This window comes from Vidua macroura, chromosome 5 (assembly GCF_024509145.1).
Source record: "Vidua macroura isolate BioBank_ID:100142 chromosome 5, ASM2450914v1, whole genome shotgun sequence".
In the NCBI taxonomy this organism is placed as follows: Eukaryota; Metazoa; Chordata; class Aves; order Passeriformes; family Viduidae; genus Vidua; species Vidua macroura.
Genome location: NC_071575.1, coordinates 69,405,489 through 69,508,241, shown reverse-complemented (window position 1 = coordinate 69,508,241; position 102,753 = coordinate 69,405,489). Strand labels below are relative to the sequence as shown.

At 46.1% G+C, this 102,753-nt stretch overlaps 2 protein-coding genes across 2 annotated transcripts; one reads left to right on the top strand and one right to left on the bottom strand.

Annotated features, from left to right (window-relative positions):
* The first annotated feature begins 26,531 nt into the window (after positions 1 to 26,531).
* LOC128807470 (store-operated calcium entry regulator STIMATE-like) lies at positions 26,532 to 56,011 on the top strand. The gene is made up of 8 exons (XM_053977909.1): positions 26,532 to 26,721; positions 37,482 to 37,530; positions 37,754 to 37,849; positions 39,539 to 39,660; positions 47,147 to 47,259; positions 48,341 to 48,424; positions 49,431 to 49,547; positions 55,389 to 56,011. The coding sequence occupies exons 1-8, from the start codon at positions 26,613 to 26,615 to the stop codon at positions 55,500 to 55,502; spliced, it is 804 nt and encodes a 267-aa protein (XP_053833884.1). The 5' UTR covers positions 26,532 to 26,612; the 3' UTR covers positions 55,503 to 56,011.
* A 2,277-nt stretch (positions 56,012 to 58,288) lies between these two features.
* Positions 58,289 to 102,450, bottom strand: ITIH5 (inter-alpha-trypsin inhibitor heavy chain 5). Its single transcript, XM_053978578.1, has 14 exons — positions 102,266 to 102,450; positions 98,767 to 98,811; positions 93,885 to 94,048; positions 93,034 to 93,141; positions 92,254 to 92,504; positions 85,219 to 85,388; positions 84,533 to 84,649; positions 71,235 to 71,406; positions 68,391 to 68,700; positions 65,176 to 65,729; positions 64,753 to 64,803; positions 63,584 to 63,700; positions 61,946 to 62,323; positions 58,289 to 60,948 (listed from the first exon to the last, which is right to left on the bottom strand). The coding sequence occupies exons 1-14, from the start codon at positions 102,383 to 102,385 to the stop codon at positions 60,650 to 60,652; spliced, it is 2,856 nt and encodes a 951-aa protein (XP_053834553.1). The 5' UTR covers positions 102,386 to 102,450; the 3' UTR covers positions 58,289 to 60,649.
* Positions 102,451 to 102,753: the final 303 nt, after the last annotated feature.

Here is a 102,753-nt window from a genome sequence, read left to right as displayed (position 1 = left end):
CACTGAGGACCCTGCTGCACCAGCTGATCGACTCTGCATCAATATTCATCGTAAAAAAAAAAACTTCTGACACCTTCAGGTCATCTAAAGCATGGACCCTGTGGTCATAACATTATTTTTTTTGTTAACCCTCATGAACACGACCCTGGCTCCTCTGCTTTAAGTTTTGGGTATCTGTCACAAGTCCTGGAGTTTTTCACAACTCCTTTATCACTTGGACACAGTCAGGGACAAGCCACCTCCCTCAACCATCACCCTCCTTGTAAACCTCCTCAGATGCTCTCCATGCCTCTGCTTACCCCACACCAACACGAACTTCACCAGTGAAACGCCCTTGAAGATTCACAGAACGGTTTGAGCTGGAAGGGATCTTAAAGATCATCTCATTCCCAACTCCCCGCCATGGACAGGGACACCTTCCACTATCCCAGGTGGCTCCAAGCCCTGTCCAGTTTGGCTTTGGACACTTCCAGGGATGCAGGGGTCACAGCTTCTCTGGGCAGCCTGTGCCAGAGCCTCACCACCCTCCCAGCCAAGAATTTCTCCCCAGTATCTGCTGGACAAACAAGGTGGCACCTTCTCCACCATGTCCTGTCCTTCAGCAAGGTTAACGTCACATCCCCTCACTCATCTCAGACCAGCATCCCAGGGCTCTGAAAGGCCAGAAACAGTGACCCAAAATACACCAGCTCAGCACAGCACAAGCCAGGAGAGGGGGAAAAGCATCCCCAGTCTAAAGTGTTGGCAGTTGTGGTGTTTACCCTATTTCTAGTAACGCTTCCATAAAGTTTTAATAAATGCTTCATTAAAACATCAACTGCCTGTCCAGCCAGTCAATTATCACTCATAATCACAGCTATATAAAACTGTATACTGTCTTCTGCAGATGTTCTTACATCTGTGCAAAACACACTCTCCACCTCTGCCACATGTAACATCTGTTGAATATTTGCAAATGTTTCCTCAATATAGAACTGAAATTAGACTCTCTTTCTTATAATGTATTTACTGTCCCACTACCCTGTGCACCCCTTAAAAATCATTAAAAAGGTATTTCCTTGCTGTGTACAAGGTACCAATCTCTCGATAGCTCTTTGCTGCATTTATTTAAATGGCTTTTAGATTTTCACTTAGTAACAGATTACACCAAGCCTCCATCTTATCACAGGAGTTATTAGGACCTAATCCTTTATAAGCACTGAAGTTATTAGACTTGTGAGGCTATTTTCTCCCCTTTCATAAAATAATCTGTTGGAGAGAGGGAAAAAAAAAAAAAAAGGAGGAAAAAAGCCACTTACATCCCTGCTCACCTAGGCAAGAGTCCCAACCCCAGAGAAAGAACCTGCCTCACTTGCTCTTAATTTGCCAGAAGCAAAGGAAATAAAATCTGTTTTCACCTAAAGGCTTCTAGAGACAGAAAACAAATTGCACTAAATCCTGGCCAGCACCCTTCTCTGTGTAAGAAGAAGAAACTCTTTGGGGAAGGTTTGCCCCAGGTTCAGAAGGATCTCCACAGACCTTTCCAAATCCCTTCCATCTCCACGTCCCCAGCACACAACCAGGTGAAGCTGCTTCTCTGCTCAGACGCAGGGTCACCACTCTGCTACCACACTTTCTTCCCCAGAGCACCAGGGGCACAAACTGATTTTAGAGGCTGTCCTGTCCAAGGGACAACAAAGCTGGGGATGGGGAGATGCAGGGGGGGGGCAGAGAGAGAAGATAGCTTCTATTCTGCAATGGCTCCATCCCAAAGAAAACCCCACTGCAGCTCTTGGATTTTGCCACCCAGATCCCACCACAGTTTGATAACTGCCTTTCAAGCCTCTTGCTTATAATTAATGTCATTTTCTTCTATTTTCATAGGAAATCACAGTTTCTCCCCCATCGTCTCCTCTGCCACCCTCCCCACCACCGTACCCTGTGATGTGAGTTTGCTGGATCCCTGAGCCAGCTTGGTCCTGGCAGGGGCTGGAGAAAGGAAGGGGAAATGTGTGGGCTGATGGATCAGAGCCCTTTTGGAATGGGAAATCTCACCCTACACAACAAGGTGTGCAGACGGCATCACCAACCAGCCCTGCTATAAATAAAATCACAGCGAGGTTCTGGGCAGCATCTCCAAGAGGCACAGGGAAATGAGCAGCACATCAGCTCTTCAGCCACTCCTGGATCCTCCCTGGCTCCTCCATCCACACCCAGGCACTGACAGCCTGAGGTGCTGGAGCATCCCATTGCCTCCCACACTTCAAAACAAAGATGCTTCAAAGTTAACACCTTACAAGCACGGTGAAACAACAGCAGCACCGAAGTGCTCCCTGCACGCTATCGGGGAAGTTTTCCCTGCCTCTGAGGCAGCCTCACTCCTCCACTCCCCTGGAAAATACATTTGGAAAAGGCAGCCGGGAAGGGCGCAAACAACTCCCGGAGAACTCTCTGCAAACTCCTTCTCTTGCTTTGCAAAAGCTGCGATTCGCCTCCGTCCCCGAGGGGTTTTTTAGGGTCTCTCTGCAAAAGAGATGCAGCTCGCACCGCCCAAGCCGCTTGTCTGCCGCCCGAATTTCCGCGTGGAGCAATTCCAGAGCGTTTTTGCTAAACAAAAACATGCAAAAAGCAAAAACCAAAAAAAAAAACAAAACAAAAAAAAAAAAAAACACCCCAAAAAAACCAAAAACCAAAAAAAATCCACCCCAGACATCCCCAGCTGAATGCGCCCAGGAAGGTTTGACAGCTCCAACAGGACATCTCATCCCACGACATGTCTACTGCTAATGCAAAATAAATCAGCGCTCCGTCTCCCGGCGCATTATTTAATTTTATTTTTTTTTTTCTTCTCATGGCACGCCTGCGATTTTGGCATTCAAAGGCAAATCGGCCGCGGTTCCAACTCCACACGTCCCTTCCCAGCACACACAAATGCCCCGGTACTTTTCCCACCGCCGGGTCCTGCGGGGGGAGGACCCCGAATTGGGAATCCCATCCTCATCCCTCCGCACTGAATCCAGCAGCGCACCTCTCCGAGCAACAAAAGAGAGTTGAAGCAAACGCGTGGCACCCCGCCTTCCCTCTTTTTTCTCCTCTCAAAATGTTTATTTGCAGTTTTTGAAGACACCTTAACCCGCCATGTTGAACAAGCTTTATAAATATTCATTTACCGCAGTTCGGGAGCGCTACGGGAAAATATGTCTAGATCAGGGCTGCACATTTTGGCACAGCTGATTGCTTTCTTCTCTTTTCTTTTCTTTTTTTTTTTTCCCCTTCCCTCTCGCCTCCTGCAGCAGCTTTTTTTTCCCCGCCGCCTCCTTTTCCCCCGAAGATTCAGAAGAAACCCACCCGCACACCCAAAATAACTCTTTCCGAGAGATGTGCATCAGCCTTGTAAATCTGAAAGGAGGTCGCACGAGCGTTTGGCAGGAAAGCAGAAAAACGATAGGTGTAACTTTAAAAAAAAAAAAAAAAAGAAAGAAAATAAAGATGGGGAAAAGGAATAATAGAAAAAAATAAAGAAAGAAAAAAAAAAAAGAAGAGGGGAAAAGCAAAAAAAGGGGAAAAGAGAGGGGGGAAAAGAGGAGCAAAAAGGAGATGAGAGCATCTAAAATGCGATCTGTCGAGGTAAAAAGCAAGCCCCGCACGCCTGCGATGCATCCGAGAGGCAGCGCGGAGCCTCCCGGCCCGCGGGGCGCAGCCGGGGAGCGGCAGCCGCGCTCCGAGCGCCGGTCCCGGCCGGGGGCTCAGCCCCGGCACGCCAGCACTTCCAACAACTCCACCGCGGGCTCACCCTCTGGAAAACGGGGTGGGGGGTGGAAAATATCCACACCCATCTCTCACGCTTTTAAAAAAAAAATAAATAAAAAAAAGAAAAGAAAAAAAAAAAAGAAAAAAAATTAAATCATTTAAAATACATCTTGGAAAAGGGAAAGCGACTTTCTCCGCCCAAGCGCTGCCAAACCTGATAAATAAAATAAAGGGAAATGCCAGCCTGGAGGGCTTGGGAGGGGTGGCTGCCGGGCGCTGTGCCTTACCTGTGCGAGTTTGGCTTATTTTGGGGTGTTTTCCCCTTTTTTCTCCCCGCGGAGCGGTGCGCGGTGCTGCGCGGAGCGGAGCCCAGCCGTGCCTGCGCCCGCACCCGCGGCAGACTCATTCCAATATGGCATCCGCGCAGTGCGCATGCCTGCCGCTCTTTTTAGGGCTTTTTTTTTTTTTTTTTCTTTCTTTCTTGCTTTTTTTTTTTTTTTTTTCCTTTTAATATTTAGCAGCCAACTCCTTCGTTGACCTTTTTCAGCAGTTTCAAGAGAAGGGATTCAAAAAAAAAAAAAAAAAAAATCCGTAAAAATAATCACGCGCGCATCCCAACCCACACCGCCCCGGCTGCTCCGCGCCCGCGGTGCCTCCGCGCCTTGAGCCGCGCCTCCGCCGGGGATTTGGGCTCCGCTGGCGAGGGCAGGGAGGGGATCCACGCGTGGAAGTGATGCCGCGGTTCGGCCGCGCTCCGCGGCGCGGGGCAGCGCGCAGCGGCATCCCGGGCTGGCCGCCCGCGCGTTAAATGCCATAAAATACCAAGCCTTCAACAGCGGAGCGCTGCCTCCCGGCTTGCCCTCCCCACCGCTCACCGCAACCTTTTATTTCGCTTTTCCTCCTCGTTTCGTGTCGCCAAGAAACTTCCAGGGAGGGTGATGGGGGAAGAAGACGGGGAAAAGAGGGAAAGGAAAAAATGCGGCGCATCCCTCAAGCCCGCCCGTTCCCTCCGCCTCGCCGGGCTCCGGCATTACCTGCTTATTCCCTGTTGCAGAAAATAAATAAAATATATCAAGAAAAGCCGGCGAAGGCACAAGGCGGGATGTAAAATCAACTGGTGGGCACCCTCCGCCCTCCCGGCGCGCAGGGACACGCACAACTTTCCCTCCTTTGCTCCTCAGGTTATCGGATGGGATTTTTTTTTCTTTCGGGTTATTTGATGGCTTTTCCTTTCTTTGGCGAGCGCGGGGGATTCACGGCGGAATCGCGCTGCACGCCGGTGTGCGCGGCTGTGCTGGCGCGGGGGTGTTTGCACGTACAGCCACACTGCGGGATTTTTCAGATTGCATAGATATTCTGCCCTCCCCTCTCGAGAAAATCAGCCCCGCTGCAGGACTGGGAAATCATGCCACACACCACTGCCCGTGCCCCCTCCCCGCCCGGCTGGTCCTGCTCTCGGGAGGGGGGGTCAGAAAAATCCCCTGGGATGGGAGGGAATGGGATAAAGCCCCGCTGCTGCGGCCAGGGTTTCCCGGGATGCTCCGACCGCCCGCAGATCCCAGAGCTTCCCTTTCCCCGGTTTGCTCAGCAGCGGGGCTGGGGGTGAATTTTGCAGGATTTTCATCCCACCTCTTGCAGCCCTGCTCAGGGACTGTGTAAAGCATCTTTGATGGGGATTTTTGGAGCCCCAGCTCCCGTCTCCCTGCAGGCACGATTGGTACGATTGAGGATTCAAGAGGATGCTTTTGGAGCATCCTCCGAGGTGGGGGTTGGTGCACGGAACACACATTCAACAGGTCTGGAGGAGAGCAGAGGGAAGGGACATCCTGGTTTTGAGGCAGCAACCAGTCCTGGACTTTGTCCTTTCCACAAATTCCTTTTGGAATTAACCCCAAACGCTGCTGTGACCAGCCTCACACCTGGACTGCCAAATTTACATCACCCCTTGTGCTGTCTCCACTTGCCTTTCTCTGGTCATTTCCGAGATGAGGTTTGAAGTTTCGAGGTTGGTTTTGTGAGCATCCCTTCTTGCAGGAGCAGGGAGGGTGATCTCTCACACCTAGGGAAGTGCTGGTTTCCCACAGGTGACCCCAGCTCTTCTCTGCCCTATTGCAAGCACCAGCACCCTTTTCACTGGTTCTTGCTGGGGATTCATCACTGAACCTCCCAAATCCCTTTCTCTTCCACTCTCTCCAATCCCCTTCTCTTCCACCAGCCTCTCATGGATTTTGTGCAAGAAGACAAGTAAGGAGTGGAATAAAGATGAAGAAATATTTTGATTCTGGAATACATTTGAGAAGATAGTGAAGACTGGGAAAGAAGAGCAAATATTGCAGAGAGTGTTTCTTCACCACAATCCAGGTTCTTGTCATTCACACTCTGAGAGGCCATGGGCATGGGCTCAGCCTCTCCTGTTCCAGCAGATTTTCTGGAAAATGTACAAATCAATCAGTTCCTATTTTCAGGCTTTGGGCTGGATGGGATTTCAAAACAGCAGGGAAATACTGTCAGAACTTCAAAATAAGACCAAAATCCCAACTAGATGCCAGGAGAGCATTGAAGTCCTGTTTATCCAGATGATTGTGGAAGTGGGTGACATTTTCAGCACAGTGACATTTCAAATTTTCAACATACTTTTGAAAGGAAGATGCTCTGCAAACACCATATCTGTGTTCTCTCCTTTTAATCTGCTCTGGATTAGGTTACACTGAGATTCCTCTGGCTGCAGCCTCTCTTCATCTAAAGCTGGTGACATCATCCAGTTTAGGGACAGACACAGCCACAGTGGCTCTCACAACACTTCAGGTGTTTCTCCATCTCCTTTTAACACCAGATGACTTTGTGCTTTATGTCCATTCAGGCCTAAGAGGTTTTCCCAGAAATTTTGGTTCCACTGTCTTCTCTGGAGCTTCTTCTTCCCTCTTCACCTTGATTTTCTCTTTTAGTTTCATTTAGAGAGTATTTCTGAAGCACTGATGGTTCAATTGGCCCTATATGGAGAGATGTGGAAGAAAGAAGCCTTCTAAGTGTTTCTGATCTAAATTAGGTCTGTGGATGGTGTCCAAAGAGGTAGTTTGAAAAAAAAAAAAAAAAAGAAAAAAGAAAATAATAGTAACTATAGCTGAGGAACAAACTTCCCTTGGAACTTATTCTAAGTGGCCGCCACAACAAAGCTCTCAGATATGAATGAAAAGGTGCAGATTTATATCAGGTCTGAGCTGGAGATGACAGTAACAGCTCCTGTTGGCAGCAAAGATTTTGCATCTTGCTCATTGCCGAGAATACAAATTGGTGTAGTGGACATGAACTTGCAGTAATTGCTGAGAGATTTCATTGTAATACTAGCTTTGAGAGCATCACTGGGGAAAAAAAGAAAGTGCTTTGAGAAATAGTGAATTGTGCCAGTGTAGTATCCCAAGATGTAAAATGGATTTAAGCCCTGGCAGAAACCCACACTGAGATCAGCTCCAGTTTCAGACTCAGTGACACTCAGGGATGAATCCTCCACTGATCTAAAGCAACTCCATTAATTTCTGCTGTCCATGTTCCTTAGTGCTACATTTGCTGGCAACTATGACCCCTGATCTTGTATTTCAAGTTGTGAACAGAAGTTTCACATCTGAATTTTGTTATTGTTTTTAACTAAAGCATTTTTATGCAAGTAGCACTGATAAAAAAATTTACCTGAGTACCAAGTACCCAAGTTGTAATGAACATCCATCTGCTGTTGCCTCTGATGATCACTCCCAAATGACATAACTGTTCACATTCCAAATTTTCCATAGCTGGACATATGAAAACTCTCCAACACAGTGAAATTCAGACACTCCCATTACTTTAGATCAGATATTAGCAGTTCCTGATCTCCAGGATAAGATTACTAAGACAGAAACATTTTCCCATTTTCCAGGCTGTTGCCTTCAGCAGGTTCATGTTTTTGGAGGATAGATGGAGATTTAAAAAGATCCCCTACACAAGGAGGCACAAGCACACACACAAACAATGATGCTATATGCCATTAACAGTCCTAATTTTTCTCTTTTCTCCTGGCTTGGAAAGAGAAATGCTCTGGGGGACATTATGGGATTTGTAGGTGGTTGTGTATTTGGTTATCCCTTTCTGGCCCAAATTTAAGCAGGTGCCTGAAGGACTCAGATCATCCCACATGCTTAACATGGTGCTGAGATGACATTTGTGTTGATGAGTAAATGGCATTAGCCTTGCAGACAGAGCAAATGGGGGGATCTGAGACAACTTTTCTAAAATGTAGGTAAAATAGCAAAGTTGAGGCTCTGGAGCTTCATCTGTAATAAATATGAGAGTGGGCAGAAGTTCCTTGGTGGCAGCCAGGTTTCCTTTTAACCCAAAGCATGTGGTTATCTCCACTTCTGGAGCTATTTGCCTGCTTTTGGGATGCTGACACCAAGCTGCCCTGCACTGGAAAAGGGGCAGGGCTGTGCAGCCGACGCTGGGGAATTATTTGGGGCTGGTTAACAGTGTCCAGCCTGAGTGAGCTAAAGGGTGGAGAGTGTCAAACAGGAGCTTGGTGTCAGAGAGGAGACACAGGACATCACCTGGGGCCATCTCCACAGTCAAGTGCAGTTCCTTTTAGTTCCTCTGCCATACTCATTTCCTGGGACTGCTCCTGGGTTCACAGCAAAGCTTCTCTGCATTTTCCCTCTCCTCTCAACAAAGTGTGGCCTTCAGCTTCCAAGTTTTCACCCCACCTTATCACAATCTTTACAGGAGGTAAAGACACCGTCAGGCCCTTATTTCATAACAGCTCCTGGGCCAGGGCTTTCACTTCTACCTTTGTCTTCTTTTTATCCATCAGCCCTAATTCAGAAAGAAGCTGGTCCCTGGGAGGTGGCATTAGGATGCTGAAAGACTTGTTTCACAGTGCCATCTCCTGGAGATCATATTCAGGCTGAATTTCTCTGATACCTTTTCCTTTTCGATGTCGCCAAGCTTTCAAGGCAGGTGTTTAAGGCATGATCTAAAGAAGAGATTAGCATAAGTGAAGTTAATCCAAAATTTAAACTCCTTCTTTATGCTTCACAGTAAAAGTCCTGCCTCTTGAATGCTGTGAACAGCAAAGGAATTGCTGGCTTGGGATTCATAAATATTCATTGGGTTATGGTCTCACAGGCTTTGCACCTCTTGGCAGCATCAGCCCTGTGTGCAGTGATTGCAGAAGCAACACATCCCCTGGAGAGGTAAATGGTCCCTTGGTGTAGCCCTTCTCCTGCAGGAACTCAAGGAATACCAGGGAAAAGGGATCATCCCCTCTCAAATGGGAGGTCTCAGGGCCAGGCACCCCCACAGCCTCCAGCAGCAGCTGTCCTGCACACCCTGCCCCAGACACAAACCCCATGTGGAGACCCACACACCACCTCCATAGCCCAAAGCACTTTATTTAACCAATTTTAATTTATTTTTATTGCCTGTTGATTAGAAATCGCTGTGTAGGGGTTGTGGCTATTCAGCAGAGGGGCAATAACTGGCTTTAATATTAACTGGAAAATCTGAGCCAGCACCTCATGCCTGCAGCTCAGGAATGCCCAGAAAGAGTGGTCTCTGTGCTAAACAATAGCTTTCCCACCTTAGCAGTAAATGAAAAGGAAGCACGTGTTATACCAAATAAATCACAGCGCTGAGGTTCGATACTGAGGCTCACAGCAATGAGCCCTATTGATCGTGCCAGCACTACAGGAGAGATCCACTCTCCTATCAAAAACTTGCTGTTTTCTACCATTTACTAACAGCTTCTTTGTTTATTTCAAGTATTTACAGGCTTTGCCTTGGCAAAGCTCCTCCTGGTTTTTAGCCTTTACGAGCTGGTGTTGGGAGGGGAGGCTGGGGAAACTGAGGCAGGAGGAGCTGAGCTCTCACACACAAATATGCAGTCCTAGGGAAAGGCTGTGACAGTGGAAATGGATTTAGACCTCAGATGCAGCACTGTGGTTACAGCTTTCACTTAACAGGGGTGTTTCTGCCAAGTTCTGTGGTGTCAAACAAGTAAATTCTCCATTTCCCTCCTGTTTCGTACAAGGATATCCATAATGGCAGAACAAGACCAAAATCTCTGACTTACAAGTATGACCAGGAGCTCATGTTTCATTAAAGTGTAAATTATGCATCACATCTGCATTTCTCATCATTGCTGCACGTGGAATGAATTCTATATCATAGTCTGCAAAATATTGAGCTGGTCTGGCTCTCTCAGTGCCCTCCTTGCATGGTGGGCTCAAAACCCAGCTCAGGCACTTCCATGGTTTTGGTACCTGATAGGATTTAGGAGCTGGTCAGCTGTGGGCAGAAATGCCCTGGCACATTCCCACAACAGCCCAAAAGCCCATCCACAACACAATTTGTGCCCAAAATTTCTCTGGCAAACATCTCACCGTGCAACAAAACCTAATATTGCAGTTACCCATTTGACCTTCTCCTCCCTCCTTCCAGCCCCCACTCAGCACCGCTCCCAAATTCACAGCAAAGTATTAAAAGGTCATATCAGTACTTTGAGGGATTTTTTGACAGTGCTAAGATGAAAATGATGCATATAGAAGTGTCTCTCTGAAGCTGACTATGAAAAGGGCTTGTGGATGGCTTTTGCTCTTTTAATGGCTCCTTCTGTATTAAGGAGGAAGATTAAGAACAAAATGCCACTAATTGCACATAAAGGCCCCAGCTTCCACAACAGAGTAACTGTACATTGTATTCAGCTTAATCTCCATCTGCCCCTAAGAGCATAATTGATTTTTTATTTTAATGTGAAGAGGCTGACACTTCTACTTCTTCATTGCCAGGTTGCTAAGCACATTTAATAAGGATGCATACGAGTGGAGGAGTCTACAGTATGCCATTAAAGGTAATAGGTAACATATTTAAGGTCTTAATGAGCTCAGGACTGAGTATCTCAGTGCAGGGATCAGGAGGGGAGGTGTATAAATAAGAGTTCTTACCAGAACTCTGCTGAGCAAGACATGGCTGTGGGCTTGTAAGAAGGAAACAGAGGGTTTTTTAAATGAAGTGAATTTTCTGATCTCATTTCAGACCATGCCCCCTTGGTAGATCATGTCCTGCCTGCAGGTGACCATGGTTTTCCCCTAGACTGGCTGACCCCTGACAAGTGACAGCCTCTGTGCCTCAGTTTCCCCACCCCTAAAACGAACAGAAGAATAATGCCCTGGTTTTATAAACCTTTCGAAGAATTTGCTGCTGAAAAATGCCATATTCTGCACCTTATAAGTATCCTGTACTTTGGAAGCACTGTACAGATGGGAGATTGAAATCTAGGCAAACTAAAAGCCAGGTCCATAAAAAGATTTAATAATTTTAATCCCTCTTGGATTTCCTATTGCAAATAATAGGTTTTAGGAATGTAGGGAGATTTTTAAGGAACTCAAAAAGCTGCAAGCAGCTTTGGGTATGACTCCAGGATCAAGATTAATTTTATTATGACATTGATACCCTTTTCTTCACTTTTAGACTCTCAGTAAGCCTGCCCAGGACATGTCTGGTTACCTTCAGGCACCCCCAGGCTGGTAGGAGCCCCAGGAAGATTTGGCCCTAGAGCAGCATCTGCTCTGTTTGAAATTCACACTCGCTCTGAAATCCCGCAGAGAGACTCAGCTCCTACGTCTGTCACAGACTTGCAGCCAAACCCCCCAGAAAATTCAAGCTTGGAAAAAAATTGCAACTGCTGCCACACGTGGAGAGGGTGAAAATCCTCAGCACCCATCCTGGCTGCTCAGAAATTCCTGTTAAGGGAATGAGATACAACTTCAGCCCCCAAAACCAGGACTCTTACCTGAGTATCCCATCAGTTAAAAGTGACTTGGGTTTTGGTGGATCCCAGTGGGCACAATAAAGGCTGTACTCTTTCATAATTGACATACAGGAAGGATCATAGGAAAAAAACTTGTTTTTTTGGCTGTGTGCAGACACCCTCACACAGAGCCCACAGCGCCAGGAGAAGAACGTGCCCTCAGGCACCAACTGTGTCATCTGAGTCAACCACTCTGATTTATGTGGTGGAACTGATCTGAAACCCTAAAACACAGCACGGGGTGCACTCAGCAAGAGCTGGTGATATTTAATGAGACATAGATTTTGTGCAATTCTACCTAATTACTGATTCCCTTTTGATTTTTATCAACTGGCACTGCTTCAGGCCAGGATTTACAGTCTGAACAGGAGTCTTTTCCAGTGGGCATCTCCAAATATCTCCTAAATTCTGACATTCATGCCAGCCCTATTTTTCTATGTGTTCAGTTGTAACATGAAAAAAAAAATCAAAAACTTTCTCAGCTTGTTCCTGTCACACATTATAAATATTAACCATCTTTCAGGTTTTCTTTTGGATTGAACCAGGTTGTTCCCTGATTAATCCAGGGTGCATTCAGGGGTCACTTGAAGGATTTCCCTTTGTCCATAATGTGACTGAGAGTGAGTTTTCCTTCCTGGCTCTCCAACACTATCCCAGCAAGCCCCAAACTCAAGAACCCTTAAGGGGATTCTGCCAAGTTCCAAAGGGAGGGATGTGCCACATCAGTGCCACCCTCATGGGCTGTACTTTCAGTCTTTTTGTTCTGCAAATTACCTTTTTTCTTGGGGATAAAGAGATGCCTTATTAATCCCAGAAGAGACCAAGGTAGACATGGCCAGTGGCCTTGGGAAGAGGCCAGCCATGAGCTGGATGGACAAGATTTGTCCTGGAGGCTGGAGATCTGCCCTTACAGCAAACAACACTAGCAGGGTAGATTCAGGTAACATTTCACTAGCACTGGACAGGATTTGCAGGGTCTTCACTGGGGAAGGTGTGCTTCCAACAGCTAAAACATTTTAACATGAAAAATTTTTTGTCCTTCCTTGCTTTTTGATCACCTCTCATTATACATGTGAGGTATAAATGTAAAAGCTTCTTGGCATGGTGTTGAGAAAATAATAGGTTTTAGTGCTCTGAAAAAAACCCTGTTTTTTTCTAAAGGAACACAACTCTTTACACAGGAAAAACCAATATTTTTTTTTGCTCAGCACAAACAACTGCTGCTTTCTTGCTCACACCTACAATTTCATAATGTAAAACGAGAGAATGCTTTACCCTGACAAATCTTTTTAGTCCTCATCTCAATGTCCTTTAAATTGCCTCCTTACAAACAAAAGGATGTTCCTGTCAAGAGGAAATGCTTGCTGACAGGCATTGGATTTAAAGTACTGTTTAGGTAAACAAATCATGATTGCAGTCAATTAATTGATTATGTTACTGTCTGTGAAATATCCTATTTATCCAAGATCCACAAAGGCAGCTCATTAGCTATTAACATAAACAAAGAGTGAAAAGTAGGGACAAAGGCAAAAGGGGACTTTGGAAGAGATGCCAACAAGACAGGGCCAGGGAGAATGATTTCTGTTTGAAAAGCAATGCAAAGGATGAAAGTTTGTGTGAAAATGCCTTCTAAAACTGGCTAGTGCAGTGTCCCTGTCTCATATTTGGAATACCTCAATGGATGTACCCAAGACTGCATTCTGAAAGATGGAATTGGTTTTTTTTCCTGTGAAAATGTCAGTATTTTGGGGATATTTCCATGCTTATATCTGAAAGGGTTCAAGGCCAGGTTGGATAGGGCTCTAAGCAACCTAGTCTAGGGAAAAGCATCCCTGCCCATGGCAGGGGTTTGAAATGAGATGATCTTTGAGGTCCCTTCCAACCCAAACCATTCTGTGACTCTGGAACTCTTATGTGCCTCTATTCCTACGCAATGGCTTGTGCCCAGCCCCGTGGTAGGATGGGAGCAGTGAGAAATGTCCATGGAGACTGACCCAGATCTTGTCAATGTGACAGCACAGGGCACAGGATATAAACTCTGTTCCTCCTCTGCTGAGTTACAACAGGTGTCCAGGTAGGAAAGAACTTTGATTTTCCTCATGACAAGTTTTAAAATGCATTTGATTTTCAGCCCAGCTTTTCAAAAACTGGGGCCAATAGAAGCTTTTTGGACAGGAATGGGATCACACTTTCTGGCAGAACAGGCTCCAAAGGCTTTTCTCCAGCTCTGCCACAGAAAAAAAAGGCAGAAAACTCAGCATGCAAAGTCATTCAAAGGCATTTGCACAGCAAAAGCAACACTCTCAAAGGAGACAGAGAAAACTCAGACCCAGTAGGAGAGGGTCAACCTTTCCTTTGGACTGCTTGGAAAATCCTACCTGTGTGTGCTCCGAGAGGTGGGGGCAAACCACACAATTACAGAGAAATATCCCAAAAATGATTAGTGCCAGCGCTTGCAGGTCGGAGGCACAGAAAGGTGACTTCCCCACGTGACTGGTCACATTCCAAGGATCCATCATTAGGCTGTTCTGCCTCCCCATTTTTCATCTCACCAGGTAGTTTTAATGCTAATCTGCTTAACTGCCTTTTTATAGCTGGTAGCTGGAGGCTGGTTGAGTTAAGAAACCTTTACAGCTGTACAGTCGTTTACAGGGCTGCTTTAAGACATGGTATATATTATGTATGAAGCTTTATAACAACCATCCATATCAGAGCTGATGGAGAACATGAAAGCAATACAGCACTGCTCCTTCCTACAGCACTTTGTTACAGGTGACAAGAGATAGGAGATCCAAAGGCTCAGTAAAACTGAGAGCAGGAAATTATTTTCCTGAGAGACTTCTAAAGGATTTAATGATAAATAAGACTTTTAGAGCCACAGTGAAACAAAGGGTTGCTTTAATTAAAAAGAAATCTGATCCCATGAAATGTTGAAGGTTGTATTCATCTGTCTGAGCTAGGAGATATTGAGATAAGTGCAGCTGAAGTATTAATCCCCTTTGTAACTGGGGGGAGAAATCACCGCAGGGACCTGGAAAAGAAATTCATCTCCCTCCAGGGTAAACAGCAAATATTTTATCTATGCTTGAGACTATCAAATTCCACGTTTGAGTATTAACTACGATCTGTCTCAATAAAGCAAAACTTTATTGGTTTATTGGTTTCCAGGCCCAAAGCAGCCTGTGAGACACCTTGGTCTGGACCTTTGGGTGAGAAGAGTCCCAAACCCAACCCAAAGCCAAGAAGAAACCCTGGTCCCACAGATTCCCGCAGGGAGCAGAGATTCCCCATAGGATAACTACTTGTATGACAAAATTTTGCAGGTACTTGTGAGGTTTGCTCCACTGGAGCTACACTGTTTTGAACTTCTTGGAATTAAACCCTGCATGAGTGTGGAAACTGGGAAGATTTTTTTCCTTCCAGAGTCCGAATCAGAGTCTGCAAAACTGTATTAAATTCACTGTCACTGTAATCCTTCCCAAAGCAGACAGAAGTTTAAATCATCCTCCCCCCTACCCCAAAACAAAGCTCTCAGCTCCCATCTCCGTTTCAAGGCTAATTATAAACAGAAAGTCTTGCTCCTCCTGGAGTTTAATCAGTTTTTCTTTCATGCCAAAGACAAGCACAAAAGTTGAGTTTCATTCTTAGTGATTCTGGGCTTTTTCATTCTGGACAGCTCAAGAGCCAGCTCCTGGAAATAAAACCACTTTCCAGCACTAAATACTTCTCATTTCCACCCACAGAGCATCTGGGGCAGCTTTTCCAAGAAATCCATTTGGGTTCTCACTCCTCACCATGACAGAGCATACACAAATGTGTATAAAGGCATTATAAGAAGTTCATGAGAAAGACACATGGTGTAATGATACTAAATGAAAATAGATGTAATGAAAGCTTGGAGAAAAAGCATTCACACACTGGTTACGAAGAGCTAATGTCCACTTTAAGTGGTATCAAGAGCTGGAGCAATTGAAAGATAATAAGGAGAAAATGAGTAATGAATCAATTTTATTGTGTGCCGTTGAGCAGTCCTCGCTGGAAGAGAGTGTGTTGATACTGCCTGATAAAAGGGATGGATGGGAACTGACAGCAGCAGGGACAAGTACTCCCACAGTTTCTGAAGAAATAAATGATTTCTGGAGTTATTTTTGCCTCAGCCAATAGGATCCCACTGAAAAAAAATTGAGTGTTTTCTTGTGGAGATCCGTATAGACACAGCAATTGAACAGCAAGAAATTTATGGAGAGTGAAAATTCCGGCTTTATTGGAGACACAAACTCACTTTGCATTTTTCTTGAATGTGGCTGTGCTGGCTCCCCCAGGAAAAGGGACACCCACCCAGATATCCCTATGGGACTCATCTCTGCTGGCACATCTCTCTTTTTATGCACTGTGTAAAGCCTAAGCCACCACGTTCCACTTCAGCTCTTTGGTCTGGTATGGGTTCCAAATTCACTCTTGCCTCCCTGGACTCAAAGAATGGTTTGGGTTGGAAGGGACCTTAAAGACCATCTGGTTCCAACCCCCTGCCAGGGGCAGGGACATCTTCCACTAGGTCAGGTGTTACAAGCTGCTGCAGGAGGTGAGGGTAACTCACCTTGGTTCTTGTTAATAGAACAAGGGGCAGGTTAGAGGGAAATGACACCACACATCCAGGAACTCTCTTCCTCCCCCTCTGGGGTGCAAATCTGACACCAGCAAAGCAAAAAAGGGCAAATGTTGGAATCATCAACCCAAAACATTTCAGTGTCTCACCCCAGGCTGCTCAGAGCCCCATCCAGCCTGGCCTTGACCCGTGCTGCAGACACACTCATCCAGAAACCACAAAGCTGCTGTAGTACATTCCCTGTTGAAAACAGAGCAAAATGGGTCCACACAGGCATTTCTTCCTGCTACAGCAAGACTGATTCCTGTAATAAGCTGATTTGGGTGTCTTCACTCCAGCCTGAAGGGTGGAAATCTATTAACAGTTGTCTTACTGATTCCTATGTTTCAGTTTTTTCATCCCTGTTTAATTCTTCATCAAATCACCAATTATGCTTAATTGTGGAAATCTGAATCAGTTCTGAATCTCACTGACTAATATTATTTCATCCATGTGTTAACTTGCAAACATCTGTGATGGCAAGCAGATGTCTTCTGGCCTTTGGAAATCCCTGGGCATTCAGGGGTTTGTATTTCAACTGTAACATCCAGAAGTGAAGAGATGGGGAGGAAAAGAACATATGGCCTACATCAGCACCAAGCTAAGGGGTCACCCATCAAAACAGCAGCCCTTGATTAGGGTGAGGCTAAAAATAGAAAAAATACAGTAGAAGAAAGTAGAAACACGGTTTTGTTTGAGTTTAAAATAAGTATTGGATTCAAAATAATTTCTTATTGAATGGTACAGGCCTATTCCTCCCAGGCAAGGAGGGAAAGTCTCAGGCTTGGGACCTCCACTTTGAGCTATGCCAAAAGCTAAGAAATCTGCAGAACTCACGTGAGTCACTAGGCACAAATCTCCTCTAAAAAATTAGCTTTTCAGCCTGTAGAGTTACTATTCTGGCACAATAACTAAAATTTAGGCCAGTTAAAAGCCTTTGTTCAATTGCATGTACCTGAAGGTGATTGTAAAACTCCACCCCTTCACTGTCAGAAAAATTTTTCAAGAGCAGATCTGGTGTCAGACACAAAGAGTGACTGGGAGTTTGTACATCACTCTGCAAACCAATTTTCTAATTTTTTTTTTGTTTGTTTGTTTGTTTGTTATAAAAAGAACTTGTAGCTGTGTTATAGACTCATAGAATCATTCAGACTGGAAAGGTGTGTCTTGCCCATGCAGTTACAGAAAGCAAGAGCAGGGCTGCATCCAGGTGGGATGGATTTGTAGGACCATCTCTAGCATGCTGCTGCCTTGCTCCTTCAAATATTTTTCTCTTCTCATGCTAAAGCTGGAAATGCAGTAAAAATATGACTCCTCTGGGATGCAGCTTCTCTGGGATACAGCTGCCAGGCATTTTGTACAGCTTTGCATCCACACAGGGCTGGGCTTCAGAGCCACAGAAAGCTTTGTCTGCGAGCTGCGCTCATGTGAGCACTGGGACTTCTCTGTAAATAACTTGAAGGATCCTTCCAGAAGCTAAATTCAGGCATGGGGTGAAGAGGCACGATTTGAGGAAGCCTAGAAAGCCAATTTTGGCTGCAGGGCTACATCTCAAAGACCTCAAAAGCAACAGACCCAGCTCCCTGCAGTTACAGCCTCCCCTCCAGTGCTGAAGGAGGCTCTGAGTTCAGAATGTGTACAGATCTATGCTGCAGTAATTCTGCTTGAGAAGGAGCTGTACGTTGTGGCATGTGTCCAGTGTTTGGGAACTAAAATGTGAAAACACAGCTCTGGTAAATGGATTCTTTCAGCTGAGATTGTTTTGTATCAGATCTCATCTAAGGGTCGGATTTACACATCTGATCTAAGGCCAGCTGGAATCAGGAAAAAAGATTCCCCTTGAGTTCATAAAACACAGGGCTGACCAAAGCAACCTCACCACTGTGCTTACTGCTTTGGAAAACCACTGGGTATCATCGTGAAAAAAAATAATAACAGCTAAGTTGTTATTTTAAACGAAATGCATATTTTAGAGCCAAGTGTTTTAGTAAACACCACCAGATCTGAGACTACCCATCACAGGAGAAACGAGCAATCCTCCCCTTGGTGTTTTCTTTGTGACTTTTGTTCCTTGCTTAACTAGATGAAGTCACTGAGAAGGGATTAAACCTAAAATCAAGATTCCAGCAGGTCTTCAGGAAGAATTGGCTTAGCTGAGCAGATCTCTGTGCCTTCTGCAGCGCACACCCAATGTTTGCACGTTGGATAATGAACTGGGGTGGGACTCAAACTGACTGATTTCCTGGGCAGGATCCTAAGGATCCTCCTCCCATTTAATATCCAGTAGGATCATTATGGGCTTGTGTGTGCATGTTTCTCATCAGAGACCCTCTAGGTGAGTAAAAATCAAGTTTTTAGGCAGTTGGTGAGGTTTATTTAGCAATCCCCGGGAAGAAACGCTGTAGGTAGCACAGGGGCAGATTTGACTGGGGTTTCTAGGCTGGAGACAATCTTCTTCCTGAACCTTGAGAAGGTTTGTTTCTTGCAATACTTGTTGCACCATTTCTAATCTGAACACTATTAACACCCCTTTTCTTCCACATCCAGGTGTTGTTTCTCATGGAAATCCATCCATGTGAAATTCAGCCAAGGTTGAGCTCTCTTCTGAAAGCTTTTTTTGTGCCTGTAAGGATCCATCAGGCTCCTGACCCGTAGCTCTGCAGCTGATATTGCACAGTAAATGTGAAATGGAGTCCTTGAGCAGGTTATTAGCTTAAGGTTAGGCAGCATGTGCTGTTTTGGGAACACCTCAGGAGAGGTAACTGAGGTCCCTTCCAGGATGACTTTGCAGCCTGAATGGAAATAATATCTCTGCTGCAGCTGTAAAAAATGCATTAAAGGGAGCAGAAGCGACGTCTCAGCTATAACATTTATAAAACATCAAGGGTGGCTTGTGAAGGAACCTGTGGTTTTCAAGTGCTAATGGAGAAAGGCTTGGGAGCAGGGAATATTCACCAGGTCTTGGCAAATTAGCATTTTATTTCAAGGCTCTCAATGAGCGATAGAGCTCAGGGGAAAATAACCAAGGTCCTCTCTGGTTCGTGCTACATGAATGTTGTGAATATTTAACATTTCTCCAATAGGGAAGGTCTCCATTTCCTAACTGATCTTTTTGTATAAATAGTTACCCAGGCTGTCAGGTTCCAACATCCAGAGCTGAAAGGATTCATCCAAACCCATGACTGTGCAGAGAAAAAAGCTCCCTCTTTTCTGAGGCAACCTCAGGTCTGCCAGAGAGACAAAAGAGCTGTAAGGAACAAAACTGTATTTGATTGGATTTTTTTTCTCTTTACCCTTTTGGTTTTTTTTTTCATCCTGAGGAGGAGTCTGATCCCCCTGAACTGGAAGGATGTTGAGAGGAGTAAGATCTCCAAAAGCACAGGACTGGGACACTTCCTGTCTGTCCAATAAACCACTGCAACACAAGATCAGGCTGGAGATAGAAGCTGGCAAAAGGAAGCAGGGCAGCCAAGAAAATGCAGTTCGTGGGGAATTTAGGAGATCAGCTCACCAATTCTCCCACCTGAAGTAGGAATTACCCAGCTCTCCCTGAGACAAGACTATTGCTTGGACTCAATTAATAGTTGGACTTGATGATTTTAGAGGTCTTTTTCAACCTACATGAGTCTCTGATTCTAAAAAGATGGATATTCTTAAAATTCTTCAATAGCAGAATTTCTCCCTCTGCCCCCAACAACTTATTACAGCTCTTAACTAGCCTTAGTCCTGGAAAAGGTGTCCTGATGCCAGCCTAAATCCATTCTGGAATTCCCAGGGAATTTTGCCCAGGTCTCAATGGCCATAAATTCAAATGTATCTTCAGCTTGAAGGAACTTGCATCTGGCCATTCTTACATAAAAACAACACAAGATTAATTTTCAAGAAAGAAGTTGGTTGAAAAAGCAAATGTTGAGCCTTTCTAGCAGTTTTATCCTTGTCCAAACAGTCACAAACCTGAGGATCATCTTAGAACCACAGAATGGTTTGGTTTGGAAGTGACCTTAAAGGTGATCTAGTCCAATCCCCTGCCAAGGGCTCACCTCTGCAGGAATGTGGGTGATACATGACCTCAAGAGAGTCAGACTTGAAGCAGGGACATCATCCCACAGGGCTGGTGGGAGCTGTGAGGGGTGATGGTTTCCTTGGTGCTGTTGTAGGAGCTCCCACTCTGCCCTGGGTGAAGGGATGGCCATGCAGAGGAGTGGGGCTGGTTTGCAGAGCTGAACGAGGGGAGGGGAAAAGGGAAGGTGAAACCTTTCTCTTTCTGCCTTTCACAGTTGGGCACAGACCTGCAGGCCACTGTCCCCTGCCCCTGTGGCTTACACAGCCCGGGTGAGCAAGGCTGGCTGTATTGGAGAGCCTCAGCTCCAGGCCAAGCACAGCCAGCCAGCAATGCCACAGGCCCTGTAAAGTGGGAAATTATTCCCATTCATTCCGAGCAAGACGCTGAACATCTCATAATAACACAGCTAAAGCACTTATTGAAAACAGAAAATAATTACCTTGACAATTACTCCTTGGAGTATCCTGCAATACAAAGTCCTGGCTGATACAAAAATTGGTATTGGCCTCTTGCTTATGAACATAACCTGGAACTGATTGTTCAATGTGCTAGGCCTTGTAAAATGGGTAATTCAGCAAGAATAAGGTCTAGCTACTATTTAATCAGCAGGGATCACTGCTGCTGGCAGCATGAATAAAGTCTGTTCCAAGTATCAGCTAAAGGAAGTTTTCCCAAGAGATCTTGTTTTCAGAAGTAATTTCTTCACCATGTGATAAATAAAACCAGATGAAAAATTTCCATGAGCATCATCCTGGAAAGGGCAGCTTGGTGTGTCCCCCCCCAATCTACCACAATAACCACTTGCAGACTTGCCACTGTCTTTTCCTCATCCCCACCATCAAGCTGGGGACTCTGGGGGTACAAAACACCTGAGTGTTTTGGGGGCAAGTGAGCTGAAGAAAACAATGCTGTGTTGCTATAAAAAAAAAAATGGATGTTGATGCTTTTGTGACTCTTTTCTGACATGAGGCCATTGCTGAACTGCCTGGAGCTGGAGCAGACTTAATTCATCCGACCAGGATGGTCAAAGGAAGATGTCCTGAAAGAGGTTATTCCTCTCCACTGGCTATGAAAGGAGGCAGGAGATGTCTCAAAAGGGGACATCTGAAGCCAGCTAAGGTGGATCCCACCCAAAAGTAACTTGTGCAGAACAGGGGTTGGATTTTTCATCCTGTGATTGTACCAGGACTGCACTAAGGGCATCCAAGGCCATGGCAATATTACAAGAAGGAGCAGACCTAAAAAAAGAGTATCCCTCTGGATCCCAAGCCAGCAGCTTTTCACAGTTAAGTGCCCTTGAAGTGAGGAAGCCTTGAAAAGCCTTGTCCTCCTCTCAGGTCTGCTTTGAACCCAGGCCCAGCCACAGCACAGGCAGCTGAGTGTGAGCAGGTACCTGTGCTGAGTGTCAGATGAGGGCTGGACAATTTTCCCAGTGCTGCAAAACACTTTTTAGTTTTTTTAAATTTCCTTTTTGGAAAGAAAAAAACTGACTTGTCTTTTTGAGGTAGAAAAATTCCAATAACTTTTTAAACTTTTTCTAACTGTACCGGAATAGTTTTGCCGCAAAGCCTGTTCCTCCAATGACAGCTACTATTTCTGCAGGGTTTTTTCTGGAGGAGAAAATATCCCATTTCCTTTCTGTTTCTTATTTTCTCAAATGCTTGCCATTCTTCTTTGCTTTCTCCAGACTCCAGCACATCTTTGTGTGATGGCAAAACTGGGCTGAACCCAGCAACTGCCCAATTTTTCTATAAAACTCTCCAGATCACCTCCTAAAACAGGGAGGTGCAACATTCCTCATTGCAACACCTTTTTTGTTATCCACTCACATTTTGTCTGCAGGACATTTACATCTCCTGGTGCTCTTTCCAGCCACTTTCTGCCTCCTTCCTTCCCCACCACTCACTGCTTTTCCTCCTGTTGACTCTGGAACCATCCCTTTGGTTTAACAAAATAATTCCTAACTTTCACCCTAACCTCATGAAGGGTTGCAGACTCTTCCAGTTTGATATCCTTGACCCTTCCTAAGGGCTTAATTTACCTTACCCAGCTTGAGATGCCCACCTGGAGCCATCACACTGCTCCTGATGCAGCAGCAAACAGCTTTTGGAGCAGCTGCTGGGGGTTTGTCTAGAGGTGGTGCTCCTGCAGAGCTCATGGGTTTTTACTGGGGCAGCAACACAAACCTTCCCCAAGCCCAGATACACCCAATCATCCTCTCAGAGCAGAACTAGAACTCCCTTGACATGATTTATTCTGGTCAAATCCACATTGGCTGGTTTTTATTACCTTATTATCTGCTAGATGCTTATAAATTGATTATTTGACAATCTTTACCAGTGTCCTCCTGGCTACTGGAATAAAGCTGGTGGGTCTCTGATTCCTCACACCTTCATTCCTCTCCTCACAGCCAGGCACAGCATTTACCCTTCTCCTGTGATAACCCTGAGGAGCCACACTTTACCCTGCCCACTTCACAGCTACTTTTGCTTAGGTTTCTCCAGGCCCTTGAATCCATCAGTCTTGATTCCTCTCATCTTTTAACCTGTTCTTGTCTTGTATTATCACTGCTTATATTGCTTTAAGTTAATTTCACTTGCTAATCCTTTTTTGGAAGGATGGGAAAATTAAGGTATATTCTGTGGCTTCCATTATTTGGTTTTCCATTCTATCACAGAGTAGAATACTGTTCTTATAGAGAATTCACAGATTTCCTCCATCCTTCATTTTTCCTTGTACTTTCATAAATAGCCTGTGTTAGTTTTTTACATTCTTTACCACTTGAAATCACTTCGGTGTTTCTGATTTTATGCTTAAGCACATGGCCTAATATTTTAATTCCTTTTTCTTAGGTATTTTTTTTCTTTAATGATTCCTTTATGAAGTTCTACTTCTTGCATAAGTGCTTTTTGCTTGACTTGTTTTTTCTTTTGCTGGGTGTTTTTCAAGTGTTAGAAACATGGAATGGTTTGGGTTGGATGGGACCTTGCAGATTATCTCATTCCACCCCCCCTGTCCTGCAGGGACACTTTCCACTATCCCAGGTTGCTCCAGCCTGGCCTTGGACACTTCCAGGGATCCAGGGGCAGCCACAGCTTCTCTGGGCACCCTGTGCCAGGGCTTCACCACCCTCACAGGGAAGAATTTCTTCCTAATATCTAATGTAAACCTGTCCTCTGGCACTGTGAAGCCATTCCCCCTTATCCTATCACTCCATGCCCTTGTCCAAAGTCCCTCTCCAGCAGCCTTAGAGCACCTTTAGATACTGAAAGGGGCTCTAAAGTCTCCCCAACATAGAAAAACCTCAGGAGAGGAAAAAAAAAAAAAAAAAAGCAGGGAGCCAGTGGTGAGGTGACTTAATTGCCAAAATTCTAGGGTTAGAATTTAATAACCAAAGCTCTTGGACTCCACCTGGGATTCAGACAGAGCTTCAAGACTTTTTGCATGGGTTCAGAAAATACAAATATTTTGAAGTGCAAATGGTGCTTTTGATAGAGCAAAGCTGTGTTTTCACGGAGGAGTGTGGAGCACCAACAGCCACTGAAGGGTATCTGCCTCTTCCTGCAAGGAGGGGGGAAATCAAGGCTCTCTGTTTATTGCCCTCCTGGAGCCTGAGTGTTTTCACACATGGGAGGCACTCGGCTCTCTTGTAAAGCTATCAGCACCTGGAAATAAGGCCTCGGACAACTTTGTCCTGCTGATAAAGCAGCTGGGAGAAATCACCATTAATTGGGCTTGAAGAAAGCGGAGGAGGCAGCACTGGCTCTGGGGGAGTTTTTGAAAAATTGTCCTCTTGGGCAAGACCCTGATACATCACAGATAATTTGTGGGTTATTCACAGAAAATGAAATTTTGTTTAAGAAATACTCATCTTGGTTAAGTGTCTTTTTTTTTTCTCCCCACCTTTGTTTTCTGCAATTGCTGTGCTGTACCTGGGCAAGTAGAGTCCAAGGCACCTCCCAGGGGAAAAATTACCATCCAGCAATTCTTGAAAATGCCTTTATAGCAGCAACCTAGGAAATCTGAGAAAATGCAAAAAAAAAAAGTTAGAGCCTGCAGAAATCTCTGTTAAATGTGTACTTGCTTAATAGATGCTTCCCCATACCATGCGTTCAACTGGCCTATATAAAAGCATCAACTTTAATATTTGATTTAGAATTTAATATAAAGTCAACTGACTGCAGAACACAATCAGATTTACCAGCTCAGGGGAATGAACCTTTTTATGAAACTAACAATTGCACATACAAAATCAGCTGAAAATGAGTTAGTGAGATGAAACTTCCACCTTCCTGGCTGAAGTCGTGATTAAACCATGATTAAAGTCAGTGAGCTAAGTGAACAGCTATCAACCCAAGATTCAATTCATCCTTTGGGAATTAAAAAAAAAAAAAAAAAAGAGGAGGGACTATTTTTGTTATTTCAGTGATGTGCTGACTGAGTTGAGGAGGAACAAGGCTCCAGCCTAAACTGCCTGACACTAATGACCTCCCCAGAACAGGGGATTCCCAAGCCCAGGAACAACACAATTCCCTCCTGTGCTGTAAACTGGACCTATTTGGGAAGCAGGCCAGCTCCCATGATTTTCTTTTCTCATAACATTTACTGCTGTTTGTAAGGTCATCCCTCAGAGTCATATGACAGGATAAGATCTGCAGCCTCTCTGGTTCTGTAACTAAACACAAGCTCTTACCCTGCAAAATCAGGGAGGGAAATTTCACCATGTGACCCCAGTGCTCCCTAAAAATGGCCTCAAGTGTATTGAAAAGAGAGAAAAAATGAAACCTGCCCTGTGGGGAGGAGGCTGTAGAGGGGGGTGGCAGCAGTGTTACACAGTGGTGCAAAAAAAAGAGATTTGAGGCTGCAGTTTGAGAACACAACCCCACCAGCAGATCCAAAATCCCCCCAGCCCAGCACTCTAAACCCTGCTGGGATCCTCTCCAGCCTGGTACCTCAAACCCCACCAAGACCCTGCACCCCAACCCCTGCTGTGATCCCCAAACCCAGCACCCCCATCCCTGCTGGAACCCCTCAACCTGGCACCCCAGTCTTGACCAGTATCCCTACCAACCCTCCCCAGTCAAGCATCCCTAACTTTGCAAGGACCTCTCCAGCCAGGGCAACCCAAACCCTGCTGGGACCTCCACATCCTGACACCTGAAACACTTCTGGGGCTCCCTCAGTCCAGCATCTCAAACCCCAACAGGACCCCTATCCACCCTCCCTGGCCCAGCACCCCTATCCCACCAGGACTCCCCCAACTCAGCTTGCCAAAGCTCAGCACAATTTACCCAATCCAGCACCCCAGTTCCCTCCAGGACCTCACATGCTCATCTCCATCATCATCCCCACCTCTATCTCTGTCCTCATCCATGTCCATAACTCCTGTCCCCATCGCTGTCTCTGCCTGCATCTCCATCCTGATTTCCCTCTTCATCTCCATCTCCTTCCCCATCTCCGTTCCATCTCCAATCACGTCTAAATCCACATTATCATCTCCATCTCGGTCCCATCCTCATCCCCATTGCATCCACACCTCCCAGCCCTTCCACATCTACCTCTCCACCTTAATTTCCATCCTCAACTCCATGTCTCTCTCTGTCTGCCTGTTCCCATTGCATCCCCATCTCCGTCTCTGTCCCCATACTTGTCCCCTTCCCTACCACCACAGTCATCCCCATCTCCATTCCCATTTCCATCCCTGTCCCCATCTCCATACCCATTCCCATGGCTGCCTCTGTCTCAATGTCTGTGTCCACTGCACCCCCATCTCCAACCCCTTCCACATCCTCATCTCTTTGTCCCCGTCTTTGTCCCTGTTCCCATCCCCAACGCAACTCCATTTCCATTCTCATCCCCATTCCCATCTCCATATTCATCTCTCTCCATCTTTATCTCTGTCCCCTTTGTATCCTCATGCCCAAATTCTCCCACATCCCGATCTCCGCCTCTGTCCCAATCCTTGTCCCCTTCTCCATCCCTATCCTGATCCTCATCCCCATCCCCAACTCCATCCCCATCCCCGTCTCAGTCTGCATCCTTCTGTCTCTGTCCTCTTTGTATCATCATCTCCAACTTCTTCCACACCCCCGCGTCTCTGTCCCCATCCATGTCCCTTTTCCCTGTCCCTATCTCCATCCCCTCTGCCGCCCCCGTCCCTCCCCTCCCGCCCCGCCCCGGGTGCTGCTGCCGGCGGGGCGGGCCGGGGGGCGGGGGCGGCTCGGGGCCGCCTTTGTGCGGGGCCGTGGCTATCCCATCCCCATTCCTCTTGCCAGCCCCGCTTCTGTTCCGCGTTTATCCCGCACCGCTCCGCACCTTCCCGTCCCGCCGCATCCCGCAGCTCCATGGCCGCCCCCCGCCCGGCGCACGGCTGCGGCAGCGGAGCGCTGCTGGGGCGCTTCGGGGTGCTGCTGCAGGCGCTGCTGGCTCTCTGCGCCTTCAGCACCCTCATGCGTGAGTACCGGGGGGGCTCGGGGCACCCCCTGCCCGCGGGGGGACCGGCGGCACCTCGGCGCCGCTGGGGGGGGGGTGGGTGCCCGTTCTCTTAAAAAACACCAAGTTTTGCGCTGAGCCGCGGCTGGATTCGGGAGGAAGGGACGCGCTGGGGATGTTCCCGAGGCGGCGGCTGCAGCGCCAGATGCTCCTTCTTCCAAACTCCCGTCCCCAGCCCTAATCTGATGGTAATGAAGCTCCGCGGAACGCGCGGCTGTAATCTGTTAAAATTGGCTGCGCTTGCGTGAGCCATTGCTCAGTCACTTAGAAAATTTTAATGAAGGGTAAAAAAAAAAAAAAAACAAAAACAAAAACAAAAAACTATTGGTGTGACCCCGCGAGTTGCCGGGGTGGAGCTGATAAAAACGGGGCGGGTGTCCGACACGGCGCTGCGTGCTGAGGGTGATTTAATTGCGCTGCGATACTGTTTTGTTGGATTTGCGCTTCAGCTGCGCGAAGTTTTAGCGCTTGAGCGGCTGCGGAAGGAGATTACAGAGGGAACGTGTTTTTCTGGTTACTGGGAAGGGGTGGTAGTGGGAGAAATCAGTCGAGGAGTGAGAAAAATCACCCTGGGTGTGATTTCCAGGTCCAGAGAGAACGGCCTCGAGTTGCACTGTATAAAGTTCAGAGTGGATATTTGGGAAAGCTTCTTCCCCGGAAGGGGAAGGCATTGGAACAGGCTGCCCAGGGCAGTGGTGGAGCCTCCGTCCCGGGAGGGATTTAAAAGACGTGTGGATGTGGCACTTAGGGACGTGGTTTAGTGGAGGGCTCGGCAGTGTTGGGTTAATGATTGGACTTGATGATATTAGAAGTGTTTTCCAACCTCGGTGGTTCTGCGATCCAGTGAAAAGGTGCGGAACGCCAAGGCTGAAAGAGCCGTGAAAATTCACTGTTGTTCTGTGCTGCAGCTGTGTTTTGCTCAGAGCAATGTGTGTGTTGCTGCTCTTCAGGGTTAAGTGGTTTAGCACAAGTTGAATCAACATGCCAGAACTCGATCTGTTTTCCTTGTTTAAAAGCCTGTGGTGACAGTGAACCGAAACTTCCAAGTTTTCTGGCTAAGTAGCTGCAGATTTTGAGGTTCTCTTGCCCCCTCTGCCTTTTGGAAACCACTTTCAAAGGCTCCAGCGCTGCGGTTAACATCAAGCTGCCAGAGAAAATGGCAACAAGTTCTTCAGGGATAACTGATACCTTCTTCCAGCTGGAGCAGCCCAGTTGCAACATGCCACTGCTTGTTTTTCACCAAATATTTTAAGTAAGAATAGTGATAATTTCTTTTTCTGTTTCTGTTCCCCCTAGTGATGTGTGCATGTGGGTTAATTTTCCCATAAACACCATGGGGTTTCCCATAAAATCAAGGGCTTCAATAAATCACGTTGGAATACCTCTGTGGATGAGGCTACATAACCCCTGCCAGAAAATCAGCAGCTCTGGGCTAACTGCTGGTGCAAGGGCTAATATTTCTGTGAACATTAACAACCTCTTGGTTAATGAAGAGAAACTGAAAGCTGATCCTGTGTGGTTTTGTTGTGACTCAGCTGTGGAGGAACTGCTGCCTGGTACCCGGAGGACAGATGTGTTTAGAGCCCTGGGATCCCACCCACAGCACCTCCTCTGGCTGCAGCTGGGCTGGTGGTCCCTAATCCACCCCAGCTGGTCCTTACCTGTGCCCCAGTCACGCACTTCCAGCTGGAAGCTTCCTTGGATCTGCTGGAGGGGCTGTTTGTGTGCTGACTCCTAGTCCACGGTGGTTGTGGTGGGCTCACCAATAGTTTCATGTTGGGCAGCAGCTTGCAGCTTTTGAGTAATTTCTGTGGCACATCTAGCTGGCAGCCTTCTGGGAAGAGGATGGCTCCAGTGCCTGGGATGTATGGAAGCCTCTGGAGCTGAGACAAAAAACTTCCTGGGAATTTTGGTTGCATCTTCATTTCACCCAGCCAGGCAGTCCCAGCTGGGTGACTTACATCATGGAGAATTTAGGATGCTGCTGTTGTTGGAGTCAACCCTTTGATACTTTCCTTCAGTACTGTCACGTTCTTGGTGTGTGTTCCTATTGGTTTTATCACTGTGATTTTTTCTTTGCTGGGATGTTGCAGGCCATGGGTTAATAACTGGAAACAAGGTCCACGAGGGTGGTGAGGCCCTGGAACAGGTTGCTCAGAGAAGCTGTGGCTGTCCCTGGATCCCTGGAAGTGTCCCAGGCCAGGTTGGATGGGGCTTGGAGCAACCTTGGATAATGGAAGGTGTCCCTGCCCATGGCAGGGGTGGAACTGGATGATCTTTAAGGTCCCTTCCAACCCAAAACCACATTACAGAATTCCTGTCCAAGCCCAAACCAATGCCTTTTCTATTCCTTTTACTTTAAAGTACCAGCTCAGCTATAGGATCACCTGGATTTGGATAGATACAATTTCCAAATTGTGCAGGTGCTGTTCAGAGCTCCTGAAAACATGTAGAGGAAGTCAGGCTAACAGTAATGTGGCATTCTGCAAAGTTTTGCACGTGTGTGTGCGTGGGTTGTGCTCAGAGTATCCCTCCAGAACGTGGGTCCTAAGCATGGCCATTTCAGGGAGGATAAATCTGTTTTTGTCAGAGGAATTCGTGTCACTGAATTTGTGTTTCTTGGGGCTGTGGAAAGATTCTCTCCTGCTGACCTGGTAGGAAAACCTAATGGAGGAGGAAATTAGTCTTGAATGATTGAGTGGGATGAGTGGGGTGGTTGCTCCCCATTGCTGTGGGTTTTGTGAAATGGATCCTTTGTACAGTGAAAACAGGACCCAGAAGTAAATGATGCCCAGCCTTGGCAGTGAGTCAGGACAGCTGTTTAGTGAGGTTTTATTATTCTGTCAACTCCCATGAGCAATACTGGTAACAGTTCATTTCAGCCTACAAACACTCTTGCTTTTCCAGCAAGGTCTTTAAGGTTGTGGTCAAGCCTAATCCCAGTATGACCAGAGCTTGCTCTGGTTGCAGCTTTGCCCTGTTTGGGAGGCAAGTGGCAAAGAGGTGTTACCCTTTCCACCTGCCTGGCGTGGCTTTGGAGGTACTTTGCCTGTAAGGACAGTCCTAGAACTGAGACACAAACACTTGAAAGCAGAGGCAGAGGAGCCCAGCAGCTGTGTGCATGTGGCAATCTGGATTCCTGTGCAAGAAAGTCCCCTGGGAGGTCATGGCCCTGAGGAGTGGGATAATTGTGCAATCCCATCTGAAGCAGTTTGCAGTGCTTTTCCTTGAGCATCACTCAGCTGACTGGAGAAAAACTCGTTGCAGTTATCTCAGCTGCAAGGGCTGGGTTCTTTTCTGGTTTGTTTTGTTTTGGTTTTTTTTTTTTTTTGGGGGGGGGGGGTTTGTTTGTTTTTTGTTTTTGTATGTTTGGGTTTTTTGTTTTTGTTTTTTTTTTTGAGGAAGGGGTTCTAGACTAGCAAAAGTTGTCCAGGTTTGCACAGGGGACAGCAAAACTCTTTGAAATGAGGGAAGATCTTTTGTACAAATGACATCCATCGCCTTCTTTGTGAATTAACTAGAGTGCAGGAGAAGCAGATCTGGGGAGTTGAAGAATTATTGTCTCCATTGTGAATGGAAGTTTTCCCTGGAGCTGGTATAGTCATTTTCTACTGTACCACAAACAGCATTGAGGAAACGCACAAACCTTTGTTTCTCTTCCAGCTTTTTCTGAAACTGTCTTGGCAGCCCTCTGAGCTGCTGAATGAGGTGTAGTAGCATTTGTGATGTTGGTATGAAAATAGATGTTGCTCTTGGAAAACACTCGTACTGCCAGGCAAGGAGAGCTGGACTGGACTGAGCTCCCACAACCCCGTGGGAAATCTGGTTTTCAGCTTTACTTTTGAAAATGTCTTGATCCTGCCTCATGTGACGGCAGTGTCCCTATCTCCTCTTGCATGCCACTGCTGGACACGCTCTTCCAGCATATCTTGCCTTGAGCTTGGTCTTAAGAAGGCCCAGTTTGCAGTAGGGACCTTGGTGCTGGCCCCGAGGCAGGACTTGGTGCTGGAGATGCTCTGTTAGCTCCTGGCATGGTCTTTTAGACACTGGTCCAAGTAGCTTGTCCTGAGGCAGAGCCACAGAATAGGAATTTACCAGACTTCCTGCAAAAGAAATAGTGTCTCTGTGGTAGAAAATAGATGTTAAAGAGCATCAGAAATATCCCCTTGATCTTTGGCCTGTGTTTTCTTGATCCCTGTGGATTTTCCAGCTGAGCTTTCAATGTTGATTTTCTCCTGGATGGTGAAATGGGAGAGACCATCCTCATGTTGAGAAATGTCTGAACTTTGAGAGGGACTCATGGAAGCTGTTGCACTCATCTCCACCAGATAAATCAAACTTCGCCCACCTTTTGTGGCTTTTTACTAGGCCCTGTAGTGAATGGAAAAGGAGCATTGGTTTTAAACTGAAAGAGGATAGATTTAGATTAAATGCAAGAAGAATTTTTTACAATGAGGGTGCTGAAGCACTGAAACAGGTTGCCCAGTGGAGTGATGGATGCCCTATCCCTGGAAACATTCCAGGTCAGGTTGGATGGGTCTCTGACCAATCTGGTCTAGTGGAAGGTGTCCCTGTCCATGGCAGGGGGTTGGAATGAGGTGGCCATCAAAGGATCCTTCCAACCCAAACCATCCTGTGATTCTGCCCCAGTGCTAAGTTCAGGGTGGTTGTTGCACATAGTTTGAAGTGAAGTGCTTTAAAAGTATCCCTAGTGCTTTCTGGTTTGTATTTTTACTTTACACTGAAAATACCTCATAAGGGTGGGTGAAGTGTGAGTCCATGTCAAGAAAAAAGAAGAAATAAATGCTAGAGCACTTGATCTGTCCAGACTTTCATTCTGTTCTGAAATACATCTGCCCAAGACACAAAAACACTGCAGGCTTAGCATGATCAAGACAGGCTCTGCTGACTTTGCTTGCTGTCACACAAGTGCATAACTGTGTGTTGTGTCATTTTAATTGTTCACACACAAGAGCATGTAAATTCCAACTTCACCCCTGTAAATGCTTTTCCCTCTAGAGAAAAACAAAGCCACAGAGGTTAACTGTGTCTGGCAGTGTGAGGCTTGGGTCCTTGCTGATTTACATGTAGGTTTGTGGGTTAAGCAACGAGCTGCACGTGGCGGGACTCTCAGCACGTTTCTCTTCTGCTTCAGTACATCTGAAAACTGGATGAGCTCGAGAACATGTGTGGCACTTTGTGGGCTGGAAGGTCTGTGCAGCGCTCGGTGTGCTTCATTAAGCTGCACACAGCTTTCCACAAAGCTTTTGAATTGCAGCTGTTGATTGCTCTGACCTCTCCTTGGCTGTCACCCCTCGAGCAGGCGACTGGGAAGCTCCTGGTTTCTGAGAGAACAAAAACATGGGGGAAGATGGGAAATGAGCTGGCAGAGTAGAGCTTCCCGAGAAGTTACCTGTGATCCACGGGCAGCTGAGCACCTTGCACCTGGCTGAGTTGGTTCTGCAAGGTGTGGTGAGCTGTTGATGTTACGGGTGACTTAACGTGACAAGAAACTGTACAGTGAAATTAGTCTAATTATGAGGTGGAGCATGCAAAGCTTTAAGGAGTCTCTTAAATTTACAGCTTGTTTTTTTAAACAGCATTTGTAAGAAAACTGTATGGCAGAGAGACTTCAATGATAAAAGCTGGGTTGGGATAAAAAGCTGTCTTTAATACTAAAAGGGAGTAGAAAGTAGATGATGGTTAAGGTCCTTTCCAACCCAAACCATCTGTGATTCCATGATAACTGCTTGTGCCTCACTTCATTCTTCAGGTGGTGTTCTCTTAGTGATCTTGGATTTTATGGCCTTACTTTTATCTTTCCTTGTCTAAACTCCATTTTTCAAGGGACTGGCTTGCAATGTAGTGATGCTTTGTACGGAGGGAGTCACAACTGCCTCCTCCAGGATGCTCTGCCTTTGAGTTGGAGCCCAGCCTCAGTCCAGGTGTCCTGTAGGACCTACTGTGTCAGCAAATAATATGTTCTGTTCTCTAATGTGCAAAGCACAACTGATGGTTGGTATCTCACAGCTTTGGTTAGTGACCACCTGGCACTTGGCTAAAATAACAGCTTTAAAAATCTGTGTAAAAATAGGACACAGAGGGTAGAGCTTAAGGCTTCATTGGGGCAGTTGGAGACTCCAGAAGGATAAGTGTTCCAGCTGAGGCTCCTGAACAACGTGGTCTGGTGGAAGGTGTGGAGGGAGTGGCAGGGAGTTGGAATGAGATGTCTTTAAAGACCCTTCCCATCAAACCATTCAGTGATTCCATGAACACAATCTCAGTTTCTGTTCCTTCCTCTGCCAGTTTTGCTAGAGGTGCTTTCATTCTGCTAACACTGGTACAAGGGAGGGAATGACAAAACACACCTGAGGATGGAAGTCAGCAGCAGTCTGTGCCATCAAACCACTGAGAGCTGTTTTGAGGAGGAAAACCAGGACTTTTGCTGCTCCCTGAATTTATGGGGGATATAAGTTTCACACTTTTCTGTCCAGCAGCACGTTGGCTGCTCTCTGCAAACAGTGGCTGCTGCTTCCTCCCATTGTGTCTGGGGTCGAGCTGTCTGAGTGGCTGCATGCTCAGGCTAAGAATAGTGCAGACCCCAGGGTTTTGGCTCTGTATCCTGCATGTTGGCTTCTTTCCTGCCTGGGGCTTGGAAAGAGCCTGGGAAAGGGTGTGTCCTGCAAAATAGGTTGAAATGTGTTATTGGAGACTGTACTGCTGAAAATAGCACAGAGGTTGGACAGGGGAAGAGCTTCTGTTTCCTCCCTGGTACAGTAGCTCAGAGTCCTCTTTGGCACAGGCCAGAAATAAAGTCTTGGTCCTCTTCTAGTGGGATGTGGCCCTGGATATGGGGTTTATGGCAGTCAATTTAGTCCCCTCTTAAAAGCAGGTAGCAGTACCACCAGTTTGGGGCATTTCAGACTTTATTTTTGATAGACCTTTCACAATTTAGGTGTATTAATGCATCTATAAGTACTTCTCATATCAGGTTAATTTTTCAGTATCATCCATTCCCCAGGCCTGCTGCTGAGCTCACTGGGGTCAGACTTGATCCCTGTAAATCAAATCCCAAAAGTTCTGTCTGTTGAGTCAACACCTCCCTCCCAAACCTCAGCTTCAGAATCCTGTGGTTGGTTGCAGTAAGATTTGTCAGGGAGGTGGTCTGGCTCTCAGCCAAGCATGTCTAACCATATCCTAGGGAGATAAGTTTCCCCCTATAATTTTGTAGAAACTTGACTTGGTAGCCTGTTTTGCTGATCAGCAGCTGGTTGATGCTGCAGCTAATTCTGCTTAAATATCTGGGGTGTTAATTCTGCTTTATACCTGTGCTGGTGCACAGATCTGCAGCAGATCTGCCTGAATGCAGTGTGGGGTCAGTGGGGGATGCAGGGAGGATGTTCCAGCATGGGTGAGGAACAGCACAAGGGAATAGGGCTGTTGTTGCTACTGTCCTTGTCTTAATCAATTATTAGAATCAGAGACTTTGTTTAAAAGCAGAAGTAGGCTGTGGGACGTTGACTGTGACAAGCTTTGGTAACTTCACAGCACTTGTCTTTGTGCGGGGCAGCAAAGCTGTCTGTCCCCTTTCTACTGCACCAAGGGAACACCATAATGAATATTAACCTCCATATTACCCTGGAAAAAGAATGAGGACAGCTGTCATTGTGCTTTTATCTTGTAGCTTTCTGACTCTTTCCAGATCTGTATTGAAAGACTCTAGCAAATTTATTTTTTTTTTCTTTTAACTTTTCACAGGTTCTCATTCAGATGCCAGCTTCCACCCAGCCTGGTGGTTCTGAGTGAGTTTCAAAGCATGTATGATCTTTATTGTCCTTGACTGAAGAGGAAGGGCTGGGAAGTATTTTGCTTCCTGTCCTACCCTCTCTCTGCTGTGGTCAGGGGATCTCTCAAATCGTCACTCATCTTCCTTCCATTTTGGTTCAGCTTCACAGCTTTTTGTCTGCAGCAGCTGGAGCCAAGGAGGGGCAGAGTGGGAGCTTGTGAGGGCAGACCCTGCAGAAGGCAGGCACATCCCAGTGGTTCATGGAGCTTAGTGATCATCCAGTTCCACCTCCTGCCATGGGCAGGGACACCTTCCACTATCCCAGGTGGCTCCAAGCCCTGTCCAGCCTGGCCTTGGACACTTCCAGGGATCCAGGGGCAGCCACAGCTTCTCTGGGCAGCCTGTGCCAGGGCCTCACCACCCTCACAGGGAAGAATTTCTTTCCAAGATGTGCAATAACATTGCTTCCTTGCACAAGGCAGCTTGCTTTGCACATGGACAAAGCTGAGAAGGGAGGCAGCATTAAAATATTCAATACTGTGGTTGGGAACACAAATGTGGTTGGGAAGACAAATTCCTGATGCCTTCTGATATAGACCAGCTACGTTCCAGCCTCATGTTCAATCTAATTGAATGGGGGTTCGCTTCCATCTGTGTGCAGTAAATTACATTTCTAATTTGTTTCAGGTGTTTTTATGGAGTTTAATTTGGTCGTAGATGCTAGAACTCAAATATCACTTTTTTTTTTTCCTTGATGCATGCACAACTTTCCTTAAAGTAAATATTAAAGATGGACTGATCTGTCTGAGCCAGGGTAGCAAACCCACCTACAGCTGGTGGAACACTGAGTGGACTGCAGTGATTGGAAACACATTTTGAGAAGAACAGAGGAGATTTTAGCCTTTCTCCAGCTTGATCCAGCTGTGCCTGTGCATGCCATGGCTTGGCTCTCTGTAGCACTGGGAAGAGGGGAGGGAAGCTTTGCAGTTGCTGCTCATTCTCCAGAGCCCTGCTGTGCTCACTGAGCACAAAGTGCTGCTTCATGGAGGGCTCCATCATCTCCTGGAGTCTTCAGAGATGTGGTGCTGCTCCTGTGGATTTAACATCCCCCCTCAACCCCGGGTCACAGCTACCAAACAACTCTGCTCCCTGTTTAAGCTCTGGTAATCTTGGCTGGATTTCTGGTTTAATTTGGAGACAGCCTGCTGCAGCTCTGCACAGTAAATGCCCTATTAAGCAGTTAATTATTTCTCTATAATACTAGCTTTTATCTTTAATACAACAGTTTTACTGTCTCTGATAATTACACAGTCTCAGATAACTCTCTTAAATCTAATGAGGCATGACAAGCTGTGTTCAACAAGGCACCACACCATTAACTTCTTACCTCTTACTTGTCATCTTATCACACTGAATTACTGTATTTCTAGCCTCAGTGGCTGTGGATACATAACACGTCACTTCTCATTAAGAAAATAATGAAAATCACCCCTGGTGCTCCTGTGGTTGGGCTAGTGGTCAGCTGGCTGGTCTGGTGGCCTGAAGACCCCTCCAACAGCTTCTCTGCAGCATTGTGTTGCTTTAAACACTTCTGGCCACTTGGTTGGTCCATGGCTCTGATGCTTGTGGGTAGGTGAAATGAAAATTGGCTTTTGAAGGGCATCAGTGGTGATAGATCTTGTCTGTGCTGATGGCAATCATTGCTGCAGGAATATCTCATGGTGGGATTCAGCTGGATGAGGGAAACTGGTGTTTTTTTTTCTGGACAGGGGTAGGACAAGCTGCTGCAGCAATGTCTGGTGTAACTTGATTGTTACTCATCACTGGCAATAATGGATCAGGTCGTTGTGGTGCTGGTTTTCTATGGATTTGAGACTGGCAACAAATCCCTGCATGTGCCTGACTAAATCCTGGGATTAAGGAAGATCACAGAATGAGAGGATGATTTGGGGTGGAAGGGGCCTTACAGACCATCTTGTTCCACCCCCTGCCATGGGCAGGGACACCTTCCACTATCCCAGGTGGCTCCAAGCCCTGTCCAACCTGGCCTTGGACACTTCCAGGGATCCAGGGGCAGCCACAGCTTCTTTGGGCAACCTGTGCCAGGGCCTCACCATCCTCACAGTAAAGAATTTGTCCCCAGTATCCAATCTAAATATCTCTTCTTTTAGTTGTAAAAAGTTCCTCATTGTCCTGTCACCCTTGTCTATTGCCCTGTTACCTTGCAGTACAAAGCTGCACTTCTGAAATGTCGATGCTCCTGTCAGGGAAGTCCCTGCCTCCTTCCATGTTGGCTCAGGAAGGCATTTCCCAGGGGAAGGAGCCCAGGCTGCCCTTTGGGGGCAGCCTGAGAGCTCAAATACAGCTGGAGAGAACAGAGCAGTTGCCTGACCTTGTGTGTTTCAAGGAGTGAAGAGTTCCTTCACTGTCACTGTGATTTCAGGTTGCCTGGAAGGATTATTAGGGCTGGTAGGTGGTGATGACCTCTCCCTCAGCATTCCCTAGGTCACTTCCCGTGGCACAGGAATGCTGTTGCTGAGGGATGCCAGGAGCACACACCTCTCTCCAAACACTTCTGCTGTCCATCCTGCTTGACCCTTGCCTCTGGTTGGTTTGCTCCAGGCCAGAGAACAGAATCATGGACTCACTATGGCTGGAAAAGCCATCCAGGATCATCAAGTCCAACCATTAACCCGGCACTGCCGAGCCCACCCCTAACCTGTGCCCTAAGCTCAACATCTGTGTCTTCTGGACACTTCCAGGGACAATGATTCCACCACTGCCCTGAGGAGTTTGCCTTTGCTCAGCTTTAAAGTTGCAAATGCTGAGGGTCCTGCAGGATCTTTTTTGACTGTTTTTGCAGTGCAGGTGGGTGCAGGCTGCACACGTGGAGGGCTTCATCTGGGTAATGTCACCTCTCTAATTCTCTTTGCAGTAAAACGATTTAAGGAACCAAAGGCAGAGAGGCGTCCCTGGAGGATATGGTGAGATTTTTCATTTGAAACTTGAAAAAAACTGTGTTTATAATATTTTTTTTCTCTTATACTAACAATCTTCTAGGTCCCCTGTGTATCCTGTATGACATTTAATTGTTAAATAAAATGTGCTGCTGCTTCCCAAGAAAACCTCCACAAAGTAGCTGATGTTCCATAGAAATAAAATTCCCTGCATAACTCCTTCAGAAAAAATCTTGGGTTTTTCCTCCAGGTTTTATGATACCTCCAAGCAAGCCATAGGTGCCCTCTTCATCCACTTTGCCAATGTTTTTCTGTCTGATCTCACTGAGGAGGACCCTTGTTCTCTGTAAGTACACAAGGCACTTGCATTCATGCCCTACATCTGTCAAAGGGAGAATTGTGTTGGGAAGGGTCATGAACAGTGGAAATGGATCCATTTGAAGCACTGCATGGGGATAAACCCTGCTGACATTATTTTTGTGGTCTCTGTTGTCTTCTTTGCTGGTCTTGTTTGAGGAATTTCTAAACTAAACTTCAGACTAAATGTAGAAGTGCCACCTTTACTTCAGACACTTTGCAGATAAAAATTTTGTTTCAGCATTAACCTCATCTCATTTTGAGAAACTCCTTTAGGCTTCAAAATGCTCCTTAAAGCCTTCTGGCCCACCTCTTTTTTTATATTAAAGTTCTGCACCTTGATATGTTTCTTTAAGGAGACACAAGTTTAGCTGGGGCTGTACATAACCTCTCAAATGATGTATTGTTGTTTTTTTAAACAGACAGGGTTTTAAAATAAACCCTTTCATGCTTATGCTGTGCCCTTTGGGTGTGTTGTTTATTTTTGATGTGTGTTTTATGTTTCCCTGCACTGCCTGACTTGTCATCCTGAACCAGGCAGCTTAAAACCCTCCAGCCCTGTCCCTGAACTTTGAGGCTCACACTCTGTGTGCTGCCCAGAATAAACCACCAGAGCTCCATCTTTGTATGGAATGCTCTGATTTTCAGCAGCTGGAAACTGTAAAAAGCCAGTCTGAGTTTTTGGATGTAGAAAAACTTAATGTTATGCTTTCAAAGTGGCTATCAAAAGCAGATTGTTGTTTTCAATTTCTTGGTTCAGAGGCAGCATCGAGTTCTGGAAAAGGAAATGTTCACTGCTGTAGCCTTGTGCTTGGCATTTTCTTCATGCTGTAGAAATCTGGCAGAAAATATTGCAATAATGGAAAACTGCATAAAAAACCCACATTAGTCTTACGTGATTTTTTTTTTGGGGGGGGGAGTTCATTAAAATACCAAGGCCTGGATTAGAGCTTGGACCCTGCAATCCCCAGAAGGTCCCTGCAGGTTTCCTGCCTCTGGCACTTTGCCCAGTGACTTCAACATCCAGAGCTGCAGAACTCAAATCCATTAAGCCAAAATATCCTGGCAGGGATGGGTTCAGCTCCTGGATCTGCAGTGGGACCCAAATTTGAGAATTTTGGGACCTCAGGGTTCTTGCTGCTGAGCCAGGGCCCATCCCCTCTCCCAAAACCCACCTCTCAGTGTGTCTGTGTTTTTGGGAGCCTTTTGCAGCTGCTCAGAAAAATGGACTTTTTGCCTCTTCTGCTGCCCAGTTTGTAGAGCAGCTGTGGTGCCCAAAAAGCTGCCATTTTCTTGTGTGAAATTCTGGGAACAGTTTGGTTCTGTTTCCTCTGAAACTTGAGATTTCATTCTTTTTAATTAGGAAAAAAAGATGCTGCAAGTGGAAAGTCTCCATTTTTGGGGATAACTTTTAAGAATATTTATTCCTATATGAATAAATGAGCAGTGCCAGAGAGTTGGTGGAGCCTGTCCCTTCTCTCCTGAAGAAGCTTTTGAACTAAGAAATTGCTGGTAAGGCTTAGGAAAATGCAATAAAGGAGAAAGGAAGCGAGTTTGGATTGTTAAGCAGGCTTATTTAAAATATTGGGGTTTTAAAATTCATTTCCATTATGAAATTAAAGATTTTTGAATAATACTTAAGAACACAGCTGAAACCTGAATTTTCCTCTGCTCTTAGCTACCTTATTAACTTCATCCTGGATGCCACGCTGGGGATGCTGCTGATCTGGCTGGGTGTGAAAGTTGTCTCCTGGATCGTGCAGCACAAGAAATACACATACCTGGTCTTTGGGGAGTATGGTAGGTGTCACCTGCTCTGCCCAGAGGGGGTTGGTGTGCTCCCAGCTGGGAATGGGGACAAGAAAATGGCAGGAGCTACAGTCTGGGGCTGAAATGTGAGCAGCTGTTATCACTTCTTCAAGGAGCTCAGGAGGGTGAGTGAAATGCTGGAACCACTGGAGTGTAGCAGGGTGGTGATGAAGAGCTGAACATTCCCTTGTTTGTAGAATATACCCCAGGACACTGGTATGGTAAATTAAGGTGTATAGGGTTCTTTTTTGGGGTTCTTCCGTGGGCTTTTCCCCATCATCTCCATTCAGAATATGGAGTTGTTCTTGCATTTGCCTCGAGCTGTGGTAGGGATCAGCCAGGCACAGTGCGACACCAAAACTTGAGTTCTCAAGTGTGGCCTCTTTCTCTTTAAATTCGTGCCTTGAGATGGAGAAGGCGTTTCTAAAAAGCTGCTCTCAGCCAGCCCCACTAGAGGGTAGCAGTTCCCTTCCAAAAGAGCAGAGCCAGCTTGCTGGAGAAGCTGCAGGAAAGGGAAAAATTAATGCTTTGCCTATTTTACATTATATCTAATGTACAGATGGATTCAGTCCTATTTCAGAAAATGCATCTTATTCATAAAAATTGCAGTCTTGCCATTAAGATGTTAATCATTAAGTCTGTTCTGAAGTTAGTCTGGTTTCTTTGTGTTTTTAGTAGCTGGTGTGGCATCTGAGCTGGTGAAACTTGGACCCAGCTGGGATTATTTTGGAGACCCCAGCGCCTTGTGAATTTACTCAGGCTGTGCAAATGGGTCATGCAGAGGGTGAAGGGCCTGGCTGGGTTTGTGAGGCAGCAGAAGCAGCTACAGACTGGGAATGAGATGATGTGGTGTGGCAGGGCTGCCTCTCCTCAAACCTGAGAGTGGCTTTCAAGGCTGATCTCCAGAGCAGTTTCAGCATCCTGACAGCAGGCATTTGCTGGGGGCAATACCTTTTGTATTTTCCCTAATAGCTCCTCCTTTATAATAGATCCTAAACTTAGTCAGATGAGCCAGCAGAAGAATCCAGATATTCTAAGTTCAGGAACTGGAGTTTTTTCCCTTTGGAGCAACAAGGACTGGAAGCCCAAGCACCTCAGGACACAGATTGAGCTTCATGTGCCACGTCTGCAGTTCAGCAGAAGCAAAAAACATGAAAAGTCTGTTGGCAGAGCAGTGATGAACTTCTGTTGAGCTGTAGCTGGCCTCTCATTAGGGCTGGCTTAGACCACAGAAACAGCTCACTCCTTTGAGAAAATCTTGCTTTTATTAGTAAAAAACAAGTTTGTGCTGTTGCTTGAATATGGTTCTTGGACTGGGGGTTAAATATCTCATCCATCAGGTACAGTTTTTGGTGCTGGTCTCTGGCCAAAGTGACCCCAGTGGAAAATACAGGTGGGAGCCAAGTGACATGTCGAAGGCAATCCTGTGGCAGGGCTGGGGAAGGAAAACACTCCCATCCTCATCTCTGGTATTAACTTCCAAAACAGTTGGGAAGACGCTTGTAAACTTTGTACAGTTTGATGCAGGCTCCAGGAATATGATTCATTTTCTGGGCTAATTGCTGTACCAGACTTTTGCTCCTCAGGAGAATTGAGGGAAGCAACGTAAGTCCTGCAGAGGGGAAAACCAAGGGAGCATAAAATCCATGTTGCAAAGAGCAGTCAATGCCATTGCTCCAGCCATCAGAGCAGAAGAGTTGTGGTTTGGTCCAGTAGAGCCAGTACCCATCTTCCTGCACCAACTTGGAGGGGAAAAAATATAAATCTGTCACAGCTGTGTCCTTCCAGCAGCCCTGCTGCTGATGCAAAGCACTGCAGTTGTGCTTTTGTCATTTGTGTGGGCTGCAGCAGTTCCTCCTGCTCTGTGGTTGCTTCTCCTGCCTCCACAGCCCTGGCTGGCTCCCCCTGTGCAGCTGCAATAGCTGCATTAATGGGGAAGTAAAGTAAAGAGGAGGGAAAGCCCTTAAATCTATGCTGCTATTTTAAGCATCCAGCTGTCCAGAATTGTTTAGAAAAATCAATTATTTCCATATTTCAAAAAACCCAGGAACAGGCATTCTGAGATCAGCCTCTCTTGTGCCTGAGCTCATGGCCAAACCCTGCTGCAGCCAGGAATGAGCTGTTCTACAGCTAGTGAGGAATCAAAGGCTCCTGTTTGCTTATGTTCCTCCATCTTTTGCCCAAAAGCTCTTGATTACTCTCTGAATTGCCTCTAAGCACAGGAAACTGCATTTTGGAAAGTGCTGTCTCTTCTCAGGATGCCTGGCTGCTAAGATCAAAGACTGGGGAAGCGTGTTCTTGGCACAGGTGGGCTTTGGGGAGTGAGGGTTGCCTTACACCTACTCAGAGCTAACAAACTCTTACCCCTGGAGGTGTTGAAAGCCAGGTTGGATGGGACCCTGAGAAACTCCCATGGCAGGGGGGTTGGAACTAGGTGATATTTTTAAGGTCCGTTCCAACCCAAACCATTCTGTGATGATTCTGTGAAATTCCACAAACACACCATTGCTGTAGCAAGTCATGGTTACAGGAGCTGTCCATGTAGGGAACCATCACAGGGAGGAGAACAAAGCAGAGTTAAAGCTTCAAAAGGTGTGGGAGATGGATACCCAAGTTCTTGGAGGTGCTGTTGGGCTGGGACAGACTGAGCAGGGGACGTGCTGGCTCCAGTCAGGGTGTGCAGATCAAGCCTGACTGAACTTTGTGCCTCATCTCCAGACTGGTCCAGCTCTCTTCTCCCTCCCCATGGCAATGAGCAGCTCCCTAGAGAACACCTTTGTATGGCTGCAGTGCCCTGACATTTTAATTGTGTTCAGTAATTCTCCAGCATTACTTTAGAAATACCCCAGTATTTTCTTTTAAATAAGCAAATGCAATGAATTTGCATTGAGAGAGAGATTTCCTGCAATGTGCAAGTAAATTTTTCTGGAGGAGCATTAAGAAATGAGGGGGAGGAAAAGTGTTCTCAGTGGAAAATGTCCCTCTGGCTGCCCATCTGGATGTTGACTTGTAGCTGTGGTCACTGGCTATCTAAGCCTGATGCTTTGTGCTTGTTCAGTGTCTGGAAATGGAAAGGCATCTTGCTTGGAGGCCTTCAAAGTCTGTTTAGTGGCCTGTTGAACTCTGCTGGTCAAATTTAGTTCTAAGAGAATATGCTCTGTGCCAGCTGCTGAGTTTAACTGAGGACCTGTGTAGGCTGCTTTTGGCCCCGTGGTGATGTTGTACAAAATTTCCATAACAAATATTCCCACGTCCTGGAGCAGTCAAGGGAACTGGCTGCTAATGCTTGAGGAAATACTGCTGGAAATATCTCTAACCTGAGGGGCTCTCCTGTCCTCAGCCTGCTGGGCTTTTCCACCCCTAGGGCCAGGGGGGAAAAGTGAGGAGAGGGCTGAAGGTCCTGCTCAGGGACTGAGTGTGTGGTTGGGTCCCTTGCTCTGAGCAGGGGTGCAGCCTCTGAGCCTCCTGAATTGTTCCCTGCAGTTTGAACATCCGCAGGGACCAAAGATCCAGAGCAGTGGTGTGACACTGCACATTGGGGACAGATTCCAACTGTGCACTCACTTTTCTGTAGTTCAGCAGTGTGACAGGTTGTCCAGGGGAGCTGGGAATGCCCCATCCCTGGAAGTGTTCAAGGCCAGGTTGGATGGGTTTTGAACAGCCTGGCTGAGTGGGAGGTGTCCCTGCTCATGGGGTCCCTTCCAACCCACACCATTCTATGATTCAGTCATTTTAGTTCAGGTGCAGAAAATGCCAGAGAGGGTCTGGGGTGTCCACTTGGCTGCTCTGATGCATCACATTCCCATCTCTAGAAACCTGGTTTTGCCCTTCAAGTGAGCATTTCACACAATTCAGAGTTTACTGCTATTTCCTACCCTCTGTGCTTGGCACAGGTAATTAGATCCCTTGGTTTTGGAGGTACTATTTGTGTGTCTCCTAAGAAGTTTTTATTGACTTTTCCTACCCCCACCTTGTCACCCAGTACACCTTCCAGTGCTTTCAAATACTTGCCTTTCCTCAAACCCCCAGAACCCTCCACTTTGGCTGTGATTTGAGCTTTTTTCCCACCTGCTCTGTGCACACATGTCCCCAGAAGACTGTAAATTAAGCTGTAATATGTGGGCTGTGCTGACAGCTTGGTGCATTAGGCAGCCTGGATTAAAACTAATCCTGTTGTGTGGTAACAGCCCAGACACCTCAGGCACTGCTGCTCTGGCTCCCCAGCAGTTGGGCTCCCACGCACCAGTGGAACTTGAGACACATTTGTGTGAGGTTGCCACGGGCTCCAGTGGTTCTTGGGCTGCTCCAAGGAAGTTTTGCTGGTGGTGGGGAGCACTAGGAATGCTGCTGGAGGAGAGCAGTCAAAATTCAGTGGCTGCATCCTTCGGGGTGAGGGAGGATATAAATTTCTGCGAGGATGGGAGATGGCTGCAGGAAGGTTTTAGCAGAGGCTGTTCTCTAAGCTAGAAGTTTGTGGTAGGCTCAGTGTGGTAGAGCTGAGATGTCCTGGGTTACCTCCCAGCTAGAACCAGGGACAAGAAACTGGAAGGGCTCAGAGAGAGTGTGATACATAAAATCACCCAACAGGTGTGATGTGGAGGCTGCAAAGGCCATTCAGACCAATCCCCCACCCTGCTGTGTTCAGAGTTTTCCTTTCCTTGGAGGGAAGAGAAGAACCTCTATTTTATTCTAATTTTTTTTTTAGCCTCCAGGTAGCAGATTAGTTTTTGCTGGCTGGCAGCGTGGTGTGGCTGAAAGTCTTGTAGGCTCTCCTCAAGATTTATGTATAGAAACGCTTCCTGTAAGAAGAATCTTTCCCTGTTCACAGAGCAGGGCACCTCTGGGCAGCTCTTGAGCCACCAAAGACATCAGGCTGAATCTGAGGATGCCTCTGACCAGCTTTCTGTAGGAAAGCAGCACTTAATGAGCTCAGCTCCAGTATTCCAGCCTTTCCCTACTGTGGAAGGAGATAGGACAAATTTTTGTCTAGAGACCATAAAGCTTCCCTGATGAGGTTCCAGAAAATGTTGACTTGAAGCTTCCTGGTGTTGGCCAGAGTTAGATGAATTAGTGGTGTTAGGTGGTGGATGATGGACACTGGGGTGGATCAGGGGTCCTTGGATGACTCCACACCTGCTGAGGTGAGAAGCAGACAGATGCATTCCTTGGTGAAGTGGAAATGAGCTGCTGTCTCTAAGTCACCTTTGCAGCCCTTAAGGCCATGCTGCTCTTTTGTTTTCACCTTCGTCTTGAATCATTTTGGTACAGAGCAGCCTCCTGTCCTTGGGAGATGAGGATGCAGGAAAAAAAAAACAGTAGAAACACCCTCTGATCTCCCTGCTGGGTGAGGAAGTTAAGTCCTGAACACCTAGGCAATTCATGCCTAGGGTGGGTTAAGAAGCAGGTTGTCTTTCCTTGGGTCTGTGTGTGGTTGCCACAGGCTCCACTGGTTCCTGGGCTGTTCCAAGGAAGATTTGCTGGGAAAAACTTCCCCAGCAAAATTAGGAATGCTGCTGGAGGAGAGCAGTCAAAATTCAGTGGGTGCATCCTTCAGGGTGAAGGAGAATATTAATTTCTCCTTTCTCTTCTTTGGCCTGGTGAGCCAAAACCTGCCTCGAGCTGTCCAGTGCACAGAATGCAGAACAAAGAAACACAGGCCATGGTTGTGGTGGTGAATGGTAGTGACCTGTCCCTGCAAGGGGGCAGGTGTTTGGGAGAGATCTCAAACCTGCTGCTGCTTTTTGGGCAAGCTGAGGTGACAGAGGGAAGTGCTGTCCCACAGCCGATTCACAAAGGGTGTTGTGGCTTTAGTCCTGTCCCTCCACGGGGGACAAAGCACAGCTGACAACACAGAGCAGAAGGGAAAGAGTTCAAATGCAGGAATGATACAACGGATGTGTTTGTTTTCCTGTGTTGTTTGTACTCAGAGCTCTGATGGGTGGTGATAATGTGGAGGTTTCTGGGAGAATTGGTTTGTTTTGGGGTACGGGGCAAAAAGTTTCACTAAACCCAACGTGGGTGCCAAAGGTAGCCAGGCATCCTAATCTATTGGGAGAGGCTTTTAGGAGGATCAAAGCCTCTCTGACACCAGCCTGTAGCTTCCAGCTGCCTCTAACACTGCTCCCATCTCCTCACAGACCACCCATTAAGCTGTTGCCTGCCAGGGAGCAGAGATTCCTCTCTCCAAAATCCTCCACAGGCTCTGCTGGGTGTGCTTCCACATAACCTTCCTGGCTCCCTCTTCCTGCCCTCCCTCCACGCAGTTCCTGCTGGTTTGGCTCTCTCTGCTTGCTCTCCTGATCCCTGCACCCTTGGCTTCCCGGTCCTTCCCTCTCCTTTTCTTTGCTTCCTTCTCAGTCATGGTTTGAGCAATTAAGAATTTGGGGCATGAGGTGATCCTACCTTGGGCACTACCAGAATGCCTCTACTTTCTAGCTGTAGCTTTGGAACGAGGCAGGTGTTTTGGTATGTTGCTAACAAATGACAGAATAAGGACAAATGTACCTGAAAACCTGTTTTGCACTTTCTGGGAAGCCAATGCCCACAGAGCTAGGGCTTGGTTGGACACCAGCTCTTACCAAATCCCAGTATGTGCTGCTGGTTTTTGTGGCCAGAGGTTTTTATTGGTGTGGATAAATGTGTCTTTGCAGACTGCTGGTGTTGTCTCCCCTGCCACATCTCGACAGAATTGTGCTGAAATGTGGGGAAAAGTGGACAAAAGTGAAGCAGGGCTCCCAGCCTGCTGCCATCTGACCACATCCAGGGTTGGCATCTGTCAGTGCCAACTGCACAGGTTCCCTTGCATGGATGGAATTCCAAATTCTGGGCAGATTATGCTGGGAACAAGTGTTGCCAGAGGTTATCTTTGTCTTTAAGTGGTAAGAGGAAATGCTGCAGCTTTCCTGAGCCGGATACAGTAGCTCAGTTTTGCAGACCTGAGATATTCTGGTGAGCCAGGGGAGGTGATAATCAGCTGGCAGGGTGCTCACAGAGGGCTGAAGCAAGCACATGTAATTGATACAGAACCATTATTGTTGTTAACAATACAAATATGCTTTTCCTTATTTCTTGGTGAGCACCCCGTTGGAAACATTCATATTTAATTAGCATTGATTCTTTTTGAGTGAGTTGGTTTAAAACCTGGTGTGATGGAGCCCCTGTCTCTTGCTCAGACAGTGTCACATAACCAGCCCTTCACTTCATCAGCACAATGAAATAATTCTGTTCAGGCCTGGCAAGTTACACTGCTTGTAGTGAAAATGGTGACTTGAAATTTTCAAACTGTTCCTGGTAACTGTGTGGGTAAGGCTTGGCAGGGAGCACATTGCAGATTATATTTTTAATGATTTGTGTTTATTTTATAGAAGAGTGTGCAGGTCCTTGTAGAGAGGAGGGTCAGTATCAAGCATGAGGCAACTTTTCTGCAAGGTTCTCTCCTCCTGTCCTCTGTCCCAGATTTAATATTCTGCTATTCCAGGTGACCCTCCACAAGCTGCTGCCTGGATTGGCCAGTGTATCCTCTACTTGCTGATAATGGTTTTTGAGAAGACTGTGATTAGCCTTGTCCTGCTTATCCCTGGTTGGACAAAGGTAAGCAGTATTTCTCTAGCTGTAGCTGTTGTGGTTTCTTTTTGTCAGTTTTGCCTGATTCATGGTTCTCATTATTGAGGGCCTTTAATCCTCACACTTATTGACATCACTCTGTAATCATTAGCTATTACTTAAATTTGGGAAACATGAATTTCATAATGGTTTGGCTTTTGGTGCATTATCTTGCTAGTCAAAAGCTAATGGAATAAGATGATGCTTTAATTTTCTTTCCTGTTCTTGGAAGGCTAAAATGGGCTGGGCTGGCAGCTGAGCTCCTTCAGTTCTGCCAGAGAATTTCTATGTTATTCTGTCAAGTCAGTCCATGTTGGTGTTTCGTGATCCTGTGCTTAAACCAGGGGATTAGAGATTAATTTGGAAAGTGCTTTACGAGTAGTGTGTTGTCTTTTCCTGCTCAGCTGCTTTTGTATGCCAGCAATGTTAATTGTGTTGATCAGAAGTTTATCTTTAAAAACATAAAAATAATAACCTGTGGGGCTTTTAGCCACTTACCTGTTGGCAGGTAGGTGTGATGGGTATAAAAACCTAATTCTGAGAGTAAGGGGTAACTCCAGCTTGGAGTCCTCTTTCAGCAGGCTCTGAGGTACCAGGCACTGTGTGTAACTGAGGAGTTATCTCCAGCAGTCTGGGAGCATTTACCTCTTCAAAGGTTGTCTTTCAAACCCAGTAGCCCACAGTGCTGACACTTGGATGTGAACTTCTTCAGCAGCACAAATCCAGATCCAGAGATGCTGCTGGATTCCTCTCCGTGATTACTGTTTGTGGCTGGTGTCCTTGTTCTGCAGATGAGCTCCAGGGAGCCAAGCGAAGTCCCACCAGCTCTTGTCATGGATAGTTACATTGAAAGACTTGTTTCTGTACAAAATCTTGTGTTTGGCAGCTGGGCTAAGGGAATATCCTGTGTAATCTTCTAAGGGCTGGGTTGAAGCACAGGCTGCAGAGCTCTGGCTGCTCATGTAAGAAGACAAGCAGTTTTCATCAAAGATCTTGCAACAGAGCTGTTCAAATAATGCTAAAGTGTTCTAAATGATGTTAAGTGTTCTAAATGTTTTCTCCTCTGCAGCTGCAGCAGATCCTCCTGGGTTACATCCCAAACCCTCAGCTGGAGCTCGTCCTGGTGATGTTTGTTGTGCCTTTCGTAGTCAATGTAAGTGGTACCTCTGCAGGTGCTGGGTGGGCTGTTTTGGACATTACAGTACAGCTTCATGGGAGTGTGCCCAGGGACTGGCTGTGGGCAGCCTTGAAGTGCCTGGGACAGGGTGGAGGGGTGTGTGAAGAAATCTATCTTGTCACAAATCTGTCACTGCCACAGTCTCTGTTCCCAATTCCCATCCCTTTCTCTGAGCTGCTGTGGGGCTGGCTCTTCACCCCTTGGGATAAAGCTGGGCTTCCTTAGGTGAGAGCTCATCTCAACAGCATGGGATGCCCAAAACACTTTAATGTCCTATAGGATGGCTCGTGACCTTGACAATCCAGTCATTTGGCTGCATTTCAGATTGTATTGCAGCAAGACAAGGTGCTCAAGGTTACCCAGAACTGTTCTTCTCAAAACTAGTTTGACAAAACCTCTTGAAAGCTCAGCTCTTTCCTGGTTCCCCCGATTCTGGGCAATCCTTGAGTTGCTGTTCAGTTCCTCCTAAGGTGGGAAGTGGGAACAAGGTGTTAACACTCAGATGCTCCCTGGACAAGCAGAGAGTTGAACTCACTTTCAGCTCATCCCATGCACATTTCAATGGATGCAGCACTGGCAAAGTTGGATTGATCTGCCTCTCTCCACCTTCCCAGGCTGCATTTCCACATTGGAAAGAAGATTCTGGTCCTCAAAGAACTGACCAGGGACTGGTTCAGGCAGATAAACTTTGGATGGTGGTTTTGTTTTCAGTGGTTATGTTCTGGTGGAAACTTGGCCTATTGTGATTTTATTTAATCTGGGTCTTCAACAACTCTGGAAAGAATAGGACTTGTGTAAGAAGGGACTTAAGGAATTTGACTCATCCAATCCCCATGGACACAATTGATGCAGGGCTGATTTAGATACAAGGTTGATCAAGGCTGGATGTCTGGAGAACCCAAGAGGAGAAGAAATATCTGTGATTGAATAACTCTGCATTTTGGTCTCTGCAATCTGTTGATGTAACTTCTTTCTCCCCAAGGCCATTATGTTCTGGGTTGTGGACAGCTTGATCATGAGGAAATACAAGCAGAAGGATACCCTAGACATCAGTGGATCCACAGAAACTCCTCGGGCCAGGAGGACTGAGGAATCTCAGGTAAGACCAGGGATGCAAACTTGTGTTTCAGACCAAGATGCAAATTTGTGGGATGGTTACCACAACCCTGTAACAGAACATCATTGCCTGGACCTGGAGTGGTGCTTCATGAATGTGGGTGATCACCCTGCAAAGTCAAACTCACTCAAACCATGAGCAGTGTCACAGCACAGGAAGTGTTGCTGAAATACTGCCCTGAATGATGACAATATCTTGGAGAGATGAGCTGGCTTCTGCACTGATCTGTGTGAGCAGGCTAAAACTGCCCCTCTGAGCTTTGCTATGTTTAATTGTAATTAATTTTGGCTGGGTAGAGCTTACTTTCCTCTCTGTAATTGTTGGCATCCCTTTTAGAGGACAAGGCTTAGCTGGGAATCCTATTTTTGTCAGCATTTGGTATTTTTTCAACCAGATTATTGTCTCTTAGCTGGAGGAGGCTGTGTTTTGTGTAGTCAGAGCCCAACAGACTAAAAGTTATGGTGGGGGAGGAAATGCTGCAGTTCCAGCAGACTTTGTTCTTCTTAATCATGTGTGCTTTATTGGGTAGGTGGTGTCTGCTTCTCACTGATCTTTGGGCAGAGTCCACAGTCTTGGTCCCTGGGAGGAATTCCCTTCCTTCTGGAGGCACCCAGGCCTGGTTTTAGTGCGTTCTCTGTACAACTGCTGATATCCTGCAACTCACTGGTGAGACTTACCAAGATAAGATAATTTCTGGCAATCACAGCCTGGCTCCTGGAGGAGCTTCTGCTGAGGAATTCAGGATGAACAGAAATAGCTCTTGCTCTCTGAGAGTTCTTTCATAAGGAGTAACTCAGCTCTTGTGCTGATAGATGGGATGGCCCATCACTGGTGACATTGCAGCACGCACAGAGGTAGTAATGTTTTAACAGTGTGTGCTTGGCAGCCTGCACAGCAGCCAAGGCTTCTGTGTCCCGGGGGTGCAGTGGGGAAGTGGCCACTGCTCATGCAGTGTCAGAGGAATCCTGGCTCTGGCAGGGAGGGCAGGCAGATGGGAGCAGCTGTTGAGACAAGAGGGTCACTCCTGCTGGCCCTGCCTCTGGATAAGCAGCTCTGGCGAGGTCCCTGGTGGTCAAGCCCTGCCCTGCTCACTGGATGTGTTCCTGAAGGCCCAAGCTCAGTTAGAATTACACCAGCTCAGAGGCAGAGCTGAGGAGGTGACATCTCTGTTTGAGATAAGGATCTCCTTCACAGCTTTTGGAACCAAACCTTGCAGCATCCAGGCTCACAGGTGGTGGCTGACATGGATGTGTCACAGCTGGTGTCACAGGTACTGCTCCTCTGTGGAGGTGGAGCTGCACCTCTGCCTAGTTCCACTGGAGCACTGCAAGTGTTTTGTGACCTCTGGCTCAGTTTTGGATAAGCTGAAGGAACAATACCTGCTAATTTCCAGATGCTAAGAAAGCCTCTTCTGGCAGGTCAACAGGCAGGAAGTTTAAAGTGGTGGAAGCATTTCCCACAACCTGCCACTTTCTGTCAAAGGTTTCTCTCCTTCCAAGTACCTGACTGCTTTTCTCTGAAGACTTCAGCAAAAATTCAACAATGTGCAGGTAATCTCTTCATCCTGAAACCCTCTGATCCATCACTGCAGTGGAGCTACCAAGGGCACTGGTTTCTCTGAGCAGTCTGCAGGGATTGCCTCCTTTATGCTCGGACATGTTCCTGTGCCTCTGGCCTGACAAATATTTTGGGCAGAGAAGGATGCTTATGAAGAAATACAGAAGTGGGTGACCTGTTTTCCAACTCTTTCTTGGCACTGGGCCTTCAGGAATAGCCTTAAGCTCATGCTTCAGGTGTCAGCTTAAGCTGTGAACTAAAGATCATGTTGACTGGCTGAGCTCTACAGCTGGATTGACTGGAATTTAGTCTCAAAAGCAGAAAACGAGCATTTGCTGGGCTTGTTGCTGCTAATCACCTGTTCAAGTGGGGGAATTTCACGTTTCCCTGCTGCCCAGTGGAGGAGGAAGGGGGGCTGAGGAGTGCAGGGCAGAGCTAATGTGTCCCACAGGTTTATCAGGGTTCATCAGGGCTGTCTCGCTGCAGGCGCCACCAGCTCCCCATCTCACTGCCGACTTGAATTTCACCCCTCTGCCTATCTCACCAATGGAGTGTCATTATGTTCACATGAACCAGCAGTTTGTGTTTGGAAAAGGAGGGGGAGCGATAGGAAGGAGAATGGAAGGAGTGGGCTGGAGTTAACCTGTTACAAGGCCACGCTCTGTGCTTTCTCCAGGGGCAGCAGGAAACCTCAGCTCTGCCCTTGGCTTGGTAGAGCAGCTGGGCAGCAAGAAGAAACCCAGCAACAGCAATCCTGCTGCCGGTGTCACTGACTCTGTGCCTGCAGCCAAGGAAGTGGCAGCCTCCTGTGGGCTTTAAATCTCCTTTGGTGAACCAGAGGATGAGCTCTTGCTACTTCTTTTACACTGAATCCCTGAAAGGGACAAACTCCCTCTCATGGTTGGAAGAATTCCACCCTTCTTTCCTTCCATGTCAGTCTTAAGCTTTGTGTTGATTCAGTCTCCTGCCCTGCCTTGTAAATGTTCATGGAGTAATATTTTTCCCCTCTTGTGGGATAGAAAAGGATCACTTGAATGCCAGTTTACATCCAGTGCTGTTCAGCCTGGGGAAAATAATTCATCAGCAAGGCCCTTATTTTTGCTTTGTATGTGTCCTGCCCTTGACCCAAGGCTCTTTTCCCTTGCCCTTGTAACTCCCAATGAACTTTAGATCTTATCAGTGATTTCTTTGTTTCCTCCACTCAAGAAAACAAGTCAGTTTTAATAATGTTTTATTTGATCTTTTTTCAGTTGTTTTTTTTTTCCCCCAGGGCGGTGGATGAGTTTCTGTTCCTTTCCTGAAGGCTTAAATTTTTAGAGACAACCTTGAAAGCAAAAAGTCCAGTAACAGTGGTACTTGTGAGAAAAATTAAGGTGAAATTAGAGGCTACTGTGAGGCTGGAAGGAAAGTTAATATATAGCATGAGGGCCTACCTTTTGTCAGGATGGAGTTCACCACCTGTCCAAATTCCCTTCATAAGGAACTCTGTATTTTGGCATTCACTAGATGAAGATGTTGATAGACACCAATACAGTGCTGCTTATTTATAAGTGTTGAAACACTTAGAAAGTCCAAGAGCAAGTTGGATTTGCTGAGAAACAATTTTATTTTTGATTTTTTGATTTTTTTAATTAACTCAAACTCGTGGTGAACTCAGGTGCCAGGTCCTTACAGGGAAGATAAATGAAGGTGGACACAGAGGTGCTTCGGAAAGGAAACTGTCCCCACCTCACAGTCCTCCTGACTTGTGGCAAATCATGATGTGGGATGTGAGAGGTGTTTGAGGACTGCTGAGTGAGACAGCAGCACATTGTCCCAGGGCTGGGAAACCATGTCCCACTCCCAGCTGTGCCACCAGCCTGCTGTGATCCTGACCTGGATGCATCTGCAGGGAAAAAGAGCCTTGTCCAGGTTGTTCTGAAAACTCCCAAATTAGAGTTGGGCTTGCAAGTGATATCTGAGGGTGTGTTCTGTGGCTGTCACGGCAGTGAGGTGCTCTCTCTTGGTGCTGCTTCCTGGGGAATTGTGGAAAGGTTACTGGGGGACTGTTGCTCATGTAGCTTCCCATAAGTGAGGTGTTGGGGCATGGGTTGGACCTGATGATCTTGAAGGTCTCTTCCAACCCAGTCATTCTGTGAATTCTGTGACGTGTGTGTTGGGCAGGTAGCAGCTTGGATGGGTCTGGATGCACAGCACTGTGGCACCACCCCTGCTTGGCTGCAAGGGGATTTGAGTTTTCAGCTGAAAGGCACCCAAATCACCAGTTCAACAGGCCCCACAAGCAGTCTGTTGCAGCCTGTCAGAGCTCAGTGAGTTCACAATGCTGCCTGTGAGTAATTGCACACACATTTCTTCAGGTCCAACGGCACCACAATACCAATGTGATAAACAGAGGAAATCTTCACGCGAGAGAGATGGAAACTTTCCAATGTGTGTCCTGAACAAAAAAAAAAAAAAAAAAAAAAAAAAAAAAAAAATTCTGTGAGACCAATGATGGGGACAAGAGAGCTTAATCTGCTCTGCTGCTGTCCTTTGGGGGAATGACTGTGAAGAGAACAGCCCTGGATGGAGGGCTGGGGTGTGTGTGAGGGTGGGGAGCAGGAAATCTTCCCCTGTGGCTCTTCTGCTGCTTTGAAGTCACTGACTCACTGGAGTCGTGTTTTTCCTGTTCAGTGGTTTTGTTGCTGTGGTGACTGGCCCTGTGGTGCTGCCTGAGTGCTGACAAGTGGAGGGCATGTTAATTCACAGCTGTGTGTGGAGATAGAGATAGGAGTAATTCCCCCTGCTCCTGGTTATGCCCAAGGAATCCTGAGCTCTGGAATGTTGGGAATGTTCTGTGTGTGAGCACTGGGCTGAAAGTCCACCAGCCATCCCTTTGAGCTGGAAGGCTGCTGAGTCAGGCACAGGGAGACTTCACAGTGACAGTGCTGCTTCTCTTGCCCAGATGTGGGTGTTTGGGGAAATGGGGGTAGGATAGGGTGGAGCAAACAGCCTGGTCTGGAGCCCTGATGAGGAGCAGCTGAGGGAAGTGGGGATGCAGGAGAAAAGGAGGCTCAGGTGTGACTTTATTCCTCTCTACAACTCCCTCAAAGGAGGTTGGGGAGGTGGGTATCAGTCTCTTCTCCCAGGTAACACAAACAGGACAAGAGGGAATGGCCCCAAGTTGCACCAGAGGAGGTTTAGATTGGATATTAAGGAAAATTTATTTACTGGAAGGCTGGTCAGGCACTGGCACAGGCTGCCCAGAGAAATGGAGGAATCACCATCCCTGGAAGTGTTGAAAAAAACATGTAGATGTGGTGCTCAGGGACGTTTAGGTTTAGTGGTGAACCTGGCAGTGCTGAGGTAATGGTTGGACTCAGCCTAGGAGGTCTTTTCCAACCTTGAGGATTCAATGATTCTAACCTGCCCAGCCATTAATATTATCCATGCACACTGCTGGCTGGCTGGCATTGGGTTTCAGCTCTTCTGCAGTCAGTGCAGCCATCTCCTGGATAAAATACAGCCTTTTTCCTCTTCCAGAGGATGTGGCTGAAAAATGCCCACATGTGGCTCCGTCTGCATCTTGCAAATACTCCAGGCTGATGGCAGCCAGTTTAGAGTAGCCCATGGTATCCTCAGGTGTGGAGTTAACTACTGAGTGTGTAGGGCTTCCTTTGGGTCCTCCAGCAAGAAAAAAAATGTGCTTTTTTACCTCAAACACCATGAGAGGTGTCAGTGCTCTGCTTAGGCTCCCACAGCTCAGACTGAGCCAGGAGCTGCTGTGTCAGGCAGAAATGAGATGCTGCCAGGCTAGGACAGCACTCCTGAGCTGGCTCCATGGCTGAAGCTGAGCCTGTAGCCCTGCTTGCCCTTCTGGCTGAGCTGTGGAGGTGACAAACAGCTGAGGGCCTGGGAAAAGGTCTACATGTGGTACAGCTGTTCACAAAATATGTGGCCTCGTTTCTGTATGTGTCCACTGAGGCTTCAGCCAGGCCTGAAGATCCATGTGTGAGTTCTGTCCCATGGGGATCAGAGCCTTCAGCTGCCCGTTCTGCTCTCAAGGAAGGGCACTGGTACACCAGATGGTCGTGGTGCCTGTGCCTAAATCTGTTTGGCTGTTGTTGGATAGATGGTCTAGATGACCTTGAAGCCTTACCCATCTGCCAGAGAGGATTGGATCTGGCAGCAGACACCTCTGTAGGAATGCTTGACTCGTTCAGCAAGCAGTATTGAGAAGCTCTGAGACCTTTGACTCCATCAGCATCTATCTGTTCTCCTTTCTAGGTATTGCTCTCTCCAGACATGGATTTTGATCAGTCTGAAAGCGACCAGGATACTTCAGGACTCTGGGGAACCAACCAGAAGATGAAGCAGCCCAGCTATCAAGTGGTCATCTGACAACAGCGGGACAAGGGAGGTGGAGGAAGGAGCAGCACTGTGATCCTTGAGCTGGCCAAGGAAGGGCAGGGTGGGGAATACTGGGTGACCCTTGTGGATCTACAGAGACCCTTTTGCCTGCCTTATCTTAGACCTGTCCTGCAGTTGTCCTGTGGATGCTGTCTGTGCATCCTATACAGGCTTGAGCGGTATCTGCTTTACCTGTCTGCCCCACACGCAGGCACATTGAGGTTGGGGATACAGGGATGTATTTTCCCTGGCTGGACAACTGGGTGTGACTTTTTTTTCCTTTTGTCAGGGCTAGAGACTGAAATGAAAATATTCTCTGTTTTTTTAATAGAAAAAGAAAAAAAAAAGGCTCTATTCTGTACTACCTGAACTGTGACACTTTTATATGCACAATGCTCAAAAGAAATGGTTTGCAGTATGTATTTAAATGTCTTGAATTGGGAAGCTTGTCCCAGTGGATCTGATTCTTTTTACTGTTTTATAAGGAATCCAATAAATATTTGACCTAAAATTGCTTCATAGATTAAGTGCCTTCATGTGCTTAATGTTCTGCACGACCCTAACGCTGTGGAAGGGAGGAAGGGCAGCTGTTGAAATCTTTCCTGACCAGGCAAGATTGTGTTTCTGCAGCAGGGCTGTCCTGGTAAACCTAAAGATGAAGAGCTTGAGCCACAGAGCTTGGTTTCTGTGGTTGAGTTGTAGGAGCTGCTTTGGTGCAGAGCCCTGATGCTGCAGCATCAGCCTGTGCTGGGCTCCAGAACAGACTCAGAGATGGATCCCAGTCAGCACCTTCCAAGGGAGTGTTTACTGGAAGTTGACAGCTCGCCTTTTACTTAGTCTAAAACAAACAACTGGAATGTCTGCAGGACCTGATTCAAACTGTATCTGAAAGCCCCATCAGCTAGCCCTGTTTTGGGGGTAAGGAAGGACCTGGGGTAATACTGCTGCTGGAAAAGACTCTGGGTCACCCCAGGCCTGGCACTGTCTGCTCCAAGTGTGAAGTGCAGGGCTTTGCCCTGTTTGCTTTCCTCTTAGCACGCTGTATTTGTCTATAAACACAAAAATGCAAAACACTTTGCAGCTGTCCTGGGGAGAGCGAGCACAGAGCAGCTGCACCACCCCACTCCCAGGCTGGATGCAGGGACACAGCTGTGGAGAGACCCAGCCAGAGTCCAAATGGGGGGGACAGTCCTTGGAGCAGGGATCCAGGATCCACAGGGCTGCTATCCCTAGTGGAGCCATAGCCAGGCTTTGCTTCTTGCAAGACAACTCCCCATAAGTGATGGATGGGAACTATCTTTTTTTTTTTTTTTTTTTTTTTTTTTTTTCCTTTTTCCCTTGTATTTTTCCCAAGAAAACAGCCCTTATTAAGGAGTAAAAATTAAAGGATTTGGATTTTCTAACTTGGATGGATTTAGATGCAAAGGCTGAGCTTGGAGCATGTGAAGAAATTTGGTGGTTTTATTTTGGCGGGGGGGGGGGGTTTGGTTTGTTGTTTTTCTCCTGACTTCAAAGTGGTTTGAAGCCTTAGATGCAAATCAAAGTCTCGGATGCCCCTCAGTGAACTAGACACGCTTGGCTACACTTGCAGCTGTGCAGCTTTAAACTGTTTTTCTGGAAATTAAGTCCTTTTTTGTTTTTCTTCCTTAATGAAGGGTCAAAATCCTACTTCTGCTGGCACATCAAAAGGCTTTTGGAACACATGGCATACAGCTCTCTGAATGGATTATTTATATTGCTCAGTGCAGTCGGTTTCACAACACAACTTTTGCTTGTCTGGGTGGTTCTGCACTGGTAAGGGTTGGAATAAGTCCTGTGCTGTGCAAGGTTTTGACTGGAGATAGATTAAAACAGCTTCCTTCTTAAAAACTTGCTCCCTGTTTTGAGGAATACTGGTGTTTTGGACTTTTGTTCTTGCTGTGGGCTGCACAGTGCCATCCTGCAGTGGGTGAGGAGTGCAAATTTGGCCAAAGCAATGTCCTTGTTCTAAACTGGACTGTGAGTGACGTGATCTTCATTTTGGCTCTTAGCTCAGGCTAAGAAAAGGTTCACAACTGGCAATAGCAGGAGAAGTAAAATGTGGGGGAAGGTTCTCCCTCTCAATCCTTGTGTAGCCAGTGCTGTTTCAGCAGCCCTGCTCCCATCTGTGAAATGGTGCCATGCAATTGTTTCCATTGCACTCCAGAGTGAGTGCTCAGCCTCATTCCTGAGCTGTCTGAGCAATGTGCAATCACTGGACACATCTCCGTGAATCCAAGTGCTCTGTGACACTCTTGGAGATGAGAACAAATGCATCTTCACTGCAATAACTGCATAGAGGTCTGGGAGCTCTCTGGGACAGCATGAAGGGCTGTGAGAATCAAGCCTGAACATATTCCCCCTCGTGAGAGAGGGAAGTGTTGTGATACCCACTTCAGAGATGAAAAAAATTGAAATTTACAGTCCATGACCTGCCTTTGCTCTTGGGGCAGCAGGAGCACAAACTGTTTTCCCATGTCCTATTCTACTGTATTTAAAGTCTGTGGTTAAACTCTCATTTCAATGTGGGAGTAGAACCCTAGGGTCTGCTCTTGCCTCCTACCAAGTGCATAGAGACTAAAGAACATCAGTGACCTTTAATTTTCCACTGAAATTCCTTTGGTTCCCAACTTATTGTTAACTCGTGAGTGGTTCTTTCAGTCATCTGGTAACGTGAGCCTGTCCAGCAGCATAAAACACACACAACCTTAGCTTCAAAGCTTGTTTTATCTTTGCCAAATGAAAGCTTCACTGCAGTGTTCACTGTAAAATATTTATTGTGAAATGGATAACTGGAGCCTTAAGGAGACCTTGAGTATATTGCTCCAGGTGCTTCATTGGACTTGATCCTTGTTATCTTCAGGCCCTGAAAGAAATGTGTTTCCTTGGCTGGAGGAGGAGAAAGAGGAGCAATGATGCACCCGAATCATTAGCAGTAGGTGTGTGTTTATATATATTATATACATATCTATATACAGAGGAGATGAGGGGAGAGCCTAAGCCAGTCCCTCCCCTTAGCAATACACGTGGACAGCACAGTGTGGGAGGAGAGGGGAGGTTTCACTAAGGACAGTTTGGAAACACCTGCCAAACCCTGGGGTGTCCAGAAATCCCCTGCCACTTTCCCGTTTGCTGCCTGCCAGTGAAAGGGGAGGTGGTTTGGATGTGGGCTGTGGGTGATCTTCCTACTCTCTTCTTGGGCAGAGAAGTCAACTTCACAGCTGTTCTTCCTCATCTCTTCCTGGCCCACAAGCAAACTGTAGAGCATTAAACCTCTGTTATTATTCCACACTCAGGACTGTGCTGAAGGTCTTGCCTTCAGCCCTCCCTCACAAGGAGAGCTATTTCTCAAGATAGCACAGCCCAAAGCAGTAGTTTCTTCTTTATGTTCTGTTCCAAAGTACGAGCCTTGGCATGAGTTTTGTGCTAACTGAGCTCTCTGTAAGGATCTTCCAGAGTGCAGTTAAATCTTGCTGGTTGCTTTTGGCTGTTTCCCTCTTCCAGGCAGCACATGGTGTGAGTAAAGAAACCATGCTTGCCACCTGCTCTGCTGCCACGGTGCTTGCAGCACTAACGAGCTGATCAAGCAACTGGAAAATCACCACCCCATCCCCAGCAGCTGGAGCTCCAACAGCAACAATATGATTTAATTGTTAAATAGGAAAAAAATCAGGCAAGATTAAACCTATTTCTGTTGGTCCTGGCAACTGTTTTCTCCTAACACATGGACATAATTTAATTCCTGGAGATGCTTCCACACCCAGCCTCCCTCCTTTTCAATTCTGGAAAGGCAGAGTGTTCATGAGCTCAAGTTTGGCCTTGCCATGTAAATGTCTTTGTGGTTGTCAAGTCCCCTTTGGACAAGTTCTTTGCTAAAACTCCCCTGTGGCTGATCTATAGCATTGCTCAGTGATGCCTCACTTTAAAACACATCACAGCCTTGCAGTTTTGGGTTTGCAGCACCACCTGCAGTGGGGGTGGCTGGCAGACCCTTCTGTAACCTCCTGCTGCCAAATTCCTGCTGCGCACAAATTCCTGCAGTGTAAGGAAGGAGAAGAAGCCAGGGGAAATCAGGATGAAAGTTTTTTGACAATTTGGAATAAATAAAGACTTCCTCCCTGATTACAAAAGCAGCTAGAGTCGTCTAGTCAAAATTCAAGAGGCTTCTTTGTAGGCTCACAAGCTGTCGTGGGTTCTGGTTTGTCATCCCTTAGGAAATTTTAATCTTTGCTGAGCAGAAGGGGTGTGATCCTCAAGGACACGGCAGATCTGTTGGAAGCTCACGGTGGAACTTTGTTTCTTCCTGAGGGAGTCAAGACTCAAAAAATCACTAACCCTTGCAATGTTATTTAAAGTGACTTGTGTTGAATTAATTGCGCCAAGGAATGGGAGCCTGCACCACTCCTGCTGCTGCTGAGGACCAGAGGTGCTTTTTAAGCACACGGGCTGTGCACCAAGACAGCAATAAACCCCCATCAAGGTTTTCACCACTGTTTTAAGGGTTTCTAGTGATTCAGGGAACATCATGTTTAGTGGCAAATCCAGACCTCATCCTACTAACCAGGAAAGCAATACCCTCCTGTGGCCTGTTGGTTTAAGGTTTTAATTTTTTTTTATGCTAATGGGTCACTGCAGATGAATATCCATCCACATCTCTCTTCTCTCTTTTTGTCTTTCTCTCCTTTCCCCATGGCCCAAGGTTGGAGCAGATGCTCCAAGTCACTTCTTTGTAAAGCCTATCACCTCAACAGGCACTGTTCTGTATGATCTGCCTTTCATGGGGTGACTCACCAGCCCCAGAGGGTATTGCACAGATCCCTGCATGGGTTTATTTTAAGGCCAGCAGCCTCTGCACTGTTCACTGGCTTATTTCTCCCTCCCTTCCCACTGAGAGAGCATCCATCATGCCTTTAACCACGTCCTTTCCCCCAGCCTTCTTTTTCTTCAGGAATTTCATGAATGTTCAGTTAGCATGACAGAGAGACAGCTGATTTCCAAGGACATAGTCCTTGGTTTCTTTGGCACCAAAAAGTAAGGAAATACTCATAAATTGCCTAGTAAAGGCTTCAGAAGGGACCTGCTGTCACACGTGCTGCTGCAATGCATTGCTGTGACCAGTCTTAAAGGCTGTTAACTGTCCCAAAGCTGGTCCCTGTGTCAAAGGGATGAGAAGCCAGATAGTCCTTATAGCTCCCATCGATCAGTTTGTCCGCGTTGTTTTTGGCAAACCAGCAGTCAACTTCCTGCTGGCCATTGTAGATCCTCCTCTGCTTCCACACGACAGGAACCAGCCGCTCCTTCACCTTCAGGGTGTTTGTAGGGTTTGCCTTCAACGCCTCCGTTTGGTTCTGCCCAACCTCCCGACGACTCGTGTTCAGGGATTCCTGAAGGAGCTTAACTTCATGGTTCAAGAACTGACCTGAAAGGCAAGATAAAACAAGAGTCCATGACTGGCTGATTTGTGCCTGTTTATAAATTGTTGTGGTTTGTTTGTGTTTTTTTGGTAGGATGCATTTGAGGATTCTCAGCTTACGGATCTGTAAAGGGCTTCTCTGCAAGAGCAGGATGAATCTTCTTCCTGTGATTCATTTCTAAATCCTGCAAACAAAGAGGTTAGAATAAAACCCTATTTTTTTCCATGGGTCTCTAAAGACTTAAAGAGGTTTTTTAGCTGCCAGTAGTAAGTTCTCTTCTGTGGGACATGGTTACTAGATGTTAATAACCCACACAATGTCCATCAGCAAGCAAAAAGTCCTAGGCCTGAAGATTCAAGTTCTGTTTCCTTGCCTTCCTGGGAGAAAGTTCTTCTAGGCCAAACCTAAGTGCAGATTTAGAGGTTTGTCCATGAGAGTGGCCTGAGTCCAAAACCCCACTCCTACGGGATCATCTCCTGTTTCACCTGGGGTTGTCTGAGTGGCACAGAAACTATGGCAGAAGTTTTAGAGTTCTGCACCTGTACATGACCAAAAACATCGATACTTCTCATTGGCTGAAAGAACACAACCATCTGGCCATCAGCTGATCTTACCTAAAGCCTAGATCCTTCAAAAGGCAGGGGCGGCTCTACTTTCATTTCACATTTGAAAGAAAGGGGCCACAAAAAGTTCTTGTGGAAGATTTGGTTTCTGTCTCCGTACCTGGGAGCATCAAGCACGTGTATTCTAATAGTAACTGTATTGAACAATCATTAAAAGAGTGGAAATGTGAAAACCAGGCACAGCTGGGATAGCGAGAGAGCTCCTACAGGAAAAGACAAGAGAGGAGTTGGAGGTACTAGAAAGAAAAAAGTTGTTTGAGAGAGGATGTGAAAGTCTCACCTGGGAGCTTAATCCCCACCTGCCTTGCTCCTTCCCTCCTGTCTCTGCTCAGAAATACCATTTTTTATTCAGCTCTGAACCTGAGAACCTGCCACCTACCCAGTAGCCCGTGGGAGTCAGAAGAGAGGCCTTTACTGTTGGAGATGTAGAACCCCAGGTGATTCCTCTGGTGTGGGGCTGGCTTCTTGTAGTGGTGGATGAGGATGACGAAGCTGATGGAGTCCCGGATGGTCACGGTGATGTTGGAGTAGGCAGAGATGGACACCTCCAGGCTCCTGCTCCTCACGACAGCACTCCGGCCACAGGACAGGACAAGCCTTTCCCCATCATCCAGGATGACCCTCTTGGGTGTGATCTCCAGGTAAGACCTCTCTGGCTTATTGCTGAGGATGGTGATGGTGCTGAAGTAAGTCCGATGCTTCTTGTGGCCGTTGGGTGGTGCGGGAGCTCCAATTAATTGCCCATTCACGGTTACACCTTGCAGGAAAACAATCAGGAAATGAAAGCTGGAGCCCAGGATCACGGAACAGTCTGAGCTCAATGACACAAGCCTTGTGACTGAGGACATGCAGGCTCGCCACCTCGTGCTCAATTATTTCACTTACCAGTAATCAAACGAGTATAATCAGTCTGTTATGGAATGATGACCTCATACAGAGCACATAAATTTACCCAAGCTCAGAATTACTGGCCTTCTCTGCAGACAGGTGCCCCCAGTCCCATTAATCACAGCGTACACAGTGCCACAAAAAGAACCACTTTCGAATATTCTAAGGTGCGGATCCTACTGAGTCAATTAAAGCCTAAATGTCCACAGTAAGATTCCCAGTCATTTTAATATTTGTTGTGACCTATTGTCCATAAGACAGTGACTCACTTCCCACAAGCCTCTGAAGACCCACTGAAGAGTGACAATTAAGGAGGAGGCCTGTTGATAACCCAAGCCATTGACACTGAGATGAATGTCTCCATATCCCATTACTCCTGATGTGATCTCTCATTTCTGTCTTCAAAGATTCAAGGTTCTCGTGCTACAGAGTCTGTTTTCCGCAAGCTCATTCTGCATTTGAGCCACAAAATCATTCAAGCAGTAGCACAAACAGTCTGTGAAAGAAGTTGAAGGGAAACATTGCCTGGAGCTGCATTTTACTAAGGCAGACATGAACACAGAAATATGGGGGCTAAGACCACTGCCACACAGAGCAGAATCCTTACAACTTTTTTGTGGGGTTTTGTAAAACAAGCCTGTGAATTGTCTCTGGTTTTGACACCCCTTTCTCCCACTGTTGCCCTGAGCAGGACATAATCTGCTTATTAGCTGCCCTGCTTAGAATTCCAGATGGGATCAGACCACACTTTGGCTCAGATTGGCTTGGGTAAAGCAGATCCTGAATCATGTGGGTTTTCTCAAGACTGGCATGACTCTCTAGCCAGCTGGATGGTTTCTCTACTAAAAGAGCTATGGTGCTTGGTGAGCCTGACTTTGCTCTGTCCTAAACCAAGTACTGCTGTGAGTAAAGAGGGAAATACCCCCAGCAGAGCAATTTTGGTGAGTCCAAAACTTTTATTTGCAAGCTGTGACTTTTTAACTGGGTGAAGTTGAACCATAGAAGAAACTTTCTAATTTTCCTATCACTTTCTTGTCTGTGAGGCACCACCTTGGTGCCTGGTCTGCTGCAGGGCTGGCCTTACACTTTGATTTTCCTCCACAAGAAACTGCTTGACTTGGCTGCTCACCAGATTCCTTGTGATCAGAGACCAGCCGGAGAATGTCTCCTGGTTCTCCATCAATATTGAAGCAGACAGAGAACTTGCTGGAGGGAAAATCAATGACGAAGTGAGGGTCCCCATCCGCTGAGAAGACACGGAACAAGAGATAAATGGGAGAGGCTCGCACAAAACTGCAGCGCCCAAAATTGCAACAAAGCTGCTGTTTAAAGTGTGTTTGTCTCTGTTTTTTCTAAGTCCTGCTGGTTTGTTGTTTTTAGAGGGTCAGATGGAGTTTGCCAGGAAATGCCAAGTTTTGTTTTGTTTTTCGCCAAGATTGTTTTGTTTTTCTCACAGAAGAGGTTGGGTTTTCAATGACAACTCGAAACCCAAAAAAGTCTAGATAAAAATCAGGATATTTTCTTCCCGGAATATAATTTTGGTGATTTATGGGAATTATCATGTAGGTGTTTTGAACTCCTCCATTCTTTCTTGGCAAGCTACATCCCCCACAGCACACAGAAATGTACTTTCTGACCAAGGGCTGCTGCATGGCTCCACCTCACACTGACCCCTCCTGGCCCTCAGTATGAGATTGGAGCAGTCAACAGCAGCTGTTGATCCCACAATCTTAATTTTTCAACAATCCTTGACCTATCATCAACTATCAGACAGCTGCCATTAGTAAGGCAAGCCAAAAATGCTAGTTTCTAAGGTAAAATTGACCCTATCAAGAGAAATTCAAGTCAGAGTTCTTCATCTGGACTTACTCTTCAGTGTTTAATGTATGAAAAGTTAAGTAAAGGTACAAGACTAACAGGAAAATTGTAAAATACTATAGAATTTTCTCTTTTTTCCTTCTTCAACAACTTTTTTTATATTTCAGCCTTATTATTTTAAAAAGGTTTTTTCACTATTTTTAGTACAGAGAGAATGTGTTTCTCTTTTCCCCTAACCTGCAGAAGTCTCAAACATGAGGATCAAGAGTTATGGATCATCTGCCTCGCTCACATCCCTCTCATTACTGATCCTCTCTGTACTTTGGTTTTGTTTTCATTTTCCTCCCTACTCTGTAGGTCTGACAAACAGAATTTTGGCTGGTCACTTGGATGGTTATACCACAGTGATATGCATCTGAGGTTTCCATAAATCAGTCACTATTATTTTGCATTATGAAAGGCATGAAAACAGGCACTGACCTGAAGTTTTGGAGATTTTAATTCTCTGTTTATCTTGCCCTCTGCGTATACCTAGAAGGGGGGAAGGAAGGCTGTTACAATTACTTACTGAGCAGCAAAAAGAGATACATTACAATAATGTTCCCCAGATATTATTCAGAGATATTATGTCATCTATTCCTGTAGCCACTTTAAGTTTCCTGTAGAACACCAGTTTTTCTCCAATAGTTTCTACAGAGCAGTAAGTGCTTAAAGGGGGTGAGTGAGGGGCCTAAAAGGTTTGCTAAAGGTTACCCAGCCCACAATTAGCAAAACTGGTATGAAAAATCTCAGCTTTACTCCTCAGCTCACTGTTTAGATCACCCCCCCGTGCCAAAGTCAGCCATGAGACGTTGCCCATGAAAGAAGATTTTTTACCAGAACGAGGTTATTCTTCTCTCATACCTGGTGGAGCCCTGTGCCCCTGCAGGCTCTGCACCTTTTCCCCGATGCCATCAGTAGAAGGGCTGATAAACTCCTCCTGAGGTGGCTCTGAGTGGAGTCCAGCCTCTTTCATCTTCAGAACAGTGAAGGGGGTAACGAAATTGTAAGCTAGGGCCATCGACTTGGCTTTTTCCATCAATTCGTCCTTTTCCTGGATGTCATCGCTCTTCAGCCGAGAGTTGAGCAATTCCTTGATGGTGAGGTAACTCCACGCCCTCTCAATGTAGTTATTGTCACCTTTGCCATCCTCCAGGCCGGGGACACCTCTGATGTCATTTCTGCTCAGCAGGTCAACAGCCACATCTGTTTTGAGGAGGATGTACTTCTTGGAATTGCTGGCAGTCACCTCCACGTGGAGTTTGTCCGAGGTGCGGTTGATGAGTTTGCCGGCTATGATAATTTCAGAGCCATTGAAGTAGTTGGGGAAGAAGTTCTGGGTGACCTGCTCCACATCGTCTTCAGGGTAATCAACACGGATGTCAGAGAGAAGGGGTGTCCCTATTTCATCATAGAACCTTAAAGCAAGACACATTTTTCACTTTTAGCACTGTGTGAACACACTCTTGCACTTGTACACCGACAAGGACACAGTCAGGTTATCTAAAATGGCTCATAAGTCATTCAGGGGCAGTTTGAGCCATCTGAAACCAAATTTAACTACCACATCCACCCTAACTTGGCCTAGAAAAACAGGGTGGGGTTCTGCCCTTAGGGCTTTTTCAAGGTCTCTGCCCTTAGGGATTTACAAAGCCCTGAGAACCCTCACCTAAGCTTGAAGTTAGCTCTTCTCAGAGCAGGAGGTTGAATTACAGGATCTCCAGAGGTCCCTGTCAACCAGAGTTATTCTCTGCCTCATTTAGATTTTAGATGTTTAGATGCCTGTTCCTTAGGCATCTAAACAGTCTCTTAAGCATGTTCAGAACCATTCCAGCATGGCCTGGGAGTCACTTCCACTATGGTTCCAGATCTCTGCAAGGAGATATCTGTGACCACTTAAAAGTAAATTATTGACTTCCAAGAGTCACAGAAAGCAACCCAGTTATTAAAATAAGTACTTAGACGAGATGCTGTTACCCACAGGTTTCTAGTGGTGTTACACATGGTATCCCAGAGCCAGAAACTGTAAGGCCAAAATGTTGGGTCCACCAAACCAAAGCTTCTGAATCTCTGAAAGACTCCTAGATTGGGTTGCTCAGTGTAGGACAGGCAGGAATACTGTTTTCTGAGAGCCTACAGAGAAAGAAAATCAAGAAAATCTCACCACGCCCCCCATAAATGAGGACATCTCCGAGGAATGGAGGAATCCTAGCTGCTAAATACAGGCACCCTGGCACAAGAGAACTCACTTCTTTGTGGCTGATTTTCTGTTGGTCAAGGCATGGCTTTCCTGGAACCAGGGAGGTTAGCCCTTTAATGCCTTGTTAACCACACTTGTGAGAACACCTCGCACTGTACAGCCAAGAAAACCTTCACAAGGCTCAAAGCCCAAGTTTACAATACTGTGCTTTCCCCACAGCAATGTGCTTTTGAAGGTTCCTCCCAAGCTGCTCCAAGAATACCATATTTCCCATTCAAATGCCAAGCTGCTCATCTCTTGGCAAGTCATTTGAGTTTAATTTGGTAAATAAACAAAAAATTGGCCTCAGCCCTTTTTTTTAGTTCAAGCTGCATTTATTTGACACATCTGGTTAAACAGACTGTCTGGAAGCTAAAGTCACACTTTCTGCTTTATTCTCTCTCCAAGGGATCCCAAAGCCTGAATTGGTTGACTTTCTTTTAAAGTCTGTCTGAGCGCTCATTGTCTTTCATGCAGAGACCTCACCAGATTTAAAAACATGACTAAATTAAACTTGAGGACTCTCTGTAAATTAACTTCTGAGTTGCAACCAATGGTGGAGATACACAACCTGTCTTAGAGTACAATTCAAGGAAATATCTGTATAAAAATACAACCCGCGAAGCATAAAAAAAAAAAATTACATTGGCACCCATTTAGGTTTTCCCTCCAACTGAGGTTTGAATTGGCCTCCAGCAGTGATTGTGCTCTTCTGTATAAATTTGGCACCAGGTGCCAGATCGGTTTGCCATGACTGAGCTTGATAAACAGTGAGCTGTTCATCAGAGAGAGGCGTTTGAACAAGTACTTGCAGCACTGGGCTCCTGCAGCCCAATCAATCAGAACATCCTCTATCTGCCAGGGAATGCCACTTGCTATCCAAAATACATGTCCTGAGGAGGAAATGGTGTGGGTGGAGTGACAGATGTATCTAGAGAATTTAGGTTTGAAGGAATTCTTGTCCATGCATTACTGCCACAGAAGGCAAAGCCCTGGTGGAAAGTGCTTGGATTTATTGTTCCAGAGGAGTTAGGCATGAGCCTACTCATGAGTACTGAGATCAGTACTTAATAACCCTTTCTTTTTGGTTTCTGTGGTTAAAACACTAACATTTTGGGAGTGAAAGCCAAACATTTTTATTTGGAAACATTGACACATTGCCAAACATTTTGGTCAGAGATGTGGCCACACATCTTTCTGCTGTTCATTACCAGAGTCTCCCCTTGGACTAGAGCTCCCTTATCAGAAAAGAGGAATATAATCTCTAGTCCTACTGAAGGATGAGGATTTCAGGAAACTTATGAGGAGTTTGAGTTACAAAGGATGAGGAAATTAAGTGACGATATTGTTATCCCAGGAATGATCTTAGTGTGTTTTTCCAAGTCAATTATTTTGGATCTTGTGCAAAAGGTTATCATTTTCAAAAAATAAAGAAATATTTTTTTTCTCCAAATTGGAATCTTCCTTTATGATCCTCTCCATGCTGTTTATGTTGCTGATTTGATGTATGAAATGCATCCTCTCATCCTACAATCTACCTGTGAGGAGTTGAGACCTGTGGCCCCCAGCTCTCTGGGTTTACATGTCCAAAACAGTGATCTGAATTAGGGAAACAAATGCCTTGTTCTGAGGGGCTGGGAAGCCCCAGTACATCTCAGAGGGTCTGCTAAGGAAAAGGAAATTTCTGGGTAGCCATTCAGAGTATCTGATCGTACTCTGCCTCTCCCAGCCAGAGCTGAGCCTCAGGGAAACTCCAATTTCTTGCCATATCTCATTAAAGGATTTTCCATCCCAAAATACTTTCCCAGAGAACCCAAAGAACAGAAAAAGCAGAACAAACCCCTTGAGGTGGCTGGCTGCATCCTCATCCTCCTGGAAAAGCCTCGTCATGCCGCAGTTCTCCAGCGCCATCCTCTCCAGCAGCTTGTGGTCCACGTCGTTGCCAATGCCGATGGTGAAGAGGCAGAATTTATCCCGGATGGCATCCTTGGTGTTGCTGAGGATTCTGGATGACTGTGTTTCCCCGACAGTCGGCCTCCCATCCGTGAGGAAGATGATCAGGGACACGCTCCTGGCGTCGATGTCGTTCTGAGCAATGTAATCATTCAGCAGCTTTGCCCCGGTCTGCAGAGCCCCGTTAATATTAGTCCCTGGGAAGGCAGCAGAATGGTCAGAGATCATTTCTCCTTCTAAGAGTGGTGTGCATAATTTCCCTGAGCTCCCTTTAGTGAGGTGACAGCTTCTGTGGGCATCAGGATGTCCCTTTTTTTCACATGAAGTTGTTCTAGCCCTTGAATTCAGTTCAGCTCTGTTACTTAGCGTGAGTTTGTTTATGGTCTTATGAATTAAATTATGAATTTCAGTTCGTCATGTGAAATTGCTGTTGAATGTCTCAATGTACAAAAATCAGCCTGGTAAACAGTCATACTATATCTGGCCAGTACAAACAAAAATTGTTAAACTTAATTATGGGACTCTCCCAGATGATATCTGAACTAGGAAACATTCTGCTTTTTTTTTTTTTTTTTTTTTTTTTCTGAAGGGCACAACACTTGAGAGTCAGGAAAAAAGCCTTCAAATGGGAAGACAAGTGGATGGGTTCCTTCTTCACACCCCAGGAGATACAAAGTTTAAAGGAAGAGCTTGGCTAGCTGAGGAGTGTGTTTGCACAAAACAACTGGCTAGTAAAGAATAGAACAGCCTGAAGTGGGGAGAAAACAAAGTAAATGAGCGAGCAGATGTACATTAGAATAGGCATGAAAAGGATCCAAGCCCACTGTGTGTTCAAAAAAAAAAAAAGGAAAACAGGAAAATTAGTCCAAGTATTCCCTTTCTCCATGTATTTCGAGTCAAAGCAGAGGGATTGGCTGTGGGACCTTTGCAAAATCAGCACATCAGGGTTAAAAACATCTCTTAGAAAACAAAGCAGGTGAAATGGGTTAAGAGCTATACACAGCTGACTCCTGGGGGTCCGGAAAGAGAGATCTAGGAAGGTTATCAACAGGATGTGATAAAAAGTCAGCTCATACAGCATGTACCTAGAAACTCAGTGTGCACAGCTCCAGTGACTGCAGCAAGACGAGGAACAAGAAAGCAGCAAAGGCTTCTGAAAAGTCCTCAAAATCCTGACTCTGTCTTCTGCAAAATGGTTCTCAACCAAAAAACCTGCACCCGCGTATTCTAACTCTCAATCCCCAGGCAGATCCAAAATTTCAGAAAGAACATTTTCCCCAAAACCAGAAGAAAACCATGTCATGTAGCAGCGTGTGTAATTTTATACTCAATTGTATCACAGAACTACTAAGAACTGAAAACTGCCTTTTGCCACGTGTTCAGATATTTAGCAGCAGGATTTTCTCCCATTTCTTTGGTGTGTAAGTGCAACACAGAGGTGTAACCAAACCATGTTCTTTGTGTGTGTTCATGTTCAGTGGAAGATACTCAAGGAATAGCACCTTTATAGGGAAAACACAGAGTTATCCAAACCTGGAAAAAGCCTGAAGCACCTGTGGTGGAGAATCACGGCACCTTCCTATTGAACCACAGTCAGTAATTTCCTTTACTTTTGTTCTCTGGCAGGTTCATGGGCAAACCCAGCTGGTTCCTGCACAGCTCTCTTGGCACTTCAGGAGTAAAAGGCTTTGTTCTCTGAGTTTAGTCCCACCACTGGTAATTGTTTAACTGGGCAGGTCCCTTAACCACTTCCTAAGCAATTCCTCACACAACACAAAGAGCACAGCCAACCATCCTGTTTGCTGTGTTTTTCCATCAGAGGGTTTCCTCTGCTAGGAGTGGTCACTGCTCAGGGGCAGCCATGGGAAGGCCCTCCCTGACCTTCAACCAGCTGTGACCACTTCCATGGGGAAGGGTTTGAATAGGTCATTTTGCAGCTCTCTGGGCACAGCTGCTGGAATATGTTTGATTGCAAACCTCGCTGTAGTAAGGAGATTTGTAGTTGGAAATTTTTTATACTACTGTCCACAGCCCCACAGGAGACCTATGAATCAAATTAAAACTCACACCTGCACTCTGCCACCATTCTGGGGTTTTCTCTGCCTGCTTTACTCCAGGCAACAAGGCACAAGCAAAAAGGACTTAGAAATTCTTAAATATCATTTTGGGTGCTCCTTGGTAGAGACAAGAGGACAGTACTAGGTGAGAAGGCAACCTGCAGAAGGCAATCCCACATCTCACAGTGTGTGCTCCATCCCTGGGGTTTCCAGCCCAGACAAAATCATGAGCCTGCTTTCACAGAGCCTTTCAGAAACGACACAATACTGGCACTGTGTGACCTTTGCCAGGGTATGTTTTCATCTGCATCCTCAAGAAATAACCTTGGAAGCTCTCCCATTCTGAGGGTGTCACCAGATAAGCAAGAAAATGGAATCAAATTTGTTTTAATGAGTGTATGGAACCACAGACTAATTTTGGTTGGAAGGAACATTTAAAGGCCATCTTGTCCAAACCTCCTGCAATGGGAAAGGATGGTTTCCCTGAGGAAACCCATCATGTATGTTAATAAAGAACACGTAACCCTGAGTGGAGGTGAAAGGACCCCCTTGTCCCACGACCTAAATCCCAATGTCTTTTTATTCTATATGCTCCAGGACCACATTCAGCACTCTCTGTTCTGTTGTAGTTAATTGGACTACACAGTTAATGCCATCTGTATCTCTGATCATACCTCCAGTGGGTGACATGTTGTGGATGTACTTTTTGGCATCCCTGATGTTATTTGGAGTAACTGGCACCAGCCGGTCCTGCTGCCAGACCTTTATTCGGTTGGAAAAGCCAATGATATTGAAGTGGTCTTCAGGCCTTAGGTCCTGGAGAATTGTGAAGAGGGCTTCTTTGGTCTAGAAAGAGAAAAGAAAGCAGCAGACACGGCTGTCAGTGTTTTAGTGGGCAAGAATTTAGTTTTAAGATGTTTACTGATCTTTTAGATATTTCTACACTGTCAGTTTGGCTGATGAAGAAAACTGGGATGTCCTTCCCTGTCTCAAGGCGTGATCTCTGTGGTGCCAGGGCAAATATGAGACGAAAAACAACTCAAAAGGTCTTGTGAGGCACATCTAGACCTAACTAAGCTTAAAAATCAGGCATCACAATTAGGATAAAAGCTCCCAGTGACTGGGAGAACAATGTTCTGAATTAAGGGATAGTGAATAATAATGACTAATAACAAACTCTTAGAGTTTGTCTAACGCCCTCTAGACTGGCAGTAAGCTTCAAGTGGCATAAATTTAAAGTAGGTGACTTACCAGTTAAAAAAACAGTAAACATGTCAAAGGATGCACATTTTCTGTTCATAATTAGGATACTATTTGCTGCATGTACACTCTAATGAATACTTTCAGCAATTAATAAATGTTTAGGTTAATATATTAAATTAACTAGATACAAAAAGAAGTCCTGACTAGTTATTGCAGAGTCTACCTGCCAGTCAGTTTTGTCCCAGGTATATAATTTTTCATCAATATGCCAACTGTTCATCATCATGTGTAAACACAGGCAACAGAAAGCTGGTCCCAGGATGAGTTCTTAGCAAAGGAGGTTAAGGATCCTGGGTTCTGGGAAAGCCAGACCACTGAGGAAAAGGCAAGAGGAAGACTGCAGAGCTGTCCAGCTCCCCTTGGTGAGACCAGCTTGGATTTAGCAGCCATGCAGCTGTGTTCACATGGAGACAGACTTCAGCTGAGCAAGACGCAGAGAAGTTGCCCAAAAGCAGCTTCTGTCGATGCAAACATACCCCATATTTGGATGCAAAACACATGGGAGGAATATGAGGCAATATCTAGGCAGAGGAATCAGCAGATTCTCAGCTCGGCCCCTTCTTGGCCACCATTAAGCCTTCAAATTCCAAGGAAAGCTATGCAAGAAATTATATTGTGGGCTCACCAGCATTTAAAGGTTCCTCTCATGCCTGTCAGGAAAATATGTGAAGGGCTTGTCCAGAAGAAATGTAGAAGTAATCAGCAGTGCTGGAAACCACATAAGCCTAGGCCTGATGTTGCTATGTAAAGACAATTTGGAAAAGGGCTCAAAGGACTGATCAAGCTGTGTCATCAATATCCCCCTGGATTGTGCATGGCAGATGATGATGCAATGATGCAAACAAATCTAATCCTCACAGCTGGTGCCTTGGCTCCCAGTCCACCTGAAATTAAGGGGAATATTTCCCATAGCTTCAAACATTCTGGAGCCAGGTCTGGAGACTCTCCCTGCCTGTTTCTGTCCTCTGTACAAATCATTTTGCTCTGCAGGGATCTCAGGCTTAATCCCTCCACTTGCTTAGCTGGAACATTCCTCCACGTCCCACCACCGTTTCACAGACAAGAATAATAAAGCAAATGCTGGTGGAAGAGATTCTTTCAAAGGGAAGGGGAGAACCCCACTAGGTCCACATCATGATGTGCAACAAGCAAACCTTCACAGAGGTGAATTCCTGCCCCAAACATGGAGGCTGCCTCCAGTCCAACAGTCCACAGAAAATGGAAAAGTTGGGCAAAATATTTGAAAAAGAAGAGAAGGTTTTACTCTCTCTCATCTGCTCTTTTACAACAGCCTTTGTATTGTAAAAATGCTTCAGATAATGCATGACATCAGCCTTCAGAGACAGCCTCCATCAACATCCCATTTTACAGAGAGGAAAACCAGGACACTTTTGTAATTATGTCAAGGTCAGAAAGTGAGAGGTTCCCAAAACTTGGGGTTCCCAGCCCTCAGTTCAGTCAGCCAAACCATCCCACACGTGCACAGGCAGCAATCACACAGAGGAGAAAAAGACTCTTGGATTTATTCCATGATAACAAGGTTGGCCTGAGTATTTGTCCCTCAAAAAAATGGATCAAAGTAAGCAGAAAGTGAAAATGGAGAACCTTCTATCCTGTGTGTGAGCAGGCCTCCATGCCAAGCTCTGCTGAGGGAAATTTGGGCAGGGTGTTAAAGCAGGGAACAGCAAGACCACAACTCCCTACATACACATCCCCCCTCTACTCCCACAAAGGAGAGAAACAGAGGTTCCTAGAGGCAATGATTTAAAGAAAAACTCCCCAAATCTCATTATCTATATTACAGCTCTGATTATAATTAACATTGCTTGACCTCTCTCATTACAAAACCCCTCTCTTCATTTTTTTTTTTTCAATTCTGTGAAACTGCACTTTTCTCAGAGGGATTTATTGGGCCCAAATAAGCTCTGCTGTTTCTGAGAACAAGGCAAGAGGAGAAATAATCTTGCTTTGGCCTACTTGCAGAGAGGCTGCATCTCACTTCCCTTGTGCTCACAAATTCCTTTTGACGTTCTTGCCTGTATTCAGCCAAAAGAAAAGGAAAGGAAAAAGTAAAACAACACAAAGCAGAAATAGCTTGGTGTACACAGCATCCAAGCTGGAATTGCAGAGAGGATCAGGAGGGAACCAAAACACACATTCCCAGGAAACCCAGCACTTCTCCACACCCTCATACATGGGCCAAATGTGGGGCTGGGACCATCCCTCTCTCCCCTTCTTCAATTTCCTCTTTGCTTTTTGTCTCATTTTCATCACTCCACGGAGTTTGAGTCAATTTTTCCCAGGAAAAAACTTCTGCCATATTTTAATGGATATGCACTGACAGCCTGGATTCTGGCATCTGTATCCTGTGCTTGCCTCTGCAGCTTAAATTAAAACCCTTTGAATTTATGTGACATGCACACAAACATATGTACAAGTGTGCGTGTGTGTGCACACGGTTTTGCTCCAAAGCAAAGAGAGTGAGGGAGGCCATATGGTTCATTCTCCTGCAGCTTTTACTCCATTCACAGCAAAAATAAAGGGTGGGATTCAGCTTTGCCAACTCAGTCATCAGAAAGCTGGGCATCCCACCTAATCCTGCTCCAGGCAGGGGAAGCCACCTCCAGGGAATAATCCATGCCATCTGTTTTGGACAGATTTTAGGATGGGCTGAGTCACTGTCTGGAAGTGCCTGTCTCCAGGCTTTGCCTTCAAGCAGAGAAGGTGGGACTCACCTCCAGAACTAATCCTGCCCCATCCTGAGCATTCTGATTCTTGCTGGAGCCAAAAGGAGCTGAACTGTGTCTCCACCTCTCCCAGAGTGCTCTGAATCCCCTGTCTCTTCCTATTTCCATCTCTCTTCCCAGCTCATGAGGACTCCCAGGTATGTCCTGAAGACCACACTCCTCGTGGGGTGGAACAACATGCTTTTCTATCTACCAGCCTTCCCCACCCACTAATGCTCTATGAGAGTGATGTGACTCCCCTCAGAGTGCTGGATATGATTCAGCAGCTGGCAGGCAAAACCAGCTTTCAATAAGGAGAATATCTTGGTAAAAGTGCACTGCTTGAAATCCTGAAGGACTCAGCCATGACCAAGTGCAGTTGGTGCCCAGCCCTCTCCTCCCATCTCCACCAGACCCCAGGCAGAGCTTTGCAAAGCTCTTCTGGCTGCAGCTTCAGCTGGGATACAGCAGCAGGTTTCTGCTTCTGTCCTTGCAAGGCCACAGCTGGAACTTCTGGCTCCAAGGAGCCAAGGGCTGTGGCTGCCATGGGATTCCCAAACTGCTCTGCTGCCAATGGGGTCCTTGCATTTCCACTCCCACCTGGCCCCAATGAGTCATTCCACTGAAACTGCTGCCAAAGAGGCAGAAAAGTAACAATTTCTACCCTGCTGAGGGCCAGGTCGTTCCTCCATGGCTGTGCACATGACACTGGTTCATTTTGGAGATAAGCTGGACCCACTCACACTGAGGGAAAAGAGTTTAGGGGTGCAGTGCCTCTGTGCCAGGTGCTGCAAAGTGAAATACTTTTCCCAACATGTTTGCCTGGGGAGATGCACTTGGAGCAAGGATTAAAGCAGAGGATGGCAGGAAGTAACAATACAGAAGAGCTGAATAAAAATCCTTTTTTACCATTTGGGAAAGGTTTGTATGTGTCAGAGTCAGGTTTGAAATGAGGATTTAAAAGAGGATAACTTGGTGGAGGAAGATTCCCGTTTCCCTCAAATTAACACAGATAAAATTGAGGTGAGAGGTGGAGACTGAATTGCCACTGCATTTGAGATGAGGAATTGTGCTGGTGAATGAACTGCCAACACAGCTGGAACCTTGGGACTGAATCAGCCACCTCCAGGGCTACAAAATGTCACCCCCAAACCTGGAGCAGTACAACCCTGGTCTATAGCTGGGGACAGGGGATGTGACCATGACTGCCAGGGAGTGAGCACAGTTTTCTTACGTCTGTGCTTCATGAATGATGAGAGTGGAGAGAAACTAAATGACTGATGTGCAAACAGTGTCTGCTCAAGCCTACGAGGCCAGAGACAAGCCAGCTCCCAGCCACCACTCTGACCTTCCTTGTCACCTCTGCACTGACACCTGGACATGCAACACAGCTGCTGCCTGTCTGGTTCTCGCTTGCTGCAGGCCCTGCATCACAGCCAAGGTGATTCAGAGCTGTACCAGCCCCAGCAACAGCAGGAAGAGCAGAACTCCCTCAGCTACGCTCGAGTTTGGCTGTGATTTGTCACCCTTGTACCCAGCCCTTGGAGTTAGCTCTGACAGACCTCATCTTGCTTAAACACTGGTGGAGCAAAGCATGGGAAGATACACACTCTTATGAGAAAGCTGAGAGCCTTCAGCCTTTTTTGGGGGGTCAAAGATCTGCCTCAGAGACATCTGGGATGATGTCAGACCATCTGGGCACCTTTTAGGAGGAATCTGACATTTCTTTCACAGTCCCTTGTTTGTTCGGGGAGCAGGGCGAGGGTGAGGCCTGGCTACCCCGAGAGCTGTGCAGCTCCCAGGGACACAATATGTGGTTGTTAGGAGCTGTGGCACTGCCAGACATTGGCCCTGCTGGGCAGCAAGGGGAGAATTCAAGCACCTCATTAAAATGCATATCCCAAGCCCACGTATTCACACTTTCCATTGCCTTAGGAGCACTTCTGAGTGTTTCATCCAGCCACCCTCGCAACAGCTGGGCAGCAGGACTTCATCACCAGTGACACAGCCTCTTCCAGCTCAGCCAGCACCAGGGAGCTGCTTGGGCTTGGGATCAGCCAGTCTAGGAGCACTGCTAGCAGAGAGGAAAGCATTTCCAACCACAGCCTTTGGAAAACAGCACCCACTGACAGGAGGAGATGCACAAGAACAGCCTGCAGAGAGCAGACCTGGGGCCATCTGCATCCAATGTGCTAGAAGATCCCACAACTGAAGACAAAATTTCAGCACCCTTTGTCCTTCCAGATTCCTTGTGAGAAACCAAATTTGACAAGAAAGGAGCTAAGGTACAAGATGTAGGCTCAGAGGGAATTAGGAAGCCATAGCTCTGTCCAGTGATGTGTCTGAGAGTGCAGCAAAGGGCTCAGAAATGAGATCTCCTACCGCAAAAAGGAGAAAAGTACAAGTGAATATATTGTTTGGCAAAAGATTACAAGGAAATACAGGGAGACAAACCAAAAGAGCTCCTTCTTCTCCTTCAATATCCTCTGTGCTTTGGCTCTTCTTTTTCCATTTCCAAACATGCAGAGGCAGCTGATAAAAAGGTCCAGAGCTGGGTTTTTCAAACAGCAACAACCAAAACCCATCAATGTCCCCATGGTCTGTCAGAAGAATTAATTAGTACTATGACTTAAGGAAAGGCTGGCATCAAAGTCACACCTGAAATGGTGCTAACATGGTCAGACAAGGTGCTGCCATAGGTTTGGTTTGGGTCCAGAGCCAAGGGGAATGCAGTGGGAGCACCACTGCCACATTACAGGGAGCACAGAGAGAGCAAAGGTTTGGGCAGTGTTGTTCCTGCTGAGGCTGGAAGCCACATCACGTGAGTTTTGCTTTCCTCTGTGTCCCAGTGCCCTTTCTGCCCACATAATGTTGGTCACATGTCACCTGCCAGCAACAGGGACTTCTATTAACCCCAAAACCAGGGGTTAACCCAGAAGTGTGTCCTTGGATTGTTTTACCTTCCTGCATCCCACTCTCAGAGAGGACAACTGGCCCTTTCTGCCTCCACAGGGAATGTCCTGCAGCTGAGGAACTGCAACTGCCCCTCTCCCTGTCAATGTATCTTTGTGCTTTCTTCCTGGCAGACAAGAATGGCGTAACCAGGGAAAACTCCTTCGCAATTCTGGACAACAAGCATTTTGTTCAACACGGACACAGGCCTGTGATGGGAGGGAGTTTGAATATGGAGTTCTGGACAATAAAGGTCTGTCTCCAGTCCATGGTCCAGTCTCCTCCTCCTGAGCATCCCAGGTCCTTTGCTGGTCACTTTAACATTGCTGACTCCCTGTATGGCCTTAAAAAAAGTTGCTTTGTAATTTCCCAGGCTGAAAAACAACCATCCTTCAGAACAAATGTTTGTTCCTATTGCCTTTTCTGAAAAAGGTTTTCCATTTAACATTGAGTAAAACACTTAGCTCCACATCCATCCAGGACACTTAAGCACTGGATTTTTGCTCAGTAGATGATAAAATTATCTTGAAGGATGTGATCAGTTAGGGTAACTCACTTGTCTAGTAAGCATGGTGAGGATAAATACATGAAAAACTAATCTGATGATCAAAAGCTGATCTGAATTCTCAGGAACTGGAGTTCCATGGGTCCGGATGCTCAGTCTTTGCAATCTCACAGCAGCACTGAGGATGTGAATAAATGCCAGTGTGAAGATTTAAGGAGGCAAGTTCTAATCAGCACCAAGCATTGTTACTTGAAGCCCTTATCCCAGTGCAGAATGGATTACAGTTGGAGCAGTAAACAATTCCGTACAGTAAATAAGGCAAAGGGAAAAGCTTAAGGGCTGTCCCAGAGTGCTACACTGAAATAACCCCACTGGAAACAACGGGGCTGCATGGGCACACAGCCAGACTGACACAGCAGTGTCTGAAGGCCACATTCTTCTCTTGTGCTTAGCTCATTTTAAGTGGAATCAGATCCCATAACATGCCCATCAGACAGTCAAACCCTTACCCTGTCAGCATGACGAAAAATTTCCATGGAGAGAGCAGCAAAAAGGTCAGCATCAAGGGAAAAATGTCCCATGCCCTTGATGCAGAGCTTGACATCTCTCCCTCTGCCCATCCTCAGAAGATGGAGTTCATCCCAGGGCACAAAAACTGTTCCAGTAATTGGGTACTGTCATTTTCTGTCACAAAGATCAGCCCCAACACAATGCTGGGAAGAGCTGACATGCCCAAAAGCTGTCCACAACACATCCCCTCAATTTCAGCAATCATCAGCTGCTGAGACACAGCTCATCATGCTCTTCATACTGATTACAACCATCCTTCATCATGTAGCCACTCTCACAGAGTGGGTGTCTCAGCAGCCAGAAGCCTGCCAGGTTTGAAGCTTTCTAGCCCCTACTCAGAACATCCCATCCATGGCTGTGACCTGCTAGGAGAGATGTGCTGCTCCTCCCTTGGCACCTCCCCATTTTCATTTCTTTCTACAGGACGTGCAGTGGGGACCTTACAAGTGGATCCTAGTAATAGGACAAGAGGGAGTGGGTTTAAACTAAAGAGGAGAGATTTAGGTTGGATATTGGGAAGAAATTCTTCTCTGTGAGGGTGGTGAGGCCCTGGCACAGGGTGCCCAGAGAAGCTGTGGCTGGCCCATCCCGGGAAGTGTCCAAGGCCAGGCTGGACAGGGCTTGAAGCAACCTGATGTAGTGGAAGATGTCCCTGCCCATGGCAGGGGGTTGGAACTGGGTGATCTTTAAGGTCCTTTGCAATCCACACCATTCTGGGATTCTCTGATCTCCAGTGAGTGAGGGATGGTGACACTGGTTTGTTCATTGAAGCAAAGCCCCAGCACTTTTGCTCAGGGTTAGCATTAAGCAATGCAAGAGCAGTAAATAGTTCCTTAAAGAAGCAAATTTGCCAGTTTTCCCACCTAAGGGTGTGCCACAGGGCCCTCACAGTTCTCCCACACCTGCCCTCATCCAATTTTCACCTTTTCCAAACCCCCTCAGCATCTCCAGCTGCAGGATCCCCACTCCCTCCTACACATTTCTGCCTCCAGCCCTTCCCCTGCCCATTTCCATCCTAAGCCACTGCCTCAGACATGAGAAGAAGCCAATTCTTCACCCCAAACTCTGCAGAGAACAGAGCAGATGTTTTGGAGAAGATTATGTCACTGCATCAGGGGTAACTATCCAAGCAAGAGCTCTCTCCTCATGACACAGCATCAAATCCCTCATTCCTAAGGGACTTCAAATTACATCCTGTGGACCTCAGAGCTGCCTGTGAACACTGTTTGACGACAGTACTACAGCATGGAAGACCTCACTCCAGCGAGAGGTGCCACAAGCACTTCTGAGCTTCAGCTGCTCTCCACAGCCAGAAACAAAACTGGTCCCAGTTGAGCAATCTGTGGGACACGCCCTGATTTAGGGTGAAGGGGTATTTGCCTGGAAACAGCAGTGTTACTGCAAATAGTGCTAATCTAATAACTTCAGTCTTGACAAAGGTCTGGTGTCTTTTAGGCTCGGGGAATCTTTGTACAGCCATAATCCAGGCATGGGTTTGCCAGCTAAAGAGACAAGACTCTGCAAAGAGACAAGCACAGGCAAAGAAAATAACCTACCTAAATTCACATAACAGATCCATGATGAAAACACATATAGAAGCCAGGTCTGGCTTCCAGGTGTTGCTCCAGCAGCTGGAAAAAAAAACCCTTTAATTCCAGCTTGGAAAGGACTACTAAAGAAAGATCTTTCATTTCACTGACTTTTATGCATTTGCCAGAGCCTTGAGGATACCAAGAGGCTTTAATGGCTGTGCCCAGCCCCAGCTGGGGCCTCCACCCACTCTCCTGCTCATTTAAGCACCAGCCTGGGCCCTCATCCCAGTCTCAGCCCAAGACCTCTGCTGTCTGTAGCTCTGCTACATAAACCTCAATGACCCCAATCCATGGACTGACTTCCCAGCTCCATTAAGCCACTTCCATTTCACTACAGCTTTGTCTGCTGGTCACTGGGCTGTGTCTGGCACATCAGCAGCACCTGTTTCCAGTTCATCCTTTGATGAACTCAGTGATGGTCCAATTGAGACGTTTGGGAGAGCTCTCAGCATCTTCATGAGTTTTCAGTTCAAGCCTCAGCAGGGTTCCCATGCAAACTCTGCCCTCACCTCTGCCTCCTATTTACTCCAAACTCAATTAAAGGACTTGCACTTTATAGGTGGTCTGGGATCTTCCTGGGAAATTTTGTTTCTACTGCCTCAGCAAGAAGCAAAATTGGCTGTGAGTCCTAAAACCAGAAGCAGATGCTCTGTGTCCTGGATACTTGAGAGCATCTTGCTCTGAAGGTTATTTGTTTCTCTGTATGACCCCATCATTATTTAGTAGTTTTAGGGTTAGGCAGATTATTCTGCTTTGTGACAAGTACTTGCATTTCTCTTGGAGGAGAAATTTTATTTTCTTTGAACAGATAAAGTCTACATAGATCTGATGTCTTATTTCCTGTAGCATTTCTTATATCCCATATTCACACCTCCAGAGAGGACAGAGATAACACTGCTGTGGTGTATTCCTGAGCAGGAGGCAGCTGCCTGGGGTTGCTGGTGCTGCAGCAGCTCTTCTGTGTTCTCTGGGGTTGTTCCTTTCCAGCAGAAATAGAAAACCTGACAAAACTTTCCTCGTCACAGTAGCTTTGAACGCTCTGAAGGCTGTAACTGGAATTAGCATTTTCTCCAAAGTTCCCTGGTGATTTAAGGTTGTTCTCCTGGGCAGCAGCTGTTATTTGAGCTAACAGACAACAGGCTCACAGCCAGTTCTGCAGCCACCAGCAGAAGTCAGAGGAGTTTGGAAGGAGAACATTGAGTGCTCAGGTGCTTGTCTGCTCCTTCACCCCCCTGAACTCCTGGGGGGTGTCTGTGCTGAGGCACAGAGGGTGAGGGGTTGGGCACACAGGGCCCTCAGATGGGCTCCAGCAGTGGGGGTGACTCAAGGGTACCACCAGTGTCCCTTGGACAGGCACAGGCAAATGAACTGAAGCCCTTACAAATCCCCAGCAGGTCCCAGTTTCAGCTGGGTTCCTCCTGGAGCAATTAACCTCAGAGAAAATTACAGTCTGGCACGCCACCATTGACAAGTTGCCAGGCTTGTGGTGAAGCCAACTGCTTAACTGAGTGTGTGGCATTTTTTGCCTGTGGGAAAGGTAAGGTGAAACGAATCCATGGTTGGAACAACTCTATTTTACCATACCTATGCAAAATACCTGCAAATTCATCCTCTTGTGGACATATTCACAGCTGGGAAGGTTCCTGTTCTCTAACAAGAACCTTTCTCACCACGTTCAGTGAAGCTGGGTGCAATGATGGTAATCACAAAGTGGTGAACTTAAAACTGGCCCCTTTTTCTCCCGGTTACACCAATGTAAAGCTGCTATATCCCCTTCTACATTGCCAAAGGTACCATAAAATCGGCAGGGTAGACTGCTCAAAGGGCAAATCATTTTTCTTCCCAGTAAATCCTGCAGATATAACCTCTTCCCCAGGCTCTCCTGGCTGTTAAAAGCAACTATTCCACACAGAACTTGCTGTCTCTTTGCAAACGAAGGAACAAAGTTCATGGGGATTTTCCTTGCCAGTGGGACAGCAGTAATGATGTGCAAAGCCTTGAGCACATGAATATTTTTTTGTCATCATGCTCAAGAATTTTCTATTCATGATCCTGCCAGTGCTAAAAGGAGATTGTAGCAAAGGATCAGATTCTCAGAGGAGTTTGACTGCTGCAACACATCTGAGTCTGCTGGACATCACCTGGGCTCAGAGGCTGTGAATAGTGAGGAGAAATAACTTCCCCTCAAAGCTAATACATCTCTTAGAGACGTGAGTGGAATATTTCAAGGGTCCTAATCATAGAACCAAAGAGCTGTTAAAGCTGGAAAAGACCTCTAAGGTCATGAAGTCCAATTATTAACACAGCACCACTGTGTTCACCACTAAACCATGTCTCCAAGTGCCACATCCACATGCTTTTAGAACACATCCAGTGATTTGATTGAAGCTGATCAACCAGTCTCACTCTATGTGTTTGCAACTGGACATTTGTTGCTTCAAAGACTGAGATATCTTAGGAAAAAAGGGATGGCACCAACAGATAAAAATTAATGTTGAAAAAGGAAAACCTTGGGAGAGGAAATGATAAATGACTCACAGGTGGGTTGTGGGAACTGTAGGATGCATGAAATCCTGACCCCATTTGAGTCACTTTGCCATTTACTTTGTGAACAGGTGACTGAAGAGTCCAAAATCTCCTCCAGCTGCTACAGAAAAAGGTGCACAGCTGATGTTTCCCATCCTTGCTTATATAATCCTAAAAATTGTCCTTTGCCATAGTCACTGCAGCTGACCCACAGGAGCACTCTTTACAATTGCTGACTGTATTTTTAGCTGACCTTGCATGTGACTCAGTAGGGAGAAATGAGGAAAGATAGTCCCATGGGATTTCCCAGCTCTCTGCACATCAGCACAGATCACCACAGCTGTGAGAGTCCAAGAGAAAAGACAAAAAGGAGACATTTCCTCTGCTCAAATGTAGCCTGCCACCAGGGAATCTGTAATTTAATAAGCATCTTAATGACATCAACAACTGGTAAAAAGGACACTGAGCAAACATGGCTGCAACTGATCACACTTTCCTTGAGAAGCAAGAGAGGTTTATTTTTCAGCCAGTCCTAGATTTTGGTCTTTTCTTGATTAATCTGTGTGTGGGGGTTTATGATTTTGATCTTAACTCCATAAAGTTCTATTTTTTGGAGCAGCTGGAATCAAAGGAAGGTAAGTGCTTCCATCCCATAACACTCCATAATGTATCAGTGGTTTTCTATTAAAAAAAAAAAAATACTGAGATAACAGACAAAAAGTTGGGGACAGCCTCAATACAGGTTCTGATTAGACACTTCTCTCACTTCAGGCTCAAGAGGAACCTCTCTGTAGCTAATTTGCCTGAGATCCATGTTTAGCAGCACAAACTGCTATGAATTAAACCTTTAGGGGTTAATGGCTGTGTTGTTTTTAGTACGTGTAATGAAAAGAAACTCTGATACTCGGGAGGAGAATAAAAGCTTTCATAGTGCAAGGTTAATCTGCTGACTACTTGTGCAGCTCACAAAAGCACCAAAGCCCTTTGGAGTTTTAATCTCCCTGGTTCAGCACTTGGTCAGTAGCTGTCTGCTTCCAGCCTGGAGGACTGGGGGCATTTGTGCCAGAATTGTTTATTCTGAGAGGCAGGGTGGTCATTTTTCAGCAGGAGGATAACAGAAAGCCAAGAGCCACGGGGCTTTTTGCAGATTCAAAGGCGTCTTGATTTGAGACCTCATTCAGGACAGGACTAGGATTGCTTGTTAACAACTCTCTTGATGAGTCATCTTCTTCCCCAGTCACTGGGGAAGACAAATTTGGATCCATAGAATCCATATTCCATTTATGTTTGATGTGCCCTTCAGCTTGGTATGGTGGCTCACATTAAGGTCTGTGTCCTGGAAAAACATCTGAGATTTGTTCTGAAAGACTCAGATTCCCAAAAAGGACAAAATTGCTTTTCTTTCAGCAGAACCTCTTAAGTTATACTTCACTAAGTGTTTTGCCAAGGTAATTTAAAGGCAGCAGTGTCTTCTCTGTGCTGTTAGACTGGATACAAGAGTCTGCTGAATGCACTTTGCTGGGAATTCTGCCTGATCTGCCTCTCCTCAAACTGCTCAGAACAAAACTGCCCCGGACCATCCTATGCTCAATTTTGACAGCACAGACCTTTACAGAGTGATGAATCCTTCCACATTCCTTGTTCCCATCCCATTCCCACACATTTCTCATTGCAGGTAGATCACCTCGAGGTGTCTTCAGAGCCACCTCCCACCTCAGACACACCTCAGACATTTTGCAGGAGAGAAATGGTGAAAATCTGAACCAAGATTTGACAAATCTGAACCAAGCTTTGCCACCTCAGAGCTGAGCAGCCCAGGACAGACACGAGGAGCTCACCTGCTTCAGCTTGGTGCCCACCATGGAAGCGCTGCTGTCCAGCACGAACACCACGTTCTTTGGCAAGGGAGGAAGGTCTGTGGGGGCAAAGTAGTGCACGAAATATCCATTGAGGATCTGTGGAAGAGTGAGGGAGTCAGGAATCAAAGGCAGATCATGGTGCAGTGTTCTACACACATCATCATGGGACATTTGGATGCTTTCAGTGGCTCTGTCTACACTGGAGGATATGAATGCTCCTTGGAAACCCTCTTAAATCTGTTCCCAGATACCCTTGGGATCCCCCTTAATTCAGTTTATGCAGACTGGTTGAGCCAGCTGGAGCTCTCCACATCTCCTTCCATGGCTGACATCAGGGTTCCCTTCCAAATGCAGCAAGGATGTAACATATGTGCCCACAGATCAGAACCACAACATTCCCTTGAGGAACTGGCCTTGTATCCAGATATGTACAGCCAGTATACTGAGCAACTGAAAAGCAGACACAAAAAAGAAGCTCAATGAAGATGGGATTTAAGTACATCTTGTGGCTGCTAAGCGATTTGTTTTATTTTAGATAGTTCTTACAAGATGGAGGAGTAGCCTTCACTTGGAAAGCATTTTCTAGGAATTTGGAGCAGGCAAAACAATTGAACCATCTCGGGTACAGTTAATAAAACAGAAAAGATGAATCATGTGTACAGTACCTGAACATCCCCAACACTCAGCTCCCTGCTGACATCATATCTAATTATGAAGTCTCCCAAAATTCCATTTCGGGCAATCTTGGTTTGCTCAACAACACTGGGGTTGAATGTAACCTTAGCTAAGGTTTTGGTGTGCCCAATGACAGTAGAGGGAGGAGGAGACACATCACCTGTTGAGATGAAACCACAATATTACAGGTTTTTCCCGTTGCCTTACAGATGTCAAAGCACAGCAGAGGTGGTGTTGCCATGGAGCCAAGTCAGCCAGCAGAGTGACTTACTCTGATTGAAGATTCAGCTCTCCAGTGATAAAAAATGAGAGATTAACAAAAAAAATTAACCCATCTCTTCAAACTTTAAACTGAAACCCATCTTGCAATGTTCTCAGGCATATAAATGTTTGTAGAAAATTCCTGTATTCAGTTCTGTTTGGCCAAACACACAACCTCAGACATGCACATGCTGTTCACTCCAGCCAGCTCTAGACATCCAGGACACAAATCCTACACCTGAAATCCTGACAATCAATGCAGGCATAATTCATTTGACCTGTTTGAACATTTCTTCCAGGATTAGATGAATCACACTGCAGGTTTTTCCTTATTGATTATAAGGAATTCTTGAGGTGGCATCTTCAGACGTACTGCGGGCATGTGGGGTGGGACTGATCTGAGTGACTGATCCCTTGATCTGACAAGTGTCTTATGTGTAATGTCTACATTTTAACAAGTCACCTTAGCTGCCTTTATGTTCAGCAAAAGTTATCATTATAGCCACTGCAATTTCAGTCTAATTCAGACAAAATCCAACACTGCCAGTGCAGTCACACAAATTGCATCTCTAAGATGTAACTCACCCTAAACTCTAAAAATTCTTCCTGAATCAATAAAGAGGGATGTGCCTGGCAGAGGGCACCTCAGATAAAGACAATTATTTAGGTCTGAGTCACCCTGCAGGAAATTCTCCTTGTATTGTTTTCTGTGCTCACTCTCAAAAAGTTGAGGGATGTGGAAGTTCCCTATTGCCTCTCTATGTAAACAAAATCCCACCTTACCCTCTTTTGGTTTGCCAGCTGTTTCCCTCTGAACTCCATTGGGACCCTTACATGAGATGGATTTGGCCCCTGAGTTTCTCCAGATTTTGAGGGCTTTCACCCTTTTCCTAACTGGATTTTGAAAACACAAAAATATATTGTCAACTGAAGTTGTTCTTGGGTGCTTTAGCTCTCACAGTGATTATTCCAACAATCCTCTGAGGCACAGAAGTTCTATTATGTCTGCTCCTGGGCTGGTTAGAATTGGAAGGAATCAGCTGCTTGATTATACTGTGAGGGGAAAACTCAAATCTTTGCCAAAAATGCCCAAAAATCTGTGGTGTGACAGGGAAATTAGGGATGGGAGAGGTTCAGTTCCAGTTCAGGTGCACACAATGCAAACACCTACGTATAAGTTTATTTCCTAGGCTCCACTATGCAAGCAGAGATCAGGTCAAGAGTATTTGAGATTAGGGTATGATACATCTGGCCAGACAGACATCTGCTTTAGGATAATTTCAATTAACAATAAATTAACAATAGTGATCCAAATGACAAGGTGCAGGTGGTCTGGGAAAGCTCCATTCCAGGGGTCCCATAACTCTGTTTAGGTAATGAGCAGTGGCACTTCACCTTTGTAAAGGGCTTTGAGCAGCATTAGGGAAAAGCAATATGGTATCAGTGAGCAACAATGATCACAACCTCACATCCAGACCCCACAGTGATTTACAAAACCAGAAATATGTGATTATGTCCATTTAAGAAGTAGGAAAATGGAGGCATGGGGTGGTACCTGACTTCCCACAGGTGGAAGTTCACAGAAATGCCAGGATTAGGGTCCTTGTGGGTTTATGAAATTATTAGACAAATCTGTAACTTTTACTCTGAAATGCCATGTACAATCTAGGTACCTCTAGGCAAAGGAATGAGAGTAAGATTCATAAATCAATAGCACTCTAGGATGTTACTGCCAGGATGATTTTGCTTTATTTTCACACCTGTCCTGTGAGTGCATTTGAAAAGACAGGGCACAAGACTCTTCTACTGAGATAGGGAAGGGTTTTATCACAGGCCCAATTTTACACAAGCAAATTATAGTCAGAGCACCTGGACTGTGAAACAAACTCCTCAGCAAAAGCCTTGCCCAAGGAGACTGAATGACAGAGATCACTCAATTTCAGTAAAATCAAGAACTGATTCTGCATCACTGCTTCTCTGTGAGAGCTCCTATCCATTCATCCTGATGGAAACAGAGAGGTCCCAGCCAATACACTGAAATCACATAAGGACACTAGTTTTGTATCTTAGAGGGGGCTTATAAAATGATTACCTACAGCTTTGACATTTTTTCTAAAATCCATGTACAGTTCAGAGTTCTCCTGGCAAAGAAAAGTTATAAATCAACGTCACTATAAGGTTTTACCTCAGTCTTGATCCGTTTTTAATTTTTATAGCTGCCCTTTGATCTGATGAATCAACAGATACAATATGTTTTTAATACAAAATGCACCAGATTTGCCTGTATCTGCCTTCTTGAATTTTCCATCTGTCTTCTATTGCTTCCAGAAATCCCATTTAACTGCCAGTATGTGGGAAAAGCCTAAAATACATAGAAATGGCTTCAAAGTTCATGTATCATTTCTGATCTCAGGGTTTCACATTACTTCTCCTCAACTGCTGAAAGGACAGCCTGCTGTGGGGTTAGGCTGCCTGGTCATATCACACCAGGGTCAGTGAGAATCGGTCAGAAGCTCCCTCCTTATTCCTCCTGCACGTCTGCGTCCGTGGCCTTTGGGCAGCACTTCCATGTTTCTCTGCCGTAAAAACAGTGATCAGTGAGGACAAGATGCCGTGCCACAACAGCACAAACTCCAGTCCTAACACTTCTCTGGACCACTGGAAATCAGCTGATTTAGCTAGCAACTCCATGCCTCAGTTTCCCCACCTCTTAAATGAGCATAATCACACATAACCTGTAATTGTTTTTTAAAGCGATGTGGAGTCTAGGTGGATCACATTGCCTCCCTCTATTGCTCCTCAGAACACTCTCTGGAGGTGATAAATGTCATCCTTTCTAACACAGACACTGCTTTAGGGATCTCTGGAGAGGAAGTTTCCAAGGCTGTCTCACACAGCCATTTTAAGTGACAAGAATTGCTGAGGAATCTCTCCCATCCTCTTCATAGCTTCTCATCTCCATCCCTGGGACAGAAGTTAGAAACCAAAAAATGGTCTGATAGAAAGGGTCCAAGAAAACTTTTTTTTTTTTTCCTGGAATAACAAAAATCAGGTCTGGAAGGTAACTTATCTAATTCATCCCATGTTCCCAGACTGAATCCCTTCCTACTTAGTTTTTTGATACAATCAGGAAACACTCCAGACCTCCAGTAATGGAAACTCAGTGCCTACACTTGCCAGTCCTTTCCAGAACTTCACTTTTTTCACTGTTGAACATTTTCAATGTCTAATTTACATTTTTCCTTGTGGATTATAAACCCATGACTTCTTGTTTTTTTTGGTTACTGACACAGAAGCCACAGTATCCTTTTCCTTCTTGCAGCAGCCTTTTATATTCTTGAACACAGTTCCTATGCCTTCCCCAGGTTTCTTTTTTAGGCAGCACTTGATATGTGGATCACAATTATTCTTCTCTGTTTATTGGCCTTGTTCTTTTTAAACAAATGGCAGAGAAGGAAAAATCTATGAGATATTTCAGAGTCCAGAGCATGGATGAGCTCCAAATGCTTAGGCTGGTTTATGCTCACACTGAGAGAGTTAGTAGAGCCTTCAGACAAACTTTCCACTAAATTCAGCTGAAGAAGTAAACAGAGCAGGAAAAAGCATTTTCCAGATGAAACTGTTGTCCTCACAAGAGGAACAGTTAAACCTAAATTATTTTGGAGTCTGGCAGATTCAGGATTAGAGCTCAAATGCAAAGTTCGTCCTCCGCTAACATGTGGAAACTTCCACACAGCTGTTATAAGAAACAAAAAGCTTTCTGAGACCTTTGACTTCAGAAAGAAACAGTCATCCTCGAGCAGCCTAGTGTCTCCTGCCCAAGCCCATGGCTAGTTCTCACACAGCTACACTGGAGGAGCAAGATGAGGACAGCATCCAGGACATCATTCAGAAAGTGGCTCCATTCTGAGGTCGCCAGAGAAGGTCAGGATCATTGGCCTCAATGCCTCCTGTTTTGGGGTTTGTATCTGACAAAGGCAACACCTGCACATGCCAAATGATCATTTTCCAAAACTCACATGCCTAATGCCTTCCTTTGGGAAAAATACAACTCCCAGATGGAGCCACGTGCGCAAGAGTTGCTGCGCAAGGAAATATCCTAGAAAGACCTGTCATCACATTGTCTCTGCTCCCCATTCAGAGAGGATGGATGCAGGACTGTCTGAGAGACAAGAAAAGGACATATCCACAAGTTAGACTGGAAGAGACACTGGGATGCTGGTGGCTCAAACACTCAGGAGAAGCTGCCATGGGCAAAGCACCCACCCAGGTGCCAGGGGCAAGCACAGCCCAGCTCAGGCTGCAGCTGGGGTTGGACCAGATAAGGAAAGAGGTGAACCCTGGCAGGTGGGAGCTTTGTCCTTATCAAGTGAACTCAGCTGTGATAACTCCCCTGCCCAGGGCAGTGCCAGGATATTCACACAGAGCCTGAAGGTGCTCACTGTGCTGATGGGCCGTGATGGGACATAATTGGCAACAGTGCTAATTTATCAGGCAGCTGTATCTTGTGAGAAGGTGTAAAAGACTCCCCAAGGGTCCCCTGATCCACAACATTCCATCATCCAGGTGTCCTTGACCCACAGCATTCCAACAACCATTAGAAGCTCCCCACCCCTGGGCAGGTACCTGGGCATTCCCACCTGAATCTGAGTGAATATAAACCCAATAGATTGTGCATTCTGTGGGTTTCCCTAGGATTTTCCTCACCACATGATGGATCTAGCCTGTGATCACCCCTTTGACCAACAGGCATTGAAATTGCAACAACCAAGTCTCATCACAAGTCTTTCAGGTGGTGAGATCTTTCTACTCTTATACATTTTCTTAAGTGATATATTTATGGGTTTATATTGTTATATTACTGTAGATAATAAGAACCAAAACATATCTAATTTCCTGTGCAACCAGGTTGTTGCAAAATAAGCCTACATGTGTGCATTTACAAACACTGATGAATGAGTGTCGTTTCCAGAACTTGGGTTATCCTCACCTTTTGGGGTGGGTTGTAACAACTTGATGCACACTACATTTTTCTTCCACTACCCTCAAGATATTTTATTAATACTTATCAAAATCTCATACTTTATCATTAATTCTGAAACGGTTTAGATATAGGAAATAGAGGAAGAGAGCTTTCACGACATATTCAACTTCAAACCAGTCAGGTAGTACCATTTTCCAATGTTCCAATGTCCAACCAAGTGGTACTGAAGAGTTTTAAGCCATGGGAATCCAAGAGAGAGCAGACACTTTTTTTTTTCCTGGTTTACTCCCAGTATACAGACTGTCTGCAAAGCAGCTCCTCTTGAAATGTGAAATTCACAATTCACCTGCCTTTCACTTAAAAATTCACAGCCTTCCCTGGAGGTCTCACTGGATGTGCAAACCCCACGCTTTTTGGGTGTCATATGAGCAAGAAGGCTTCACAGGGAGCAACTAATGGCCTCTGATGGTTTGGGTTTGGATCCACCTTGAGAGGTGACAGTCAGCTGGAATACAGTGGACAACCACATGGGATGATTCCAGACAAAAAGGGCCTGAAATTGAATTCTGAACACAGATAAAGCACAGAGAATCTGAGCTTCAGTTGCATTGCCCGTCCTGCAATGGAACACCTATTTTATATACATTTTACTGGCTAGGGAGGATTACAGAATCCAACAGCTCAGGCCCATTTTGTATGAGCTCTTTGAAATCTGAAGCATGATGCCAAGAATGTCAGTGCTCCCAGACTGCCATTTGGATAGTGAGTTACATGAGTTCTCCCTGTATGTCATTTACATATTGGAATTTCCATACTGTGCTGGACCAACAGTGTGTCTGCTCTGCTTAGTCTGTCTCTACCCTTGATCAATGCCAGATGTCTTGCTTTAGGAAACCACATGCCAACAATGCACTGTGATATTCCCTGAGAGGTGAAAAAGGCTTCCTGCCTCTCCTGATGAGGAGCAGAGCACATTTATCACTTGGCACGTGCATGTACGACACAGAGACTAATGAGGCTTGACCTGAAGATAGCCCAAGTCACTGAGAGCCTTGATTTAATGTGATTTGGATGAAATCAGTAGGATCCCACTGAGCAATCAGTTTAACTCCAGTTCACATGCATTAGGATCTTTCAGTGGCAGGTATGAGCAGCTCCACTGATTTTGCTGGCACTGCGTCACTTGGAGTGGCTGAGGGTCAAGTCCCAAAAGACTCTGCATCCTCCTTCCATCCTTCTTTTTTGATGTTTTCTGACAACATGCAGCAACCACAGTATCCTGAGCTGTTGGTTTATGGCAGAAAAAATTGCATTTACACTGTCTGAACAGTGAGCAAGGATGGTTAGGGGTAAGAGCTGATGCTCAGACAGCACTTAGTGCTTTGGCAAAATACGGATTTTCCTCTTGGAATTTCCCATGTTCTGAAGTGCAGGATTTCCTATCTTCCTCGGCATGGATGGATGGAAAAAACAATTCACTTAAAATAAACAGTCCCCAGGAGATGCAGAGGCCAGGGAAGAGCCTGCTCCAGTGCTGAGCACAAGGCCTGAAGGCCCAGTTCAAAGCTCTTAAAGACAATAGCAAAGAAAAAAACCCTGTTGAGATGAATGGGATCAACCCAGTATTCATTAAGCTTCAAAGTCCTCACAGGCTGAGGCACAGATACCACACAGACACAGTCATCCAGAGAAAACAGATCCAGCGCTGCCAGGCCACTTCTTGAGAAGTGACCAAGGCCCCACAGATACCAGAACCACGGGTCGTAAAATCTCTCCTTACCTTCAGCTTTCCCGTTGCCCTTCTTCTTGCTGTTCCGAAGGGGAGGCACCTCCAGGGACACTATTCCTGAGTTCTCCAGGATGTTCACCTCCACCCGCAGCCGCCCCACCAGCTGCTGGGGCCGGATGCTGACGGTGTATTCGTATTTGCCCAGTCGCCTCTGCAGAAGTTCTTCGTAATGCAAAATGAACCTGGCCTGCATCTTGCGAGGAATGAAGACAGAGGCCTTGAATGTCTCATAGCCATTGTCCCTGGAAGGAAAACCCAAAGGCAGCTTCACATCCCATGCACCTCACACGTTAACCTCCTTTGCCTCCCCCCGCCATAGTTTTGCCTGACCTTGTTCCCTGTAAATAATCAACTGAACCTTCCCATTGAATCTTGTTGAACACCTGCTGCATTTACCATTGAATTTTGTTGATTTACTGTTTTATATAAATAAAGGATATTCTTGCTTCCCTCTTGAGTGAAGTGGATGACTCTGTTCATGACAGCACCCTTATTTTCCTTTCTCTTATTCAGGAAGTAACAAGAATTCTTTCCCCCAGTAGTGCATCCTGGAGCATCTTGGAATTTAAAAAGTTGTGTGACAGGGTTAGAAAAGGCCACACGCAATTTTTCATGGCTTGGAGTATAGGAATGACACCAGGCAGTGCAGATAATATTCAGTTTAGTTGCTCCTTCCTGTAAATCCATGGATGGGCATGCCGAGGCAGCCAGGATAAAGATGGCAGGAGACTGCAACACTTCCCAGAACACAGCCAAATGCACAACACTCACCTTCCTTCTGTGGGGCTTGGAGGTTTCTTGTGCCTTTCTTTGTCATCCGTGCTATTTTTCTTTTCTTTCCCCGTGACCTCTCCGTAATAAGTCTTGTTGCCAATGCTCCTGGAGAGATCAGAGATGTCAGCATGGTCACTCTGCACCCAAGCACAGTGACAGGTGTACATTTGCTGCAGGTGCATTCACAGACTTTGATGTGGGAAGAATCTCAGAGTGCTGCTGGTGTCACTCTCCTGAGTCCACCCAAGTCTCTGGGACAGAAGCCAACTCAGAAGTTCCCTGGCTGGAAATACCCACCCAGTACAAAGGCAAAAGTCTCTTATTCTTCCTATTCACTCTAAATGGAAGTATTTCTTAAAATAGTGGGTCCCCTATCCCCTTTGGTCGAGTCTGAAGCTGTGGCCCCAATATCTGTTTGTAGAGAGGATCTGAGCATGATCAAACCAAATATGTTTGAGACCAAGAGTTTAATTTATTGGTCATTTCACTGTGAGGTTTCTCTCTATTTGGTTTATCATTCACACCTCCAGCAGCCACTGAACCTATCTGCTGGTTGGAGTTGACTTCTGCTCCATTGACAATGTGGAGAACATGAAATAAGAAGATTCTTAGGTATTACAGTCAGTCAGGTGAGATAAATATATCTACCAGTGTTGCTGAAACTTTCTCTGGAAAGGTCTTTAAGGTCTTGAAGAGAGTTTTCTCATTCAAATCAGAGAGAGGAGGAGAAGGAAGTGGTTGAAAGACACTCAGAGGGGAAATAGAATAGTTTCCCTCCCTGTTTACACTGAGGATTTGAATTTAGTATCATGGTATCCATAGACTTGGTCTGTGCATTACTTACTTACATGGTAAAGTTGGAGATGAAAGCTGCAGCTGGGATCTGCATCTCAAACACGGCTTCCCGTGCCTCGGAGCCGCTGTTCACCATGGTGCAGGACACGGTGGTGAAAGCATACCGGGAAATGATCGTGGATCTCACGTGGAACTCGGACATCCGAGGCCTGGTTTCCTTTGGGAATCAAAAAGGTCACCCCTAAACAGGCAGCTGGGTAACTCACCCCTTCCGTGTTTCAATGGATTTAAGATTTAATATGGACTAGCAAACTCCCACACAATGAGTATCAGAGCTCCTGACAGCAACAGGCAAAAGTGGGCTTGTCCTCAAAATTTCAGGTGAGCTGCAAACAGTAAATCAGGAATGTGGTACTGCCTTTGTTCATGCACAGAGGCCACAAATTTTGTCCAGTGCTTGGACAAGTTCTGAGAGCTCTGCTTATGCCAGCCTTTAAGTTGTGAAACACCCTGACAAAATCCATCTGTGTCCTAAACTGAAGCCTTCAACTCTGACTGTGTGAGAGTCACACAGGGAATAATCAGGATTATTCCCTTGTGGCCTGGCAAGAAAAGCCCAAAATGCATCCCCCATGGGGTCCAGAACTGTGTCACAGACCCTGCTCTGCACAAGAGCAGAGGGAAGACTTGAAAGACTGGCATCACCATTTATAAAGAAGCACCTCCTCCAAATTCATCCAGTCAGATCCCTGAGTTATGTAAACAGAGAAACTGCTGTCAATGGAGTCAACTGAGTCCTCCTCAGCTCAGAATTCATCCTGGAACTCTGCACCAATGGATGAAGACACTTAATAGAAAACATTGACACTGTGACATCTCAAGCAAAATATTTTAAGCTTTTTAGCCCACACTGGACTCCTTCCAGCAGAGAAGCAGCAGAGACAGCAGTGAATGACACATGATGTAGCAATGGAAGCTGAAAGCCAATTTCTGCTTCTTGGGAATGTGTTTTCGTGCACAAGTTCTGAGTTGGAGCATTTCTCCAGACTAATGTGTTTTTTGACAGCACCATCTCCATGGAGCTCAAATGTTTTCTTCCTGGAATACTTCAGTATACTTAACTGTAAGCAGCCCTTGAAAAAGAAAAATCTGTGCATCGACTTACACAATCAAAGACCAAACCCTCAAAAGCAGAAGGGAGATAAAGGGTAAAATGCACTGTAAATATAGAGCAACCCCACTAAGCCAAATACAGCAAGACTCTTCCTATTGAGGCTGGTAAAAACTCACAGTCACGTAAGAGTTGTGAGGACAAGAACAGGCTCTTCAGCTGCATGTCCAGGCTTTCTTTCAGAACAAAAATAATTTTGGCAAACAGCTTAAGAAAGGGAGCAAGTGTTTGTCTGAGTAGGAAACAAGACATTTTTGCAGTAGCTGATGGCATCAGAAGTAACAGAATCCAGAAGTAACTGAGAATCCAACTAAACAAGCTGCTGGGCTAGTGAATTCCAGGAAAATGGAAGAATGAGGATCCACTGGAAACACAGATCTACCAACAGACTTGGCATAAAGCCCTGCCTACCTACACTTGCAAGGCTTGGAAAGACTGATAATGTGTCTCAGATGAACCTGGTCGTGATAGATATCTTCAGCTGGGGAATGTGCTCTGTGTCTGGGATCCTGCTCAGCTCACGTGGAGCACAATGGCAACAGATTGGAACTTCTAGGGTAGGAATCACCTCACTGATTTTAGGCAGATCAGCGCAATGGATCTGTGGATCTAGGCTAGAACACCCCTGCACAGATCTAATGTCCCACCCTTAGACCACTGCTTAATTAACTGCTGTTAATTAGAACTAGATCCTGCTGTTCTCAGGACTTTCCCTGATACACAGGCATGGCTTCCCAGTCTCATTATCCTGAAGGTGGAGAAGATGGGGAGTTTTGATTGAAATAGGGTTGTAGGAATGTTTTCAGATATAATGAGCTGATGCTTCATTCAGTGTCCATGCCACTAATTGCCTGTGGCATAGCAAGGTTCACAGAGGATTTAATAACAGAAATTATAGAAAGAATCAGACAATAAAGCAAATTCTTTGGAGTCAGACCTTCTGCATTCACCCCATGTGCTGCAGTTCATAAAAACCTGTGGGTTTATATGTAGCTGATAGATGATCAGCAAAAGAGGATCAAGCCCTTCGCCTTTCACTTGAGATACAAGTGGCTCTGCAGTGACCTGTCTGACACTGTGCATGCACTGATGCATTCACAGGAACTCAGGAAGTCTTTCAAATGTGACAGAGAGCATGAACTTGCTGTTGTTATGACAACAGGAGAATGGTTGTGTTGAGTGAGAAAAAAAGCAGTGCTAACCCTGTAGCCTGTCACTGGCAGAGACCAACAGCACATGCTTAGAGGAGAGTGGAAAATTAGTCCAACCTGCACTGATACTACCCTGAAATATTCTCTGTTTTCAGTAATTTGTGACTGAAGGACCTCCAGAGTCAAGGGTGGTATTTTTGTGGTATATTTGTATTCTGTGGATTTCTCTTCCATTACTTTACACAACTGCTTTTTGAATCCATGTAAACTTTTAGCATCTGCAACATCCTGCTGCAAGATCCACAGCTTAATGGTATTTTATATGCAAAAAAAAAAATCACTTAGGGTTTTTTTTTGCTAAATCCACTCTCTGCTGGCTTCAGCTGATCTCTGTTATAGAATCACAGAATGGATTGGGTTGGAAGGGACCTTAAAGCCCATCTAGTTCTAACCCCTGCCATGGGCAGGAACACCTTCCACTAGACCAGGTTCCTCCAAGCCCTGTCCAGCCTGGCCTTGGACACTTCCAGGGATGGGGAAAATATCTCTATCCCACTGAACAAGCTCCAGTTCTGATATCCTTACAATCTGAGGAATAGTAAAAAAACACAACAAAAAAAGACATTCAACATTCCTCCCCCTTCCTGGTGGATGTGAGTTGCTGTTGGGAAAATCAAAACTGAATAAGGGCATCACATAGAGCTGAGGTTGAAAGAATTGGTTCACCTTCCCATCCCTGGAAGAGATCTGCTATTCCCTGTATATAGAAAAGATAAATGGTGGGGGCACAGGCATTTCCAAACAGGTTGCTCGGTCAGGCTGGGCAGGCAGCCCGAGTTCCACTCTGTGATTCCTGTGCTGCATTCCCTGGAGCTCTTGCACAATCCATCACTACCTGGTGCTCTGACTTACAGCTGCACAAACGTTGTTTGTTTTCTGCACTTTTTATTGAGGCCTTGTCTTCGGTTGGAAATGGGGATGTGTATTCTATTCCTATCTGTTAGAAGTGGGGCAGTTATCTTCTGTTAATTGGGAAGTTTTTTCTTTATCTCTCCCACAGCCAATCCTCCCTCCAGGAGATCTCTTCTGTCCATGGCCACTGAGTGTCCCTGCATGGCTGAGAAAATTCCATCATCCCATGGGGAGATGCTGTGCCCAGGGCAGGAGCCAAGCATTCCTACCTGGATCCAATCTGACTCCTGCAACACCACAGCAGCCTTTGCCCACTGCATTCCCAGAGGAGCAGCTTTCTGCCCCACTGCATTCCCAGAGGGAGCCCAGGCCCATCTCCAGCAGCCCTGGAGCTTCAGAGGAAAACTCCAGCCTTGTCCAGGATCCTGCTCCAGCAGAAGCACAGCTGGCACTGCAGGAGGGCTGAGCCCCCATGGAATGGCACTGCTGCCACCTCCCTGACCCACAGGCTGCCAGCTCTGTTCTGACTCTGGCAGTGGGTTGTTTTCTTTTTTGTACTATGGCATTTGTATTTTTAATTTTCCTAGTAAAGAACTGTTATTCCAATTCCCATATCTTTGCCTGAGAGCCCCTTAATTTCAAAATTATAATAATTTGTAGGGAGGGGGTTTACATTTTCCATTTCAGGGGAGGCTTCTGCCTTCCTTAGCAGACACCTGTCTGTTCAAACCAAGACAGCCTTCAGAAGATAAGAGGCAGCTCAAAGGAAAAAAAAAAACAAAACAAACCATTTGTTTAATGTTATTATTACCACGACTTATCATCCCTATTAAAAATTAAGTGAGGGAATGCCAAGGCAGCAGATTAGCACACTGCCAGGAGGCATGTTGGCTGGATGCTTTGTGGAGGTGTCCTGGTTATGATGATGAACTGGCAGCTGAGATTTTCTCACCAAACAAATTATGTTACACTTGTTTACATGAAATATTTGGAAGAACAGAAAAAGAGCTGAATATATGAAATCCATTCAGTATTTTTGCCTTTATCAGTTACTTTCATCAAAACAAATTGACTGTCTCTCAGATTAGAAGTAATAAACTGGTAATAAGCCTGAGAGTTTCTCTCTAGGCTGCTGATTCCAATTTGTCAAAGATGAAGGGGACGAGGAGCTGTTAAGGTGATGGCTGCTCAGGTGTGAAATGAGTTCCACCAGTTCTCAACTGGGAAGTCCCCCAGAAAGGGCAGAAAAATAACTGGCCATGATCAGCAATTCTACTGGCTGCCTCTCTACATCTAAATTTTTGATTTCTGTGCTGGAAGAAGGATATTGGCTTCCTTGTTTTCTTCCTTTCTCCAGGAGATTTTGTCAGAGAATGACAGAGATCTTCAAATTCCAAAGCAAACTTCCTTTCTCTTCAAACTCAATGAGATTTCATCAGGCTAATGTTCACTGCATTGTTAAGGTTGGTAACATTAGATGGTCTTCCTCCAAATCTGGGCTTGAGAAGATGGATTAGGAAATATTAGAAGAACCTGTACCTGTTGCATTGATCAAAATGAAGATTTCTTTTTTTACCTTACCCAGAATCTCACTCTACCATCAAATAGTTCATTCCTGGGCACAGGGATGCACACACATACACATATACAGGGAAAGTGCAGTTCCCACGAGGTAAAACAAAGACAGGGTGTGATACGTACCAGCCTCTGCAGGAATTTGGCCTGTCTTGGGACACGGCGAGCAACCTGCAAAGAGTTAAGGGAGTCAGTGGGTTCTGTTCAGCTTCCAGCAGACATGTCACTTGTTTAATCCCAGACACGGGGCTGTGTGACTGATCACCCATGGCCAGGTTCAAATGTTCCTCTGGTTAAAAATTAAAACCTGAGTCTCTTCTGTGTTAACAGACCCACTGATCAAAGCTCAGCAGTGGAATGTGGCTGTCTCAGGCAAGGAGGTGCTGGCTCTTTGGCAAATGTGCTTGGCAAGGGACCCTCTAGATGATGGCAGGAAGGTCAGCTTTAAGCCCTGGCCCTGGATGCTAAGAACATCCCTGGAAGTATTGAAGGCCAGGCTGGATGGGGTTTTGAGCAGCCTGGTCTAGTGGAAGATGTCCCTGCTCATGGCAAGGGTTTGGAACTGGATGCTCTTTAAGGTCCCCTCCAACCCAAATCATTCTGTGGTTCTATAACTTGTTTAAATTAATCCTACAGCTTCAGCTGTATAAATATTAGCTCAAGAGCAGATCTGTTGGCTAAATACTCTCCACAGATACTGTGTATTTATTGTGAAGTGACAGAAAAGCACTAGTTATGTGCAAAACAGGAATAAAGATATTTAAATTCAGCCACAGACCTTATTATGAAACAAAGTGCTTCACCTGTGACAGTGCAATTGTACTCACTGTCTCACCCTTCTCATCAGCTCCTCTGACTTCTCACATGGTGTGAGACCCAGCTCAACATCTCCAAGTCCCTCCCCAAAGCAAGTATTTTGTCAATGAGGGAAGCCAAGTGCCATCTTAAAATTTCAGCAGAACCCCAGAGAGCAGAAGAATGCAACAATATGTTTTTACCTGATTTGCCCTTTTAGTTGATTTACTCTGAAATAGCAGCAGCCCTTGCCAAAGAGATGATTTTATGTCTGTTTATATTGTGCATTGAAAAGCTCAGGGATGCCCAAAGGGGAAATGAAAAGTTTCAGGCATGAGAATCTTTACTATTTCCTTCTGCATCATTTTAGCCAACATCTTGTGAAATTAGAACCAAGGGAAAACAGCTCCTTTGGGAGAGGAGAGGAGAGGAGAGGAGAGGAGAGGAGAGGAGAGGAGAGGAGAGGAGAGGAGAGGAGAGGAGAGGAGAGGAGAGGAGAGGAGAGGAGAGGAGAGGAGAGGAGAGGAGAGGAGAGGAGAGGAGAGGAGAGGAGAGGAGAGGAGAGGAGAGGAGAGGAGAGGAGAGGAGAGGAGAGGAGAGGAGAGGAGAGGAGAGGAGAGGAGAGGAGAGGAGAGGAGAGGAGAGGAGAGGAATTGTTTGCATCTTAAGATTTGGAAGAAACTTTCTGTCTGGGTCTGTTATCTCAGACAAATAAAGCCCCTCAGGAGCCTACTGTGAGAGGCTGCAGATTCTCCATCACTGCAGGTTCTTCAGAACAAGACAGATAAATGTCTGTGAAGTTGGCTCTGCTTGGAGCAGAGGCAGGGATGAGAGATCAATAGCCCTCAGTATTTTTTTACTGAAAGTTTACCTTTTGGAACAAATCCACCTGTTGTTCTGATCACAGGGGTTTTTAAAGAATAATCAGTGAAACTGGAAACTTGGTTCCTATTTTCATCTTCCCCCACCAAAACCCATTTTGTTTGCTCGCTGAATTGCATAATAAGGCTCTGTGTGACTTCAAGAACCACCTTCTAAAGTCTTGGGGATACCCAGTGGACATCGGTGAGGAGCTAAGGATCACCAGATAGCAGTGTCTCGTTTTCTAGGACTTCATGACTACTGCCAAAACACTGCTGCAGGGTTTGTTATCAGTCCATTGGACTGTTCCAATCAGGCAGCTTCACTGGCATCATCTAATGGAACAATTTCCAAATTACCATCAACTTTTAGCTTTAAAGCTTTCCAGCACACTCATTAAAGTCAGATAATTGCTAGTAGTGACCCCCTAAGTTACTGCCATCTGTTAGTCCCAGCATGGTGTATGGGATATAAGCTGTGCAGTGGATTTGTTTCTAGTGCAGTATCTCAATCTAGGGGAGCACCTGCCTGTTCTCAGCCTGGCTCAGGTGTTCAGTGAGGACAGACAGAGCTCCTCTTCTAGATCTGGCTGTCCCAGAGCACCAGGTCTCCACACCTATTTACACATCACTGCTTTTCTGGTGGAAGTGACTGCTGCCACTGACCTGCCAGCAGCACAGCTCCTCTGAAAACACCCTCATGTGCCTCAAGCAACATCAACCAGGTTACTCCAGCACTGTGAGCCACTTCTTTGAGCTTTGCAACTGATTTCCCCCCTAAAGCAGGTGGGTGATCCCAGATACCACTCCACTGGCAGTGGTGGAGACACTCTCTCCCACTTGGGTTTGTAAAACAGTGTTGGTTTGTGGCTGAATTCCCCCAAAAGGAATATGCACCCCTAGTAATCAGAATTGAAAACAAACTTTTTGGTGTCCCCACAGGGGAGAGATGTGGATCCTTCTGGAGAGAGATTCCTTCTATTCTAGGTTGGATAGATACAGACACACATGAAGAGTCACTTTTCCCACCTGCTGCATGGCAGAAGATGCCAAATACAGACAAGTACTGACATTTTAGACAAACTAGATTGTCCCACCTGACCTCCAGCAAGGCACAGGTATTCCACAGTTTCTGCATTGTATCTCGGGCCCACATGGGTGCCCCAGGTGCTATGGAGCCTCTCAGATCTGATCAGATTTAGATAAGTTACTGATGTCCTAAGTGACCCAAAGTCACACGTGGTATCTCTTATGGACCTGATAGGTGTGAGCACAGACCTGAAGCCCTCTTTTATAGACTCCGAGTGGTTTGGATTGGAAGGAACCTTAAAGATCATCTAGTTCCAGCCCCTCTGCCATGGGCAGGGACACTTTCCACTTGAAATAGATCACAGCCTCCCAAACCACCACCCAAACTCTTGCAAAAAGTTCATTGCTCTTGCAACACCATTTCCTTAGAAAATCTAAGCCACACAATAACACAACATAATAGCCCTCACCTGCAGAATTTTTTTTTTCTTTCATTGTCTGTGAAGCGTTTTAGAAACTGAAATTCGTGTGGTTTGTTTCAGCCAGCACGAGTTAAAAATCAAGTACAGTAAGACCATAGGCAGAAAAAACTATCCCCCGAGCTTGAAATACTCGGAATGACTCAGACTGGAGTGTGGCCAGGACACGGCGTTAGCTGCCCTGTGCCTGTGAAATGCCTCGTTAGCACAGCCGTGGGGATGGGTGTCAGACCGAACCGTCCCGGGGCAGCGGCACCAGCACGGCAGGCTGATCTCCTGGCTTAGCACCTCCAGCACAGCCCCGTGCTGGCTCTAGCACCTCCCACGGAGCTCAGCTGCACGGACAGGTGGAATAAATGCATTTTTACCAGACTGCTCCGCTTGCCAATACTGCTGCTGAAGAGGGGACATGCCAGCCGCGGCCACCTGATGCTCCCGAACGAGCTCCGCCTCAAAACCTACCTGCTCCACGATGCTGTAGTCCGCCAGCAGCTGCTCCTCCAGGTACCTGGCCATCAGCTCCGAGTCGGGCTGTCCCGCCGAGGGGGAGAAGCCCCAGCAGAGGCACAGCCAGAGGATCATGGTGGAGAGGAGCGCCGGGGCTCCTGCCCCGCGGTGAGCGCACGGCCAGCCCCGCTGCCGCCCGGCTGCGGGAGCCTGACAGGAGACACAGCGACCCACCCTCTCCTCCTCCTCCTCCTCCTCCTCCCCAGCTCGGGACCGGCCCCTTTTCCAGGCAGGGCGGCCTCCTGTGCTGCAGGGAATCCCTGCAGGGTCCGCATCCCTCAGCCGGGGGTCCCGCAGCAGGAGCCGCGCCCGCTGGACTCCGCGCTCTTCCTCAGCCCCCTCTTGTCCCCTGCAGCACAGGGGCGGTGCTGGGGGGCCCCGAGGTGTTGCCACTTGTCATTTCGGCACCTACAGCGAGGAGAATGCTGAGGGGACAGTTCCTA

Excerpts from the sequence above, each read along its gene's own strand:
- LOC128807470 (XM_053977909.1), top strand. The coding sequence starts at position 26,613 with ATGGCCGCCCCCCGCCCGGCGCACGGCTGCGGCAGCGGAGCGCTGCTG. Across the intron at positions 37,531-37,753 it reads AGGCGTCCCTGGAGGATATG|GTTTTATGATACCTCCAAGC; the intron begins GTGAGATTTTTC and ends TTTTTCCTCCAG. Across the intron at positions 37,850-39,538 it reads GAGGAGGACCCTTGTTCTCT|CTACCTTATTAACTTCATCC; the intron begins GTAAGTACACAA and ends CTCTGCTCTTAG.
- ITIH5 (XM_053978578.1), bottom strand. The coding sequence starts at position 102,385 with ATGATCCTCTGGCTGTGCCTCTGCTGGGGCTTCTCCCCCTCGGCGGGA. Across the intron at positions 84,650-85,218 it reads TGAGTGTTGGGGATGTTCAG|ATCCTCAATGGATATTTCGT; the intron begins GTACTGTACACA and ends ACTCTTCCACAG. Across the intron at positions 63,701-64,752 it reads TAAAATCTCCAAAACTTCAG|CGGATGGGGACCCTCACTTC; the intron begins GTCAGTGCCTGT and ends GTGTCTTCTCAG.